Here is a 144179-nt window from a genome sequence, read left to right as displayed (position 1 = left end):
AACTGCCCCTGGTTCCTCCAATTTTAACAGTCTACTACTTAATGTTGCTGTTATCATACAAATGCAGGATAATGTAGGAGAGTCCTGGCTTGGTATTCCTAAAACCTGAATTCCAGTCTTGGTTTGAGCTATATGATTATTTAATCTTTAAAAAAAAGTAAATCTCCCAGTTCTCTGGGGTCTTAAGGTTTGAAAATCACTTCCTTCACAACACCCCCTTGAAGTAGGGCGTATAAATATTATTATACCCATTTACCAATGAGGCACATGAGGCTTGGAGTGATTTGCCCATGATCACAAGTTAGTGTCTAAAGAAGAATTAAGCCCAGAATTCCTTACTCCACTCTATCCATTTCCCTTCATTAACTTGATCCTGGTAGAGAGTATATAGCCCAATTCTTTCATTTGACATATAAAAGAACACTCTCTAATTCTAGATAATAATATAGGAGAGAGAGAGAGAGAGACCAGAGCTGAAGTCGAAGTATTGCCAGTTATCAGCCATGTGACCATGATGAGCAAGTCTCTGAGACTCAGTTTCTCATCTGTATCTAGTGGGAATAATCAAGCGAATCTCTGATTTGCTCAATGGGGTTGCTTCCCATGGAATAGGACTATATCTTGATGAGATGACAAAATACTTCCAACTAGGGTTGAGTCAAATGGAGTTTTATCAAAGATGACTGGCTATTGAATGGAAAGGAATGGCCTCTTTTTCAGAAACCGCTAACCCTGATAGTATAGAAGACTGAAGCTCTATCTCAAAGTACATTCTCTTTGAGATCCTCCTCTGCTAGAACTCTAATAACACCTGCTCTCCCTTGTCTTCCAGTAAGAGTAGGAGGAGAAGAAAATTTCTCTCCCCACCCCTATGTGGCTACAAGCACATAAGAGCAAGAATATGGCTTGCTTGGGAGAGCCTGGACCCTTGGCTACCTTCTTCAGCCTTTCTTTTTTCCCCACTGAGCAAGGGTCATGGACCTTGGCAGCTACCTCTCGAATTCAAGAGTCTCTGAGTGAGGTGTTAGATGACCAGAAGGAGGTGGTTTTCACTGCAGAACTGCTTCTGAAAGGAAAGTATCACCTTCAGGAGGACCCTGCATCAGAAGGACAAAAGAAAGTCCAAGTTGTGATCTGACTGATGAAGAGATCTGGACCTAGTGGGCTGATGCTGACCAGTAGCTCTGGACCCCGTAAGCTCATGCTGACCAGGAGATCTGGACTTAGTGAAGTCATGCTGACCAGGAGATCTGGACTCAGTGAACTCATGCTGACAAGAAGATCTGGACTTGGCCAGCAGGTCAGCAGGTCCACTGAGGTGAATAATCATATCTGTTCCAGGGTGGGGGCAATGAACCAGAAAGAGAAAAACCTGACCCTTTGTTAGAGTCAGCCCCTACTCAGGCTGAGCTTGAGGCAATGTGAATCCAATGCCAAAGCCCCTTGGCGGGAGAGGGGGGAATCTGGACCTAGGATTACGTGTAAAATAGAGATGAACATAATTCATCCTTCCAAGCTCATGGGTTTGCTATAAGCAAAGAATTTTGTAAAGCTGGAAAGACTGTAAAAAATGTGAGATACTATATCTGTTATGTTTATTCTATGAATGGGCTCCTCCCTCTCCCTCCCAGTGAATTCAGAACCTAGCATGCAAGTGCTATAAACTTTCTCGCTTCCTCTTATCTAAGAGGAGATAGCCTCCTCTTGGCTTTGAAAGTGTAAAAATGTTTTGAAAAATAGACCTCAGCACAATTTACTGCAGATGCCCTTCAAGCCTCTTCCAACGGAATCATTTATCAAATGTGCAAAAAAAAAAGTGTCAGGGAGTGAGGGCTCCTGAGCCTGAGCCTAAATTGCATTTTATATATGAATTAATGAACAGCATGATAAATCAGGAAAAGGCTGCCACTCGGCTTCGATTGCTCATCTGGGGCAGGTCCTTTTCCCAGTCATTCCCTCCAAGTGGGGTGGGGAGAACCTGCAAGGGAGGAAGAGGGGTATTCCAGGAGACATTCACCCAGTCTCCAGGTGCACTTGCCCAGTCAGGGCAGTATCCCGCAATGTTGAGACAATACAAAGGTCTTTAAATTCCTCCAGCTCTCCACCTTACTTCCTCCTCTGACAGTTGAGGACCCCAAAACCCAGAAAGAGAAAATGAACCCAATGTAAAGAAAAGAGTGTGAGAGTAGAAGGTTGGAAACCAGATTCTGGCACTGAGTAGAGCTGGTAATGATTGCAAGCATTTGTACAGTACTCTAATTCTTGCAAAGCACTGTGTCTTCTGATTTGAGCCTCACAACAACCATGGTAGGTAGGTATCATTATTACTCCCATTTTATAGGAGAGGAAACTAAGCCTGAAAACAAAGGATATAAAATAAGACTAAAATAAGTCCAAAGTGGGATTAAAACTCCAGTCTCTCCTAACCCCAACCCCAACACTCTTACCCAAGGCATCACCTAGCTGCCATTTAACAGTGTTGGGGTGGGGGGAGGGGGGAGGAATGATGCATTTGGACACAGGAGGCATTTTGGTTTGCAGTGCCCTACCTCTAATAACATCTCAGCTACAGTGACCATGGCTTGTCCCCCACATGTAGAATATATTCACTCTTCTCCTATGTCTCTTAGAACACCCAGCCAAAAAGGGAAAGGACTTACTTGTCAAAAATATTTATAGCAGCTCTTTTTCATTGTGGCAAAGAATTGGACATTGAAGGGATGCTCATCATTTGGGGAATGACTGAACAAGCTGTGGTATATGATTGTGATGGAATATTATTGTGCTATGAGAAATGAGTAGGATGCTTTCGGAAAAACCTGGAAAGACTTATACAAACTGATGCAGAGTAAAGTGGGAAGGACAAGGAGAACATTGTACACAGTAACAGCAATATTATAATGAAGACCAATTGTAAAAGACTTACATGAAGACAATGATCCAAAACAATTCCAAAGGACCCATGATGAAAAATGTTATCCACCTCCAGAGAGAGGATTGATGAATTCTGAGTATAGACTGAAGCATCCTTTTTTTTATTTTTCTTGCTTTTTTTGCAACATGGCTAATACAGAAATATGTTTTGCATGATACCACATGTACTATTGGTATTATATTGCTCACCTTCTCAATGGGTGTGGCAGGGGTGAGAGGGAAGGAGAGAACTTGGACCTCAAAATTTTTAAAGACAAATGTTAAATTTTTTTAATGTACTTGGGAGATATTTAACAAAATAAATGACAATATGATTTTTGGGGGGTTTTGGGGGGTTTTTTTTAGTGAGGCAATTGGGGTTAAGTGACTTGCCCAGGGTCACACAGCTAATAAGTGTTAAGTGTCTGAGGCCAGATTTGAACTCAGGTACTCCTGACTCCAGGGCCAGTGCTCTATCCACTGCGCCACCTAGCTGCCCCATGACAATATGATTTTTAAAAGAACACTTAGCCCCCTTCAAACACATTTCAAGCACCACCTCTTATATAAGGCCTTTCTTGATCTCACAGTTGCTACTGACTACACTCAAAAGTATCATAAATATGTATATATACATATATATGGTATAAAGATGTCCCAAGAATCTTAGTGTAGTCTTAAGCTCTAATAGTTATTAAGTAACTATTATTATATGTTATATTAATAATATTATATTAATAATATGTTATAAAAGCCATTAAAGCTTACGGCTGCACTAAGACTTTTGAAATGCTATATTTACATTTATACATTTAGAGTCCCCTTGATAGAATTTAAGGTCCTTGATTTAAGGTCCATCTTTATCTTTGTATGGCCAAATCCCAGCACATAGCAGTCGCTCAATAAATGTTTATTGATTTATTGCAGTAATGGGGCCTACAGCCAACAAAAAGATCCTTAAAGTACCACAAAAGGAATATTTGTTGTAAGAATACTTGTCCCCACTTTCTGATTGGAGAAAAGATGCCTAGATAAAACCTATAAGGTACTTTCCAGATCTAACATTCTATGATTCCATGACAACAGGCTAATGTGATAAATGAATCCATGTTATCATGTTAACTAGCCTATGTGCTACCTTTAGTTTAGGGCATCATCTCCGGAAGAACTCTGCTCAAGTATAAATGTTTTGCAAGGATGATAATATCTCAACTCAAAGGAGTGACTAACATAAAAATTTCGGGCTTTGGGGCAACCTAATGAGAAAGATATCAAAGCAGAGGGCTTCTAGGGTCCCTGAATCACACACCCAACCTTGTCTGCCTACCTACTGAGGTGGCTATCTTAACAAGGAATACAGTCAAATCAACAGGCAAGGAGAAAGGGGGGGGAAAAAACCTGCAAGCTAGACCTTTTTGTCTACATTTCTTCCCATCTTCCAAACCACCCAAAATCATTAAGCCCTCCCCAAAAACATTAAAATGGGATCTAGCTTAGCTACAAAGCTTCTGTCTGCCCATGTGTCTGTGTGTGTCTGTCTGTCTGTGACTGGGCTCAGGTGCCTTCCCAGCAAGAATGGAGAGAGGGAGGCTCTCACAGGCAAGCCCTCTCCAGCCTCCTCTTAGTTTTGTTTCCCTTCTCTTTTATACCACCGATCCCTTTTCAGTTCAAGTCAACATTTCTTAGGTACCAACTAGATGAAGAGTCAATTAATAGGGAAGAAAGTAAGACACATCCCATGGCTTTATCGAGTTCACATGTCACCTCTGGCACAAAAAGAAAGACCATGAACAACCAAAGAAGTAAAAGGTGCCATGGCAGAGAGATTTGTAGACTCAGAGTACATGGGTTCAAATTCTGGCTCTTCCACTTTCTGCCTGGGTAACCCTGGACAACTTATTGCCTTCCTCCAGACCTTAATTGTGGGCAAAGCACAAAGGAACTACATACTCTCTCTCATAATGTGGCTGTGCCAAGAGAGGAACCATACGAATCAGATCGTGACAGATCCTAAATCCTAGTTAGAGAGTTATTCTATGAGGGGTTGCCTCTCCACCAACCAAAGGGTAAGTATCCCAGAAGCCAGCCTTCTATAAAAGAAAGGGGATCCTTTAGTAGTACCATTCTCATGAGGAGAAAAGGATCAAGTACATGCCCCCCCAACCTAGAAGTGGAGGAGAGAACTAATGTCGTGATTCAGAGGACCTGGCCCGTTCCAGTGGCATGAGTCTGAGTGAATGGAATTGTGAGAAGTGATTTTTGTAATTAATGCCTGTATTCTTTGCATAGGAAGAAAAAATAAGGCTGTCCTTTAGCTAACACATGCCTTTGTTATCCTGAGCACTCAGACAGAATTTGAGGACCCTTGCCCACATCTGCAGAGACACCTAGGCATATATTATGGGATTTTCCTAGGGTAAACCACTGGGTGGGGACATTACAAGCTAAAAATAAAGTGATTTGGGGAAATCCAAACCCAGGCTTGAACCTTATCCACCTAAGCCCAGGGTCTGGGTCACCGGGCCACAGGTTACGTGTGTATTTTGGTAAGCTGACCTCCTAGTCTTTCAGAAATGGTAAGGGAAAGAGAGTCTGGAGAAGCTAAGCTATTTTCTACCTCTTCATAATCAACTCCCAAAAATGGTTGCTAGCCTGAACTCTCTTTCTCCCATCCCTGAAATCACAGTGGTTTCGGTTTTCCTTCTCTGAGGGAAGAGAGGGCATACATTGATGTCTCGGTGGCAGGGCACAGTGCGATGTTGTGATGGGGAAGCCTGCAAGACCGTGACTCTTAATTGGCTATTAGAATCACTGCAGTGGAAGTGTGCTGTTATCTCTAACTCTCGCAGGGTGTCATGCACACACAGACACACACCAGTAGTTTGTTGTTTTGCTTTTCTTTTCTTCTCTTTTTTTAATCAAGTCTGCTGTTTCTGCTGCTCTCTATTTGACCTTTCTTAAGAATTCAGTGTTGTATCTCTCAGGCAAAAATGGGAACCCGATTGGCACAACAGAGGGACCCGAACGAGACAAACAGATGAGGCAGCCTCCTCGTTTCATCTTTATAGCACCTAGGCAGTTATAGGTGCTGGGGGCAAAGGAGGAAGAAGGAATGGTTGCATCATTTAAAGGAAGGAGGAGGTAAACATTGCAGCCATTTAAATGAAGGAGGAAGACAGAGAAGAGATCTGCCTGGAATACAGAACAATGCAGCTCAGCTTCCCCTCTCCTGTTATGAGAAGAAGCAAAAGATAATGACAGAATATCGTGCCAGAAAGGATATGAGACGTGATCTAACCCAACCCCATCCTCCATGCAGCACCTCCATCCTCTATGTGAACACCTCCATTTGGGGGCAGCTTGCCATCCAGTGAGGTAGCCCATTCCATTTTCAGACAGCGATGCATGCTCCAACATAAGGTTGTCCCTGGGAATGTCAGATTTGGGCTCATTTCTCTCCCTGATCCACCCTCCACACCAACACCAATACCAAAGAACTATACTAGGAACATCAGAATTCAGTTCATTTCTACAGAAACCAAGGCAAGCAGCCAGGCTAACAGAACATGAGGTATAAGACCAGTTTTATCTAATCCACCAACAACAAACACAAAAGGCTCATACAAACTCCCAAAATGGCAAGATAAAACTATCTCTAGTGTGCCTGCACCTTCCCCAAGAACCCGTTTAGTCCTCCAGACTAAATAACGACTATATGGATGGGCACCCTAACAAACAGGGAGAAAGAATTTAGGGTTTCTGGGCAGTTAAACTCTTACCTTGGTGAGCCCTATCTTCTGCAGAATAAATAAATGAGTATTAAATGTTTATTGTGGGGGCAGCTAGGTGGCGCAGTGGATAGAGCACCGGCCCTGGAGTCAGGAGTACCTGAGTTCAAATTCGGCCTCAGACCTTAACACTTACTAGCTGTGTGACCCTGGGCAAGTCACTTAACCCCAATTGCCTCACTTAAAAAAAAAATGTTTATTGTGTACCAGGCCCTGGGCTAAGTGCTAAAGACACAAATACAAGAGAGCAAGAAAGTTCCTGCCTTCAGGGAATTTACATGGTGGGGTGGGAACAGAACATACAGGGAAACTAGAGTTGGAAAGAAAAGGGAGTTGTGGTAATGGTGCAGTGATATGGTTTAGAGAGAAGTGATATGGTGGACCGAGGTAAGGTATGGTGACAACTCACCTCTCGGAACAAGGACAAGGGCCAGAGTACAGGTGGTAGGGTTGGGGATGGCCAGGATAGGGTTCTTGTCCTCTGGTCTTATAGTACTACCCCGGGTGAATAAGCACTGAAACAGGTAAAAATAGTTTGAGTGAGCTAGTCTTAGCTCAATTAGGGTAAACCCCAATTCAACAATGTGAAAGCAGGCCCTTGGAAACAATGCTTCCAGTCCTATGGAATATATTTATCTCTGTAGGGGATGGAATGGTAAGAAAAAATAGTAGTAATTAAAGCTTTCCTCAGTGCCCTGTCCAGCTCAGGGAAAGTGAATAAGCACTGAGCGAAGTGCTTTACAGTTGTAACGATTGGAATAATGCCACCTGCTGGATACTTACTGTAGAAGAGTTCTGCCCATGAAGGGAAGGTCTTTGAGGGCAAGACCAGGAGTCTTTTCTTCAGGAGTCAGGAAGTGACACGGACTAGTGGGAGGAGGAAGGAAGAGACTGGCGCTCAGTCTCGCGCTCTTTCCTCTGGACTCTGGCGGAGAAGGGAGCTAGAAATGTGCTCTCCCTTTAATAGATAGAAATCTAGGCCTTTCTCTCTCTCTTTACCAAATTCTTATTCTCCTTAATAAATGCTTAAAAGTCTAACTCTTGCTAAAGCTTATAATTTATTGGCGACCACTCATTAGATATTTTAGACAGACTAGCTAGAATTTTAGCCCTTAACAGATGGCTGACCACGAAGAGGAAAGCTAACCCTCAGTCTTCTTCTGATCTTCTGCTTGGGTAAGAAATTTCCCCTCCCTCTCCCTTTAACTGCTAAGTACTGGCTCACTGGCTGTGTTTTCCTTTAAATTTTTTCAAATGGACCTTTTAAACTCCCTAATTATCCTATTTTTGATTTTAGTCTGTTTAACCAGACAAATGGGAGATAAGATCATGTTAATGCTTTGTTTTTGTGGATTTTCTATTTTTCTTTTTATTTTTGTTAAAAGAGCCAGCAACTTACTCACACAAGGAAATATCTCTCCCTCTCCCAACCATGCTTTTTCAGAGAAACCTGAAGAGATTCCTGCAGTTTTTCCCAGTTCTAACACTAATTGTTGCTCTAATTTTGCATGCCTGGAGGCTTTTAATCCCCTAGAAGCTTTTAATCCCCTAGCACCTGGAGGAAAAGTGGGGGAAGAGGAATCCAGGCCTGAGTTCAAAATTAAGTCTGATTCAAATTACACAGGCCTGTAATATAGCTAAAGATAAGAGTGCCACCATTTTTACTGACTCGAAATATGGCTTTGGCATATGCCACTTTATTGGTATGATTTGGCGTCAACGAGGCTTTCTAACATCCTCGGGCAAGGCTATTGCCAATGGGGACCTTATCAAGGACCTCTTAGATGCCCTAAAACTGCCTTCTTCCCTAGCCGTTGTACATTGCCCTGCCCACACAGGGAATAGTGATCCTGTTTCAAAGGGAAATGCACGAGCCGATTCTGCAGCCAAGCTTGCTGCATTAGAAGCTCCTGAACATGTATTTAACCTTTCACCTTCTGAGGATATTCCTTCCAACCTAACCTATGACGATTCTGAAGTAGAAAAGTGGAAAAAGAAATTTAAGGCGAAACAGATCAATGGCATCTGGGTGTCTCCGGAAGGTAAGCCATTTCTTCCCCGGAAATTCTACCACCAGGTATGCCTCTCTGTTCACAGAAAAGGCCATTTTGGTACACAAGGCATTGTAGACTCTATTAAGAGAACCTGGATAGCACCAGGTGTGACTAATACTGTTCCGTCAAGGAAACATTTTGTTTCTTGAGGAACAACAGGGGGGACTGTAACGATTGGAATAATGCCACCTGCTGGATACTTACTGTAGAAGAGTTCTGCCCATGAAGGGAAGGTCTTTGAGGGCAAGACCAGGAGTCTTTTCTTCAGGAGTCAGGAAGTGACACGGACTAGTGGGAGGAGGAAGGAAGAGACTGGCGCTCAGTCTCGCGCTCTTTCCTCTGGACTCTGGCGGAGAAGGGAGCTAGAAATGTGCTCTCCCTTTAATAGATAGAAATCTAGGCCTTTCTCTCTCTCTTTACCAAATTCTTATTCTCCTTAATAAATGCTTAAAAGTCTAACTCTTGCTAAAGCTTATAATTTATTGGCGACCACTCATTAGATATTTTAGACAGACTAGCTAGAATTTTAGCCCTTAACACAGTTATGATCTCATTCATTCTCTCAACAACCCTGGGAGGTGGGTGTTATTATTATTCCTATTTTATAGATGGGAAAACTGAAGCTGGCAGTGTTTGGTCAACTTGCCAGGGGTCCCACAACTAAAGTATCTGAAAGCAGAATTTGAACGTGGGACTTCCTGACCCCCCACTGCACCCCTCCCCACATCTGCCTCTGAGCAGGAGACTGAAAGTTGGAGACATGACTAAAATTCTAAACCCAGCTCTCTACTTATTTGCCAGGTAACTTCTGACAAGTCCTTTCACCTTCCCTGGGCCTCAGTTTCCCCACCTGTATGATGAGGGGCTTGGAGAGTTCTAGAGGACATGTTCTTCCACCTTCAGATAGAGAGGCAATGGAATCAAGCCCAGATCAAAGTACATTTTTGTGGGCATGGCTAATGCAGGAATTGGTTTTGCTTCAGTGTGCATATTATGGTTTTGTTTTTCTTGATTTCTCAATGAGTTGGGGAAGGAGACATAGGTGGAAGAGAATGTGGAATTTTTTTTTTTTAATGAGAGGGTTGGACTACATAATGTCTAAGATCCTTCCTCTGATATTCTATGATCCTGATTTTTTTTAAAGTGATAGATTTAGATTTTTCACTTTTTACCCTCTCTTCAAAACACTTGAGGCCTCCCATGAATCTCCAGGCTGGCCCTGATCCCACACCCAGGGACAAAGAGTCAAAAATGCTGATTCTCAGGGGGAGCATGAGGTCATGGGAGTAAAGTTAGATTTTAAATTACCCACTTAGAGAGACTCCCTGGAAATCTCCTGTGTCCCCTAGAAGAAATATCGGAAAGGGAAAGAAGAGGGGTCTACTGTCCCCTCTCCCCAGACTGGGAAGGATGGTTGACTTCCCTAAAACAGCACTAGTCCTCAAAGGGCTTAGCTATGTGTAGTTTCCAGAAACCATTGTTATGCAGAATCAGATGCATCCCCAAATTAAATATAAGCTTCCTGAGGGAAGGCTCTAGTTTTCATGTATTTTTATTTTCATCTCCAATGCCTAGTAACAAGCAGTGCCTTGCATATAGTAGGCACTTATTAAACTATCAACCAGCATTTATGAAGTGCCTACAATGTTTCAGTAGAGAACTACTTTTTTGGATTATATGGGATTGGATCAAGTATAGAAAAGGAAAGAAGGTGGAAGGCCTCCAGGGTCAGCTCAAAACAAAATGGCAAAAGGTATTTTGAAATTGGTCTTCCTGGGGCAGCTAGGTGGCACAATGGATAGAGCACCGGCCCTGCAGTCAGGAGGACCTGAGTTCAAATGCGGCCTCAGACACTTAACATTTACTAGCTGTGTGACCCTGGGCAAGTCACTTAACCCCAATTGCCTCACTAAAAAAAAAAAAAAGAAAAGAAATTGGTCTTCCTTCCTCCCCTTTGATCCAGGACTTGCCATCCTATCTCAACCTATTGATCTCTTGCAGGGAAATCTGATGTTTTCCTTAATCAGTAGTCATCAAGCATTTATGAGGACTTGTATTTTAAAAGGAAGACTGGCAGTGGAAGGAATTAATTGATAATGGTTGAATTTCAGACATCTTAGGTTAGTGAGGGAGAGATCTGGAGCAAGGGAACCTGCCTCCTCGCATCCCTCAAATCAGGTAAAAGAACCAGGACCCTGGGAGCAAATAAGTCACACACACATTTCCTTATAAATTCAAACAGAGCTACTCCCAATAGCTTTGATGGCCCAGTGCAGACAGGCATACCAAACCAATACCTCCTGCGATCAAGGTAGTTGTTAACTGAGAAGTCTTTGAGGAAACTAAAGTAATGAATCAACCTGTGTCAAGCCTGGCCTTGGGCCTGACAATGAATCCACACCTCCTCTCACTGTCAACTCCCTCCCCCACCCCCACACTCCAATCACCACCACTCCCTCAAACTGGTTGGGTGTAAGGCTCCTGTCCAGCTGGATTGGAAAAATTACATTACCTCTAACTGTTTAGAGTTTAGCAGTCAAGGCATCCTTGAGACATTTCCCAATTCCAATTGTAATTCTTCCCAAAGACTTCTAACCAAAAAGCTAGAGAGTTGCCCTTCTTGGAAAAGAAGGGTTAGGAAGTAGGTATTAGTCAGTCAGCTGCACTGATGAAATCAAATTAGTAACAGAACCATAAAAGTAGAAAGACCCTTAGACACCATCTAATTCAAAGCACTCATTTTACAGATCACACAAACACACACACACACACACACACACACACACACACACACCTACCTGAAGCCCAGAGTGAAGTGATTTGTCCAAAGTCACACAGCAAAATATTGGGCCAAAATGGACACATGGGCCATTGCTCCTTCTACTACAACAATGCCATCCCACTCAAATAGAAAAGGGACCATTCATCAATACATAAGGATCCCGGGGGCCATGTATTGACTTAATTTTAAAACATAATGTTATATATATTTTGTTGTATTTTTACTGATTTTGTTAAATATTCCCCAATTACATCTTTTTTTTTTTTTTTTGCAGGGCAGTGGGGGTTAAGTGACTTTCCCAGGGTCACACAACTAGTAAGTGTCAAGTGTCTGAGGGTAGATTTGAACTCAGGTACTCCTGAATCCAGGGCCAGCGATTTATCGACTGCTCCACCTAGCCACCCCCTCCCAATTACATCTTAATCTGGTTCAGCCCACAATGGGCAGGAGGTAGGCAGGGGGCCCTTAATTCACCACACTACCATTTCTTCTTGCCTTTAGGGATGCCATCCCTCATGGTGGAGCTCAAGGCCCATCTTGTCCATGAAGCCCTCCTTGACCACTCTAGCTTCACTTCCAAATTCATAAGGCACTTATCAATCAATTAGAAAACAATATAAGACCAAATACAGTCAAGTGCTCTATTGAGTAGTCCAGAAAATGTGTCAGGCTCATCTTCCCCAACTACAATGTGAGATCACTGAAGTCAACAGCAGCATCTTCTCTTTATTTTTTCATGATGCACAATACCTGACACAGAGAGAGGCAAAACAGAAGCCAAAAAAGACTTATTGACTGATTTAGAGTATGTGATTTTTCATCAAAATGTTATAGGCCCGGGGGCAGCTAGGTGGCGCAGTGGATAAAGCACCAGCCCTGGATTCAGGAGGACCTAAATTCAAATCCAGCCTCAGACACTTGACACTTAGCTAGCTGTGTGACCCTGAGCAAGTCACCTAACTCCCATTGCCCCACCCCCCAAAAAATGGGTATATAAAATGTTATGGGCCTGGGTACCCCAAAAGTTTTCTGGGGGTACTTAGGGAACCTTCTCCTTTAAAAGCTAAACCAAAGGACAGACACAGACACACCTAAAGACCAGTCTCCCCCACCCCTCTGGGAGATAATCTCATTAGGTGTGGCTGCTGCCTGAATGGTACCAAGAAGACAGAGGTAACTCTAGAAGTCCTCTCATTCAAGCCTTCAGTCAAGCTTTCCCCACCCCCAAAGGGACCTTTCCACAGTTAGATGAGCACCCCATTGGTCCCTCCACCATCCGTCCTCTATAAAGTTTTTGCCTTTCTCCTGTTCGGGGAGATAGGTATCTCAGAGAACCGCATCTCTGTGCCATGATTCATCTCTAGCTCATATTAAAGGGGGCTTTAATTCTCCGAGTACATACTGGCTAACTAGGGGAGTGGGCTTGGGAGCAGGGACTCCTACCAGCCTGAGGGTAAACATCTGCCACAGAAGATCCACATGCAGGTCATTGAGAGTGAGATATCCTTGAAACTGACCTCACCAACAAAGCCTCTGCTGGAGAAACTCAGTTGGCCCAGAAATAGCCTTGCACATGTAAAAATACATTCAGGAAACAGATGTGTTGGAGTGGAGTAGAAGCAGAGGATTCAAATAGGGGAGGAGCTGGAACAAAGTGGGGGCCAGATTATGTACAGCCTTGAATGCCATCCTAAGGAATTTGGCACAAAGAATTTTGAAATGAGAAGTAATATAATCAAGTCAATACAATTCAACACAATACAAGTCAAGTCAAGTCTTCAAGTCAAAGAGTATTTGCTTAAGCACTTACATGTGCTGGGGGAGTGGTGGAGGAGATACCAAAGAGAATGCAAAATAGTCTCTAACCTTACATTCTACATTTATACATCATGTACAAATATGCATATACATGATAATTGGAGGAAGAGGAAGAGGAGGAGAAGCAAGAGGAAGAGGAGAAGGAGGAAGAGGAAGAGGGGAGCAAGAAAGGCAGTCGAGCAGCACAGTGGTTAGAAGGCTGGCCTTGAAGTCAGGAAGACCTGAATTTGGATCCTGCCACCAACATTTATTAAGCTGTGCGACTTAATCTCTCTCAGCCTCAGTTTCCTGATTTATAAAATGGAGAATAAGGTTGTTGTGAAGACACAATGAAATAACATATGTCAAGCTCTCTAAATGTTAACTATAATTTTTATTCCTGTAGGAGATGGAACCTTGAAGGGAGTGAGGAATTCTGAGAATCCAAAGTAAGGCAAGGACTCCATACCAGGCAGGTGAGAAGAGCTGTGCCCGATCCACAGAGGTAGAAACATGGCTTCCAGGTTAGGGAAATTACCAGTAAACCAGTTTGGACAAAGGGTAGGAGGAAGAAGAGCAATGGGAAATAAGTCTAGAAAGTTAGGCTGGAACCAGACCAGGAAGGACTTTAAATGCCAACCTGAGTTTATATTTCAACCTTCTTCTCATTGTTGTTCATCCTTTGTTCCCAAAGAGGACCAGTGACATCATGGGGACCATCTATTGTCTCAACCTAGCCCTTAGTCATTTTATCCTAGACACAATAGGGAACTACTAAAAATTCTTTAGCAGAAGAATGATATGGTTTAGAAAGCATTTTTTTCAGTTCCAAATTCTCTCCCTCTCTCCATCCATTGAGAAGGGTAGAAATGCCCATTATATAGATAAAGTCATGTAAAACATATTTGGGAAGAGTATCTTTCCAGCTATATGGAAAATTAATCAGAAAAGAGAGAGATCTGAAGCTGGAAGACCAATAAGGAGACTATTGCAGTAGTCTGACATGAATGAAGACCTAAACTAGCGTAGCATCCTTTTAAGTGGGAAGAGAGGGGAGATATGGAAAATTGTAAAGAATTAATTGTTATTTGAGGGTTTTATGCCTCCTTGAGCGCTGGCCTGGGGCTCGCAAACCGCACGGTGCTCCGCCCACTGGTTGTAGCCATTGCCATGGCGCTGGCACCTCACATCATCACCACTTGCTGACGTCTACATGGGCCTGGCAAAATTATAATGATTGGAAGCCTAGTGAGGGCAGTCATGTGACTGTCAGAGCAGCCATCCCATTAGCTGGGGCTGTGTGGGGTTTTTCTAGGATTGGGGGAGGAGAATTGGGCATTCTAGCTGGACTCTGGAACAGGAGTTCTGCTGCTTATTCTCAGCTGATTCCTGGGTGGTGGTATCTTTTGAGGTTGTATAATTTCCCTTTCCCCATTTTATTTCCTTTCCCTTTATCCTACTGATCCTATTTGTGTGTTTTTTTAAGTTCGTTTTTGTTAAAAATAAATCCTATTCTGTTTTGAGGGAGGCTGCCGGTCTCCTTCCTTTCCCCAATATTGCGGCGAGCTGCTTAACTAACTCTCCCCAATTAAAAATTGGTCCCCAAAAAATGTTATATAAAAAAGTCTTGGCAACTAATTTGATATGGGGACAGGGGCAAGAGTAGAGAATGATTGAGGCTTTGAACTTCATTGACTTCACTCGTGTAATGGTACTCTAAACAGAAATAGAGAAGGAAAAGGGATCAAAGTGAAAGCAATGGTTTAATATCATTCTGGCCACAATAAAGGAAATAATGTGTTGGTGAAGGAGGTGCCTTGTTAACCCCAAGGTATATCGGAACTGTAAGGGACTTTAAAGTTTATTTGGTCCAATCACTTCATTTTTTTAGTTGAAAATTTTGAAGGTAAAGTAACTTAGCCACACTCTTACAGATGCTGGGATTCAGACTTGGGTTCTCTGACTACAAATCTAATTCTCTACATTATGACATGTTGCTTCCCATGGTGATATGGTTGTGAACTAGGGCCACATTAAGGAAGAAAGAGATGTGCGAGATTTTATGAAAGAAGAATCAACAGGACTTTGTGATTAACTACTCCCTCGTCCTTGTCCCCACCTACCCCACACATACACACATCCAATCAAAAATACTAAGACTGGGGGCGGCTAGGTGGCACAGTGGATAAAGCAACGGCCCTGGATTCAGGAGTACCTGAGTTAAAATCCAGCCTCAGACACTTGACACTTACTAGCTGTGTGACTCTGGGCAAGTTACTTAACCCCCATTGCCCCGCAAAAAAATAAATAAATAAATACTAAGACTCTGAGCATGGGTGACTTGGAGAAAGATGATGCCTTTGACGAAAATGAAGAAAATGGAAGGTGAACCTGGCCTGGAGCCTGGGAAATCCTATAATGAATTCAGTTGTAGTCTCAGTAAGGAAAATCCAGGTGGAGCTGTCCAAAAGGGATCTGGTATTGCAGGAGAATAGGTAGGGAAGAGGTGAGAGCTGGAGATACAACCGATCTAAGTCAAGTGTATAGAGATAAGAAACGAAACTGGCCACAAATGCAATCTTTCTGGTCTGAGGGATGTACAACAGGGGAGGAAGCAGGGCCTTCCCACTGCCCTCAAAATCACACCCTCCAGGCAGTTGTCTACATTGACCCCCCATAAAGCTGATCTTGGAAGTGGCTTCCATCTCCAGTAGTGCAGGAGAGGAGAAATCTCTGCATTTCCCCTCCCTCCTTCTCAATAAGGTAGAACTGAAGTCAGTCTTAATTACCAAACAAAAAATAATCAGATGATCCTCTCACTGTATGTCTTTATTTATACTGTCATCTGCTCCAGCATTTTAATATCCAACTTTCAGTTAGAAGACAGATGCCTGGTTCTTAACACCCTGTTTTAATGGTTTAATACCCTAGGTACTGGAAGGGGGAGGGGAGCTGCAAGAAAGAAGGGGGAGGGAAGAAAGAGCCACATTGAACACAACTTTTGAGCAAATGGGCTTGAATATTCATTAAACAACATTTAATTTAAACACCAAAACTCTGAAAGCAGCAACATATGGCATGTTTTATTTTACATAAACTGAATAGGAGGTTGGGCCATTAGCTTCTCTAGACATAATGTTCATTACAAATGAAGTATGCTCCCCTTTAGGGACAGCCCACTGCCATCCCTAGTCCCTGATGCCTGGCTGGTCTGTCCCCACAGGCTGGGCCATACTTCAAACCAAAAGTACTTGGGACCACATTCTCAGAAATGTAAACTAAATTTCCATCAATCACTGAGGGACAGGGAGAAGTGAATTGTCTTTATTAAGGGATAGATAAGGACACTGCGGTTCTTCTGTTGATGTTTGATGGGAGTAGTTTGAACGGAATTCTATTTTCCCCTGGGTGTTTTCTCCTTTTTCACATGGGTACTTCCTAAGCACATAGTATATACAGGACTTTACAATCCTCTGTTGGCTCAGTGGGTACCTTGCAAAAACCATGCCGGGCTTAACTATCACTCCTTCAGCCTGCTCTGGGCTTCCTGTGTGTGCGTAGGTTTGCACATCCTTCTGTGTGTGGGTAACTACACACTCGCAGAAGGAGATAGGCATGGACATAAAGCTCTGTATCTAGCTATAACTAGCCACTGGTGAATGGGCTTTTGCCCCAGGGCACAGACATTAATAAATCAAAAAGTATTTATTGAGCACTCACTAGATTTATTAAGTACTTATTGAGCCAGGCACTGTGCTAAAAACCGTAGGAGTGGGGAGGGGGCAGGGACAGGATATGCTTCCTTCCCAGGGCTCACATTCATGCTTCCTCCCTATGGAGACTGGTGACCACACCTCACAAAGACACAGCTCTTTCTACCTATGCAACTATGTTCAGGATGGGATGGTCTTTTAAGTCATGGTGCCGCTCCACTTCCTCCCCCAAAAATGTTTTTACTCATTCCAGCACTGGCTCTGTTTGAGGATGTGGGCATGTGGGTGTGTTTTTGTGTCAATGTAGCTCTGAGTCGGGGGCAGAGAAAGTGTGTATATACCAAATTTCTGGAAAGAGTAGTCTACCCTCACTGCCTCTACTTCCTCACCAACCACTTACTCCCCAATCCTGTGCATTCTTGCTTCTTTTCCTTTCACTACTAACGCTGTTCCCTCCTCATCCATGACCTCTTTATAGTCAAATCCAATGACCCCCTTTTCTCATTCCTCATACATCGTGATTGCTCAGAAGCATTTGACACTCTTGATTGTGCCTTCCTTCAGGATACTCTGGTTTCTGGGACCCCTGCTCTCTCCTGGTTTTTTTCTTACCAGAGTAGGAAAAAAAATCTAACCACTCCTTTTGAGTCACCTTCACAGTTTCATCTTCCTCTTCTTACTCCTAAGGCTTTGTCATTTGGTCCTTTGCTTAATCCACCTAAACTCTCTGCCTTGGCAATCCTTTTCCATGGCTATGCCCATAACTCTTAAATCTACATATCAATCCTTAATTTTTCCTCTGAGCTTAAGTACCTTTGAGGGTAACTCACCCCTTCCATGTCTCTTCAGCACCATAAACTCAACATTTCCAAGAGTGTACTCATTATCCACCTGCCCCCATCCCAACTAAATATGTCCCTCCTCCTAACTTCTCTATTTTTGTTGGGTCACCATGTTTCCAGTCATGAAGGCTCAAAACATCAGAGTGATCTTTTACTCTTCCATCTACCTCACTCTGCACATGCAATCAATTATCATGTCTTATCAATTCTAGCTTCCTAGTATCTCTAGACACCATCCCACCTTCTCCACAAATATTGCCATCATTCTAACTCAGGCTATCATCACATCCTGCCTAGGTTATCACATCTTGTATTAACTGGACTCTCTCTCTCATCCATACTTCACACAGCTGCCCCAAAAAAATCTTTCTAAAAGACTGAACATATCACTGTTTTTGCTTAAAAAAAAAAAAGAAAGAAAAGTAAAAGAAAACTTTGAGTAGTTCCCTATTGCCTATAGAATAAAAGATAAATTCCTTAAACTAAAATTTAAGGGCCTCCACAAATCCAGTCATAATTTCCAACCTTATTTCACACTGCTTCTCACATTATAGGTTCAGCAAAACTGAACTACTTTCCACTTTCCACACTTATCTGGGTTTCTTCCATTTCACTATATTCTTACAGGCTCATAGTCAACACCCTCTTTATCTCTATCAGTTGAGAGCTTTCTCTTTCTTCAAAGTCCAATGCAGATTTCACCTCTACTCTACACCTCCCATGGGAAGAAAAAAAATGATGAAGCAGCTACTGTGCAGAATATTATGAAAAACACTAGGAAAGATACATAGGTTGTTTTGTTTTGTTTTGTTTTTTAGTGAGGCAATTGGGGTTAAGTGACTTGCCCAGGGTCACACAGCTAGTAAGTGTTAAGTGTCTGAGGCCGCATTTGAACTCAGGTACTCCTGACTCCAGGGCCGGTGCTCTATCCACTTTGCCACCTAGCTGACCCAAAGATACATAGTTTTGATAAGTGACAGTCACTCTCCACAGGGAGTTTATACCCTTTCTCTAGGGTACAGAGATGAGACAACACAAATAGTTGTCCTTCTTAATATTAAGTAGCAAAGAATGTAGTTTTGGTTTGCTTCTAACTTTTTGCTCCCAGCTATTGCCCTTTGTCACAGGTCAACTCTATGCATAGAGCTTCCCAAGGTGAGTAATAGATGCAGTAGCACAGAGAATGAAAGGGAAGCCTTTGGGGGATTAGGAGGAGAGCCAGGGGGACCACAATTTCCACAGAGAGAAATTTTATGATAAGAAAAAAGTTAAAGAGCCTGGGCTAGAATGTGGCCAGTGTGTGCGTCTGTTCAAAAGGAAGACAGAAAAATGGCAAGCCATTTGAGGAGCCACACTGGGACTACCCTGGAAGCCAGCTCCACTGAATACTTCATGAGGAGTGAGCAAGAATCAAACAGCAAATAGGGTCTATCCTGTGATTAGCCAGTGAGCTAGCCACTTGAGGAAGCAGCCAGGGGGCAAAATTATATGCCCCTGCTTAGCCATAAAGGAACAGACAAGAAAAAGAAGGGAAATGTCCTGAGTTCCCCTAACTGGACACTGATCCTCCAGAAGCCTTGGAGGAGTGCCTACTAGATTGTGTAGGGACAGAAGAGCCTGAGGTTTGAATCTAAGCATTACAACTGTGTGGTTTTTTAAAAAATAAATTATAATTGATATTTTCTGTTTCTTATATTGCCATAGTATTTCCATGTATCCCTCTACAACTCTTCCCAGAAAGCCAACCCATATGAAAATCATATTTCTTTGGAGAGGGGGAAAAACATCATCATGACTGATGGCTACATTGAAAAAGTCTGAAAACATGCAATATGTGGTAGGTTGGGGTGTCTTTTCCCATCTTTTCACTTGAGTCCCACTTTATCTTTTTAATTTTGTAACAGTTTCTTTTGATTTTTTGGGTGTGTTGTTCTTTCCATTTACATGGTCATAGTTACTTATGTATATATACTATTTTATTGGCTCTGCTTACTGCATTATGTATCAGTTCACATAGATCTTTCCATGCTTCTCTGTTTTCATTACACACATCATTTCATACAGTAGGGTAATATTGCATTACTTTCATATACCACAGTCTGTTTAGCCATTGCCAAATCAATGGGCATCTACTTTGTTTCCTATTCTTAGCTATCACAAAAGTGATTTTGGAGTATATGAGGACTTTTTTTCTTATCAATGGCTTCCTTGGGGTATAAGCTTAGTAATGGAGTCTCTGGATCAAAGGGTATGGACATTTTAGTCACTTTATTTGCATAATTCCAAATTGCTTTCCAAAATTGTTATATCATTTCACAACTCCACTAACAATGCATTAGTGTGCCTATCCTTCCACAATCCCTCCAACTTTGACTGTTGCCATTTTTTGTCATTTTTGCCAATTTTCAGGTTATGAAGTGAAACCTTGGGGCTATTTTAATTTGCATTTTTCTTATTATTAGTGATTTGGAGCATTTTTTTCATGTGGTTGAGAATATTTTGTGGCTCTTTTGAGAACTCTTTGTTAATATTCTTTGACATCTATTGAGTTACAGCTATCACACACAAACACACACACACATTTGTTTATTGTCTATATAGCATGGATACCAAGCCCTTGTCAGAGAATTTGATACTTTTCCCCATTTGACCACTTCTCTTTTTATCTTAGATGCATTAATGTTGTCTGTGCAGAAGGTTTTCAATTTCAAATTACCTCTTCTGCTGTGAACACAGTATGGTGTTCCTTCAGTTGCTTTACTTTAGTCTTTTTTTAAGGTGGCCCCGTTCCCACTAGTTCTTTTCCTGTCACCCATTATCCCCTCTTCTAATTTGATATTCCCCCTTCTCCTCTCCTTCAGCTAGTCCTGTTCCTTAGTTTTTAAATTTCATTTTTGTGCCTCTTTCCAAAAAGGATTTATCTTACTCTCTTCGATATCCATCTTCTTTTTCTGTTTACTCTAGACCCTCATTCTCTGACTCATGATCCCTATAATTATCTGGTCTCTATCTCTTCTTTGTATTCTCCAAGCAACTAAAGCTTCCAAGGCACCCATTCTAGGCTTTCTCCTCTCAGTGCTTTCTGTCACTGTCTTGTAGGGCTTGCCCCATGCACCCCACCTTTTCCATCGTGCCTCACTCTTAGATTAATGCCAGTTATAACAGGTGTCAGAGAGGATAATGTCCCATGATAGGATCCCTTCCCCACCGTGTCCCTGATTTTGCATCAGATCACTGACCTATACCATCTCTTGTTGACCTTTTTTGCTTTTTCTAGGAAATCTCCACCTTGGAGCCATGCTTTCCCACTCCTCTGCATTCCAATTGCCTGCAGGGATTTCAACTCCCCCTCCCCAGGACAATTAGCTTTTTCAAGCATCAAACTCCCCTCGGCCTCATCCAATGTAAGTTTCTCATCTCCCTTCACTGACCATCTTTCTTTACCCATAGGAACATACATCAATGAAACTCCTTCTCACCTCCAAAATAAAGTCTCCTTTCTTTCCTCAGCTTTTCAATCTCCACCTCCTTCCCCCTTACTCACACCTCAGTAGGTTCTTCGCTTTGAGACAATAGAGGTCAATTTACCCTAATTGTCAGTCCTTCATTTGACCCAAGTGCATCACTCACTCTTCTTTATCCCTGCGATGCCTTCCCTTCCTTTCTGTACCCCCACATTGGGGGCAGCTAGGTGGCGCAGTGGATAGAGCACCGGCCCTGGAGTCAGAAAGACCTGAGTTCAAATCCAACCTCAGACACTTGACACTTACTAGCTGTGTGACCCTGGGCAAGTCACTTAACCCTCATTGCCCTGCCCGAAAAAATTTTTTAAATTAAATGTACCCCCACATTGTAACGTAGTCCCACAAAAGTAGCATCCGCCTAAAGGCAGGTTGTCACCAATCTCTGTTCATAATACCCCTCCCTACCTCTTCATTGTTACCTCTGTCAGATTTTCATCTTTGCGTACATTTAGAAAGAAATCTCTTACTGGTCTCTTTATTGTCACTCTGCTGCTGTTGCTGTCCTTGTCTGGTGCATTCATTCACTCCTCTTACATTTCTGTGGTTTGAGGTGTTTGGGGGAAAAGGAAAATAATCTCTTCAGTTCTGGTTTTCTTTCTAAAAATGTTTCAAACTTTTCTTTATCATTGAATGTCCATCTTTTGTGCTGTATGATTAAGCTCACATTTGCAGAATGGGGTCACCCTGGGCTTTACCCTGACCTCTAACACATTATTCCATTCTCACCTCCTTTTTCTAGTGGGTGCAGAATACTGTTCTGTTATTCTCCTGGGGTTTTCCGCCCTTTGTATTTGAATGACATTCTATCTAAACTGAAATGTTAACTATAAACATTATGTGTCCTGGAATTTGCAGGATTGGTTGTAGGGTTTTTCCTGGAGGTGATCTGTGAATTATTTTTATTAGAATTCTTTTTATTAAAATTTTCTATGCTTAGAATTTCTGGACAGTTTTCTATTATTTCCTTCATTATGGTCTTATGGTTTGTTGGGGGTTTTGAGGGGTTTTTTGTCCACCATATTCTTCTAGGAAATCTATGATCCTTAGGTTGTCTCTGTGTGTCCTGTCTTCAAATTTCTTATGTTTTGCTTGCATAGTAAGTATATTTCTTTTCATATTCTCATTTTTTTTCTTCTCTTCTTCTAGATTGTCCTTTACTTCTGTGTATTTACATTCCCATTCTATTTTTCTCTCTTTTGTTTCTTTGGTGAAACTTGCCATTACAGATTCAAGTTTTTCTATTCAGTTCATTCTTTTTCTGGTGCAGGACAAAAATTCTGCTCTCAGAATTTTTATTTCTCTTTTAAACCACTGAGGAACAGCATGTTGTGATTCCATGTTCTCAAATTCCAAGGGTTTTCTGTATCATGAGATGTTAGATCATTTTTTTTCTTATTTTGCAGTATTTATTCTGAATTTGTTTACTAGATGTAGGCCATGTTTACTTCCATTACTATTTTTCCTGTTGATTTATCTATTTATGTTGAAGGTCTTTGAATTTTCTTCTTCTTAGAGACCACTGGGGTTGCTTTATCTTTGGTGCATCATTTCTGTTTTGGAGATGTCTGAGAGATTGTTGGGATAGGAGAAAATGTCTAGTCTGACATCTTGGCCTGGAAGACCAAACTGTATCTTTTAAACTCCAAGATTTCCTTTGGAGTTATCTGCAAGTGGGGGAGGTTGGAATCTCAGCAACAAACTATATTTCTGACCTTCTGAATTGACTTGCCTGAAGACCACAAAGGGTCTGGGCTGTCTGGGATTGGGGATGAGCCATGCCCATCTAGCACATGTAGTGACCATTTTAATGCATTGAATTATGCTTCTATAGTATATTATATATTATAGTATATTATATGTGTTATATAGTATTATATAGACTGCATCGTGTTTCTATAAGTATAATTGAGCTGCTTTGTAATTTTTTTATCTCATTTGTATACGGTTTACAAAGTGTTTGGTCTGCAGGCCAAGCTTGTTGACTGACTCCATTAACTCATGCTTAGAAGATTGAAATCCATTGAAATACAGCAGGGAGGGGTGGCTAGGTGGCGCAGTGGATAAAGCACCGGCCCTAGATTCAGGAGTACCTGGGTTCAAATCCGGCCTCAGACACTTGACACTAGCTGTGTGACCCTGGGCAAGTCACTTAACCCCCCATTGCCTCTCAAAAAAAAAAAAAGAAAGAAAGAAATACAGCAGGGAAGGGAAGAAGGCATGAGATTTATTTGGTTTTGTATTTTTGTTTTTTATAACTACCAGAACCTCTCCCCTCCCCCTTCCAGGGTAGCTAGTGTTGTAGATAAAGTACTGAATTCAGGAAGACTCTTCTTCCTGAATTCAAATCTGGCTTCAGACACCTATTATTTGTGTGACCCTGAACAAGTCATTTAACCTTATTTGCCTCAGTTCCCTCATCTATAAAAATGAGCTGGAGAAGGAAAAAGCAAACCACTCTAGTATCTTTGCCCCCAAAAAAAGAGTCATGAAGAGTTGGGCACAACTGAAAAACAACCCATCACCTACCACCCCCAATAAGTATTAGCATGAACCATAAAAGTCAAAGTGGATAAAATCCACACATACCCACCCATAAACCGATGAGACAAGCATGAATCCCTGCAAAAGGGAAAAGCACTGGGACATACTTCTCTGAAAGTGGCTTAGAGAACTCACTGGTTACTTCCTGTGTTCCCTCTTGTATTAGGTAGAGCAGATAACTGTTGAAATGCATGAACCCTTAGCCCTCATTAACAAATAGGATCCAGAGCTTGACTGATGATGCCTGTTGGTGGTTAGAAGCATATGTGTATATTAGAGAGATGCAAAGCAAAAGCTATTGTGAGAAGATAAAAATCATCATTGACTTGGAGGGGAACAAAGAAGGCATTTTGAAACTGGATAGAAATTCAAGAGATGGAATGGGAGCATGTGGACAATCAAAATGAGCATCCTGAACAAAATCATAAAGCTATGAAAGTACAGAATTAGTCTGGGGAAGGGTATGTTAAACATAAAGAACCAATGTAAATAAAGGCAAAGTGCCAGGAATTGTGAGTGGTCCAGTTTGGCTAGAGGATAGAGTGTACAAAGGAAAGGGATAATGGGAAAATGGTGGGAAGGGAAGGTAAAGCCAGACTGTGGAGGTCCTTGAATATCAGAGAGATTTTTTTCTTATTCTGTACTCAGTGGGAAGTCATTGGAAATTTTTAAGAGTGATGTGACCATATATATTCAATTGAAAGGTACCTCCATCAATGATATAATGGATGGATTGGAAGATGAAGAGAATAGAGTAGGGGAAAACTATTGAGTTTGCTATTGCTCTTCTCTCTAGGCTTTTGGGACAATACTCTCTCCTGATTCTCCATCTTGAGCAGTGGATAAAACACCAGCCCTGGAGTCAGGGGGACCTGAGGTCAATTCCGACCTCAGACACACTTACTAGCTTGTGAGCCTGGGCAAGTCACCTAACCCTCATTGACCTGCAAGAAAAGGAAAGGAAAGGAAAGGAATGCTCTTTCATTTTCAACAGAAGGAAGGAAGGAAAGAAGGAAAGAAGGAAGGAAAGAAGGAAAGAAGGAAGGAAGGAAGGAAGGAAGGAAGGAAGGAAGGAAGGAAGGAAGGAAGGAAGGAAGGAAGGAAGGAAGGAAGGAAGGAAGGAAGGAAGGAAGGAAGGAGGGAGAGAGGGAGGGATGGAGGGAGGGAGAGAGGGAGAGAGGGAGAGAGGGAGAGAGGAAGGAAGGAAGGAAGGAAGAAAGAAAGAAAGAAAGAAAGAAAGAAAGAAAGAAAGAAAGAAAGAAAGAAAGAAAGAAAGAAAGAAAGAAAGAAAGAAAGAAAGAAAGAAAGAAAGAAAGAAAGAAAGAAAGAAAATCCAGCTCCCTTTGTCCAACTTTTAGCTTCCTGGTGGCCTGACCTCTCCTATCATCAGTGTCTCAGTAGTGCAGCTGGATCAGTTTCTACAGGAGAGAATAGAACAAGCAACCAGGTGGGCTGGCCATGCATTAATGGATTTCTATCCTTGATGGAGAGCAGTTAAATTTGCTTCCTATGCAAAGGTCTTCAAATTAGCCATCTGTCTTCCTCCTGAATTTTCTACCTGGCAGTGATGCCATGACCCACCATCAGCAGGGCATGCACTTGAGATGGTTTTTTTCCAACAGTTGAGATGGATTTGTGTTGACCCATCCATGCCCTCCTCCTCTGGCTCCCCTTTCTGACCGATAGCATGCCTTTGCCAGATAGCTGCATGGGGTTAGGGGTGTGAGGGATGACTGGGGAATCCAGACCTGGTTTGTATAAGCAGTAAACCTATCACCTCGTTAGTGTCAAGCTCTCAACAACTAAAATGACACTGGAGAGTTAACCTTCTGTCATTCAGGCTTCATATAAAACATGAAGAGATAGACTGAAACTACAGTATATAAGCATAGGTAAGACATAAAAAAATTGGAATCTTAGGGCTGGGAAAGGCCTTGGCATTTTCCCTTCTCCAATATAAATAAAGAGCCAAGGCTCCTGATTCTGACTGCCAGTGCCAAGCTGAGACAGAAAGTGCTGAGTTGGAAGTCAGAGGATCTGGATTAAAATCCTGCCTCTAACACTCACTAGTCACATGACCTTGAGCAAGTCATTTCTCTGGGCTTTAATTTCTTCATCTGTCATAGATGAGACTAAGACATCTAGATGGTAGAACACTGGACAAACCTGGAATCAGAGAGACCTGAGTTCAAAATCTGTCTCAGTCACTTATTATCTGCATGACCCTGGACAAGTCACTTGATCTTTCTGTTGTAATGATTGGAATGATGTCACCTGCTGGAGACTTACTGTAGGAAAGCTCCACCATGAGGAGAAGGTCTCTGAGGGCAAGACCATGCATCTTTTCTTTGGCGTCAGGAAGTGATGTTTGCTTGTGGGAGGAAGAAGGGGGAGACTGGTTCTCTGACTCTCTCTCTCTCTTTTCCTGAGGACTTTGGTGGAGAAGGGAGTGAGAAATGCGCTCCCCCTTTAATAGATAGATAAATCTAGGCCTTTCTCTCTTTACCAAATTCTTATTCTCCTTAATAAATGCTTAAAAGTCTAACTCTTGCTAAAGCTTATAATTTATTGGTGACCACTCATTAGATATTTTAGACAGTATAGCTAGAATTTTAGCCCCTTACACTGTGCCTCAGTTTTCTCATCTGTAAAACAAGAGGTTCAGACTCGATGGCTTCCAAATTCCCTTCCAGATACAAATCTAGGATTGGCAAAACTTTTACTTACCAGAGAGTCACCTAATCTCTAAATTAAAAGAGACATCAGAGACCAGCTATACCATTTTGTACTCAAGGAGAAACTTCTTCAATGGCATCCCTGACAATCATTCAGGTTTATGATAGGGCACCCCACCTCCTAGCTCCCAAAGCAAGCTATTCTCTTTTGGGTCAGCTTTAACAATTAGGAAGTGCTTCCTTACATCCAGCCTAATCTGTTTTTCCCACAATTTGCCTTCTAGTACCAAGTAAAACAAGCCTAATCCCTCTTCTACAGGCCAGCCCCTCAAATCCTTGAAGACAACTATCATACCACCAAGTCTAAATATCTTTCCTTCTTCAAACCTATCCACTTACCAAAATGAGTTATTTTTCCTCCACGGATCCTGCCTCTCATGCCCTTAGTGGCTTCCTTGGAAAGCTACTACCCAGAGGAGAGGGATTGTTAGTAGAAGTATGGATAGGCTGAAACTGTCCAGACCATAGAGGAAGCCAGAGAAAGCCCAGGCTTGTGGGTTGGTGGTGTTAGGCTGGCCCAGCCCACTACCGTTAAGCTGTGTTATTTTGGAAGAAAGGAAAGCAAGAAAATCAGGCTGAGACTGCTTTGTGACAGAGAAGTGAAGCTACTAGTAACCTAGCTCACTCTCTAATTCTCCTGTATTGAATAAATCCCCAGGGAAAGTCCTGTGCCCTGGGTTGTGATGTTGCTCTGAGCTTGTGGTCTTAGAAAGAAAACAAACCAAAGAGCCAGTGATGAGAATCCTCGATCACATCAGCGACACCCGCCTGCGTAACACCTTCCAAGTCCTTTACTGTTCTCTCAGATATGCTGTTATCAGAGATCTGGGGAACCTGATATGCTCATTCTTACTAACTTTATTAAATATTAGTTTTCTCAAGAAGAATCCTATTTTCCACAATGGGCTTCTGCCCATGTGATTTTTAGGCCAGTTTCAAGTGGAGGCTGATGGTCATTCAAATCGCAGGGAAGTTGCACATCCCAGCTTTCTCTCCTCGTCTTACAAATGATTAGGCCAACAAGACACAGTATAAACCCTCTAAGGACTGACCTTGAAGTAAGGCGGGGGGGGGGGGGGGGGGGGGGGGGGGGGCCGCGCGCGCGGCGCAGCTAGGTGGATAGAGCACCAGCCCTGGAGTCAGGAGGACCTGAGTTCAAATCTGGCCTCAGATGCTTGACACTTATTAGTTGTGTGACCCTGGGCAAGTCACTTAACCCCAATTGCCTCACAAAAAAACCCAAACAAACAAAACAAAGCAAAAAATGAGGCTCAGGGAGAATGGGAGGGAAAACTCAAAGGGAGGGAGCCAAGCACCACTCAGATAAAAGATTAAACAAGAGTGAGTATTAGTGGGATGAGGAAGCAGCTGGGAGCCAGTCTAAGCTTTACCATCAACCTGCTATGTAGAAAGAAGGATTTCTCTAAGAAGCAGGTCAACTATCTATCTGTCCAGTGATTTGGTACAAAATGTAATTTTAAAGGGGAAAAAAACAGCCCCAGCCTGCTGTCCTGGGAACTCTGCCTAGGGGCCTGACCCTCCGGGTTTACCCAGAAACATACTTTCACCTTCAGGATGGAGAAACAGTTCCAGAGAGGTTACTCCCTCCCTCCCCAGCCACACAGAGACCATTGTGAGAATTAATGGGATAACAGATGAAGTGCCTCAGAGGAAATGGGTTACATAAATCCAAAGTGTTGTTATTAAATTCCAAATTTAGCCCTTGGGATCAGTGAGACATGACAGATCTGGGCTTATAGGGCTAGTTTCTATCATCACTGCTTTAAGCAGGGACCCTTCTATTAAACAGAGGCTTCATAACAGGATTCCATAACAACCATTTCAGAATCCAAGACAGAGTCCCCACTCCAGGCTTACTTTGTATGTATGATGACTCTATCAGGAACATCTCTGAGTAAAACCTCAGGGAGGAAGGGTTCAGTGAATCCAGCTTTGCCCCCTCCCCATTCTGAGCTTTCACCTCTCGAGGATTACAGAATTTATCTCTAGAATAGACCTTAAAGCTTATCTTTTCTAACCCCCTTATTTTACAAATATAATAGAAAGAGCACTGGACTTGGAGTCATAAAACCTGGGTTTGACTGACACCAGCTGTTTGATTATAGGCAAGTTGCAACCTCTCTGAGCTTCCATTTCCTCATACATCAATTGTAAATAGCAATGTCTGTTGTATCTACCCCACAAGTTTTCTGTGAAACTCAAATGAGATACTGAATGTGAGAGCCTTGCAAACCTTAAATGCCAAATAAATGGAGGTATAACTGGAGCCAGCTCCAGCAAAGAACTGATTATTAAATTTTTAGTATAAGCATTTATACTTTGAAAACCAGCAGGGGCGGCTAGGTGGCACAGTGGATAAAGCACTGGCCCTGGATTCAGGAGTACCTGAGTTCAAATCCAGTCTCAGACACTTGACACTTACTAGCTGTGTGACCCTGGGCAAGTCACTTAACCCCCATTGCCCCGCAAAAAAGAAAAGAAAAGAAAAGAAAACCAGCAAATGCTACCAATCAGGTTTATTGTTTTATTGATTGTCTAAACTTAAGAAAGTTATGAAGAAAGTATTAATAGTGAAGATTAAACTTTAAAGTGTCTTGGGTTTATGGGGTTTTTTTCCCTAGAAAGTCGGATGTTAAACATTTACCAACATAACCTTATATATGTGTCGGCAATGATGGTGGTGATGATGTAAAAAAAGCTACAAGAGCAATCATCCCATAACCAAAAGGTGGAAAGGAGGGGAGTAAAGAGACAACAGGGTGGAGGTGGGAAATGTCATCATTAACATTTCACTAACCAAACCAGTCTAGATTTCCTCATTTTTTGATTGGCTTTTTAAAATGTTTTTTATTTTTATATCACAGTCATTTCTGGATATCTTTTCACACACAGTGGCAGAACTGAACCCTCCCTTGTAACAAAGAAATACAAAAAGCAGAAATATTACAGAATACAGAAACTATATTATAAAACTATAATATAGCAGCTCTCTTTGTGGTGGCAAAGAATTGGAAATAGAGGAATGCCTGTCAATTGGGTAATGGCTGAACAAATTGTGATATATGAATGTATTGGAATACTATTGTGCTGTAAGAAACGATGAGCAGGGGGCAGCTAGATGGCACAGTGGTTAAAGCACCGGCCCTGAATTCAGGAGTACCTGAGTTCAAATCCGGCTTCAGACACTTGACACTTACTAGCTGTGTGACCCTGAGAAAGTCACTTAACCCCCATTGCCTACAAAAAAAAAAACAAAAAAACCCCAAACAAACAAGAAACGATGAGCAGGCAGATTTCAGAGCAACCTGGAAAGACTTAAGTGGATGGATGCTGAGCAAAGTGAGCAGAACCAGGAGAACATCTTTAACAACAACATTGTGTGATGATCAACTGTGATAGACCTAGCTCTACTCAGCAATACAATGATCCAAGACAGTTCCAAAGAACTCATGATGGAAAATGTTCTCCACAACCAGAAAAAAGAATTGTAGATTCTGAATGCAGATTGAACCATAATGTTTCTACATTTGTTTTTGTTTGTGGTTTTTTTTTCTTTTTTGAGGTTTTTCCCTTTTGTTCTGATTCTTATTTTACAATATGACTAATGCGGGGCAGCTAGGTGGTGCAGTGGATAGAGCACTGGCCCTGGAGTCAGGAGTACCTGAGTTCAAATCTGGCCTCAGACACTTAACACTTACTAGCTGTGTGACCCTGGACAAGCCACTTAACCCCAATTGCCCACAAAAAAAAAAATTTTAATTACAATATGACTAATGCAAAAATATGTTGAATGTGATTGTACATATATAACCTATTTCAGATTGCTTTCTGTCTTGGGGAGGGGGGAGGGAAGAAAGGGAGGGAGAAAAATTTGGAACTAAAAATCTTATGAAAACAAACATTGAAAACAATCTTTACGTGTAACTGGGAAAAATAAAATACTTTTATGATTTAAAAAATGTTAAAAGGACAAACAAAAAACCCTATACTATAATACTATAAAACTATACTATAGGGGGCAGCTAGGTGGTACAGTGGATAAAGCACTGGCCCTGGATTCAGGAGGACCTGAGTTCAAATCTGACCTCAGACACTTGACATTTACTAGCTGTGTGACCCTGGGCAAGTCACTAAACACCCTTTCCCTGCCCCCCCCCAAAACTATACTATACTATAAATAATACCGTAATAAAGAAAGCAGAAACAACTAGAAACAGATAGAGTGGCCCCTCCTGACAATGCATACAACATTTTGCATCCTTCCATCACCACTTCTGTGCCAAAAGAAGATCCATATGATTCATTATGTCTTTTGAGAACTATTCTTGGTCTTGGAAGTTTGGCTTCCTTTGGATTTTCTTTTCATTTACATTATTATAATCATAATTTATACTATTCTTCCTCCTGTGTACTACAGTCTGAAACAATTCATACAAGTACATCCCATAACTCTCTGAATTCATCACTTTCATCATTTCTTGCTGCTCAATAACATTCTATCACATTCTTGTACCACAGTCTGTTGACCCATAATAACCTAGCTCAGCCAGCCCAATCAAGGGGCACCCACTCCTTTTCCAGCTCTTTGCTACTAGATTCACTTACAAACAATAATAAAAGTTTTTATATAGTGCTTAAAGATTTGCTAAGCACTTCACTTTTTTTTAACTGATCTGACCCTCACAATAACCTTGGGAGGAATATGATGTTATTTTCCCCATATTTTAGATGAGGAAACTGAAGAGAGGAGAAATTCAGTGACTTGCCCAGGGTCAAGTGTCTGAGGCAGGATTCAAATTCAGGTCTTCTTGAATGTAAGTCTTGTAGTCATTGAACCATAGGGCTGCCTCTATGAAAATATAGATGATATACATGAGTTTTTAGGGCACAAATAGCTTATCTCATTTCTATTTTATTTTCTTTCCCTTTAGATGAGGTTTCACAAAAAAAAAGCTATTTTCTCAAATACATAAATAAATAATAGGCAGACAACAGGGATACGTAGGTAGATAGACAAGAAGGTGAGGGAGAGACAAATAGGTAGATAGATTGCCTTTGACAGGTAGATGGATAGATAAATGATAGATAGATAGATAGATAGATAGATAGATAGATAGATAGATAGATAGATAGATAGATAGATAGTTGTTCAGTCATTTCTGTTATATCTGACTCTTCCTGACCCCATTTCTTGGAAAGATATTGTAGTAGTTTGCCATTTCCTTCTCCAGCTCATTTTACAGATGAGGAAACTGAGGCAAACAGAATTAACTGGCTTGTCCAGGGTCACATATCTAGTGTCTGAGTCAGGATTTGAACTCAGATCTTCTTGAGTACAGGTCCTGTACACTATCGACTGTGTTACCTAATTAGAGAGAGAGAAAGAGAGAGAGAGAGAGAGAGAGAAGTAGATAGATGGATAGAGTGAATAAATGAATGAACGAACTTCTCAACACCTAAACCAGGAGAGAGAGACACAGACACAGAGAGACAGAGAGAGTCCTGAAAGGACAGATGCGGTGGTAGCAAATGTCCTAGTTCAGGATACAAGGAAGGCCTAAGAAGAATGGGAGAGGGAATGAAGCTTGTGAGGAGTCAAGGATAGTGCACTATTTCCTCCCCACCCGGGGCTTTTCCTTTTAGAAGCCCAGGAAGCATTGGGCCAAAACTAGATGACAGTCTGGGAACTGTGAGCTGGTTTCATCAAAACCTTCATGAGAAAATTAAGACTTAACCATTTCTGATGTCAACTCTTGGCTCATTTTTTAGGACCGGTTTCAGCCAATGTAAGTTTCTGGTTCAGCCATGAAGGGAGGTGGAGAAGCATTCTCCCTGATTTGCCTTGAGAGCACAAACAAATGACAACCTAATTCAATGCAGCAAAGGCTTATTGAGTGCCAGTCATGAGCAAGTCACTGGAAGAGATACAGAAATGAAAAGTGACTCAGTCTCTGCCCCCAAGGAATCTACCAGAGAATGTACACACATATACACAAAGCAGTGTGAAGTAGAATACAATGAGAGCAAAGAGAAGGATCCAGACAATGCTCTCTGAAGAGATTTGAGGAAGAAGAGATGTCTTTGGGGTGGAGACTTCAAGACAAAGATGAGCAGAAAAGCTTAATGAGACCCCAGAACCTTCAGGCTCACATTATCCTCTTATTAATGATTTGGTGAGGTGATACAGGGCTTCAAGCCCTGGATTTTGAGTCAGAAAGACCCACATTCAACCCTCAACTCAGATTCTTACAAGCTCCATGACTGTGGGCAAGTCATCTAACTGGGCATGGTACCTGACACATAGTAGGTGCTTAATAAATGTTTATTAAGACTCATGTTGAAAAATGTTAACCACATTCAGAGAGATGAATTCTGAGTGCAAATTAAAGCCTATTTTTTCACTTTATTTTTCTTGCTTTTTTGTGGTTGGCAACATGCCTGATATGGAAATATGTTTTGTGTGGCTTCACATGTATAATGGGTATCATATTGCTTGCCTTCTCAGTGGATGAAGGAGGGGCTAAAAGAAGGGAAAAAATTTTAATGCTCATTGACAACCTCTCTGTTCCTGTTTCCTCATCTATAAAATGGTGATAACAGCATCTACCTCACAGAGTTGTTTTGAAGATCAAATGAGTTAACATATGTGAAATGTTTTGCAAACCTTAAAGCATTATATAAATGATAGCTAATGTCATTATTATTTTTAATAAACCTTAAAGCAGTATATACATATGAGTTGTTTAATGGACTGCTGGCTAAAGAATTAACTGAAGGACAACCTAAATGTGAAGTAGTAGTAGTATGTCTACTAGTATTAGTAGCACTGGTAGCACTAATAGTACTAGTAGCACTAGTGCTAGTAGTAGTTGTCGTGGTGGTGCTAGCAGTAGCAGCATCAGCAGTAGGCTAGTGGTGGTGGTAGTGGTACTGTTGCTGGTGGTGGTGGTAGTAGTAGTAGTAGCAACAGCAGCAGTAACAGCAGCCGTAGTAGCAGTAGCTGTAGTACTAGTAGTGCTACTAGTAATAGCAGCAGCAGCAGGAGTAGGAGTAGGAGTAACATTAACAATAAAATGATACCTGGGGCCATTATTTTTGTTTCATGTAAAAACTAATGGACAGGGGCAGCTAGGTGGAGCAGTGGATAAAGCACTGGCCCTGAATTCAGGAGGACCTGAGTTCAAATTCAGCCTCAGACACTTGACACTTACTAGCTGTGTGACCCTAGGCAAGTCACTTAACTCTCATTGCCCTGCAAAAAAACAAACAAACAAAAAAAACCTAATGGACAAGTGGCAGGAAGCCAGGGGTCTCATTCCTTCTTCACCACTAACTACTTATGTGATCTTGGATAAGTCCTTCAACTTCTCAAGCTCTTCATCCCCAATGATCTTTTTCTCAACAGGATTCCAGCTGCACATTATCCTGGTGATATTTTAAACCTCTGTGACAGTAGATAAGGCACTCATCTCCTCTGGGCCTCAGTTTTCATATCTATAAAAGAAAGGGTTTAACTAGATGATTTGGAGGTTCCCCCCAGCTATAGATCTATAACACTATGATTTCAAAGAACCGTATCTCCAGATTCCTAAATTTCAAAATCCTTTCTCTGATCACAGTCTTCTCTCCCTCTTCCTCATTCAAACTCAACCTTCCCTTTCCCCCGAGTAGAACCTCCTCCTATTCTTCCAATTTATGTTCCCTTATTCTGGCATCACTTGTCTGAATACCCATCCCTGACCCCAAATACAGCCACTTTAACAAATTGACTTAATAAGCCAATACTCTAGTATCTCTATCAATACCCCAGTACCTTCAACTTTAATAATTGAGTTCATAAGCCAATAACCTAGTAGTTATTCCCCAAGCTGCTATTGAAGTTTAAAACTGAATTAAGATTTTGGGGACTTCTTATATAACAAGTAACCCTAATATCCTGCTCCTAGGCTGCTGAACATTGAATCACTGGGGGAAAAGTCACAAATTAAACTGGTTTCCAATACCTTCCAATGACTCTATGATCTCAGTCTTGTGCTCCTTTCAATGATTCAAATCAAAACCCATCCAAGCTTGCCCATCCTGCAACTCCTCCTGCCTCTGTTCCCATGGATCTGCCACAGGGAGTTTACACAATATGCAAGAGATAGTATTCTGGTTCTCTTGACATTATACGGATTCCAATGGAATATACAACCTGTCCATCAGTTACCACTCACCCTCACTACATGACTGGCCCATATTTTTTCCCCAGTCATACATTTCCCTGATGACATGGTTTATATTTGTAACAGCAATAATTTAACAAAGGGCAGACTGTGGCAATTCTCTAAGCAAGATATCCTTTATTAGTGGGGGCATGCTGCCTAGTAACAAAGGGGTCTTTTGGCTCACCTCCATTTGTGCCAAAGACCCAGAGCAAGGCCTGACAGCATCTTTTATACGTAGGTATGTCTTCCTTCTGATGGGCCCAAAAGTACATCATTTGGACCTCCACTGAAAAATGTAAGGCAACTCTAATTGGTGGACATTTTAATGAGGAGGTGGGTTAAAACTTCTGAGCGCCTCCCTATTACTTCATCATAAGGGGACAGGATTAATCCTCATTATCATTCTCCAGCTAGGAAAAGGGTCTGGATTTCAGATGTTGCTGATTATGCCCCCATCTGACATCCAAGGAATGCTAGTTGCTCCATGAGAAACAGCTGCCTCCAGCAACCTTGGTTAGAAAAACATAAGCTCTCTCAACCAGGCTTGTTCTCCCTTTTTTTTAGACCAGGTCACTCCAAAATTTGATGAAGGTAAAAACAAGGACAAAACAACATGTCCCTGCAGGAGAACCTACCTCAGACTGGCTTCTGTTTGTTGCTATTTGTCCTTCATTTTCTCTTTTTTCCCTTTCTTCCTTTCTTTCTTTTTTTTTTTTTTTTGGTGAGGCAATTGGGGTTAAGTGACTTGTCCAGGGTCACACAGCTAGTAAGTGTTAAGTGTCTGAGTCAGGATTTGAACTCAGGTCCTCCTGAATCCAGGGCCAGTGCTCTATCCACTGTACCACCTAGCTGCCCACATGTTACGGTTTCTTGAAGCCACAGGTGATAGTTGAGTGCCAGGTTGACACCAAAAGCAAATGAGGAGGGGCAGCTAGGTGGCGCAGTAGATAGAGCACTGGCCCTGGAGTCAGGAGTACCTGTGTTCAAATCCGGCCTCAGACACTTAACACACACTTACTAGCTGTATGACCCTGGGCAAGTCACTTAACCCCAATTGCCTCACTTTAAAAAAAAAAAGTGAATGGGGAACCTTGAAAAGGGCTGGACAAGTCCTCACCCGGAAGGGTGCTAGTCCTCCTTGAACACCCACACACCCATTTTCTGTTTACAGGGTAAACAAAAGCCCAGCCCAGGTAGATGATGCCTTAGGAGCTGGGAATAATTACTCATTTGCAGACTTCAGAAACTGACTGCTAGAGGTTAGGGGTCTGAGGAAATGGATGGATGCACATATTGATAATAAATAATACAGCCCAACGTTAATTTTCTTCACATTGCTCCTTCTGCTTGATTCTTTGTAATTCAACCAGATACTTAAAAACAGAATGAACTGGATTCTGAACTCAATAATAGGTGGAGAGTGGGCTGGACTGCCTACGGGAGATTGCAGAGTGCTTTAATGACCTCCAAGTTTTTACCCGAAGCAAAAGTCTGGCTTTTTTAACACCATTATTCTCCTTGTGAAATTTTATGGCTTCAAGCTTAAGAACTCTAAAGAGTGGAAGTTGAGCATAGCCCAAAGGATAATGGGGAGTTACATGGTAGATGTGAGCAGGCTGCAGCCCATTACAAATGGGCTGACTTGACTCATAAATTGATGGCACAGGACCGAATCTGAGCACCCCATGCTCTCAACAATCCTACTTGACTCTTTTCGGTTCCCTGTCTCATTCACCACAGTAACTTAATTCTATCCCATATAAATATACATACAGTAAAATGATTTTGCCTTTGCTTTCTCGATGAAGCAGACAGCTATGTGACAGAAATCCCCTCAACTCACACTCCTCAAAGTTTCTCAGCATCATGAAACAAATTCTCCTCTGAATGGGATATAGTGGACTTGAGTCAATTCAGCCTCTGAGGCTGAGGTCTTGAAAGTACCTAGCACCTGTAGGATTTAAAAATTGGTTACTAGAGCATTAATTTCCCCTCTTTAACCTTTCCCTTAATTTATCTCCCAGACTAGTAAATGGAAGAAATCTCTGGTCTATAGTTAGAGCTTTTATTGTGCAGTATTTACCAGGTGATGTTGATTAGAGGAATAGGAAAGTAGAAATACAAACAAATAGTCTTAAGTCTAAACTTAGTCTATATTCCGTATAAAACTCACCAAAAGCCCAAGGCCACCTTTGGGGGGAGAGAGAGAGCCGAATCAAGCACGTGCTGCTAACAGTGAGCCAGGCCGCGTCCAACTCCAGTCCGCGTCTGTCTGTGTGTCACAGTCATCGACCAGGAGAGCAGGAAAGAGAGATCCCACTTCCATTCTCTCCTTGCCTTTTAAGCTCACACCCCGGAAGTGGAGTGCTTAGCAGCTGGGCTGACGTGCATAGCCCGTGCATGGCCGCCGTCGGTTTCCTACCCGAAAGGGTGGTCCTTTAAAAACTGGCATCTTTCTGTATTCACTAACTGACTGTTAAAAAACTTTTTACCACACACCCCCGTCCCTTATTACTGCTAGATCATTCTGTCCATATTCTATCTCCTTGCTAAAACATGCCCCGCCCCCCTTGTTCTTTGGCCAAACAGGGGATTGGATTAACCTCCCTGAGAAACACATATTTTGTCTTACTGAACATGGTGTATCCCACTCCCCTCCTCCTTGCTGTCTCCTGTTAGTGCAACCCCACACTCGTACCACCCCTCCCTTCTTGCATTCCAAAGTCCCCTAGCTCCTGGTACCACTCCTCCCTCTTCTGTGGTTTCACAATCACCTGCCCCCTCCTCATACAGGTGGGGTGGTTTCATGACCATCAGTGGTTTCATAACCACCTGCCCTTTCCCCTTCCCCTTCCCCCAGCTTTTGGACCTAGCTGAATATGCCTCCATACCCTGATGACAAGCTCAACACGAGCACCAGGTGGGACAGGATCAGATGTTAGATTGTGAGCCCACCTAGTGCATGAGGGGACTGCCCCCTCAAACTTCTATAAAAACCCAACTCCTGAGTTATCAGGGAGCTCCTCATTCCTCGAAGGGGGTCACCTGTTCTCATGAAAATGAAATTAATCTGTCTCTGCTTGACTCGGTGGTCTCCTAGAATTATTTAGGTAAACTGAAGAAATTGTCCCATACATCCTCTTTCCCTCCTGCTTCGAGGACCAGGCATATCTATTCCTCACAAAGGCTAACAATCCTGCTTCCTCCCCCTATGATTACATTTCCTTTGTCTTCTTCCAAAGACCTTGCTCCAGCAATCTTTCCCTCTCTGTCATGCATCTTCAATCTCTCCCTCTCTTTTGGCATCTTCCCAACCACCCACCCACAGGGCACCTTCCCTTCCCACCTATTCGCCAAAGCACCCTTCCCTTTCCTCCCTCCTGACTGGACACAACTCCCAACCTCACCGTCTTGGGATGAAATCCAAAACCTACATTTCGCTCTGACCCTCAAACCCAATCCTCCCCTGCCAAAGGTCATGGAGCAGGCCCCTGTAACCCCTAGTCTCTACTAGAGTTGCTTCAGTGTAGAGCAGCTCACATGAGCAATGTCAACAACTACAATCCTCCTGATAAGATAAAGGACCTTCCACTCTACCACTCTACCCTTCAGACCCCTAGGCATTATAATGCTGATGTACCCTAAGGACAACCAAGCCTTCCCATCTGCCCTACACAAAAATCTCAGATGGCAGATTTAGAGTTGGAAGGGACTTCAGAGGCCATTTAATTCAACTAATCATTTTACAGATAAGGAACTGAGGCCCAAGTAAGCTGAAATCACAGAGGTAATAAGTGTCAAACTTGGGATTTGAACCAAGTTCCACTGACTCCAAAAACAGAACTCTTTCTACCATATGTGTTGTCTTCTATAATTAGGGTGAGCTTCATGAGAGCAGGAACTATCTCACTTTTCTCTTTAGTAATATAGCTAGCATTTTTATAATGCTTTAAGGTTCACAAAGCTCTTTACAAATATTGTCATTTTATCATCACAACAACCCTATGATGTAGGTGTTAGGATTATGCCCATTTTTAAAGGTAAACCAACCATTTTATTTTCCTCTGATTAGTTCAGGAATTTTAATAGGCAGATAGCTCTTTACATGAGCTTTGGAGGGCGTCTGGGGGCAGCACCTGCAGGTTTGAAGCAGGGGTGGGGTATCCAATCCTTTCATACCTCGAGAGATTGAATCCTCCCTGCCTTGCTATGGATCACCCAGTAATGTGGTTTCACATACAGTTTGGGCAGCACATTAGTTGAAAACACTGGCCCCAGAGATGTCCCTGCCGGCCACAGCTTCCACGATGTTGCAGATGACAAACTTCTTTTTTTTTTTCTGATTAAAGTATTTTATTTTTTTCCAGTTACATGTAAAAATAGTTCTCAACATTTGTTTATACAAGCTTTCCAATTTCAGATTTTTCTCCCTCCCTTCCCCCTCCCCTAGACAGCAGGTAATCTGATATAGGTTATATATATACATAGTAACATTAAACATATTTCTGCGTTAGTCATGTTATAAGAATCAGAGCAATGAGGAAAAGCCTAAAAATAGAAAAACAACAGCACCAAAAGCCAAAGAAATTGTATGGTTCAATCAGCATCTCTACTCCACAGTTCGTTTTTTTTTTTTTTTCCTGAATTTGGAGATCCCCTTCCATCATGGGTCCCCTGGAACTCTCCTGTACCATTGCATTGGTGAGAAGAATCTAGTCCATCACAGTAGATCAACACACAATGTTGATGATACTGTGTATAATGTTCTTCTGGTATTGCTCATCTCATTCATCATCAGTTCGTGCAAGTCCTTCCAGGTTTCTCTGAACTCCTCCTGCTCATTGTTTCTTACAGCACAATAAAATTCCATTACATTCATAAACCACAATTTGTTCAGACATTCCCCAATTGATGGGCAACCCCTCAATTTCCAATTCCTTGCCACCACAAAAAGAGCAGCTATAAATATTTTTGTACATGTGGGTCCTTTTCCCTTTTTTATGATCTCTTTGGGGGAAAGACCCAAAAGTGGTATTGCTGGGTCAAAGGGTATGCACAGCTTTATAGCCCTTTGGGCATAATTTCAGATTGTTCTCCAGAATGGCTGGATCAGTTCACAGCTCCACCAACAATGCATTAGTGTTCCAATTTTCCCACAGCTTCTCCAACATTCATTATTTTCCTTTTTTGTCATATTAGCCAATCTGATAGGTGTCAGGTGGTATCTCAGAGTTGTTTTAATTTGTATTTCTCTAATCAGTAGTGATTTAGAGCACTTTTTCATATGGGAATAGATAGCTTTGATTTCTTCATCAGAAAACTGCCTGTTCATATCCTTTGACCATTTCTCATTGTAATTTTTTTGTGTGTGAGGCAATTGGGGTTAAGTGACTTGCCCAGGGTCACACAGCTAGTAAGTGTTAAGTGTCTGAGGCCGGATTTGAACTCAGGTACTCCTGATTCCAGGGCCGTTGCTCTATCCACTGTACCACCTAGCTGCCCCATTGACCATTTCTTAATTGGGGAATGACTTGGATTCTTATAAATTTGATTTAGTTCCCTATATATATTTTAGAAATGAGGCCTTTATCAGAAGTACTGGCCATAAGAATTGTTTCCCAGTTTTCTGCATCCCTTCTAATTTTGGATGCATTGCTTCTATTTGTACAAAAACTCTTTAATTAAATGTAATCAAAATCATCCATTTTGCATTTCATAATATTCTCTGTCTCTTATTTGGTCATAAACTGTTCTCCTTTCCAAAGATCTGAAAGGTAGACTATTCCTTCCTCTCCTAATTTGCCTGTGGTATCACCTCTTATATCTAAATCATGTATCCATTTTGACCTTATTTTAGTGTAAGGTGTAAGATGTTGGTCTATGCCTAATTTCTGCCATACTATATTCCAGTTTTCCCAGCAGTTTTTGTCAAATACTGAATTCCTGAGATGACAAACTTCTTTATGGCCTTGTCCTTGGGCAGGCGGCAGGCACAGTCGGTGCAGTGGATGGGCTGCACATGGCCACAGCCCTTCATGGCTCACCCGTTGTTCTTCCTCTTGTTGGTCATCTTATGAGTCAGAAGCTGAAAAACGCTATGCCTATTTTATAGTTGAAAAAAACTGAGGCAAGCAGAGCTTGAGTGATTTCCCCAGGGTCTAACAGCTACTAAATATCTGAGGCCAGATTTAAATTCAGTTTTCCCTAACTCCAGGCCCAACACCCTATCCCACCTTGCCACCTTAATGTCTCATATGTGTATCCCTTACACATAGCACAGTGCTTGGCACATAGTACATGCTCAACAAGTGCTCCTTCATTCATCTATTCACGTGTTCATCTCCCCAAACCTAAAAAAAAAAACCAAAATCCTTCCCTTGGCCCTTCTTCCCTATGCAGTTTTCATCCCCTCTCCTTTCTCCCCTTCCCAGTCAAATTTCTTTTTTTCTTTTTTTTTTTTTAGTGAGGCAATTGGGGTTAAGTGACTTGCCCAGGGTCACACATCTAGTAAGTGTTAAGTGTCTGAGGCTGGATTTGAACTCAGGTCCTCCTGACTCCAGGGCCGGTGCTCTATCCACTGCGCCACCTAGCTGCCCCCCAGTCAAATTTCTTAAAGTGTTGTCCACCTCAATTGCCTCCCAACTTTCCCCACCATCTGCTTTTCCCTGGATCCCTAGTATTATCCAGCTTCCATTCCTGACAAATCTACCATATTTGTTATATCAGATGTCACCAGTGACCTCTTAATCTCTGAATCCAGTGACTCTTTTTTTGAGTTTTTTTGAGGCTTCATTCTCCCCAACCTCTCTGCAGAATCTCTCCTCTCCTAGGTTCAGAAACACCACCCTCCCCTGTCTCTCCTACCTCTTTAAAGGCTCCTTTTCTTCTTCCTTCTTCCTGGATCCTCATCTTTGTCTTCAGGTGTTTGTCCAGGTTGGGTCCTTGGGCTTCTTCTCTCCTCACATTAACTCCCTCGAGAACCTCCTTCTCCATCAATTTCCATTCTAGTACAGAGGACTCCATGGCAAGGATGTCTCTAGCTCGATATCCTACCACCATCTCAAATTCAATCCATACTTTTGTTCTCCACCCAATCTCCCATATCCAAAACCCAGAATCGGAGAGTCACAGAGCTAGAGTTTGAGGAGAACTCAGCAACCAAAGAATCCATCCCCTACTCAAAATGAATCCCCAGTAGAACATCCCTGACACGTGTTCATCCTGTCTCTCCTCGAAGCAGTCCAAGAAAGGGGACCCTACCACCCACCAAGGCAGCCCATTCCACTCTTCCACAGCTCTAATTAATTATTGGAAGTTCTTCCTAAATGTGTCTCTTCACACCTTCCACCATTGTTCCCAGTTGTGCCTTCTGGGCCTGAACACAAGAAGTCTGATCTCTTTTCTACAGGGTAAGAGTTCTAATATATGAACACTTACCCAGCCACCATGTTCCTCCTGAGTCTTCTTTTCTCCAGGGTAGCCATGCCCAGCTCCTTCACCTAATCCTCATGTCATGAACTCAAGGCCCTTCCTCATTCTGGCTTTTTTTCTCTGGACACTTGCTAGTTTATCAACGCCCTTCTTAAAACCACAGTGCCTAGAACTGAACACAGCACTCCAGCTGAGCTTCTGACAAGGATAGAAGACAGTGGGATCCTCATCTCCCTATTCCTGGAAGCCGGGCCTCTACTAATATGGCCCAAGATCATATTAGTCTTCTTGGCTGCCCTATTACAGTGCTGACTTTTATTGAGTTTGCAGTTCACTAAAACCATCAGATCCTTTTAATAACAAGCAATGTCTATCCAAATATCTTCCTTTTGATATTGGTGGAGTTGATTTTCTTCTATCCAAATGGAAGACATTAGATTCAGACTAATTCTTCAGCATGGGACGTGGAATCTGGGGGGAGACAACAAATATCTATTAAAGTGCCTACTGTGTGCCAGGTACTGTTCTAATCATTTGACAAGTATTGTTTTGCTTGATCCCTACAACAACTCTTTAAGGTAGGTGCTAGTATTGTCCTCATTTTAGAGTTGAAGAAACTGAGGCAAACAGGTGAAATGACTTGCCCGGGGTCACACAGCCAGTATGTTTCTGAGACCAGATTTTAATTCAGGTGTTCCTGACTCCAGAGTCAATTTTCTGTCCCCTGTGCTGCCAGCTACCTGTCACAACCTTTTTGGGTCCCCATTCTATTATCTTTAGTCTCTTCTTCCTTCCTCACAGTCATACCCAAGCAATGACCATGTTCTGTCAATTTTACAATACCACATATGTCTTTTTCTCCTCCCTAATCCCATAGCCACCACCCAGGAATGGGTCCTCATTACCATCTACTTGAAGCTAAAATAATCAAGATTGACTTGGCATCATTTTCTTATTGATCCTATTTACAGTTAATCGCTTTTGTCCTGTAATTGCTTAAGTCATGGTTCTCTGTCTCTGAACTTAGTGCAGAATTCAGTTGGTCTGCAATAAGTTTAGTTCAGAAATCCTGTTCTCTTGCTAATCAATGTTCTATTCTTGCCTCAAGGAATTTTGCTCACCTTGGAGGATGTGTGGACACCAGGGAGTCTCGTCTAATATCTTTATACCACTAAGCTGTCCTTCAAGGATATCTAATTTGCTGTCCAAAAAGTCAGGACCACAATCTTACAGGTGGACTCAAACAATGGACACTTCTTAGTCCCAGGGGGAAAGGAGGGCATCATCGCTAGCTCCTCATCACCAAACTTCCAACCAATCTTATTGCTCCCCATGCCTCAGCTGTGTAACCAATCATATTTCCTTCAACTTCATGATGTCACCTGCACTATTCTATTCTTGTTCTGTATTCCCCAAAACCTATAATGGAAAACTGTTCCCCTCATTTAGAGTCTTCTATTACTGGGGAAGCTGGAATCCTAGTTAATGGTAGATTTGTGCTTTACCAAAAAGTTCATTGTGCTTGGAATTTTGTGCCTCAGTTCACCTTATTTTTAACTGTTAAAAAACTCTGCAACAACATCAATAAATTAATATTTATTAATCATCTACCATCTATGAAGCACTATGCTGGGTCTTGGGTGTACAATGGCAAAGAGTGAAACCATCCTATCTCTCAAGGAACTTGTATACTATCAGGAGACCACATGTAGGTAGATGGATGGATGGATGGATGGATGGATGGATGGATGGATGGATGGATGGATGGATGGATGGATGAGTGGGCAGGTAGGTGAGAGAGAGAGAGAGAGGTATGTGTGTATATACACATACATACAAAATAATGACAAAGTAAATGGAGATGGTAAATGGGAGTTAAGAGGCTTCAGGAAGAACTATGTACAAGGTGGTGGTAAAGCTATATCCTAAAGGAAGACAGGAAAAATATGAGGCATCTATGAGGAGGGAGTGCATTGCAGCCATTTGGGATGGCCAGTGAAAAAGCATGAAAACAAGAAGTGGATGCCATGTGTGAGGAACAAGGGAAAGTTGAGTTGAGCCGGATTATGGGAAGGGAAATAATATAGTATGATGCTGTGGAGAGAGGTTGGGGCCAGATTGTGAAGGGCTTTAAAAACTAGAGGGATTTCTATTTTATCCTAGAAATAATAGGAAGCTACTGGGTAGGGGAGTGATATGGCCAGATCTGCACGGAAATCACTATAGCTGCTGGGTGAAGGCTGGATTGCAGTGTGGAGTGATTTAGGAGAAGGAGAACAATTAGGAGGTTATTGCAGTAGCCTGAGGGAGGTAATGAGAGACACAAACCCTAATTAGTGTTTCTCTCCTTCTTTCCTTTCTCCAAATGTCATTGTGGAACTGCCAGGCTTAGCTTTCTTTATTTGTTTTTGTTTTTGTTTTTTGCTTAGCTTTCTTAATTCATAAATCTGGTCATGTCCCTTCTCTGCTCAAAAATCCAGGGGCTCAGGACAGCTAGATGGCGCAGTGGATAGAACACTGGCCCTGGAGTCAGGAGGACCTGAGTTCAAATCCGGCCTCAGACACTTGACACTTACTAGCTGTGTGACCCTGGGCAAGTCACTTAACCCCTATTGCCTCACCAAAAAAAAAAAATCTACCTTTTAGGGGGCAGATAGGTGGTGCAGTGGATAAAGCACTGGCCCTGGATTCAGGAGTACCTGAGTTCAAATCCGGCCTCAGACACTTAACACTTACTAGCTGTGTGACCCTGGGCAAGTCACTTAACCCCAATTGCCTCACTAAACAAAAAATAAAATAAAAAATAAATTTTAAAAAATCCAGGGGCTCCCTACTGTCAATCCAAGGGCTCCCTACTTTCCATCATATGAGGTTCTGACTCTTTGGCCAGGTATTTAAGGCCTTCCGGAATCTAACATCGCCCTCCCTTTCTAACCATATCTCATACTACTCTACTTCATGAATTCTATCTTCTATTCTTTTTCTTTTTTCTTTTTCTTTTTTCTTTGGTGAGGCAATTGGGGTTAAGTGACTTGCCCAGGGTCACACAGCTAGTAAGTGTCAAGCATCTGAGGCCAGATTTGAACTCAGGTACTCCTGGCTCCAGGGCTGGTACTCTATCCACTGCGCCACCTAGCTGCCCTCTATTCTTTTTCTTTTTTTTTAGTGAGGCAATTGGGGTTCAGTGACTTGCCCAGGGTCACACAGCTAGTAAGTGTTAAGTGTCTGAGGCTGGATTTGAACTCAGGTACTCCTGACTCCAGGGCCAGTGCTCTATCCACTGCACCACCTAGCTGCCCCTATTCTTTTTCTTAACTGGATTATTTGCCATTCCCCATACAGAGCCTGCATTTTCCTCTGTGTCATGATTCCCTGTGTCTTAACATCCTTTCTCTCAACCTCCAACTGTATAATTCTTACCCATCTTTTAAGGCCCAACTCAAATTCTACCTGCCTCAGCACAAACAGGCAGCTAAAAAAGCTCAAATCCCACAAATCTCTGCTACTTCCTACCTGAGTTACCTTAGGCAAGTCACTTAACCTCCTGGGGCCTGTTTTCTCATCTGTAAGACTCAATGGCCTCTGAGATCACTCTTCACTCCAGATCTATGACCCTATCTCATCAATGGTCATTTCTAATCCTTCCCCTTTCTTTCATACTCTGTTACCCATATTCCTCTCTCCACCTATGGCAATGACCTTTCCCTGTAGACACCTCATTTAGCATGATTTATGCATTTATTTAGAATGTATCATTGGCTTGTATTTATTTATATATGTGTCATATTCCCCCTGCCAAACTGTAAAGCACTATGAGGTCTGATACCCTGCCTTGTCTAAACTCTGTACTTCATCCAGTGCCTACCACCGTGTTCTGAACAGATTGAGTATTTAATGTTGATTGATTTGAACTGAATTAAATCTTTGAGAACTTGATTTCCACAGGGCAGTAGAATTAAAGAAATATTACTGATGCAGTGTGGTCCCAGGAGCTGGAGAGCAGTGGCAGAGAGGCTGGGGGCACCAATCCTTGGATGAATGAGTACACAGCACCTTTCTCTAAGGCAGTTGGGGGGGGGGGCAGGGGAGTGGGAATCCAGCAGCAAAGAGAAGAGGAGAATGTAAATCTTTCTCCCTTCTTGGCAACGCAGAGTACAAATCCATAGATGTAAATCCTGGGCAGCTAAATAGCTAGATGTCGCATTTAATGCCATTGGATAGGTTCCACCTTCCCTCCTGCCATTGCACCCAGTCCCTTGGAAACGCCTCCTTAAAAGGATCCACGAGATTGATGTAATGCAGTATAGCTCAGGCTCCTCCCGCATCCTGAATACTTTTCAAAAGAAACACAAGACTCTTCTGCCGTCCCCTGGTTAGCTCATGTCAAAGGCTTTGCAAGTGAAGACACCCAGGTGGGATGCTTTTTTTGTGCTTCCTTCCAAGGTAGATAAGCCAAAAAGAACAAGGCAGAGTGACAGAGTGAAATTAACACTGGAGAAAAGGCAAGGGATGGAGGTTCTAGTCTTGGCTTCACCCCTGACTGGGTACTAGATGGTTTTTCCAATCTTTTATAGCACTTTCTCGTCCCACCATGGTGGCCTTCTCACTAATCCTCATATACACCACACACCATCTCCCCACTCTCTAACCTTCCCATTGGCTGTCCTTCATGCCTTTAACACTCACCCTCCTTATCTTTGCCTTTTAGAACCTTTGTCTCCTTCAAAATTCTACTCACCATCATCTGCATGAAGCCTTTTCTAAGCCCCCAACTGGAGTGCCCTCTCTCACCAAATACCTTGTACTTAACAACTTGGTACATATATGTATTTATTCATTGTATATTTATGCTATGTATATTGGAAAGAAATATACACATAATATATTTCTTGTCTATATATGTTGATAAATACATTGTATATGTGTGTATATATATTTACACTCCTACAACGTATTTCTTGTCATATGTACATACACATAATGTATTTTTGTCTACATGTATACATATAGACAAGAAATGTCTATAAAAATGCACTATATATATATATACATACACACATAATGTATTTCTTGTCATACACACACACACACACAACGTATTTCTTGTCTCCTACATTAGAATGTGAATTCTTTAAGAGTAGGTATTGGGGCAGCTAGGTGGCGTAGTGGATAAAGCACCAGCCCTGGATTCAGGAGTACCCGAGTTCAAATCGGGCCTCAGACACTTGACTAGCTGTGTGACCCTGGGCAAGTCACTTTACCCTCATTACCCTGCAAAAAAAAAAAAAATTTAAGAGTAGGTATCATTTCATCATTTGTATATATAATCTCAGTGCCTGGCAAATAGTTGACTATTAATAAATCCTTGATAATCAATTGATTAAATATACATACGCATAAGTATAACACAAGGAAAACTGAGACAGGAGATAGATAACAGTAGAGGAAGGGGTTAGGAAGGAAGGAAATCAGGAAAGCTTCATGGAGGAGGTGGAACCTCATTCAAAGCCTGGAGATAACCTAAAGATTATGAGGGGCAGAGATGAATCATGAAGTACATTCCAGGCATGGGGATGGTCTATAAGAATGCAGGTCAGGGAGCATCAATTTTGGGGAATAGCTAATAGCCCATTTTTGCTGGAACATAGAGCTTGTCAAATGGAATAGGATGAAGCAGGGCTGGAAAGGTAGGTAGCAGACAAAATCCCAGGTTAGAAATAGGAAAGTCACTGAAGGTGTTTGAACAAAGGAATTAAAGGAAGTTGGAGGATAGAGAATGGGTGGGAAAGCAATAATTTGAGGGAGGTGGTTCCAAGGTCATCAATAAAAGCAAAGGTAAAGAAAGGGTAGGGGCTATGGGACAAGTCTGAGGGATAGAAAAGGAAAATAAAATAATCTAATGAGGTTGGAATTTAAAGTATATGACGGGGAGTAGTAGGGAACTGAGCTGGGAAGATACAGAAGGGCAAACTCAGGTCCTGGCCATTCTATTAGACTGAGGTACAAAATGAAAAACCAGTTTGTGTATGGCATGATCCATAGTGATTTCAAAAGACAGGGTTAGGCACGTCTACTCCTGCCCAAAATATTACTGGGAGTGATCCTTACAGCCATGTGCACAGAGGTTCTTAGTGAGATGAGCCCTTGTAAACAAACCACCAGCCCTGGTTCAATCTTTGAGAAGAAAGGCCAGCCTTCTCAGATCATCCCACAACAGCCTTTCTCTCATAGCCATAATAGCAGAGGTTAAACAAGCCTGCAGCTTTCCTTCATTTCTTTGTTCACACTACCCCCTAGTGATAGCTCTAATTTTTAAGAAAAATTCTTTGCATGTCCTTTTCCTGGTGAATCACAAGATCCTGCTTACAATCCAAGATGCTCAGGGGATACAATATTTTGCCTTTACCTAGGGCCATATCAGCCTATTCATTATCCCTCGGAGCAGTCATACTTTCCTCCTTCCACATTCAGTCAATAAACATTTATTAAGTACCTATTATGTGCAAGGAACTGATACTAAACCCTGAGTATAGTATATAGTATACTGTACTATAGTATACTATACTGTAAAAAAAATTTTAACTATATCTAATCTAATCCCAAAAAATTATATAACTGTTGACTATATGAAAAATTATAACTTTAGAAAAATTATAATTGGGCCATAAGTCCCTTCAGGGTCGCCATTCAAATGTGGAAATATTTTAATTTACCGGGGCCTAATCTGGCTGGGGGACTAATCTGTGGATGACCAATCTGGGGATTTCTGACTGGTTGGCTATCTGACTGCTATTAATTTAGTATGGGCCTTTTAAAAATTTCTCCACACTGCTCCCAAACTGATAAGCAAAAGATTAAGAAGCCTCTTAATTAAATAATCAAAGCAGAGTTACTTTATAAAAATCAATGTAAAAGATAAGAGTAAAGAAATGCAAACTATACAACCTGTCTGCTTTTAATACAATAAGGGCCTTTGCGGCCTCTTGCCTTAGGGTATGCTCCAGCTTTCTCCAACTTTCACTCCTTCACTCCAGCTTCCCTGTGCTTTCACCGCTCAGCTGCTTTCATCTAACTCCAAGCCCCTTTCACTTTGTCGACCCCCCTGAAAAGCCCCTTAGTGTCCTTACCTCTGTTGCCAACCCCCTGGCATCTCTGGCACGGGGTCTCTAGCCTTCTGGCATTCTTCTTCCTTGCTCTTAGCCTTTTCTCCGTCTCCGTCAGCCCCTCTCTTTACACAGCCTCAGTCTCCTTAGCATCCTTGTAGCAGTCCCCCTTCTGTCCATCCTCAATCTTCTGGCCCCCTCGCATCCTCCTAGTCCTCCAGCGTCCCCCTTCACTGTCTAGCTCCCCTGTATATATGTTCCTTCTCTCCCCTCAAACCTCATGCTCTCTGTGCCCCTGCTAATCTGCTGGCCGCACTAGGGCTGTGCCCAGCGGGGCTCGAGGGGCCCGTGCCCCCTGCTGTGGGCCTGGGACCTCTGCATGGGCTTTGCTAGGGCCTGGCAGGACAAGCCTGGGATCTCCAGGGCAGCTCCCCTCTGGGCGTAGGGAGCTGGGGCTTCTTTTTTTTTCCCCAGCCCTCTGACCTGGTGTCCTGAAAAGCCCAGGGGGCTTTTTTGGCTCAGCTGAAGTGGAGGGGGAGGGGCACCAGTCCCTCACACAGAAAAAACCCTGAGGGCCTAAGGCTTTTTAATCTCACCCCAAAGGCAGGGTCCCCAAATCAAAATAAATTCCCACAATACTGAACTTATGCTAAGTCCTGACTATACTATACAATATTATACTATATTGTACTGTATTATATTAGACTATACAATATTATACTGAACTTATACTAAGCCCTGAGTATACTATACTATACTATACTATACTATACTATACTATACTATACTATACTATACTATATTATACTATACTATACTGAACTTGTACTAAGTATACTTACACTATACTGTACTGTACTATATTATACTATACTATACCATACTATTCTATACTAAACTTAAACTAAGCCCTGAGTATACTATATTATAACCTTAAGTATACTATACTGTACTAAACTTAAACTAAGCCCAGAGTATACTATAACCTTAAGTATGCTATACTCTACTATATTATACTATACTGAACTTATACTAAGCCCTGAGTATACTATATAATACTATACTATACTATTCCTTTTTTTTTTTAAGTGAGGCAATTGGGGTTAAGTGACTTGCTCAGGGTCACACAGCTAATAAGTGTTAAGTGTCTGAGGCCAGATTTGAACTCAGGTACTTCTAACTCCAGGGCCAGTGCTCCATCCACTGCAACACCTAGCTACCCCTATAGTATACTATTCTATACTATACTATACTGATCTTATACTAAGCCCTGAGTATATTATACTACACTGTACTGTACTCTACTATACTAAACTTAAACTAAGCCTTGAGTATACTCTATTATATATTTAACTTATACTAAGGCCTGAGTATACTATACTATGCTATCCTATATTATACTGAACTTATACTAAGCCCTGAGTATACTATACTATTCTATACTGTACTAACTATACTAGACTATACTTATACTAAGCCCTGAATATACCATTCCATACTATACTATATTATACCATACTACACCATTGTGGCAATTAAAAATTTATGGGGTGACCTATGTCCCAAGTGTTAGGGAACTTAGCTGGGATTTCTGATATATTGTTACTTAGAAATTAGAGACTATAGCACCAGTTTGGAGCCTTAAGCATTTATTAAAGCATATTAAATATTATTAAAGATAGAGCACATGGCTCTGAAAGATCAGAAGGCTTACCTAGCATAAAGAGCTAGTAAAAAGCACCTCTGCTCTCTCTCCAGCATTCCAGGGCCAAGAGAGAAGTGAGCCAGAATAAACTCACTGAGGTCAGGAGGAGAGGTGGCCTTCACACATAGTTTAAAGCTAACTAGCTAGCATTATTCAAATCTATTGGTTTACTGGACTTGAGGATGGTCCCGAGCTGTGTGTGCTGATGTCAGAGCCTAGAGGTCAGACCCTCTGGGGGCCAAGGCTTTTCAGGTAGGTGTAGTTTTAACTTCTATTGTCTGTATTCACAGTTCAAGGTCCAAATACATTTTCTTTGAAATTCTCTGACTCTGGGCTGACCTAAAGAAAGGTTAGGCCAGGCTCTCTGGGTCCCCTAGAACCTCATTATTTTCTCATACTATACTAAACTTATACTAAGTCTTGTGTATACTATACTATACTATACCATACCATACTATACTGTACTGTTTCTATACTGAACTTCTACTGAGCCCTGAGTATACTATACTATACTGAACTTAGACTAAGCCCTGAGTTTGCTATACTATACCATGCTGTACTATACTTTATTATACTGTACTATACTATACTGAATTTACACTAAGCCCAGAGTATACTATACCACACTATAGTATATATACACAGCAGCCATTTTTATTTGCAGACCATCAATTTATACCACCCCCACCTCAACATAGAGACTTTTTTTCCTTTATAGAAACTAAGTATACTACTTACTCCGTGAACATTTATAGAAATGGCCGAGGATCTGCCCCAAATTATACCACATTGCAAACAAGGCTGGGAAAAGGCCACCCCATCCTGTACTGTTTTCTGCCTCCACTCCCTCCTCTCCAGCCACCTTGCCTTTTCCTTAGCCCTTGGACTCTACAACCAAGATGGCACCTGGATAGGGCATGTCCATCTATTCCCCATGGCACCCATCATCCTCCTTGTTATGGAGCAAACTTGACTCCCCTGGCCACCCATCTTGTGGGTTTTTTTGCCTTTAACTGTTAACTCTTTGTTAGTAGAGATCATTTCAACCTTTCTAGTTGAATGCGTGGGTGCTTGCTTTATATTTGTGTCCCTGGTGCTTGGAACACAGTAAGCACTTGATCAATAAAATACAATTAAATGTTGGCATTGCAGTATCACCTTGTGAGAAGACTGGAGAAAAACTCCACTGGTTTTAGCGTTATAATGATTCATATCAATTGGATATCTCTAAAAATACACCAAATACAATGCCTGCCTTTACAGACATGTCACTTGCTGAACGGGGAGAGCACAGTGGAATCCCTTTCTAAATCAATTCAAAAGTCACTATGGGGGGCAGGGGGTTGCACACATATATAAAAATGTAAATGTATTAGCCTATCAAAATTCTACCTCGTTGAGTAGTTTCAGTTGTGTTTAACTCTTCATGACTTTTTTTGCAGGGGGGGGGCGGGGCGTCGGCGTCTTGGCAAAGGTACTAGAGTAGTTTGCCATTTCCTTCTCCAACTCAATTTTATAGATGAGGAAGGTTGGGGCCAGGTGACTTACCCAGGGTCACACAGCTTAGTTTATTAAGTGTCTTGACGCTGGATTTGAACTCAGGAAAATGAGCCTTGTTAATTCCAAGCCCAGTGCTCTTATCTATGGCATCATCTACCTAATTTCAAGTTATCATACAAAATTCATTGAAGACTTTAGAAGTTTTTACATAGTTTATTTATGCTCTGATGAAAAAACATCTTCATGGATAAACATCCTCCATAGTGCCTTTTATTCCTTCTGTAAATAAAAAATAAAATATACTAAAGTCAGTTACTAAGATTTCAAGTTGACAATTAACAAATCAAATATCCATGCAAAAACATGTATTAGTATATGAAGAACCTGGTTATTTTGGTCAATGTTCAATATAACAATATAACAAGTTAAATGAATGTTAATTTTAGTAAGTTCCAGCCTATGGTTTATATAATAAGAAATAAACTACAAAAAGTTTAGTTTCGGGTGTTAAGATGCTATCAAGGCTCTTTATAGAACATTTCTACATTCACTTCCTAATGCACATGCTTCTCTAAACTGGCATACAACTAAAAAGACTGCTCATCTAAACAAAAAGCTTGAATTATACCTGTTATGAAATCTCCAGCTCACTGAATCAGTGGCAGCAGGAGGGGGAAAGATAAAGAAAAGTGTCATTAATAGTTACTTTCAAACTTGAAAGGTAAAATGATCTGCATGTAAGTGCATGCAATCAAATACCTTATAGCTTTCTCCAGCTTTTCACAGTACTCAAGTCACAGTTAAGTAATCATTTCTAGACAATGATTTTAATCTTACCACTTGTGGGAAGATAGTCCCAATCACGACTGGATTCCAAGAAAACAGGGTGACTAGTGATTGATAAATTCATTCATTATACCTAGGAACTGTATAACATCTGGACTACTAAATCCACTCCTGGTTTAGACAAACCAAGTCCCAAGTACTCAAAGGAACCTTCTATAGTCAACAATATAAACTGACTTGAGAACCAGCATGATAAATTATAGAACATTGAACTTGGAGTTCAAGGTTAAATTCTCATGCAATCAATTTCCTTTCAAAGAATTTTAATTGACATACCTAGAGGAAAAAAATAGCAAAAACAGAATTTAGCTGCTCAAGTTAAAATTTACAACTACTTTTGACAATTGGCTGGAAACAACAATTTGTATAGGTACTTCCAACAGTCTTTTATACTAAGTTCCCATAAATTGTTAATGTTACTAGTTGTGGCTGATCTTAGAAATGATCATTCTGACTTTTCCTATCAATGAATACAGCTGGATAATTAGACACAGATAGCATACATACAGGCTATCAACTAACATGTACAAAATAAAATGTTAGCAATTGAGACTTTCAAGCTAGAAATCTGAATAGGGAAAAAGAAAGTGTATTAAATGTCCTTCAATCTCATGTCAAAGGGCAAATTTTAACAAATCTTTTTTTCATTCCTGGACCCTGTTGGGACAGCTTTTAACAGTCTTGAAGCAAATGAAGCACTGGGAACCCATAATTCAACATGCTTATTCTTAGCGATATCACTAAGAAAATAAGCACAAAGGCATTTTTTAATGTTAAAGGGATGAATTCATGGGATTTTTAATTTTATCAATGACTAAAGTTGGAAAACTCCAGTTTGTACTGAAGTCAAAACAACTTAAAAAACACCTGTATCGGAGCGGCTAGGTGGCACAGTAAATAAAGCACCAGCCCTGGATTCAGGAGTTCCTGAGTTCAAATCTGGCCTCAGACACAACACTTACTAGCTGTGTGACCCTGGGCAAGTCACTTAACTCCCACTGCCCCACCAAAAAAAAAACAAAACAAAACAAAACAAAAAAAACCAAACCTGTATCTCTTCACAACAGATACTAGAAATTAAAAAGGTTGGTATGGAATACAAAAAAGGTCTTTAAGTCTGACAGAATTTGTTTTTCCATTTGGAAAATGACCACTCAAAGTGGTCACTGTACATTTTCTTCATGGTGGGCTACTTAAAACTTTTCCTCAAGTGCAAGGTAAATAGATGCCTTATTTTGAGGCACCACCCCTGGGTCAACCACAACATAACATGCATTTCAGGAACAAAGATGATCAGTTTCTACTTCTTTGGTCATTAACTGTCCTTGTTCTAAAAAAGCATGATATTCTGTACCACAGAATACCATACAACTTCAAAGTCCAAAGCAGACATGCAAAGCAAGAAATAAAACGTGAGTGTGATGCAGTCTCTACAATCATCACGCTGTGTTCAAACTCAGTACCTGCTAGACACTTCATTTCTGATGAACAAGAAATCCAAGAAAGTATGGAAGAAAGGCAAAAGAAAAGGTTACGACTATATGTGGAAGAAGCACTTGTTTAACCAATTAACAACCCACCATCTTAATGTCATTCAAACTCTAAGCTGCTTTGCATAATGCTATTATAATGCTACCAGCAATAAACATGATTTGTTGGGGACTGGAAAGTAACACAGCAAACTTAATAGAACTACTTCTCCAGCCCTCTAAGGAGGTATGCATCACACGCTGATTCAAATATATTGTTCCTTGGGCAGACAGCAGCAGTTTTAAAAACCTGAAGAACATATGCTCCTTACCCTTGATGATGAATGAAAAAACAGAACCCTAAATGAGGGGGGTTTTTGATTCCAATTTCTGCAAAACTAGGATCAGTATAAGTGAATCAATGTGAAATCCAAACCAATTTATAATGTGGCAAAGCTAAACTACCATATGGCATTCTACTGTAAGCTACTTAAAATATTACCTTCTGTTATCCAGAAAAAGTAGAGAGAAAATATTAAGAAAGGTTATTCAACAGAAAAACCCTTCTCTTCTATCAATTCAATTTTATGTTGCATTTATTTACATTGAGGTTCTTCCCTCAATATACTATACCTTTTTGCCAGCACCAACATTTGCCTTTGCGGTACCCCTGACTTTCTTCATTCTGTTCTTGCGTTCCTTTCGCTGCTTTCTTGACGTCTTTTTCTTCTCATACAGGCCATGCTAAAAGGGGGAGCGATTCAATATTCAAATGAATATGCCATCCCATAATACCAAGCCAGCTACTACTAACAGAAAGCTCCTTAAAGAAGCTCTGATCCCATAACTGGGGTCCCAGGCCCATAGGACCTGGAACTCTTATCATACGCTTTATTTTTGTGGAATGAATGCATGAATGTCCTGCTTTTAAAATCAGAAAGAATCTGACAATCCTCGAAGGAAAACATAATCCCAGTAGTCTGCAAAAGCAGAAAATTTTGTTTCAAAAATCTCATTATTTTCCTTGGGAGACAAAACCTATTTTAAGGGTCAAATTATCGAACTACTCTTGTTTCACCATTTGCCATTTTATTTATCTCACAAGTATTTTCTTGTCTCCAAAGAGGCCAATAAGCATTACTTCAGGTACTGTGAAAAGCCTTGCCCTAAAGGGACCCAATTGAGGGGGATAAACAACATGCATATGAGCATACAAAACACACAGAGTGTAAAGGAGAGGCAACCTCAGAAAGAAGACACTGGCATTAAGGAACTTGTTGCAGAAGGATTTTAGCTTAAACTTGAAGGAAGCCCAGGAGACACAAATGAGGAATTCCAGGCACAGGATAGACAGTCAAAATGCAGTTGGGAAAAAGTAACTTTATCGAAAAGTTTTAGTTGAATGAAAAGGTGGGAAGTCAGTCTATAGAGCTAAATGAGAAGGAAGGAGGTACTGAACTGCATATCGCCTTCTTTAGCCACAAATGGAGAAGGGAGAATTTAATATAGTGAGGATAGATGGGTGAAAGAATTTCTTCGAGGGTAAAGGAGACAGGCATATTTGTGGGCAGAAAGGAAGCAACCAATAAACAGGGAAAGACTGAAGATGAGTGAGTTGGAATGAAAGAAGGAATAATCTGCTAGAGAACACAGGATGGGATGGGATCACCTGTGCATAGAGAGGAGTTTGCCTTTACCAAAAAGGCCACTTCTTTGTATGGTTCAAATCTGTGCTGCTTCACTGCCTTAATAATCACAAGATACCTACCCTTGCAAGTCTGTGCTTTGGTTCATTTTTCTTTGCATAATCAAGGGAATCATAAATCATGCCAAAGCCTGTTGTTTTGCCACCACCAAAATGGGTTCTGAATCCAAAGACAAAAATGACATCTGGAGTTGTCTTGTACATCTTGGCCAGTTTTTCTCGAATTTCAGTCTTGGGCACTGTGGCCTTTCCAGGATGAAGGACATCTATAACCTAAAAAAAAATTATAATTTTGCATTCATATAATAAAGTATAACATAATCAATTAAGATAAAAAAAATAAATCTGACCAATATTCTTACCATCTGTTTACGCTGAAGAAGTCTGTTTGTCATGAACTTCCTGGTTCTGATGGTTACAGTGTCATTCTGCAAATGTAATTTGGACAATAAGAAAGATTAAGGAAGGCAGCCTGGCATAATCAAGATTTCAAAGTCAAGAAGACCTAAGCTCAAGTCCAGCCTGACACATAGGCGGACATGCTGGCTGTGTGCTGTAGGTTAAGTCAATTAGCCTCTCAAGGGCCCAGACAACTCTCTAGCACTACAAAGGTAAGAGCTACATGGACAGAGGAAGTTTCCCCACATCCAAATCACACAGCAAAATAAAAATAATCTGCATCATGTCTTGGTTGTTGTGCAGCCCAGCCTCTAGCATTTTCCTTTCAGACTACAGTTATTCTAAGTGGAAATTGTCCTAAAGTATCATTTCAATGGAAGCTACAACTTCGGTGTGGTCAGTCTCAGACTTGGGAGCATCAAGCCAATTTGGGGGGGGGGGGGGGGGGCAATTCAAGCTGCCATGTTATCTTGGGTGCTGTCAGGGCTTTTGCAACACATTTCTTCATAATCTTAAAATTGTGGGGCTCTCTACCTTGACCCCAATAAGCCTCTAACATTCAAGACTTTGGGGAAATGTATCAAATTCAACATAATCTAAATCATTAGATCCTATCAGTAGATGGTTGGTTTTTTGGGGTTATTTTCTAAAGGCTAGCTATCTAGGAGGGAGGGAAAGAAGGATACAGGACAGAATATAGGTGACATAAAAACAAAACAGTAAAAATTTACAAAGAAAAAAAAAACACCTAGATTTGCACCTAAGTACAGTAGCAAAAACTGAATAAATCAAAGTAGGCTAATTTCTTCAGGTTTCAAGACACTGGCTTCCAAACACTATTCTCACAGCAGCACGCAGTTTAAAATAAGTGCAAAACGTCTAGCCAACAGATTTCATGGCTTAGGGCGACTTACCTCCAAAGCTCTATGCTAGGCACTAAGGATACAAAAGGGAGAAACGTTTACAGTCTAGGAAGAGTAATAATAGACAGTATAACGAAATAAGAACTGATTTCATTTTGGGGTCGAGTTCAAGTTCCGTTTGGGTCCTGGGGTCGCTTCCAACTTAAAATTCCGATTCTGGTAAAAACCTCCCTTGTCCTCAATTTCCTGGGGCGGGGGGGGGGGGGGCGGGCCACTAAGGGAGCCTGCTGGGGTGTGTGTGTGTGTGTGTGAGAGAGAGAGAGAGAGAGAGAGAGAGAGAGAGAGAGAGAGAGAGAGAGAGAGAGAGAGAGAGAGAGCTCAGCAGCCTCGAGCTGAGGACTTCCGCCTCCCCGTGGGTCCCCCTCTGCTGGGAAGCTGAACGTTTCCCCCACAACTTAATCCCTTATGACAAGCGCAGGCACCAAGGGGGAAGGGGGTGCTTCATGTGTCGAGCAACTAAGGAATAAGGGGAGTCTAATGACGCGACTAGGAATTCAAAGAAGACCCGGACACGAGTGAATTCCCGTCAGGCTCCCCATTAGCCTGCGAGGTGGCGCTCCGTCTCTACATGAGGGTCAGGATGTGGCATGGGTGTTTTGTCCCCGGGACACCCCCGGGGCCCGACAGCTCGGCTGGGGGGCTTCCCCCCACGAAGCGCCTAATTAAAACTGCCATTTTGGCAGGTGATCCCTATCTCTGCCGCGCCGCCACGCTCCCACCGCCCCACGAAGGCCGGGGCTGTCCCCATTTCGCGGACGTGACCACCGAGGCGAAGGAAGGTGGCAGCACACGGCTGGCGCCGTCCGCAGACTAGGCCCGAGCCCCAGCCTCCCTTGCCCATCCCTCCCCTCCCGCTCCCGCAGGCCCCAAACCAGCCCGGCCCGGCCCCGTGCCCCTTCTGCCCACAACTCGCCGCTCTTGGAGCGCGGTTCCCGGCTAGTTTCAACATCGGAGCGGATAAGAGGCCTCCAGGAGACGGGCTGAGAGGAGAGTCGAGAGCCGAGCCGAAGGATGGCGCAGATGCGAGACGGATGGCGTCTAGACCCCAAGAGGACTCACCATGGTGGCGGCCGGCTCCTCAAGCAGCAGGAGAGGGAAAGGGCCGCGAGAGGCACCAGCCAATCATATCAGACCTCCCTCGAGGACCCTACCGGAAGGGGAGGGTCTTGGACTTTGGGAGCTACCCACAAGACTGCCTGATTGAAAAAGGCAAAAGGCAGCCCTCCATCTCCTTCTTTGAACCCCAACGAGGGCAGTATCCTTTTCATTCCTGTGGCCAAACTAAGAGAACACTTCCTGGCTTTATGGAGCCGGGGGAAGGCGAGGGTCCCAGGTGCTGAAGCTGCCCGGGACATAGCCTGACTGAAAAAGCCAAAGGCTCCGCCTCCTTCATCCCGGTGAGCTCGGGTTCCTTTGTACCTAACCACGTGGAAGCTCTGCAGTTCATGCATATTCCTATATCCTTGTGTGTCATTTACCTGCTGGATAGATTCTGAATTTGGGATTGATGTGCGTAGTCTATGCCAGTCATTCAGCAATCAAAAAGCATTTATTATGAATGTATCATTAAAAGGGTTATTATGTCCCAGAATTCAAAGAAAAGGAAAATGTTGAATCTGCCTGAGGGAGCTTGTATTGTAATAGGGAAGGCAAGCATGTAAATAACTAACTGCAGCCCAGATTTATGCAGAGATGGTAGGTAATCTTAGAAAGCACTTGGTGGGGAGGGATGGAGCTAGATGGCGCAGTGGATAGAGCACCGGCCCTGGAGTCAGGAGGTCCTGAGTTCAAATCCAGCCTCAGACAACACTTACTAGCTGTGTGACCCTGGGCAAGTCACTTAACCCCAATTGCCTCACCAAAAAAAAAAAAAGAAAGAAAGAAAAGAAAGCACTTGGGGGGAACCAGGAAAAACCTTCAGGAAATGGAAAATCCCAATTGAGTCTTGACTCAGGGAGACTAAGGCAGAGTGGAAAGGAGAGAGCATTCTGAGCATGGGGGTACCCGCCAATGCAAAAGCATAGAGGTGGGAGATGAAGTGTTGGAGTAAGCTACTATACCCGGATTTTTAAGGGTGTAGAGGTGAGCAAAGCAAGAAATTCTCATTTGACCCTAGAAGTAATAGGGAGTCACTCTTTTTTATTGAGCAGAAATAGGACATGTTCAGAACTGGGCTTTAGGACTAGCACTTTGTCAGCTTTTTGCGGAGGGTGGATTGTAAAGAAGAGAAACTTGAGACAGACTAATAAGGAAGCTACTGCAATAGGTCAGGTAAGAAGTGAAGAGGTCCTGAACTGGGGTGGCAACCATCAGAGTGGATAGAGGGGAAAGGACGATAGAGGGAACATGGAAGGTAGAAGGAACAAGTCTTGGAAGAGTGGATAGGTAAGATACAGGAGAGAGAAGAGTCATGGATGACTGGGGTTGAAGACTTACCTGACTAGAAGGATGGCAGTGCATTTCAGTAGAAATAGGGACATCGGGGTGGCTAGGTGGCGCAGTGGATAAAGCACCGGCCCTGGATTCAGGAGTACCTGAGTTCAAATCCGGCCTCAGACACTTGACACTTACTAGCTATGTGACCCTGGGCAAGTCACTTAACCCCCATTGCCCTGAAAAAAACAAACAAACAAAAAAAAAAAAACAGAAATAGGGACGTTCAGGGCAGCCAGGTGCCAGTGGATAAAGCACCAGCCCTGGATTCAGAAGGACCTGATTTAAAATCCAACCTCAGACACTTGACCCTTACTAGCTGTGTGACCCTGGGCAAGTCACTTAACCCTCATTGCCCCTGAAGGAAAAAAAAAAAGAAATAGGGACATTCAGAAGGTTTGGTTCAGTTTTTTGGGGGTTTTTTGGTGAGGCAATTGGGGTTAAGTGATTTGCCCAGGGCCACACAGCTAGTAAGTGTTTTAAGTGTCTGAGGCCAAATTTGAACTCATGTCCTTCTAAATCCAGGGCCGGTGCTCTATCCACTGCACCACCTAGCTGCCCTTGGTTCAGTTTTTAGAAAGAGATAATGAGTTCTGCTTTGCATGTGTAAATCAGATTTAAAAGTTAGCATGAGCTCTATGTTTTTGGATGTGGACATTATGAAAATTTGTTTTGCTTCACTGTACATGCTATAAGATTTTTGCTTTTCTTTTTTTCCTTTTCAATTAAAAGGAGAAAATAAATTCTTGTTCATCTAAAATTAAAGTAAAATGAAACATAAAAGGCAAAGTGAAAGGGTGGGGTTGGAATTGATGAAATTGGTGCCTAAAGGGAAAAAAAAAGGTTTGAAACAAACACTGGAAAAAGGAAAAAGACCATATGTACAAAAATTTTCTAGAACTCTTTTTGTGGTGGCAAAGAATTGGAAATTGTTGGGATGCCTATCAACTGGGAACTGGCTGAACAAGTTGTGGTATATAATCGTGATGGAATGCTACTGTGCTTCAAGAAAAGATGAAGGGATTGGTTTTAGAAAAACCAGGGAAGACTTACATGAACTGATACAAAGTAAAATGAGCAAAACATTTAACACAGTAACAGCAATATTGTAACAATAAGCAACTGTGAAAGACTTAGCTACTCTGATCAATACAATGATCCAAGACAATTCCAAAGAAGCCATGATGAAAAATGCTATCCACCTCCAGAGAAAGATTGAAGTATACTTTTTTTTCACCTTATTTTTCTTTGTTTTTTAACTTGACATTTTGAGGCTTACAAAGCACTTTCCTCAAAACAATCCTAAGAAGTAGGAGGTGCTGCAGCTAGGTGGTGCAACGAATAGAGCACTGGCCCTGGAGACAGAAGGACCTGAGTTCAAATATCACCTCAGACACTTACTAGCTGTGTGACTCTGGGCAAGTCACTTAATCTCTCTCTCTCTCTCTCTCTCTCTCTCTCTCTCTCTCTCTCTCTCTCTCTCTCTCTCTCGATTTTCTTATTTGTAAAATGGGAATAATAATAGCACCTGCATCATAGGGTTCAAATGAGATAACTTTTTTTTTGTGGGGCAATTGGGGTTAAGTGACTTGCCCAGGGTCACACAGCTAGTAAGTGCTAAGTGTCTGAGGCCGGATTTGAACTCAGGTCCTCCTGACTCCAGGGCAGGTGCTCTATCCACTGCACCACCTAGCTGCCCCCCCAAATGAGCTAACTTTTAATGTACTTTGCAAACCTTATACACTTCTATAAATGCTAGTTGTTGTTATTGTTATTATTATTATCCAGTTCCCCCTGATTTTACTGATGAGGAAACTGAGGCCTAGGAGGAGTAAAATAACAAGTATAATTAGAACATTTATTAAACATATTTATTAAGATAGTCAATGCCTCCAAGGAGCCAGAATTCTAATGGGGAAAACAAGACACACAAAGGGGAAAGCAGTACTTCTTTGGCCTTTAGTTTCCTCATCTGTAAAATGGGACTCCTATTTCCTCTGAGTTGGTGTGAGGCTCAAATGAAATGTGTGTATAGGGGGCTTTTTAAATTCAAAAATGCTTTGTAAATGTTATTATTATTGATTCTCCATCACACTCCACATTTCATACTTCTTTTATTTAAAAAAAAATGAGGATTATTCCCTCCATTTTGCAGATGAAGAAATTAAGGCTTAGAGAGATTGAAGAACTGCTATATGGGAGCATTCTCTTAAAATTACTTTGTATTTACTTATTTATGTTCTCCTTAGATCCATCTCAGTGGAGTTAGAAATGAATTATACTCCTTGAGGGCAAGGACTGTCTTTTGCTTCTTTTTGTATCCCCAGCATTTAACACCATGCTTGGCACATAGTAGGGGCTTAATTAATTATTGAATTGAGTTGGATTGGATTGTGTTAACTCCTTGATGGCAGAAGCTGTTCCATTTTTTTGACCTTATATCTTTGGACCTATCTTTATTGAATTAAACTGAACTGAATTGAATTGAATTACACATACCAAATGAGTGTGACTATAAGAGCAAGTCAGACTCCCAGTTCAGACATCCCTCCTCTTTTTTACCCTGCTCCCTCTATTCAGCACAGGTGGGTGGTCTGCCCTCAAAGCTCACACAGAACTGGGGGTTGGGGGGGAACCGTGAAATTTAGGAAACAACAAGCCAACCAAAAAGAGCTCTTTTTAAAAATCCATCTTTTAAAATTCACTTTATAGATCTTACCTTGTTGGGTGTACTTAGCCCATCACATGCCCCTTGGCTTCTCTGTCTGGGACTCAAAGACACACAAGACCTTAGTTGAAAAGCTATTCCAAGAGGACTCACCCAGTAGACCAGAAACCCCTCATTTTCATGATGAAGATACCAATGAAGACTTTTCATTCTAATTCACATTCTAGCCTCCCAGAATCCTGATTTCCTACTGGAGTCTGGTGGAGCCTTCTTCATGTTTTTTTGTCTTTTTTCCCCTTTTATTCTAGATAATAATATGCCACAAGAAGATTGATATGGTGGAAAGAGGGTTGGACTTGGCATGTGGAAGATCTAGGTCCCACCTCAGCCCTTTCTTGGCGTGTCTCTAACCTGTTTTATCAACATAATCAGTCAATAAGTTGATTGGTCCATGTGTATCAAAGAGATAACAAATGTTTAATGATGAGCCTGCTATATTATCTGGAAAATGGCATAATAATACCTATTGTTACCACAGCAAAGAAAATAAAGTGCTTTGCAAAATTAATATACATATTAGATTAGATTAGAGCATTTATTTAGCCTTGCTGGGGGTCAGGCATTATCAATAGCCATCAAATACACAAGAATATTTGAGAGGGCAAACTTCTGTTATTTACAGTTTGTAAAAAAAGAAAAACCAGGGTATTTTGACTTTGAAAAGATAATAATAGCTAATATTTACATGGCAGGTTTAGATTTACAAAGCATTTTACATATATTATCTTATATCATTGACCCATACAAAAACAAATTTTGTTTGCTTTTGTGTTTCCTTCTGAGTTGTTTTCCTTTTTCATATTTTTCTGGATTGGGGGTTACATTTATTATTTCCTTAGCGGTAGGTAGTCAGGGTGCCCATTATTCTACTGTTTCTGTTCATCACTTCATGAGTCTTCCCCATGGGCCTTTTGATTTGTCACATTTTCCCTTTATTAGGATGCATAGGAGGAGAGGGTTGGTGTCTATGAGACCTCCGTTCAGATCCTCCCTGGGAATGCAGTTGTATGAGCATGGGTAAATCAGGAACCTCTGAAGAGATAACTGACCAACTGCTACTCACAGGGGCAGCCCGATCAAGATCACTGGGGCTGCTTCCAGACCAGTCATCATTCAGGAAGAAAACTATCGGAAAAGGGGCATCCATCCCCTCTCCCCCAACTACGAAACAACTAGACAGGACAGGAACAAGGAAGCAGCAAGGCACCCAGATCTGCTGGACAAATCAAACGGCCACCCCCTTGATCTCCTCAGACCCCAATGGAGACAGTCCTGGACCCTGAACCCAAAAGCCTCAGCAATGACCATTCCAGCCTTGAGGCATCACCCTGGGAAGGAATCCCGGCTGCATCTCCGCTACTGTTCCTCCAAGTGTTGCAGCCACAGCTCACGAAGCCCCAGCAAAGAAAGCTCTGACCACCAAAGTCCTTGGCCCTGTCCTAGTCCCTGGTTCAAAACCAGAAGCCGACTAATTTTCTCAGTGGAGATGGCATTAAAGAAAAGGCATTCCCATCTGATCGACTGCCGCACCCTCATCTGACTTCCAGCTACAACAGGGAAGGGAGCCCCTTGAGAGCAGGGACTGTCCCCCGTTTCTATTCTAGCCGCAGTGCTTTGCACACAGTCAGTGCTTAATAAGTGCTTCGTTCATTTATTCATTCATTGATGTTACATACATAGTGTACCCAAATGTACACTAATAGCCCATTATCTCCATCTCCGTCCTCATCGCTGGATCTGTGGGTTTGCATCTGCTGTTCTGCCTGGTTTCAACTCCATGGAACACGATGCTCCCTCTGATGTCCCCCCGCCCCCCTTTCCTGCCTCCTTTTGTGCGTCTCCCCATTAGACTGTAAGCTCCTTGAGGGCAGGGGTTGTCTTTCATTGAATTAATGTGGCTGTGCCTGGCACACAGCAGGCATTTAACACACCTTGATTGGATTACGTAGGTTGGGTTGGATGGTTTCCACTTTGAGGGAGAATAGCCTGGAGAACCGGGGCGCGGCGTGGCTGCACTGCCCCGGAGGCGCCACGAGATGGCGCTGTAGGAGGCGGGTGTGCGCTCTTGCCTCTCCTCTCGCTCGGTTGCCGGAAGAGGAACCAGCCGTCAGGCCGTCGCTACGGAAGCCGAGCTGGGTCGGCGGCGACGGCGCCAGCGAGGTTCCCGAGCCGGGTCCCCTCGTGCGGCCCGACCCGCCCTCTCCCCTCATCCCCGGCCCCGCGGCCTTAGCCTCAGTCCCAGGAGTCTCCGGGTGCAGCCGCCCCGCAGCCGCCACCATGGTGAAGGAGCAGTTCCGCGAAACGGATGTGGCCAAGAAAATGTGAGCAGGGGGTAGAGGGGTTAGTGGGGGGGGGGGGGTGAGAGGTCATGGGATGGAGGGCGGGGGCTCCCTGAGTTTCGTCATTAACAAGCACTCCTTTTCCTGCGGCGCTGTTGGGGCGGCCCCCGGAGCACTTTCCGCACCGCTACCCGAAGCGCTTAGACGCCGAGTGGGTGGGCTGCAGACTAAGGACGCTGAGGCCCAGAGGAAGTGTACCCCTCCCCTCCCAGCATGGGCATGTTGTCATCCCCCCGTCCCCTTTACTCTGGGAGCTGTCGTCCCGTCCGCTTGGCGGCTCAGGGGGGGGATAGAAAACCTGAGTTCGAATCCTGCTTCAGACACTCGCTGGCTACTGGGACTCTGGGCGAGCCCCTTTCTCTGCCCTTTCTCTGGAGCTGATAGTAACAATTGCACCCAACGCATTGGGGCTGTTGTCAATCAACCAGCGCCGTTTATTAGGCACTTCCTGTGACAAGGATTTGTCCTCCCTAGGGACCCCCCTCCCCTCGGGACCCCACCTGCAGACACATAAAATGCTAGAAAACTGGGAGAGTCGGTGACCACGACTGGTCTTGCTTGGCTCGGACACAAGACGTGAGAGAGGGAATGGCTGGGATGGCTTATAGGCTAAGGCCTGACAGGGGCGCAGGCACTCAGGCGAAAAAGCTGCTTATCACAGGCCTGGTACTTTGGCCCTCCGCGCTAAATACTTTTGGGAATCTGCTTTCACTATTAAGATGATTGAAGCTATTGTTAAAAGTTTTTTGTTTGTTTGTTTTTAAAGATAAGATAGTTGCCCACACCATTAACTATTGTAGATTGCAATATTGAACTAAGGATTTCATAAAGCCCCATCAAATTACTGTTTATAGACAGAAGCATCTGTTTCTGTGGATTCCTTGGGGCTTGTTTTAACCATGTAAGTCAGTTGCCTTGATCAAGTGGCATTTTTGAGTGACATTTGTTTCTTGTGAGAGAATTATGTAGGAATGTCTTTTTACTAGTATCTGTCACATTGAAAATATAATTGTCATTTCACTTTTTTTAAGTCTCCTGAACCAAAAGGAATTTGAGTGTTCAATCCCAAGAAAGCATGTGGTGGGGTTTTTTTTGGCAGGGGAGTGGATTGGCAACTGATTCTAATATAATTTCTCATCTCCACTCTATTTTAGAAGCCACATTTGTTTTGGGATGAAGTCACCTGAAGAAATGCGCCAGCAGGCTCACATCCAGGTTGTTAGTAAGAACCTGTACAGTCAGGACAATCACCACTCTCCCCTGCTTTATGGAGTTCTTGATCATAGGATGGTAAGACAACTCCCCAACCCCTGTATATATACCCCCTTGCCTGTCCTCTGAGACTCAATTTGCTTGTGAAAAATGGTCAGTGTTTGGTGTCCCTGCTGGGAATGACAGTTGTGGTGCAGACTTCTGTCCATTCTGTGTGGTTGAGAATTCCGCTGTTAGACCATCCTCCAGGAATTTCCCAGCTCATGAGACCTGTGCCATATTTGTTTTTTACTTGTCACCATTGGTTCATGTGTATTTATGTTTTCATTCAAAGGGTACAAGTGAGAAGGATCGTCCTTGTGAAACGTGTGGGAAGAATTTAGCAGAATGTTTGGGACATTATGGATACATTGACTTGGAATTGCCGTGTTTTCATGTGGGATACTTCAAAGCTGTTATAGGTGTTCTGCAGGTAAATCAGTGTATGTTACTTTTGGTGGCAAAGGTCTCTAGGATGGAATTTTTTACATAAGAATAGTTTTATCTTTTGGGGAAATAACATTCCTTTCTTTATTAAATAAATTTACTTTTGTTTTAATTTTTTAAAGATGATCTGTAAAACTTGCTGCCACATTATGCTGTCCCAGGAAGAAAGAAAACAATTTTTAGATTACCTAAAAAGGCCTGGGCTCACTTACCTACAGAAAAGAGGGCTCAAAAAGAAAATCTCAGATAAATGCAAGAAAAAGAACACTTGTCATCATTGTGGAGCTTTTAATGGTAAGTGTTCTGTGTTGATTATAGTGTTCGCCTCCTGTTGCTTAGAATCATAAGGTTTTATGTTTAAGGATGGCTTGTTTTGGATGAAGACCAAAGAACCTAAGCCTTAATTTCAAGAACCCAAACCGCAATTGGGAGCTTCATTGGAGCAAAGAGAAAATGCAGAATTCCCCACCATTTTCCCATTTTCCTGAGCAAGACCCATTTGGGGCTTCCTCAAAGTCTGATGATTGTGTGCCCCCCCACTCCCCTGGGGTGGGGTGCTGAAAGCACAGGTTGCTGGCTGGGTTGGGGGATACTGGAGAAAGGAGGCTGTTACCATCAAATCATCCCTTCTATTAGGCATTCCTAAGGTCTGTGGAGAGGGAAACATGGTCCCAGCCACTGAGTTACAGATGGACTAGCGAAAGTTTCCATATCAGCTGATAAAATAGTGCAAGAGAATATCACACTGTCCCAAGATCTCAGAGTTTGAAGGAGCTTCCCTCACACATTTGAATGCATTTGATTCATCATTATTCTGCTTGGCCTCCTGGCCAGCCTCAATTATTGTCTGTCTTCAGCTGGGACCCCGAACTGATCCTCAGACTCCTAGGTCCTTTGACCAGGGCAGCACGGGGAGGGGATATCACCTTCTTACATGGGAAACCAAAACCATGCTTCTCTTTACACACCCCAAAATCAAGGCAGGTTTTCTGATTGCCACAGCACACTGCTGATTGACAAGGAGCTTGCAGTTCACAAAAAACCCCAGATCTTTCCCAGAAAAACTGCCTGCTAAGATGCCTCCCTCAGATTTCTCCCTTAATTTGAGAAGTCAAGCTTTTGAACCCAAGTTTGAGAATTGGCATTTATCCTTATTCCCTTTCATGTTGTTACCTTCAACCCTATGCTCTAGCTTATGAGAGCTTGGTGAATCCTGACTTTTTCATGTTGTGTCTTAGCTTTCTTTATCAGCTTGCTGTCCTTGGCAAAATGGATCATTTTATTACCTGCGATGTTAGTCAAGTCTTTCATAAAGAATGTTCAATAGTACTGGACACTTCTTCCAAATTCGCACTGACTCACTCTTTGGGCCTAGCCATCAACTAGTTCTGAATCAGTGGAAGGGCATTGTTATCTAGCCCAAATTTCCATCATTTCTTCTTCTTCTTCTTCTTTTTTTTTTTGTGAGGCAGTTGGGGTTAAGTGACTTGCCCAGGGTCACACAGCTAGTAAGTGTCAAGGGTCTGAGGCCGGATTTGAACTCAGGTCCTCCTGAATCCAGGGCCAGTGCTCTATCCACTGGGCCACCTAGCTGCCCCCATAATTTCTTCTTAAAAGGTAGTTACCCCCTCCCCCCCCCAAAAAAAAACCCCCTTTGTTAAAAAAAAACAGTTAATCATACTTAACCAAAAAAAAAAAACCTGTTAAAAAAAATAAAAGTAGGGGCAGCTAGATGGCGCAGTGGATAGAGTACCAGCCCTGGAGTCAGGAGTACCTGAGTTCAAATCCGGCCTCAGACACTTAACACTTACTAGCTGTGTGACCCTGGGCAAGTCACTTAACCCCAAGTGGCTCACTAAAAAAATAAATTAATTAAAAAAATAAAAGTTAATCATACTTAACAAGGAAAAAAAAGGTAGTTACCCTCTGGTTTCTAGGCTAGTAGATATATGTGGGCAGTTTTCTTCCTTTTCCTTATTTTTTTTCAGTCAACAAAAACTGTTTTCTCTTACTCCTGCCCCTCCACCCCCAATTGGAAAAAGAAAAAGGCAAAATTTTCAAATATGCCGAATTTAGCAAAACAGATTTTCACATTGTCCATGCCTGCATCTGTGCCCTAAGTCTGTCACCTTTGTGTAAGGAAGAGGGTAGCACCTTTCTTCTACAGTTGTGATTATGTGTTTTAGAGCTGTATCTTTACGCTATTATTGTTACTGTATACATTGCTCTGTTCACTCCACATCAGTTCATCTGAGTCTTCCCAGTTTTCTCTGAAACTGTGGCCTCTTCATCATTTCTTATTGGATGGTCATGTTTCATGACCAGATGCCATATAGTCCTATTCCACAACTCCTTCTGTCATCCCCCATTTGATGGACACCTATTCTTTGCCACCACAAAATAAGCTATAAATGTTTTTGCACTTAGGGGTCCTTTTATTTGATCTCTTTGGGAGATGGACCTAGTAGCAGTATTCCTGGCCCAGGTTACAGCTCTTCCAGCAATGTGTAAAAGTTCCTGTTTTCTCATGGGGCAGCTAGATGGCGCAGTGGATAGAGCACTGGCCCTGGATTCAGGAGAACCTGAGTTCAAATCCAGCCTCAGACACTTGACACTTATTAGCTGTGTGACCCTGGGCAAGTCACTTAACCCTCATTGCTCTGTCCAAAAAAAAAAATTTAAAAAAAGAAAGAAAAGTACCTGTTTTCTCACAGGCCCCACCAGTGTCTGTCATTTTCCTTGTTTGTCATATTTGCTAATCTGGTAGGTGCCAGGTAGACCCCTTGGTTGCCTTGATTTCTCCAAGTATTAGAAGTTTTGACACCGCCCCCCCGCCCCCCCCCCCCCCCCCATTTAGCTATAGATAGCTTGGACTACTTTAGAAAACTGCCTCTTCATATCCTTTGGCTGTTTATCAATTGGGGAATGGTTTCTTATAAATTTGTATCATTTATATAGCTTAGAATGAGACCTTTATTGGAGAAACTTGCTTCCAGTTTTCCCCCCAGTTAACATATCTAATTTTAGCTACTTTGGTTGTGTTTCTGCAAAGATTTTAAAATTTTATGTAGGGGGCAGCTAGGTGGTGCAGTGGATAGAGCACCGGCCCTGGATTCAGGAGTACCTGAGTTCAAATCTGGCCTCAGACACTTAACACTTACTAGCTGTGTGACCCTGGGCAGGTCACTTGGCCCCAATTGCCTCACTAAAAAAAAAAAAAATTTATGTAATTAAAATTGTTTATTTATCTTTTATGATCCTCTCTATCCTTTATTTGGTCATGAACTTTTCCTCTCTCCCCAAATCTAAAAGGCCATCCTTTCCTTGCTCTACTTAACATGTTTAAAATTCACTATCATCACTCCCCACACCTCTCTCTCTCTCTCTCTCTCTCACACACACACACACACACACACACACACACACACACACACACACACACACACACCCTCTCCCAGCCCAAGTCATTTATCCACTTAGATCCATTTTATTTTGATAGAAAGTATGACATGTTGGTGTATACCTTGTTTCTGCCAAACTGCTTTCCCCTTTTCCCAGCAGTTTTTTGTCAAATAGTGCCCTCTTGCACAGGTAGTTGGAATCTTTTTATCAAATAATAAGGTTCTGTGCCATTGATTTCTGTGTTGTTCCCCTGGTCAACCATATTTCTTCATCAGTACCATTTTTTTTTCTTTCTTGCTGCTTTGTAGTATGGTTTGAGATCTGGTACTGCTAGGCCCCCATCCTTCCCACTCCCCCCCCCCCCAGCATTATTTCCCTTGAGATTCTTGACCTTTTGTTCCTCCAGATGAACTTTAGATTTTTTTCTCTTTTGGTAGTTTGATTTGGCTCTGAATAAGTAACATTAGATTGTATTGTCATTTTTATTATGTTGACTCAGCCCACCTGTGAGCAGTTGATATTTCTTTCATTGACTTTGGTCTGTGTATTTCAGTGAAGAGTGTTCTGCTGTTGTGTTCATTCAGTCTCTGTGTCCTGGTAGGTAGAACCTCAAGTGTTTTATACATCCGGTAGTTACTTTAAGTGGAATTTCTCTTTTCTGTCTCTTCCTGCTGGGTTTTATTGGCAACATGCGGGGAAGTGATAAACTTTCTATCTCCAACTTTCCTAAAGGTAGTCATTGTTTCACTCAGTTCCCCCTTTCTTCATGACCCGAGCAGATACATCTTCACCAGCCTTTGTTTGTTTTTTTTTGTTTTTGTTTTTGTTTTTTTTAGTGAGGCAATTGGGGTTAAGTGACTTGCCCAGGGTCACACAGCTAGTAAGTGTTAAGTGTCTGAGGCCAGATTTGAACTCAGGTACTCCTGAATCCAGGGCCGGTGCTCTATCCACTGCGCCACCTAGCTGCCCTACCAGCCTTTGTTAACGAGGCACGCTATGCCTTGGCTCTGGAGTCTGTTGTGTCTCTTCCAATCTGTTACCCAGAAATCAGGCTCCTGATCTCAAGGGGTCATTGTCTTTGCCAAATGTTCACTTCCAGACTGCTCAGCAGTGATGCCCATGGATAACTTCCCCCTCAAGTCACAGTATCTTCTTGTCTCACCTTGGTCTGCAGACAATGATTTTATTCTGGCTTTCTCCCCTTCCTTTGAGCTTAGCCCTCCTGATCCCTTCTCCTTAGCTCTAGTCATTTCCTTCACTTTTATCAAGAGTTTTCCAAAAAATTCTTCCCCATTTTTAATCTCTTGACTCCTTTTCCAAATCCCGGTCCCTCTGGCTTGCCTGCAGAATTTCTTCACTGTCATTCAGCCTAAGTCCTGCTTTCCTGCCCCTTTGGACATGCAACCTTCTTCAGATACAGAACATTGATGATGATGATCGCTAATTAGCATTTATATAGCACTTTAAAGTTTGCCAAGTTGTTTACATACATTAATTCATTTGATCCTCACAATAGCCTTGGGAAGTACATCCTGTTATTCCCTCTTACAAATGAGGAAACTGAGGAACAAAGCAGTTAAGTGACTTGCCCAAGGTCATAGAGCAAGGAAGTGTCTAAGGTGGGATTTGAACCCAGGTCTTCCTGGCTCCAGGACTAGTCTTCGGTCCACTGCACCCCCTGATACTTCCTGTGTGTAGTGGACTGGGCTGCTTGCTGAGAAGGTAGAACTTTTAGATTAGATATAGTCCATGCCCTAAAAAAGTATATAGCTAAGGAGGGGGATATCACTAATTGGCAGCAATAGTACTCGGTTACATGGTGAGCACATTCTTTTTTTTTTTTTTTTAGTGAGGCAATTGGGGTTAAGTGACTTGCCCAGGGTCACACAGCTAGTAAGTGTTAAGTGTCTGAGGCCGGATTTGAACTCAGGTCCTCCTGACTCCAGGGCCGGTGCTCTATCCACTGCACCATCTAGCTGCCCCAGAGCACATTCATTTTGAAAAAGATACTGGTAAAGTCTGGAGAAGCAGCACCTTTCCCCACCTGGGGAGGACACATTCCCAAATCAGATTTTTTAAAGGATGGGTAATAATATAGCTGGTCAGAAGAGGGAGGAAAAGCATTCTAGGCTTGGGGGTCAGACAGAAAACAAAGGCATGAGTCGCCTGTTTGGGTGGGCAGAGAAGTGTCCAGTGTGGTTGGAAGAGTTCGCCATAGATCACAATGAACCTGTTGGGAACCCCCTCTAGATACCCCCCCACCCCCCACCCCCGCCCCGTGACAGTCAGCCAGGATCTCAGTGTACACTCTGGCATCTGGCAGTAAGTTTTCTGTTGATGAAGACTGGATTTCAAACCACTGTGAAAGACTTAAAAACTGACCGGTGTCAATGGAGAAGAGACGGACTAACGGTGTAAAAAGACAGGAAAGTAGATTTTGGCTGAGTAAAAGGAAGAACATTTCCTTGGAATATACAGCCTTGATAGTGAACACTTCAATGTAGGTGTTCCCAAGCAGAGACTGCATAACCACTAAGAGGGGCGGTGCCAGAGGAGACAGTCAGTACTTAGGGGTGGCTGTCCCTTTGAAGTCCAAGATTCCATTATTTCTGTTCTAAGCCTCACTGGCTTCATCTTTGCAGCTGGGTTTGGAGTTTGGAGCTTTTTTTTTTTTTTTTTTACTGAAAGTTTTCAGTTTTTATTATATTTTGTGTAAGGTAAATACACTGTTGCAGCAGAAAGCCACACAGCTCATTCCTGTATCATATGAAATCATTTGCCATTTTATATACAAGTTTTGAATTACAATCTTCAATTTTTCATCAAAAACAAAAAATAAATCTAAAAAAGCATTTTGGGAAGGGGTTAGAGTCATATAGAATACAGGAGTATATTGGCATTACACAATCTCTTACATAAAAATTCTGAATATATAAGTTGAATTTATTACCTTTTTAAGGCATAATAAAACAGGGAGGTGAAAATCCGAATTTAAAAAGGAGTAAGGAAGAGAAAAAATAGATGCTTCACCTGGAGTTTGGAGCTTTTCTGCTTACCTGCTTTATACTGATTTGGATAAAGAATGTGAGAAAAGAAAGCAAATCTGCACATGAATGCAGGTGCTAAATGTGTTTCCCTGAAGGTTCCCTTTTAATCAGTTTCCTATTTGCCACCTAAGGTGAAATTGTTTGTCTGAATTAGTACACTGTTCATTCGTTTCAATCCTGTCCAGCTCTACATGACCTCATTGGGGTTTTCTCATCAGAGATACTGGAGCGGTTTACCATTTCCTTCTCCAGCTCATTTTACACATGAGAAACTGAGGCAAACAGGATGAAGTGACTTGCCCAGGGTCCCACTTCTGGTGTCTGAGGATGGGTTTGAACTCAGGAGGATGAGTCTTCCCGACTCCATGCCTGGTGCTCTATCCATTGTGCCACCCAGCTGCCCCTGATTGGTATCATAGCCACTCAGATTCTTAACTTATCCTTGAAGGTTTCTCTATTTTAAAGTGTAGCCTTTAGTCTGATTTGACTTCTAGTAATCAAAACACTGATGTTTTTATATTTTACCTTTATTGTTCATGTTCAGTCAGCCAGAAAAGTGGTGTTTAATAGCATTTTAAAAACCAAAATTCATCTTTTAGGTACCGTGAAGAAATGTGGCTTGTTGAAGATCATTCATGAGAAGTACAAGACCAATAAAAAAGTAGTGGATCCTGTTGTGTCCAGTTTCCTTCAGTCATTTGAAACTGCCATTGAACATAACAAAGAAGTAGAGCCCCTCCTAGGGAGAGCGCAGGTGAGCCTAAGAACACACATGGCACCGTCCTGGTGGTCGTGACCACAGAGAACTTCTGTTGATGGCCCAGCGTCATCCAGGCAGCAAGTGAAAACTACCGAATGAATTTGTTCCGTGAGCAGTATATTCAGTATAATTCATCAGGGAACAGGCTGAAAACAAAGGGGCTAGAACAGAGAGATTAGACTTCAAACTGATGAAATCCCAGGCTGGACCCTCTTGGGAATTGTCCTGCCTGCCTTGGGCTTCTGCTTTCACTTCCTTTGTGTTCTGTTCCTCTTCTGGTGAGAATGCCACATAAGATGACTGTAACTACCCTGCCTTGGGGCATATAATTTGCTAGTTTTGACAGTAAAAAATAAAGTTCCCTCACAGATAAAGAGCTTTACTCTAGAGCGGGAAAGTGCTTTGTCATTGCCTTATACCTGCCCTGAGAGAGGGCATAAGAGTATTACCTTCATCCCCATGTAAAGACTTGGACTCTGGGCTGAATGGACTTTTTGTTACAAGCCTTTAGAACTGGATGGAAGAGTCAGTGCAGAACATCTGGACCATGCCCCTCGGTTTTTGCATGAAGAAGTTGTGGCCCAGAGGAGCAAAAGGACTATCCTAAATTACCTCGTATCTGCCAGGTTGCAGAACGGGGAAGCAGCAGGCCTGGGATCCACAGCCATGGTCTATCTTCCCTTCCAAAATCATTTCAGGGGCTCACTCCTTTTGTTATCCCATGAAGCTTCTCAAAGTAGCCCATTAATTTTGTGACTCCTGTGGTCTCTGTTGCCTAATTTACCTTTCAAGGTCCTCCATAATCTCCCCTTCCCCTCATACCTTTATATCCTCTCATTCTGGACACAGACCCTTCTTTCCAGACAATCCAGCCTCCTCACAGTCTCACTTGCCGTGCTGATTCTCCCTTCTCTGTCTTGCTTAAGCAAAGATGCATGCCCTCTCTGCCAGCAGCTTCCCGCCCATCCTTCAGTCATGCCTTTTTGACCAGATTGAAAACTCCTAGAAGGCAGAGACTGTGTCTTCTGTTCTTCCCACATGCCCTCCAGCACCTGGCACAGTCCCAAGTGTATGCCAGGGACTGCATAAACCCATGTAATTGATGGGTTTGAGCACTTCTAGATTCATCTCGCCCTACTTAATGGACCAGAGGTCTGTGATTATTAGGATTGTACTTAATATTGAGCAACAGCACTTCCCAAGTTCATTAACTTCTCTGTAAAAGGGCAAATAACTGTCTTCATACTGAGAGACCGAGAAGAGTAAACCTGATAGACAGTTTGGAACCACTTGAAGAAACGTCCCGTGCAGAGGCATCACTGTTGCCCTCATGCCAGTTAAATTAACCCAATAAACACTTAGATGGCTCTTGAACCTACAATCCTTCCCTAATTCTTTATTTTTCTAAATATTATATTCAGACCTTAAATGTGCAAGTATATGGTCTGTTTCACTGGATTGTTGTGTTTTTTGTTTTGTTTTGTTTTGCTTGGGGGCGGCAATGAGGGTTAAGTGACTTGCCCAGGGTCACACAGCTAGTAAGTGTCAAGTGTCTGAGGCTGGATTTGAACTCAGGTCCTTCTGAATCCAAGGCCAGTGCTTTATCCACTGTGCCACCTAGCTGCCCGGATTGTGTTCTTCATAGGACAAAACCCATTTCTACGTTTTTTGATTTTTTCGCCCTGTACCATGTCTATCGCTCTTTCTAGTAGACACTCAGTGAATATTTCTCCATCATTAGGCCAAGACCCTGAAGTCCACTAACAGCAAATACCCTCTCCCTCATAGTAACATATTTATAGAAAACCAAATAAAAGTAGAATACTTTTCATAGTCTGAGATACATTTGTTTTGTTTTTTAGTGAGGCAGTTGGGGTTAAGTGACTTGTCTGGGGTCACACAGCTAGTAAGTGTTAAGTGTTTGAGGCTGGATTTGAACTCAGGTACTCCTGACTCCAGGACTGGTGTTCTATCCACTGCACCACCTAGCTGCCCCTGAGATACATTTCTTAAAAGCTAACCAAGCCTGAGCTTCTAAGATTTTGGCCACATGATGATTTGTGTAGCTGTTAGACTCTTAAAGTAAGTTCTTGTGCTTTACTGGAAAATTGATTATAATTTCAACTTAGCACTTTCTGAGTCGGGAAGCTCACAGCTGGTTTCTTGCTTTTTTTTCTAATTAAGTGCTAGGAGAGACAGATGGAGAAGAAACAAAATAGAGTTGAGAAGAGGCTTTGGCATGTGGATGCAGGTGCTTCTGATCTACACATGATCTTTTTTTCTTTTGCAGGAAAATTTGAATCCATTGGTGGTCCTGAACTTATTTAAAAGAATCCCAGCTGAAGATATCCCTCTCCTTCTAATGAACCCAGAAGCAGGGAAGCCCTCCGACTTGATCCTTACACGCCTTTTGGTGCCTCCTTTGTGCATCAGGCCCTCCGTTGTGAGCGATCTGAAGTCTGGCACAAATGAAGATGACTTGACCATGAAATTGACAGAAATCATCTTCCTTAATGATGTTATCAAGAAGGTTGGTGTTGCCAAATGATCTGGGAGTATTAGAGCACGTTTATGCAAAACTAGAAACCAAGGTACTTTTGCTTACACTCCCCTGTTTTTCAGCACCGGATATCAGGTGCCAAAACACAGATGATCATGGAAGACTGGGACTTTCTGCAGCTCCAGTGCGCCCTCTACATCAATAGTGAACTCTCAGGCATACCCCTCAATATGGCGCCCAAGAAATGGACCAGAGGCTTTGTGCAGCGACTGAAAGGAAAACAAGGTAGGTCTGGTGTTTTTTTCTCCTCTTTGTCTTTTCAATAATACATGCATTTATTATGAGCTTACTGTGTGCTGGGCAACAGGTTGAGGGCAGGGCATTTGAACCCAAACAAAAAAAGACAGTCCCTACCCTCAAGGAGCTTGTATTCAGACGGGGGGAGGCATCACCTCAGAGGGAACTGGAAAGTGGAGAGTGGTGGTAGGGTAGCTACCCAGTAGCTGGGGAGCTGGTGGGATAGCTCAGAGAGGGAGGAGTAGACCTGGAAGGAAAGCGGCCCTGCTTGAGCAAGGTCCAGGCCGGGGTCTGCAGCGAGAAAAAGCCAAGGGAGAAGTGATGGGAAAGTCCCATGATCGAGGATGGAGCCTTCATTAAATTACATAAGAGCCAGGTTGGACATGTAAACAAACACAAAACAGTAATCACGATGGAAAAAAGAGCCCACCACACAGACTGAAGCCATTCCTTTATCTTTGTTTCTAAAGGTCGCTTCAGAGGAAATCTCTCTGGAAAAAGGGTAGACTTTTCTGGCAGAACAGTCATCTCACCTGACCCCAATCTCCGAATAGATGAAGTAGCTGTGCCAGTTCATGTGGCCAAAATATTAACCTTTCCAGAGAAGGTGAGCACTGTCAAACTACTTGCTTCACTTGTTTTCCTTTTAAAAGTTATCCCTTGTGTTTGACTCAAGGAAAATATATTTTATTTTTGTTGAGTTGTTTCAGTCATGACTGACTACTTCTGACCCCATTTGGGATTTTTTTGGCAAAGGTGCTGGAATGGTCTGCCATTTCCTTCTCCAGCTCATTTTACAGATGGGGAGGAAACTGAGGCAAACAGGGTGAAGTGACTTGTTACACAGTTAGTGAGTGCTGAGGCTGTATTTGATCTTAGGAAGATGGGTCTTCCTGATTTTAGGTCCTCTGCTCTATCCTCTGCAGCACCACCTAGCTGTCCTATGGAAATATATATTCTCTCTTTTATGTTTTGTTTTTGTTTTTGCTTTTTCTTTCAGGGCATTGGGGGTTAAGTGACTTGTCCAGAGTCACACAGCTAGTAAGTGTCAAGTGTCTGAGGCCACATTTGAACTCCAGTATTCCTGAATCCAGGGCCAGGGCTTTATCCACTGTGCCACCTAGCTGCCCCCTATTTTATGTTCTTAAGGAACATTTTAAAGAATGATCTAGATATCTCTCTGGAATAGTACTGGGAATATGTAATCCAGCTCCTCCCTGGTGATTCATAATTAATGCTAGGTTAGAACAAGTTTGAAAGAGCCTACTAGAGTCTATATCACTTAATTTCTCTATTCAAACTGCTGGGATTTTTTTTGATACCAGTCTACATGTCAAGCAAAAAAAAAAAAAAAAAGCACTTGTAATGCTAGAGTCATGCATTTAGCACGTTTCCATAACAAATATACATAATGAACTTTTCACTAAACACCTTGGCCCACTTTTCAAGAAGTTTGTGTAGTACATTTGTGTTTGTGTAGGGCATTCTCTTCTTTAATTATTGTTTGGCATAAAGAACATAAAAATTAGGAGCTGAATCAACAGAAACATGAAAATCAGACCATTCATAAAAAACTTATAATTTCTCTCTTTTTTAAAAATTTTGGTCCTTCAGGTAAATAAAGCAAATATCAATTTTATGAGGAAACTCGTTCGAAATGGGCCCGAAGTTCACCCAGGAGCCAACTTTATTCAGCAACGACACATGCAAATGAAAAGGTACTATCTTTTGACTAGATTTATTTTCCTCATGATGGCTAAACTTTTGTAACTGAAGTGCTGTAGATCCAGCCACAGAACTTCAGAATTTGAATTGTCCATTTCCTTATTTGCCCTCATGAAATTTGTGTAGCATTTGAGCTTAAGAATTTTTAAGTATTAGGATATGGTGTTGTTGGTATTATATTTGCCCTAAAATGAAAGATGTATCATTTACCATCTTTATTTGACCTTTAAGTAAATCATTTATTCAGTAGTAAACTTTTTCTTTTAATCCAAATTGAAAGTAGAATAGCCTATTAACTAGTACAGAAAAGTTTACCCTCCTGAACTCTATTACAGTTGGGGCATGTTTCAGTTGCTTAGATTTTCCAAAGAAGATGAACTCTAGGCTGATTATACTTTCCCTCTTGAGAGACTTCTGCCCAAAAAAAAAAAAGTTATGGAAGGGATAGGCCACTATTAATAGCTCTTGAGCTTTGATTTTGGGAGGAAAAGTTCTTTGTACTTCTTTCTTAGAAATGACTTTTGTCATAAGGTTTCTGAAGTATGGAAATCGGGAGAAGATGGCCCAAGAGCTCAAGTACGGTGACATAGTAGAGAGACATCTCATAGATGGTGATGTGGTGCTATTCAATCGACAGCCTTCACTACACAAATTGAGCATCATGGCTCACTTAGTGAGTATAGAATTTCTCTATTTCCTGTTAAATGGAAACCCTCTTGTAAAAATACCACAGCACAGAACCGCAAATTCTTGACTCCAACACAATAATCTCAACACATTTTCAATACTTTCCCCTTACTTTTGGTTTTCTGGAACGTCAATATCTCTTCAGTGCTGTGAGTCTTGACAACACAGTATTATCTTGAAGCAATAAATATGGAGAGACTGCTTGAGAAAAGTCATTGGAATAATTTCATGGACCAAAGGGCATGAAATTTTCTATGTAATAAAATAGCAGAAAATTCATTTTACTTCTTGAAATGTTTTATTTTAATAAGCTAAGAAGTCAGGGTTCCTGAAATGATTTATCTTTTCAGTACTCCTTTAACTAAGACATCGGCTTCTTTGCTTATTTTATACTTGGTTTCACAATGTCACTGGTAATTTTTAAGATTTCAAGTGGAAGAACACTGCAACTTTAATTCATAAAATATACAAAAATTCTTCTCTCTTTGAAGAAGTTAAATTTATGAGCTCATTATAAGGTGCACATGTTTTGTAAAGGGTAGTGCAAACAGTCCTTTAAAGGTCTCTTTTTTGGAATCAGTATCTTTGATGGTAGATACACAGCTTGGTCCTAAACAACCAGAAGAACAGTTTTAAGATGTATGTAGGATTAGGGTTTGATTTGGGTTTTGGTTTGGTTTTTGCATTTTTAAAAAATGAGTATTTCAGTTCTCATACCAAATAGTGACAAATTCACATTATAGTTGAATCTAATAGACTTCCTTGAAAATTGCTCAATGGACTTGTGGTTTGGTGCAAGAACACTGCATTTGGAACCGGAGAACCTTGCTCCCCTGTGACTTGAGGCAGTTCACTTCAAACCCATTGAGTGACCCTCTCCCTCCTCATCTGTGGAGTAATGAAATGGGGCTGTGTGGTCTTCAGGGATTCTTCCAGTGCTGAGTTCTTTTAAGCCTGTGAATGAAAATGTGATGATTTAATAGAACGACCAGAAATCCAGTTCTAAGCTAAAGCACCCCATTGTCTTGAGAACCACTGTAAAATTATTTGGCTTAGTCCAGAAGAAGAGCCCCACCATCCATCCACACAAAACCTGCTTTGCGTTTTGTAGGCAAGAGTCAAACCTCACCGGACCTTCAGATTTAACGAATGTGTGTGCACGCCCTACAACGCTGATTTTGATGGTGATGAGATGAACCTTCATCTTCCTCAGACTGAAGAAGCCAAAGCAGAGGCTCTTGTTCTGATGGGGGTGAGTGGGTGTCAGCATTTGTCCAGGAGCAATTCAGCTTACCTGGAAACCCATGACTTCTTTGTACAGACTCCTCTCAAGGTTTCCTTAGGAATAGACACGAATCCAGGGACCCACGGGGTTTCTCCTCCTATTTTAGCTATTACTCAGCCTCATCCCTTAGCCTCCCATGTCATTTATTCTCCCCATGTAAATTTGGTTGGTAATTTTAACTGTAAAACATGTTCCACACTTAGGTGTTAATAGGATTTGGAAGGTGATCAGAAATAATTCTTGCCTCCCCCCACCCCACATCATTGCAGATGGTTTCTTAGAGAAAATTCTTTGTCATTGTTTAGATCTATATGATTTCATTGAGATCAGTAATTCCCAGTGAGAAAACTCCTCTCCTAGAGGAGATGATCTATCTGGTTACAGTCTTAAGAGAGTTGCCTGGGACTCTGTGTGTGTGTGTGTGTGTGTGTGTGTGTGTGTGTGTGTGTGTAAGGGGGGGGGTGGCAAATGGGGTTAAGTGACCTGCCCAGGATCACACAGCTAGTAAGTGTCAAGTGTCTGGGGTTGGATTTGAACTCAGGTCCTCCTGACTCCAGGGCCAGTGCTCTATCCACTGCGCCACCTAGCTGACCCTGCCTGTCACTCTTTTTTTTTTTTTTAAAGTGATGCAATTGCCCAGAGTCACACAGCTAGTAAGTGTCAAGTGTCTGAGGCTGGATTTGAACTCAGGTACTCCCGACTCCAGGGCTGGTACTCTATCCACTGCGCCATCTAGTTGCCCCTGCCTGTCACTCTTAACAGGTTAAGTCACTTGCCCAAGGTCATAGATAGGCTATTTGTTAGGTGGAATTTGAACTTAAGTGCTCCCGTCTGATGCTGTCTCTCTGTCTGCCAGACCAGGCCATGCTTGCTGCCTCTCCTCATGATATGTCCTCATTTTTTTTAGTGTCATCAGGGAGCAAGATGTACCACATAAATGAACTTTCTATATAACTTTAATATGTCCTTCTAAGTTCCAGTATTGTTTTATTGGAATGGCTAGACCTTGTTCTAAAATACTTTCTACCCTTCTCTACTTTCTTTTTTTTTTTTTTTTTTTGTGAGGCAATTGGGGTTAAGTGACTTGCCCAGGGTCACACAGCTAGTAAGTGTTAAGTGTCTGAGGCCAGATTTGAACTCAGGTCCTCCTGAATCCAGGGCCGGTGCTTTATCCACTGCATCATCTAGCTGCCCCCCTTCTCTACTTTTTTTTTTTTTTTTTTTGCAGGGCAATGAGGGTTAAGTGACTTGCCCAGGGTCACACAGCTAGTTAAGTGTCAAGTGTCTGAGGCTGGATTTGAACTCAGGTTGTCCTGACTCCAAGGCCAGTACTTTATCCACTGCACCATCTAGCTGCCCCCCTTCTCTACTTTCTAAAAGAAAATCTACTGACTATGAGAAAACCTTTTCTTGATATTTCAATCTTGTCATCACTGAGCATCATTTATTATCCAGTGATGCCCTCAGAAGCTATTAATGTAGGTAGCCTTTTTCAGCCCTTCACAAAATGGCTCCACAATTTTGGGTTATTTAGTTCTTCTGCCTGTATTTTATAATGTTACCTGTTTCCTCCTCTCTGTGTATCTGCCTTTAACCAAACCCCGCTTCTTATTCTCTGTCATGTTCTGAGGCTTCAACTGCCCTTCCCACCCACAGACAAAACAGCTTCTAATTGGCAGCTTCTCCTTCACTGTAGTTTGGAAAACCAGATAATCAAGCTCGTTAGACTTGTGTCTAAAAGTAAGTTAAATGGACTCTGAGTGAAGGCCTTATGGGCTTTTCTGTGATTAAAAGTACATCATAGGGGCAGCTAGGTGGCGCAGTGGATAGAGCACCGGCCCTGGAATCAGGAGGACCTATGTTCAAATTCGGCCTCAGACACTTAACACTTACTAGCTGTGTGACCCTGGGCAAGTCACTTAACCCCAATTGCCTCACCAAAAAAAAAAAAAAAGTACATCATATCCTTGTATTCCCTTTTGGAGCTTTTGACCACGGCCTTAACCAAACCCTAATTAAAGGTTCTAAGCAGGGAGCAGCTAGGTGACACAGTGGTTAGAGCACTGGCCCTGGAGTCAGGACAACCTGAGTTCAAATGTGGCCTCAGACACTTAACACTGTAACGATTGGAATGATGCCACCTGCTGGAGACTTACTGTAGGAAAGCTCCACCTTGAGGAGAAGGCATCTGAGGGCAAGGCCATGCAGCTTTTCTCTGGCATCAGGAAGTAACATTTGCTGGTGGGAGGAAGAGGGGGCAAGGCTGGCTCTCTCTCTTGCTCTCTTTCCTCAGGACTCGGGTGGAAAAGGGAGCTAGAAATGTGCTCTCCCTTTAATAGATAGATGAATCTAGGCCTTTCTCTTTCTTTTCACCAAATTCTTATTCTCCTTAATAAATGCTTAAAAGTCTAACTCTTGCTAAAGCTAATAATTTATTGGCGACCACTCATTAGATATTTTAGACAGACTAGCTAGAGTTTTAGCCCCTTACAACACTTACTAGCTGTGTGACCCTGGGCAAGCCACTTAACCCCAATTGCCTCACCAAAAAAACAAATAAATAAATAAAATAAAGGTTCTGAGCAAAGGGAATTCAAGATCAGTGAGCTAGATATGGATTACATATTTGGAAAACTGGCCATTGACTATACTTTTCCGATAGAGAATGTAACTTGAATTCTGAGCAATTCCAGTAACTTCCTGCCTTTGCAACAGAAATATTCCTTGCTAAAAGTGCTATAGATGGGAGTATATTTTTTATTGATGAAGTGCCTCTTTTCTTTCCTGAAGCCATGTGATAAATGACCTAGGTACTGATAAGCCATTTGTGTTGGGGAAGGAGGCCCAGGGACATTATCTTCCTTCCACCACACTGAACTGACAATGAACCTGGGTGCTTTGTGCAAATAACTTTAAAATACCCCTGATCCCTAGGGAACCAGCCTCTTTCTTTCCCTGTGATAGCCGTTGGCCAAGATCAGCCCAGTAGAGTATAGAGCCTGGGCAGGCAGAGTATGGTGGTCCATTCCTGTAATCCCTGCTCTTGGGGAGGCTGGTGCACCAGTGAAGCTTGACAGCCCCAAGCCACAACAGGACTACAAGCCAATCAGGTGTCCAAACTAAGTCTAGCACAAATATGGACAGCCCCCAAGGGTGGGGTTGGGGAGACAGGAGGAGGGGGGAACTAGGCTTCTTATGGAGAGCTGTATGAGAAAAATACTAGTAGGTCAAAGCTTCTGTAGGGATCAGTAGTGGGATCACTGCCCATGAGTGGCTGGTGTGCTGCCACACTGGGCAGGATGAGGAGTTCCAATCTCCAAAAAATAGAGGCCAGGGAGAAAAAGCAGTTATTGTATGTTCTTTTGCTTCAACAGTAAAGACCAAGAATCTCCATCTGAAACGACTAAATGTTTTATCAGTTGGAAGAGGAGTGGGCAGTTAGCCAAAGAAATTCAATAGATATGTCTGAGTGATACTTAAAAATTTTTAAATGGCAATGTTTGGACTTAAAAAGCCGAGCACTTATTCAAAGAATTGATTGGGGTGGGGGGGATGGTTACTGAGGAATAGATAACAAAAATAATTATGCATCATGGAAAAAAGGAAAGCATTACTTTTGTAAACCTTTTGAGTAATTGTTGCAAATGATTCTGACTTTGGGTGAAATATGATGTGTTTGATATTTTTCTCTTTTAGACAAAAGCAAATCTGGTAACACCAAGAAATGGGGAACCACTAATTGCTGCTATTCAGGATTTCTTGACAGGTGTGTCACATTGTGTGTGGGGGGTGGGGATGGGGGGGCAGAACCAAGTAAGCTACTCAAAGTGATTTGTTTTTGTAAAAAATATTTTCAAAATAATCACCAAAGAGTATTTTGAACACAGGTTCATAGAATGATCAAATGTTGGAGCTAAAATAAATCATCCAGAGCATCTATTCCCATCCCTTATTTTATAGACAGGGGAACTGGCCCATAGAGGAAGAGTGTTTGACCCAATATCACAAGATTTCGGAATGGGTAATCTGGTGCTGGAACCCAAGTCAGTGACTCCTGGTTGGCTGCGTGTCTTTGTGGTGCTGATGGTTAAGTCCAGCCATAAACAGTCTTTGCTAAAGGTTTTCCTTCACTTATTAGGAAAGTGCTTTGTAAAATGTAAAGCACTATGTAAATGTCAGCTGTTTTAAGGACTTGGTTATCGGTACAAATGCCTGCAATTTTGGGGAGCGACTTCCAAGATTTATCTTAACATGTGATGAGTGTGGGGGCAGCTAGGTGGCGCAGTGGATAGAGCACCGGCCCTGGATTCAGGAGTACCTGAGTCCAAATCCGGCCTCAAACACTTAACACTTACTAGCTGTGTGACCCTGGGTAAGTCACTTAACCCCAATTGCCTCACTTAAAAAAAAAACAAATATGTGATGAGTGTGTATTTTCAGTAACTACTGTTTTTTTGTATTTTGAATATTTCTAGGTGCCTATCTTCTTACTCTTAAAGATACATTCTTTGATCGCGCTAAAGCTTGTCAGATCATTGCTTCTATTCTGGTTGGCAAGGATGAGAAAATTAAAGTTCGCCTTCCACCCCCTACAATCCTAAAGGTTGGTTTTTAGAACTGTTGACTTTTGTGTATGTTTCTTGTTGGATAGTCTATAGCCTACCTAAGCCTGTAAATTAGATCTATAGTCTCCTGACATGGGTATTTGAACTCAAAGCCAACTTGACTCTTGTAATAGATTCATGATTTTTTTTAACTTGACAAAATGTAATGAAGGTACTCTTAGCCAGCTGATTCTTTATCCCCATGTTCTCCACTTTCAGCCTGTTACCCTGTGGACTGGAAAACAAGTCTTCAGCCTCATACTTCAGCCCAGTGATGAGAATCCCGTGAGAGCTAACCTTCGAACAAAGGGCAAGCAGTACTGTGGCAGAGGGGAGGACCTCTGTGTTAATGACTCCTGTGAGTTAGACCAAAGCTTGCTCTTTAGTGTGTACAGACTAGGGAGGGGGAAAGGTTGATGTTCAAAAGGAGACACTTGACAGTTTTTCTGAGGCTTTAGATGAGGTGTGTATTTTTCTTTCATTCTTGCCATTAGACTACAATTCTGTATGTCTTTTATCTGGGAGAAGACTACAGAATTACATTTTACAGTTAATGTATTTTTCACTAAATATACAAGTGTCATAAAATCAAAAACTTCTTAATGCCCATCCACCAAAAATCTAATTGACTGAGAGACCATAGACACCATACTATTTGTGTTCAGGAATTTCCTGAAAACATGAGTTGACAGAGAAGACTCTAAGACAGAGGTGGGGGGGGGGGTCGTCATTCCCATGGCTTTCCTGGGCTTCAGTTAAAATAACAGTAAGTTTCAAGCTTCAAAAGTTCCAAACATTTTACTAGCACACAGTACTAACTGAACAAGAGGACTAGAAGGAGCCCTGATATTAGAGTCAGAGAATCTAGGTCTGAAATATCCTTTTTACTTCTCTGGCCTATGACCCTGGGAGTCGTTTTCTTCATCTGTTAGATGAAGGTTAGATGAGATCTCTCCCTCCAAACCCCGCCATTCTGTGCAGCCTTACCCAGTAAAGCACTCACATTCCAGCTTGACTTCTGTGGCCAAGGGTTTGAATTTCAAGTCCTTGGTTGTCTCAGTCAGATGCCTCCTCTCCCCCAGCTCTAAAGTAACAGTTAATATTGTGAAGGCTCCTGGCTTTTCTCACTTTTGTTGTCCTTCCTGGAGCATTGTGCCGTGTGGTTTGGGGAATGTTTGGCTCTTTCCTTAGCTGGCTGTTGGTTCTTCTTTCTGGGTATGTACGGGTGGTGAAACTGCTTTTAGTTTTTAAATTTAAATAATTCGGTTAAACCACTGAAGTCCTTTTATTCTCTACCCCCCACTCCCCCCAAAAAGACCACCTTTGAGGAGAACCCTCTGGTCTTTACTTGAACCTTACTATTTTAGTCTTAGACACATGGGTGTGCTCCCTGTGTCACCATAAGAGCTCCTGACTGTGCGTAGGAAGTTTTCATTGCTAACCTTTGTGTTTGTAGATGTGACCATCCAGAACAGCGAATTAATGAGTGGCAGTATGGACAAAGGAACTTTAGGGTCTGGATCCAAGAACAACATCTTCTACATTTTGCTGAGAGATTGGGGGCAGATTGAAGCTGCTGATGCAATGTCACGGCTCGCCAGGCTGGCTCCTGTTTATCTGTGTGAGTAGTTCAGAGTCCCCCGTAGGAATCCATGTGAATAACAAAAAATTCACCCGTTATACCTTCATGCTAGAAAGCTAAATAAAGTGGCAAATGGAAAACTGCTGTTCTCACTATTTTAGCAGTGTTGCTTTCTTCAAAAGTGGATAAATTATTCATGTCTATTGCTAGAATCAGCTCAACATTCCCATCTCTTTGTAAATTTGTATTTTTTTTTTTTAATGACAAGACATTCTGTACATTGACATCTGCATAGTATTTTACTGAATAAGGTCCATGGCATCTTTACCTTCTTTTCTGCACTGCAGCTAACCGAGGCTTCTCAATTGGGATCGGTGATGTCACACCAGGCCAGGGACTGCTAAAGGCCAAGTATGAATTACTGAATGCCGGCTACAAGAAATGTGATGAATACATCGAAGCCTTGAACACAGGCAAGCTGCAGCAGCAGCCCGGGTGCACTGCGGAGGAGACGTTAGAGGTGAGGGCTTCTGTTTGGTGCGGTTTAGACCTCCAGTTGGTGAATCTAATTGCCAAAAAGGAGTTGTGTTGGATTTATGATGAGGAGGAGACATCGTGGTACAGCTAAAGAAGCCCTGCACTCTGGTAGCCACTAGGCCTGGGTTCTAGTCCTGACTGTCAGTTCCTTTTGTAACCTAGGGCCAATTACCTTAACTGTTAGAAATCTCTGTTTTCTGGTGTGGACAACAAGGCCTAAATTCTTTTTTAAGTTATGATTGTTTCCCTTCCAGCTTTAACATTTAAAGTCAAGAAACCTTAGACATTTGGCCACTTGGGGTTGCTCTTGTTTCATCTGAGTAATTTAGGCCCATTCTACAGTTCTTTGTGAGCATTTATGTTCCATCTTCCATCTTCAGCATGGACACGTCAGCACTGTTAGAAGAGAAGCTGACACTACTGCTTTTAAATGGGCAGTTTTTGAAAGAGACTACAAAAAAAATTTTTTTTTTCATAATCACATTACCTGTTACTCCCTAGATTTGGTGCAGACCTTCATTGGCATGATCAGAATAACTGCCAGGTGTTAACATTCTGGTAAGATTGTCTCCAAGTAGCCAAGATCAGCAGCCTGACTCAGAGAATAGCATTTGCTCTCTTGCAGCACAGACTCTCTCCTTCCTCCCTGCCCCCACCAGTTCTTTTGACAGTGTCCTAAACAAGAAAAGCACTTGATGGCCTACACTGTGGAGAGATTTCCCGGAGTCACGAGCCCTGACTAAGTCCCCTGAGTTGCCCATTTCTGAGGCCGATTGATGTACCCAGTACCATCAGGACTTTTTTAAGGCTGGCTGGGGCTGCTTTGAAAATCTAGGCTTTTTTAAAAAATTGAGAATTCAGCATTCCAACGTAGTTGCTGTAAAGATCAGTTCTAGAATTTGTCATGCTCCTAAGTGATGTGTGTGTCATACTCAGACCCCTGTTTTTCTATGGGAATCCTAGGCTTTAATCCTTAAGGAGCTCTCTGTGATCCGAGACCATGCCGGCAGCGCTTGCCTCCGAGAGCTGGATAAGAGCAATAGCCCCCTTATCATGGCCCTTTGTGGCTCGAAAGGTAAGTTGGCCAGGAAAGGAGCTTCTTCAAGCGATTCCCAGCTTTCCTAAGAGGAGATTTGGCCCAGTGCTAACAGCAAGTCATTAGGTTTTTAAGAATGGGGTAGGGGAAGATTGGCTACTTTCCTTTTAAGGAATTTTTTTTTTTTTTAGTGAGGCAATTGGGGTTAAGCAACTTGCCCAGGGTCACACAGCTAGTAAGTGTTAAGTGTCTGAGGCTGGATTTGAACTCAGGTACTCCTGAATCCAGGGCTGGTGCTCTATCCACTGTGCCACCTAGTGCCCCACCTTTTAAGGAATTTATAAGAATATTTTAATATTACTGTAGTTCTAAGGATTAGAGAAGTCTCTTTGAACAAAATTTTGCTTAGTAACGTACAGGAGTATCTTTTTTTATTTCAGTTTTATTTTCCATTCTGAATTCTCCCCCTCCTCCTTCCCTTCCTCCTTTCCCTCCTCTACCCATTGAGAAAGGCAGGAACAACAAAGCCCATTATAAATAGGTACGGTCATGCAAAACAAATTCCTTCATTAGCCTCCTACAAATAAAAGGAAGAGAAGAAAATGTGCTTCTGTCTGCCTTCTGAGTCTGTCAGCTCGAGGTGGCAGACAGGTTTCATAATGAATCCTTTGGAATGCTGCTGGATCATTGTGCTGATCAGAGGTGCTACATCCTTCAGCATTGATTATCTTTTCATTGTTGCTGTTATCGTATAAGTTGTTCTAGTTTTGCTCCCTTCCCTTTGCATCAGCTCATAAAAGCCTTCCCAGGTTTCTCTGAAACCATCCTCTTCATCATTTGTAACACAAGAGGATTCTATCACAATCATATACCTTAACTTTTGTTTGTCCATTCCCCAAACACCCTGTGTTTCCAATTTTTTGTCACCACAAAAAGATCTGCTATAAATATTTTCCTACTGAGTCCTTTCCCCTTTTCCTTGATTTTTGGTTTTTTTAGTATAAGATCAAGTAAGAGTATCATTGAGTTAAAGGGTATGCACAGTTTGCTGGCTTTGGGGGCATAGTTCCAAATCTGCGGGGGGGGGGGGGGTCTTTTAAATAGAATTTTATTTTTGCCAATTACATGGTAAAGACAATTTTCAGCATCCATTTTTGTAAGCTTTTGAGTTCCACATTTTTCTCTCTCCCCTCCCCCTCCTCAAGAGGGCAAGCAATCTGATGTAGGTTATACAATGTGCAATCATGTAAAGCATGTTTCCATATTTTCATGTTGTAAAAGAAGAAACAGAACAAAAGGGAAAAAAGTGAAAATAGTGTGTTTTGATCCTCATTCAGACTCCATCAGTTGTGTTACTGAGAATAGCTAAGCCAGTCATAGCTGATCAGCACATATTGCTGCTGATACTGTGTAGAATGTTCTCCTGGTTTTGCTGCATGCATATCTTAACACCAACTTAGATGTTTTTAAAAATACAGAATTAAAATACCTTTTGTTAGCAGAGACTATCTAGTTTTCATAACAGATCCCTGATGTGTTTCTCTAGGTTCTTTCATTAACATATCACAGATGATTGCTTGTGTGGGACAGCAAGCTATCAGTGGCTCGCGAGTGCCAGATGGTTTTGAGAATAGATCCTTACCTCACTTTGAGAAGCACTCAAAGGTAAGCGTGACTGGGGCAGGCAAGATTCAAGAAAACCTCTTCGTAACCTAGATGAGGTCTGTGAAACTTACGGTGATGTGGTTTCACCATGATAATAGTCGTTTTTGAAGGTGTGACCCATAACCAGACATGTGCATGTGAGGACTTGGTAGAGTCGGTCACACAAAACTCAGCAGCATTCCTCTGGGTGTTGGACTTTCTGCAGAAAGAGAATTACTGGGCCCACATTGAAGCTGTTTTAAGTCTAGTGTACATATTATGAACAATATGTGCTTGTGCTTGGATTGTTTTTCCAGCACTCAGAAGTGTTAGGACTGAAAGTATGACCCAAAGGACTTGGAAATGCTGAGTTTGCCAGTGTTTCTTAACTCAAGATAGAGCAGATCCTTTAATGCTTTGAAGACACTTAGGTGACCATTACAGCTGTGTTCTCATCCCTGTGAGACGGGCAGCTTAGCAGGCCCAGGAACAATAATTTCATCTTTAAGGAAGAAATATAAATGAAACCTGTGGCTTAGGGACCAATAGGCAACATAAATGTTGACTTTTTTTTTTTTTAGTGAGGCAATTGGGGTTAAGTGACTTGCCCAGGGCCACACAGCTAGTAAGTGTCAAGTGTCTGAGGCCGGATTTGAACTCAGGTACTCCTGACTCCAGGGCTGGTGCTCTATCCACTGCACCATCTAGCTGCCCCCATAAATGTTGTCTTGAAGAATCCTTGTTATATCCAGAGGATGGGAGTATATATTTTGAATATTTTTTACAATTATGAGCCTTGGAAGGGGAGGTTGGAATATTGGTAATTGAATATGGCTGAGAATCAGATGCCTGAGTTCTAGTCTTGGGTCTGTCACTAACTGTGGGACACTGGGTATGTCAGTGTACCCATGAGCCTCAGTTTCCTTATCTATATAATGAGGGGGCTCATAGGCATTTGAGTTGGAATGAACCTTGCAGAACTTTTTTTTTTTTTTTGGTGAGGCAGTGAGGTTAAGTGACTTGCCCAGGGTCACACAGCTAGTAAGTGTCAAGTGTCTGAGGCTGGATTTGAACTCAGGTCCTCCTGAATCCAGGGCCGGTGCTCTATCTACTGCGCCACCTATCTGTCCCACAGACCTTCTATTCCATCACCTTTAACCATGGAGGGAAGGAATAGCAGAGGCATTTGGAATCCAGGACTCGGTCTACAAACCAGGCCCTCTTCCAGTCATTTGGATGAGAAGAGATTTATTGAATGTCCTTTCCAACTCTGAAATTCTGTATTTGTATTTTTCTTTCTTTTTATAGCTTCCAGCTGCCAAAGGTTTTGTTGCTAATAGCTTTTATTCTGGTTTGACACCGACGGAATTTTTCTTCCACACAATGGCTGGCCGAGAAGGGCTGGTTGACACTGCTGTCAAGACAGCTGAGACAGGATATATGCAGGTAACTGGAGGAAGTGCAAGCCCCTTGTGCATTTACATTTCATACATATGCTATAATTTATCTAGGCTTAGCTTTTTTTATTTGTTTGTTTGATTGCGGGGCAATTGGGGTTAAGTGACTTGCCCAGGGTCACACAGCTAGTAAGTGTTAAGTGTCTGAGGCCGGATTTGAACTCAGGTCCTCCTGAATCCAGGGCCGGTGCTCTATCCACTGCACCACCTGGCTGCCCTAGGCTTAGCTTTAAAGGAAAAAAAATCTATTAGCAATGTAGGTACTTTAATTCTAAATCTGGTCAGGCATGGTGCAGACACACAGGGCAGAGCAGGTACCTGACAGTAGATACAGCACATGGCCAGCCTCAGGCTACCCTCCACACAGTGATTAAATGAGTAGGTTGGGCTACAATTCCAGAGTGATAGACTTCTCGTGGGAAGACTAGACAGTTGTGCAGGCCAAGTCATGTGTCCCAACAAACCGGACAGCAAGTAGGGGCCCTGGAACATCAGGACAGAACCTGAGCTTACACATTTACTGAGAGACCCCCTAACCTTAAATCCTGGTCCGTTGAATTTGTCCATTTATTTGGAAATCTTGTTTTAACAGCGCTGACATTCCAGACCTCCCTGACCTCCTCCTCCAAGACAACCATCCTTTATAACAAAGAATTTAAGAGGAGAAGGTGGGGAGCAATTCAGTAAAACCGACCTATCTAGAAATAGTCTGATATGGTATGCAGCATTCCACCCCCACAGTCCTCCACCTCTGCAAAGAAGCCCAGAAGCAAGCCCTGCGGGGACGGAGCTCAGTCATTGTCACTACCTGTCACTCTTCGTTTTGTATTTTCTGTTTATATTGTTATATCAGCTCATAGAAGTCTTCCCATGTGTTGGTCACATTTCTTAGAGCACAGTCATATTCCATTGCATGGCCATGCCACTAAAAATCACCTTCTAACAAGAAATTGTTCCTTGTTTTGATGCAAGTCAGATTTGACAGAACTCTGAAGGATTGTGAAGTGTGTTTGCCTTAATGCATTTTTGGTTTTTATCTTTACCTTTTTGATGTGGAAAAGATAATATTTCCCAGAGCATTGTATCAGTGTCCAGCAAATGAGTTCTGGTGATATAAGTTATTTTTTAATTCTGAAGTTTCCTGGAAAGAGTTGCTGCTGCATATTGGTCCAAATACAAGGCCGTCCCTGTCCTCCTTTTTTCTCTCTGTCCCCAACAAGGGTCATGGACCTCTCAGTAATGCATATAGGAGCATACAGGAGATCTGGCTCCCATTTCTATTTTTTTCAGTGCAAAGCCATTGCATTAATGTAAACCCTCGAGCTGGCTCAGGACGCTGGATTTGAATTGTGTGCCTTCTGCCATGTGTCCAACACATTTGCAGATACAAAGAGGACTGTAGGGTGGGGCCATACTGGAAATCCCAACATGTCTAGCATGAGGACTCTTTCTTTTCCTCTTAATTTGAACAGGTTGGGGATTGTTTTTGATAGATTTGATTAGGACAGGCTACTTATCCTTTGAGTGGTTATATGATTGGAGTAATGTTGAAGTTTGAATAAATTCACTTTGCGAACACGTTCCTTTCATCTCTGTCTTCTTCACCCTTTTCTCAGAGAAGGCTTGTGAAATCTCTCGAAGATCTCTGCTCACAATATGACCTTACTGTCCGAAGCTCGACTGGTGATATTATCCAATTTATTTATGGTGGTGATGGCTTGGATCCTGCAGCCATGGAGGGAAAAGATGAGCCCTTGGAGTTCAAAAGAGTGCTCGATAACATCAAAGTAAGATTCAACACGTTTTCTGGATGAGGAGCTGGGCTCCAAAGCAAGAGTTCAGCTTTAACATACAGGTGCCAACTGAGAGCAAACAGCAGCTGGGTGAAGACCCTAACCTTGGACTTCATCCTTTGATGGTTTTCTATCACCCTCTTCTGGGGCATAAGTTTGGATTTTGTGAAAACCAGAGATTTTATCCGTGTTCAGCACTAGTATTCATTCAGCTCTTGCCTGCAACCACAGGCAGTTCACAGAAAGTCAGTAGCTGAAAAATGGTCCTCTTTATGTGTGTTTCAGATTGGGGAGCTAGCTGCCTTAAACAGAATGATGGGCTGCCATGCCTTGAGATCTGTTCATGCTGCCTTCTTGATGACGACATTTTCTTTCATTTAATGCTGTTCCTCTTTTCTTCCTTGTTAATATTGAGGCAGTCTTCCCATGCCGGAGTGAACCAGCCCTCAGTAAAAACGACCTGGTGCTAACGACTGAGTCCATCATGAAGAGAAGTGAGTTCCTCTGCTGCCAGGACAGCTTTCTTCAGGTAAGCACAACTGGGGTGCGGTGCTGTGGCTTCCCCAGATGGGACTGTTGTCCAGAAGTTTTCTGGTTGAGAACTAATCAATCAGTCAACTTTGGGATGAGTCTTTTGTTTTGGTTTTGGTTTTTTTTTAATATAACATTCCTTTGTCAAATAGTCATGAATGTGTTTTTTACCTGGGCAGAGCTTTTATATCCAACATGAACTATTTATCTCTTGCCTTTTATTGAGTATGCCTTTCACTGGAGCTGTAGATGCTCTTGCATTATTTCATTTACCAAATGGAGAAAAATGCTGCAAGTCAAAGAAATGATTTTTTAATCCCCTTGAATCTTCCCTTCCTGACTTTCTTATTCTTCCTTTTAGTAATTCTGCATCCAAAGGAATTTGTAGGCCCCTCCTTATGGGATAACTGTCTTTATGACAGTGTCATGGATTCATTTTTCCAGATCCCGCCTATACACAGGGAGATGTTACCTTGAGGTACCCTCTGAGTTGTCCAAGATGAGGAAAGGCTGGATTCCATTGGCCTGCCCTTGTCACCTCCTTCTGTTCTTATTATGGTCGGTAATATGCCCCAGGGCATAAGGTAACAAGGATCTTCTTATAAAGAGCTTTTCTTTTTACCTTATGTGCAGCTGAAACAACAGGCAAATTGGTGTCCAAAATACAGAGATGCACAGCTAAAAAAATCACAACTCTCTATGAATTAACACAGTTTTGGTTAAGACCACACTCTCCTTTTGATTTCATTGACAAGCTTTAGGGTAGAGGGAGCAAGGGAGGTTTGTCTGAACTTTTAAGGCATGTAAAACCAGGAGCATTTCCTACCCTTTTTCCAGTGGATCTAGTTCAGACTTGCAGATTGTAGTTACACTATCACATGTTAGTTTCTCTCATCTTTCTGTTTACTTTTTTTCTGTTTGTTCTTAAAGATATTAACCGAGACAGGTTATAAAGCACATGAGATAACACAATTAGCATGCTTTGTGGCTTGTGCAAATAACTGTATTAACTTGGGAAGTACGATTATTTACAAGAATTTGAGGTTTACTTGATTTCTTTACTGTTTTTTATTCTTTGGGTTCTGGGAAATTTGTCTCATTAATTGTCTCATTGTTTGGTCTTTCATTTTTGGAAAGGGTGGGTGAGATCTGTTAAATAAAAGATAATGTTGAGTTGCCAAGACTTCCTGGTCTGGCCAACTCTTCCCCTTTGACAGGAAGTCGTCCTGTCCAGTGTTAGCGGTGCTCCTGCAGTGGTATGGTCAGCAGCCTTGAGCATGGCAGAGCTGTGGGCTGCAGGGGTGGACCCAGTGACCATTTCACCTGTGTAGGTGGCTCATCTGGCCAGACTGGTCTCCTCTTGGTCATGCCATTGATTTAGCTACCCCAGCTAGCACCTTTCTGGTTTCATTGCACAGATCCCAAACTCTTTCTCTCTAAAGGAATTTGCTCCTGGTAACTTGCCCACTCAGGGAACCACTGAAAGACTGTTTCTATTGTCAGAGCTCTGCATGTTGGAAATGCAACAGCTGTGCTCTGGTTCCTGAGGGGCAAAATAAAACATGTTCTGTTTTACCTTGCCTCTCATTTCCACCCCCACCCCCAAACAGGTAGAATAACCATGGGCACACAGCTGTCATGTGGAACCTAGAGCCTTTCAGGAGTGGAAAAGGCTCCTCCAAATCCCTTAAGTAGCCTTGGTACAAAGACTACCTGGGGGGAAGGCACAGGTGAAAGGTCATGAGTACCAGAGTTTCCTGATAACATCAGCAGAGGGAAGGGCCTATTGAAAGCAAGGAGAAGCCAGGTGTTTACCTCGTCCTGGTTTTTAGTCCAGTGAGAACAGTTAAGCCTGACCCAAAACATAAAACCTTTTTTTTTTTGTCTTTCTGAAATTTTATTCTGATTAGCAAAGGCACTAACTTTAAAAATGTTGGCTTTAATGTTGATTAATAGGAGGCTTTTGACGGTTGAGTTGCTTGTGGAGTTGAGTAATGTGTGGGGTTCAGAGAAGACAGTGCCTTTCTGAAAGGCAGGGCCCCACCTGAAGCATTGTTGTAACTGTGCTAGGGAAGTAATTAGGTAAAGGCCAGCTTTGGATTTGTGGTGTTTGAATGGCTTTTAATAAAGCCAGGCCCTGATGACGAATGCAAGAGGCAATAACCACTTGACATGTCCATGTGAAATTACTTTTTTTGTTTTTTCATCTTAAAAGAATGATAAACAAAGTTACCAGGACATGTAGTTTAATTTGTTCTCTACGTGGCTAAATTTTCACTTAGAAGATTGGCCCTAATGAGCTTAGCCTACGCATACTTCTAGAAAAGCAGAAAGGCTGGTGACTGTTGTGGGACTGGAACCTTCTTTCTCCTTGGGTAAATTTCCAAACTATCTGAAAAACAACATTTCTTGTGTTTTGTGTGACTTCACTTGTATAATCAATATCTTATTTCCCAAAGGGGGCGTGCAGAAGGGGCAGAAGGCAGAGAGAGAAACTTCAGAATTCAACATTTTAAAAAATAAATGCTAATAAAAAATTTATGTAATTGGGAAATATTTAACAAAATAAAAATATGTATGTATAATTTTTTTTTAATTAGCAAAAAAAAAAGAAAGAAAGAAAGAAAATTAGCATTCCTAGCAGCACTTCCAGAGTGGTTTCAACTATCATGACATGGAAGTTGTTGATGATAGTTCTTCAAAGATACACGTTTAAAGCAACATGGCAGTCATTTCAGCAAGCATTTATGAAGCTCCTACTCTGTGCAAGACATTGTGCTTATCAAACAGGCTATGGCTGTATGGTTTGCAGTTGATAGATTTTCTTAGAAAGGGAGGGAAGGAGGGAAAGCCTTTTGGATTAACATGATCTATCTAATATCTAAGTCAATACTTTATGGATCTGTGGATTTAAGATAGTGGTGATTGCTCCAGCTCCCAGTGCAGATCTCAGCTTCTCAGTCACCTTGGAGTGCACTCACTGAGGAGAAGCATTCAGTTCTCAGTCACTGAACCTGTCTACGTAGCTTTTCTGCCTCCATGCCACCTGCCAGAGCTGTTGTTCCTCTACTGTGACCTCTGAGACCCCAGGATCCCCTATGTGTGACCAAAAGCCATTGGAGAAGGACTGAAGTAGGGGTGCCCCCCTTCCCCATAGTTAGGTGTCACACTTCAAAAGCAGTTTTGGAAACCACTTTCGAGTAAAAACATCGTTTCAAATCTTGTCTTTTATTAAATTTGTAACTACATAGTCTACATCAGAGTGAAATTGAAATAAAAGTTTCTCATATTAGATGTTATTGATACATGTTATTAGCACCATTTTATTCTGATTTTTCAGGAAATAAAAAAATTTATCAAAGTTGTTTCTGAGAAGATCAAGAAGACCAGAGATAAATATGGCATCAACGACAATGGAACAACAGAGGTAATGTCCTGTCAGGATAGTTTAGTAAATCATTTTTTAAAATGTGTTGCTCCTATTTCAAATTCTTCTTTGGATTTGTACTTTTTCAGCCACGCGTGTTGTACCAGTTGGATCGGATCACTCCAACCCAGATAGAAAAGTTTCTTGAGACCTGTAGGGACAAATACATGAGGTAGGATGATGGGTGCTGTCATGAGGTTGGAAAGAATTCATTTAGAAGCATCTTAATGTCCATTGATAGGTTTTTCTTGCTGATGTGAAATTCTTTGTCACTGCTGATCCACACGGTCTCAGAGTGAGAAGAAGGAGACCATTTGGCCCAGCCTCGTACTTGACGGAGAGTATTCTGCAGTATCCAGCAGGATTTTAATGTTTTGGTGAATTCATACAGAACAGAAATATATAGACATGCATGGTTTTCTAAGTCCCTCTACAGCCCACGGGGTTCCTAGGTACAGGGCAGCAGTGCATTAAAAAGATTGAGCCTCGAATGGTCGGATCTGGATCTGATGTCTCCCTGTTGATACAAGTGTTGTCTCAACAATAGAAATGGTCTTTGCTCTTTCTTTATGTCCCCAGCACTCGGCATAGTGCCTGGCCCCTAGTGAGCATGTGTGTAATAATCATCACGTGGCTGATGGATCAGTCATCTTCCTTTGGATGCCCTTCAGCTTAGCAAAGGTGGCACAAGAAGGGAATGTGATGCCCTAGGTGGGGTCTGGCTTCCACCTCGTCATTCCCCTGAGGCTGCCTTCTGCCTTACCAGTCGTGTCTTATTTGCCAAAGGTGGTGGTCTTTTCTCAGTCCTCATCCTTCTCACTCTGTTGCACTGGACACCATTGCCCACCCTCTCATCCTCCATGCTCTCTCCTCTCTGGGTTTTCAGGACACTCCTCACTTCTGCTTCCCCTCCCACCTTTGCTGGATCATCATCTAGGCTAGGGATGTCAAGCTCAGCTAGAAACGGGGGCTGCCACCCTGTACCTACAGACCCCAATGGGCTGCCAAGGGACTTGGAAAACCATACATGTTTATATGCTTATTTTTTTAAAAAACAGATCAATACATCAAAATCAGAGGAAACTATTTTAATCTGCTTCAGGCTGCATATTTGACACACCTGATCTATAGATACCTCCTAACTGCCGCTGTTCCTCCCCCTCCCCCCGTTTTTCTATTTAGCTTTTAAATCCCTACACATCACGGCCCCTACCTGTATTCCCAGCCTCGTTAAATATTTACGCCCTCTCCTGCATTCTTCATTCCTGCCAAGCTGGCCACCTCTCTTTTCCTCCTACATGAGGCTACATGTACTGACTCCACGCCCTTGCCCTGGCCATCCCCTCTGTGTAGGCTTCATTCCCTCCTTATCTATGCTTCTATTCCTATAAGATGCAGCTCAGTCACCCTCCCAAACTATTTGGAATTTAGCCACTTTTTATGTATTTGTATTTTATATTTAGACAGTGTTTTTATATGTACTTGTCACCCCTCTTAAGATGTAAAACTAGGGATTTTTTTCCTTCTTTACGTTCATATCACCAGGCTCTACTACAGCCCCTGGCATAGAAACTGTTAACTACGTGCATACTGATTGATTGATTCGTTGCACTCTGCCCTTCTCAGTCAATCAGGCAGTCACTTCGCTCATTCTGGACACTTATACCCTGAATATTAGCTCAAGTCACATTAGCTTTAAAATACGGTCAATTTACATCTAGTTCTAAAGCCACAAAACTCAGCAGATCTTTTTTATTTCCAGTTGAGCTATCTAATCATTGCCCATCCCATTTTGTACCTAAGAAATTAATTGTTTGAACCAAAGCATAGTACTTACAATTGTCCCTATCAAATTTCATGTTATTAGATTGGGACCATCATCCTGACTTGCCAGGGTCGCTTCAGATTCTGACACTTTTGTCCAATATTCTAATCATACCAGCTTTGTGCCCTCTACAGACTGGATAAGTAAGGGTGCCATCTGTGTCCTTATCCACATCATTGAAAATAACATTGGTTAAACAGTGTAAGATCTCTTGGACACTATTAGTTATTTCCCACCCAGTTGACATCATCTTACTACATAATTAAACTTTAGGCCTGGTTGTTATTTATTAAGAAGAGCATAGCATAGGGGCAGCTAGGTGGCACAGTGGATAGAGCACCGGCCCTGGAGTCAGGAGTACCTGAGTTCAAATCCGGCCTCAGACACTTAACACTTACTAGCTGTGTGACCCTGGGCAAGTCACTTAACCCCAATTGCCTCACTAAAAAAAAAAAAAAAAGAGCATAGAAAAACTGTTGTGTTTCACAGACTAGTTTTCTCCCCTTATTATCTTGGGGTTTCATTAGGTTTCTCCATAGGTTGGATATTTAGAGATGAAAGAAATGGAATTCATAGATGTGCTGAAACAAAATGTCAATATAAATTATTTAAAAGTCAAAGATATTTAAATCACAACTTTTTGTGATCTTTTTTGAAACTAAAGGGTTGCCCGTCAACTGGGAAATAGCTGAACACATTATGAGGTATGAATGGAATGGAATACTATTTTGCTATAAAAAATTAAGAGGTGGTTTTGGAGAAACCTTGGAAACGTTGTATGAACTGATGCAGAGTAAAGTGAGAACCAGAGGAATAATTTATACAATAACAATAATATTGTGACAGTAAACCACTTTGTAAGACTTAAGGACTAAGCACAATTTCAGGCAAGGCATGATACTTGCCTGCTAACCAAAAGGAGATGAATTCAAAGCGTAGAAAAAGATAAACGTTTTTGGACCTGAGCAAGGTGAGAATTTGTCTTACTTGCCTATGCATATTTATTGAGGGTTTTTTTTTTCTCAATGGTGAAAGGGAAAGAAAATAACAAATTGAAATTTTAAGAAAGAAATATCAGGTTATTATAAAGATTAGTGTCATTTGATTTGGCCTCTTTAAAATGTTTTGTTGATGCCTGTTTTAAACATTGCAATTATTTCCTAATATGCCACCCCCTTCTCATATCAAACTACCTTTGCACCCCCTCCCAAAAAAAGAGTGAAGCAAAGATGACAAAGAAAGTGATCACGTCTAATGGCATATGTATCATTCTGCACCTGTAACCCTCCCTTTATGTACCGAGAGAATGGAAATCCACTTCATCGCCTCTTCTCTGCAACCAAGATTATTCTCTGAATCTCCTTCAAGTTCAGCTGTGTTTCATGGTTGTTTTCATTTGTATCATTATAGTCATGGTGTATATAATTTTCCTGGTTCTGAATTCTTCACCCTTTATCAGTTCATACCAGTTTTCCCCATTTTTTCCAGAATTCCTCATGTTTGCCAATTTTTATGGCATAGGAGTATTTCATGATTTCCTTTAATTCCTTTACCACAGTGTGTGCAGCCATTCCCCAGATAATAGGTAAGTAGGTAGATGTCTACCTACCTAGCTTTTTTTTTGTAGTTTTATGGTTTTTTTTTCCACACTGAGAAGACAAAATGTGTCTGACTTATGCTCCATTTACCAGAAACTTTCCCAAAGTGCTTTGTCAGCAATAAAACTAGAAGCTATTCCCATGGAGCTTCATGACGCAGTCTAGTATGTAAGACTACCTTTCAGTTGCTACAAGGTATTGTGTGTCTCTGATTTAGTTTCAGGACCCAGAGTAAGAAAGATGCCATCCCAGTGTGCTGTTACCTTAGCCCAGTGCCTCTTCACAGGATAAATTTGTGTCTAGCCTTGTCCTCTGTTCCAGGTGCACCTTCCTGACCCTTACATATAAATCTGAACATCCTTTGAATATAGCAGAGCCTCCCTCCTGGGTCTGAGGCCAGAGGCTCTCTCCAGGAAGGTGTTTGGGCTGCTTCTTTTTTCCTTAAGTAGCATTTCCTTTTTTGAATCACCTCTTTTCCCCAGGGCACAGATGGAGCCTGGTTCTGCAGTGGGCGCACTCTGTGCTCAGAGCATTGGCGAGCCTGGCACACAGATGACCCTGAAGACCTTCCACTTTGCAGGTGTTGCCTCCATGAACATCACTCTGGGTGTGCCCCGCATCAAAGAAATCATCAATGCCTCCAAAGCCATCAGGTGCCACACTTGATTTTATTCTTCATACACACACACACAATTTTATTCAGCTGGAGATTATGATTTTATGTGGTCTTCATCCCCAGTTTTCATAAAGCCACACACATAAGAAACCAAGAGAATGTGAATAAATGACACCTCTGGAGGGAACATGACCCCCTTTCCTGGTCTGTCAGGGAACTGCTGGAGCCTTGTGAATGCCTGTGGCACGAGGGCATGACCACACCTAACATGAGCCTCCCATTGTGTGTCTTCTGACTTGGACACAGCAGGTTCCAGGCTGTCACCCTCACTCCAAGCTCTCATACTTACTTGATCTGGGAGCAGGTCTGACTGCTAATACCTCCTCAGACGCTTGCCAGCTATGTGACCCCGGGCAAGTCACTGAACTACCTGGGCCTCAGTTATTTCATCTATACAATGAACAGGTTGTATTCCACAATCCCTAAGGGCCCTTTAAGTCTGTGATCCTGTGATCATATACCAGTCATTGGTGGTGTCAAAACACGGTAGAAAAAAGCGTGGTAGGCAGCCCAAGGAGGGCTCCTCAAGGGAGCCTCTGTTGGCAGAGGGAGGCTTTCAGTTTTGCTTCGCCTGACACCCACCTGGTGAAAATGGAGCCAGCCTCACAGCAGGAAGCAGTGGGTGCCAGCCCTCGTACATTGGAGCAGGGATTCTCCAGGGCCACGTAAGAGGGGCGAAGGATCACAGAGACAGATGCCTCTGTCCTCACCTCCAGCCCAAAGCAGCTCTTGCTGGAGTCCTGCCTAGGCTGGGAAGGAGGGCTAACTTCTTTTCCATTGTCCTTATCTAGTTTGGCCTCCAGAGGCAGAGGCACATCCCCACCCGATCTTTCTTTTTTTTTTTTTTTTTTTTTTTGGTTAGTAAATTGGGGTTAAGTGACTTGCCCAGGGTCACACAACTAGTAACTGTCAAGGGTCTGAGGCCAAATTTGAACTCAGGTCCTCCTGAATCCAGGGCCGGTGCTTTATCCACTGTGCCACCTAGTTGCCCCCCACCCGCTCTTTCTTAATAATCAAAGGATATTTCTCTGCACTTCTATAGCACTCCAATTATCACAGCCCACCTAGACAAGGATGATGACGCCGACTATGCCCGTCTTGTGAAAGGACGAATAGAGAAAACCCTCTTGGGAGAGGTAAGAAGTTGTCTGTCCTGCCAGTCCATCTCTGCTGTTAGAAAGGAGCCTGGGAGCCCCTGCAGTTAGGCTCTCTTTCCCTCACTTTCACCCTCATGTGCTGCCTAAAAAAGCGGCAAGGACAAAGTGTAAATTACCTTTTGTAGATAGAGAAATGAGAGGCTGTGTTAATGTTGCTCTTTTAACGCGGCAGATTTCTGAGTACATCGAAGAAGTCTTTCTCCCCGATGACTGTTTTATTCTCGTCAAGCTCTCCCTGGAGCGCATTAGACTTCTGAGGTTGGAGGTAAGTCCTTCCTCGCAAAGCTCAAGATGGCTTAGGAGGCCCCTGTCCTGGAAAGACCTGCTGGCTTCTAGGGCAAAGACAGGGACCAGTCCTTCAGGAGGTTCTGTTCACAGGAGAGGGCCAGCCCTGGGGAACCCGGACCTGGGGAAGGAGGTGGCCTTCATCTGAGCCCTGACGGAAGCAGAGTTCTGTGAGGCAGGCCTGAGGAGGGGGTGTGCTCTAGGCCTGGGGGGGTCCTTCCAGCCCTGAGATAGAGCACACAGCCATTCACCACGGAATCCTGCCCAAGAGACAACTAGGTGGTACAGTAGTGGGTAGAGCGATGGGTCTGGACTGCTGAGGAAGATCTGAGTTCAGATTTAACCCTGAGGCAGTTTGCCTCAGTTTCCTAAACTACGAAAGGGCAAGGTAGCAATATATAACCTCCCAGGGTCATTGTGCGGATTAATTGCGATCATCTCTGTAAAGCACTGAGAATAGGCCCTGGCACACAGGCACCTGATGGATTCTTGTTTTTTTGGGTTTTTTTAATTTTTGCAGGGCAGTGAGGGTTAAGTGACTTGCCCAGGGTCACACAGCTAGTTAAGTGTCAAGTGTCTGAGGCTGGATTTGAACTCGGGTACTTCTGAATTCAAGGCCAGTGCTTTATCCACTGCGCCACCTGGCTTCCCCCTCACCTGATCGATTCTTGTTTCCTCCCTCATCTGTCTCCTTTGCTCTCTTCCTTCCCTCAGACTTCCTAGTCATGTGTCCCCGGACAGGTCAGAGCCTCATCTTCCTCATCTGTAACATAGAGATAGTAATCCTTAGACTGCCTGCCTCACACTCTACAGCTATGAGCTTTGTATTTTTTCAGGATAACATCTTATTTTAATTTCAAATCTGCTTGTGATAAATCAGAATAAAAACTCATTTGGTCTGGATAAATCAGAAGGCAGGCACATACTCTACCGCTTAGAGACATTTTGTCTTTGCTTCTGATGAAATGGATTTTATGCCTTCCCATTCTCTTATTCTAAAAATATGGAGCAGTCTTCAAAGTGGTCTGTTGCTGTTGCTGATGGTGGTGATGGAGAGGTTATCAGAGACTGGCCTGCTGACCTCTCTCTGCCAATAGGATTCAGACCTGGGGCTCCTGGGAGGTGCCTCCCATTTCTCACCATCACCAGCTCTACCTACGTCCATCTCCTTTGGATCCCTTGGCTTCTGGGTCATTCTGCCTCCTTTTCTCAAGGAGTTCATTTCATAGTTCATGGTCTCTTTGCCCAGCTCAGCCCCTCTCTCAATACCTACACTATGAATTTACATGCTGGTAACCCTCCCAATACCTTTTGGCCCCTCCTCACCAACCCTTCACTCTTTTTTTTTTTTTAGTAAGGCAATGGGGGTTAAGTGACTTGCCCAGGGTCACACAGCTAGTAAGTGTTAAGTGTCTGAGGCCGGATTTGAACTCAGGTTCTCCTGAATCCAAGGCCGGTGCTCTATCCACTGCGCCATCTAGCTGCCCCAACCCTTCACTCTTAACTCATTCCCCCTCCCCCAGGAGTGGGTATAGCTTTTATCTCACCATCAGCACTAACCATTGCGCTGCCATAATTTTGAGCTCTGAAATTCCTCTCCAGTTTATCTCTTAGAATCAGAGCTAGAAGAGAGAGACCTTAAAGCTAATCTATTCCAACACAGAATGGGGATTTTACAGTCGAGAACACTGAGGCAGTGCTCCAAGGTCACAGCCATCGTGTCAGGTGTGACGTGAAGCCCCCCACACTTCCTGGCTCAGGGGCCATCCCTCAGTCTGCTCTGCACCATTAGGGAGCAGATATTGAACAACTGATTGTTTTATCTCTGAATTATCCAGGCCCTTCGCTTCTCTTCTTTATTTCTTTTTCTGCTTTCCTTGTAGTTCTTTTACCAGACAAGGTAGAGAGAGTAAGTCATTGTGACAGTGTGATTCTTAGCAACTCTCAGATATGCCACATGAAAGGGAAGAGGTTGACCCTTGGGTCAAATGGGGTCTGGGAATTTCTCAGTCTTATATGTCAAGAAGCCTACAATTAGCTCTAATAATTCTGTTGGCTATAACGGGATGGATGAGCTGAAAGAAGAGAGCCCATTTGCCAGAGCTACAGCTGCCTCTCTTGGTGTGAAGGAAGCTCTTTGGTTCTCACGTGCTGTGTCACAGGTGAATGCTGAAACTGTGCGCTACTCCATCTGCACATCGAAGCTCCGAGTGAAGCCTGGAGATGTGGCCGTTCATGGGGAGGCCGTGCTCTGCGTTACCCCCAGAGAGAATAGCAAGAGCTCCATGTACTATGTGCTGCAGTTTCTGAAAGAAGACCTTCCAAAGGTGAGGCCCCAGCACTGAGCCCTTCCTTTTCTCTGCTGCGCCTGGGTGGTTATCTAGAAGGAGCACCGGGACTCCCTGGGGAAGAGCCCTCATTGTTCTCTCTGCCAGGCACGTTCTTAGAGCTGGCAGCCTGAAAAGCATCTTGCCGCCACCCCCCCCCCCCCGCCCCCACCCCTCTTCTTCTTCTTTTTAGAATATTTATTTTAATTTTTCTCAGTTACATGAAAGACTTTTTGAGTTCCAAATTTTTCTCCCACCTTCCGAAGACAGGAAGCAATTTGATATAGGTTATACATTACAATCATGTTAAACATATTTCCACATTAATCAGAACAAAGGGAAAGAAAAAAACGCAAGAAAAATTAAACAAGGACAATAAAAAAAAGCAACAACAAAAGTGAAAATAGTGTGCTTCAGTCTGCATCCAGACTCCATAGTTCTTTTTCTGAGTGGGGAGAGCATTTTCTCTATAAGTCTTTTGGCATTTTCTTGGATCATTGCATTTCTGGGAAGAGCCAAGTTCATCACAAAATGTTGTTGATGCTGTGTACATTGTTCTCAGTTCTGCTCATTTCACTCAGCTTCAGTCCACTTGAGTCTTTCTAGCTTTTTCTGAAATCCATCTGCTCATCATTTCTTACAGCATAATAGTATTCCATTACAATCCTATACCATGACTTGTTCAGCCATTCCCCAGTTGATGGGTATCCCCTCAACTTCCAATTCTTTGCTACCACAAAAAGAGCAGCTATACATATTTTTGTACATCTGGATCCTTTTTGCTTTTCCATGATCTCTTTGGGATTCAGACCCAGTAGTGGTATTGCTGGGTCAAAGGGTATCCACAGTTTTAAAACAGCCCCTCTCTTCTGTCTGTGTGCAGGTCGTGGTACAAGGTATCCCAGAGGTGGCAAGAGCCGTGATCCATATTGATGAGCAGAGTGGAAAGGAGAAGTACAAGCTGCTGGTGGAGGGTGACAACCTCCGGGCCGTCATGGCCACACACGGTGTCCAGGGCACCAAGACGACTTCCAATAACACCTACGAGGTATGTGCAGCTTCTGCCTCCTAAGCATGAAGCAGCTTCTCTTCTGCTGCCCCCCTGGCCTCCCTCAGAGGGGGCCCCACCCGTGCCGTTCACAGGAGCTCCCAGGTCTTCATTGGCCTTGTCGGCTTTGCCGTCTATGCACCTTCAGCACTTGGAAGCACCTATGAGTTCACTGATATAGGGGCGTCTGCCACTGCATTGTGTCTCATCTTCATTGTCGCTCTTGTCTGCATCATCCCTTCATCTTCCACCTGCTGGTGATGGTTACTCACTGGAATGAGGTCACCAACCAAAGGACAGATTGGTTGGCTTTAAATTGGGCCACCACCACTGGTGATCTGGTTGCCCCAGAGAATCTTAGGGATTAGAGCTGGAGTTTAGGAAGGGGCATTGACAAGCTAGAATTTGGCCATGCAGGGCAAACGGTGGTGTGGGGAACTAAAAGCTCAGTCAAATGAAGATCCTTTTAATAGATTGAGATTAGTCACTTGTAGGGTTTAGGTAAGACTCAGTTGGAGGCATTAGAAGGCAGCTTCAAGTGTTTGATGAGGTGTTAGAATTCTGCAAGGGCCCAGGAGGCTGAGCCCAGCCCAGGATGAGCAGAAATGACAGGCAGGCAGGCCTCCGCTCATTGTTTCCTAAAAGTCCAGGCCGAGAAGAAATGGAACGTGCAGGACTGTGTGTGGGCGTGAGTTCCCATCACGCAGACTGTCGAGGTCGAGCTTCTTCCCTGAATTTGCCGTCCTCATTGTAGGGGCAAAGCATGTTTTGGTAGAGTTGGACCAGGTGACCCCCAAGCTCCCTCCCAACTCCAGGATTCTATTTCAGAAGTATAATCATTGTATGGAAATAGGCTCATGGCTTTTCATTTTTGACCTTCCTTAGGTAGAGAAAACCTTGGGCATTGAAGCTGCTCGATCAACCATCATTAATGAGATCCAATACACTATGGTCAACCATGGCATGAGCATTGACAGGAGACACGTCATGCTGCTTTCAGATCTCATGACATACAAGGTTTGTAAGAAAGGCCTTTTGGCCTGCTGCTTTCTCCAGTTCACAGAGGCCTCGTAGGGCTTTCACACAGCACCTGTGGACCACAGGTGAGAATGTGGTATCACATCAACCTGGAAACCAAAGACCACCTTCTTTAGCACCTGGAGTCTTGTTTCTTCAATATGTTGATACAGTTTTACTGCTCCAGAGGAAGAATGAGTTGTGCAAATGGGAGGAAACATCGTGCTTTTTCTGATAGTCTATTATAATCTCCGTGAGGACAAGAACGGGGTTGTTTTTCCTTTGTATCCTGAGCCCCTAGCCAAGGCCTTGTGTATAGCAGGTGTTTGTGTGGGGTCTAATTGATTAGATGATACTGGAACACTGGATCCTCCTGCCTTGTATGAATGGTGTAGAAGTTCCAGGGTTTACTGAGAGTCACACTTTTCCCCTTAGCCTTTAAAACAAGATGCCCTGTGGCTGCTCCACAAGGAGGTGCAGGGCTGGTATTTAATGTGGTCTTTGCAGAAAATTCTACTTTGAAAACTTGTCATGACTCTACAAACGGACTTTCCCAGCCATTGGTCTCTATCACTAAGGAACTGACATCCAGTAAGGAAAGACGTCTTAGGTTGAGACTAAATTTGTTTCCAAGTTGCTTCTGCCTGACCATCTGCTGTTTGGTTTGGTTTTATTGGAGCCAGTCATTAAGTGTTTGTGTATGGATTGAAAATCCTGGAGCTCTAATTCCCATCTCCTGTCCGATAGGGTGAAGTTCTGGGCATTACTAGGTTTGGCCTGGCCAAAATGAAGGAGAGTGTGCTGATGCTGGCTTCCTTTGAAAAGACTGCTGACCATCTCTTTGATGCTGCCTATTTTGGGCAGAAGGATTCTGTGTGTGGTAGGTATTTAAGGAGTGCCATCAGGGGCTTGCTTTTCTAATGTTCTCCATATCAACCAACACTTTTCAGTCGCCTCATAAACCCAGGAAAGAAATTGTTAGAAAATCAGAGCTACAGCCCATAAAATTGAGAGGTGGTCACTCTTGGGGCCCCCAAACCTGTTTGGCTCCCCACCTCTACCCTTTTGTCTTTGAAGGAAAGTAGAGCTGTAAAGGAGACAGCCAGGTGGCACAGTGGATGGGGGCTCTGCCTGAAGTAAGGAAGACCTGAATTTAAATTTGGCCTCAGGCATTTACTAGCTATGTGACCCTGGGCAAGTCTCTTAACCTCTGTTTACTTTAATCCACTGGAGAAGGAAATGGCAAACCACTCCATTTGCCAAGAAAACATCATGGACAGTACCAGCACGCTATGGTCCATGGACTCATGAAGAGTGAACAACAAGAAGACCTATAAAAAAATTATTTATTGGGGCAGCTAGATGTCGCAGTGGATAGAGCACCGGCCCTGGAGTCAGGAGTACCTGAGTTCAAATCTGGCCTCAGACACTTAACACTTAACTAGCTGTGTGACCCTGGGCAGGTCACTTAACCCCAATTGCCTCACTTAAAAAAAAAAATTATTTATTGAAAAGTTCTTGGGAGTCTGTGCTTCAGTAGAACTGAAGCCAGACTGAGAGATCAGGCAGCAGATTTATAGAAACTTTTGTAACTCAAAATTATGATCCAGAGCGGCCATACCGGACTAACAATGTGACTCTCCAGAGACATCGATTTGGGGGGAAATTGTGAGGGAAAGGAAAGTGAGACCAAGAGAGGACCTTCAGCGCATCTGTCTAGTAAGGTTTTTGTGGATTGGATTTTTGTCTGTTCTTTAAGTAAACCGAAGAGCAGTAAGTCAGAGGAATAACGTGTTCCCTCCTTTGTAACAGCTGCTTATCTAAAGGTTAGTGCTGTCAGTAAGATAGCCAAGTAACAAGTAGGGTGACCATTTAAAAATGACAGAACTGAGGCAGGGTGGTCAGACATTTTCCGGGGGAGAGGATTTGTTTTTTTGGTTTTGTGTGGGCCACTTCTTTGTTGTATGAAGAATCCCTCTATCCATGCTTATCTGCAGCTGCTTTGTGATTTACAGTCTTAGAGAGATGAACTGATTTGCCACAGGTCACATGGCCAGCAGGTACCAGAGCCTGTTTCTGTGCACACCTTTAATTAAGAACATGCCCATTGGGCTTGTCCTAAGGTCTTGTGCTCTTCGTAACTAAGGAGCAGAGCTCAATGGGGTCAAGAGCCCCTAGTGTCCATTTCCATCAAAGGGCCCTGGTTAAAACTGCCATGGACTTGTACAAGCACATCATCTCCTGACAGCGTGTAGGAGATACTGCTGCTGATTGGATTGAATGAGCTCAAAGGCAAAAACTTGCTCGTTGCTATTGGTCTGATGCCTGTGCCATCTAAATTGGACACAGGTAGAAGAGCAGAACTTTCTGGTCTTTCTCAGTTACCCACAAAGAGCCAAGTTTGTGGGGCAAAACCAAATTGACCCTAAAGGCTCTCACAGTCATTTGTGCCCACGCACATCTTTAAGTGAGAATATAATATTTGTAGGCTTCCTCTACCAGAGCAGGAACAGAGTGTGTGGACACCCTCCAAGGGGCATTACAAGTGACTGATTCTGGTTGGAGAGGAAAGAAGTACTTCTTGACTGTCTTGCTTGGTTTTCATCCCCATTAAAGCATCCCAGCTACTGCTTACTGAGTCACCGGTTAAACTGGTCCTTGCTTCCATTTCATTTTTGAGAGCCCTAAACAGGGAACAAAAGATGTCCCAGCTCTGTCAGTGGTGCACTGGGTGACTTTGGGCAAGTCACTGACACTCTGGGCTTCTGCTTTCTGAAGAGGCTGGAAGTGGTGATTTCTGAGGCCCCTTCCAGAACTAACATCCTCTGGTGACTAGAACCCTGATTTTAGGTAAAAGATGTTTTCATAGAGTTTGGTTTACCATCTGTAAATGTGATGACTTTTAGGAAGGCTTTTTAACCTCTACCCTTGCTCATTTCAGGTGTTTCTGAGTGTATTATAATGGGAATCCCAATGAACATTGGAACTGGGCTCTTCAAGCTGCTACATAAAGCTGACAGGGACCCAAACCCTCCCAAAAGACCCCTCCTCTTCGATACAAACGAATTCCACATTCCTCTTGTCACATAGCACATGTTAGAGGACGGAGCAGAGACAGTCCTGATCTTGAGCTCCCTTTCAGTGCCATCCTGTCTAGAAAGGAGGGGACTCGGGGGCTGCTGCTGTGGAAAGACCGTGTCGTCCTCCCTGGAGCCGAGCAGAGAGCGCCTGACGCCGGCATTCCCAGGAGCAGCACCTGACACACGCTGGATTTCGGGAGACTGTTTGGGGTACTTGAAACATGCCAACATTTTTCAGGGCTAATGACCTGGAAATTTGCTGCTCTGAAGAATGTCCTGTTTGAGGCCTCTTTATGTGGACATCTGAACACCTAGTTCCTTCCCGTCCTCCCAGAGTGTGTAAGCTCTTGTTTGAGGACTCCTGTTAGACACGCCGCTTGGGTTTCTTCGTGGCAACCCCCTGCTCTAGGGGTGGCTGTTGTTCTTAGCCACTTCGTTGGCTTGAAGTGTCTTCCTCCTGGTGCCACAGTATCAAGTAGCCAGGAAAGACTCGTGTCTAGCCCCTCGTTTGCCTTTGGATGCAGGGATTTCCTGATGTGATATACTCAGGTAAAAATCATTACAGTTATTTATTTATTTGGCTTAGAGGATCAAGTGTTTTTTGTTTCATTTTGAGCACAAAGAACTACGAAAGCAGCGCTGGAAAAACTGGCTAAAGAGAAGCTGCAGTGCAGGCTTTGTAACAGAGCTTGGATTCTGTGGAAGCCTCTGGTCCCTCTTGGGACAGGACCTAATCCACTCTCCCCCTTCTCTCACTTTGCGCAGCGTTCACGTTCTGCTTGAAGACAAAGGGCCCTTCCGAGTTTAAGCAGGGTCTTTGTAGAATTCAGAGTCTGGAAAGGTAGAGACTAGACCCTTTATTGGGACCTTTGGTGAACCAAGGACACAGGAAGACAGGGCACAGTTGGCAGGCAGTCCTGCTGCTGCCTTTCCTGTTCCCTGAGCTATCTTGGTTCTAGCTGCCCTATCACAAGCCAGAGGACAGGAGGGAAAACAAATCCAACCAAGATGAACCACTGGAAGAGAAAGGCCTGCCGATGACAGGTGGGAAATTCAGAGAGTAAACCCTGGGGTTTTTTTTATTTTTTAAAAATTTCATTATTTTTTATGAAAATGGTTAGTTTTACCAAGCTTACAAATTAAATATTCTAGGTTAAATTAAATGTTTAAATACTAAAGTATATGCATGTATGCATCTTTCACCATGGGTAGGCCTATGTATGTATAAACAATGTTGCTTGGTGGGGACAGGGCAGTTTGGGTTTCAGAAGGGACCTAGGTCTAAGTCCTACCTCTGACACACAAATATGACAAAGGACGAATCATCTGACTCCCCAATGTCCCCAGGCAGCTGGCTGTGATTGTAGATTGTGGAAGAATTGCCAAATCTGGCCAGGAGAAGGAGCTACCATGTCGGTAGTTCCTCACACTGATAAAAACCACCAGTGCGAGTGACCAAAAAGCAGGGGCTGGATGGACATAGGCTCTTACAGACAGGCCTCCTGGCTGGAAAGCACTGGCTTCACCTGTGAAACCTTGAGTGAATCAACTCATTGCTCTGAGACCCCATTTCCCCACCTACAAAAGGAGCTAAACTAGGCCTCCTAGATCTAAATCCTGCTGTCCTTTGTGAGTCTTTGAAGGGTCAGAGGGGGCCACACCCGGCAGTGCCGAGCTTCTCATGGAGGGTGGGGGCATGTGGAGATGTGCTGTTACGAGGAGTCCACGTCAGGTCTTTGTACAAATGAAGCAGCAGGGGGCCCGAGGAGAACCCACTCTTAATCATCCGCTTAGATTGCTGCACAATAACTGCATAATTGCTAGTGCAGTTTTCGGGGCTTTGCAGGGGGTTGTGCGACGTATGAGAGGAGGGTAAGTAGCCTGCCATCAAGAGAGGAGGCTGGACTTTGCTCCAGGAGACAACGTGTTCTTTGTGCAGAATCTGCTCATTAAGATTGGCAAAGAGCCAGAGAGAAGAAATGAAAAATGGAGACAGCAGCGGCACAGCCCCTCCCTAGAACCTTCCATGCAGGGCCCCTCCTTTGTCCGTCCCTGAAGGGCTATGTCCCATACCCCAGAAATATGCCCCCAAGCTCAACGCCTTCCCAGGGACCTGGCCTCAGGGCAATGCAAGGGCAAAAGGCTGAGACCTTCTTTCTGGAATGATTTCATTTGAACTGTCCCTTCATTTAGATGTTAAGTGAGCCGTTATGGACTTAAAGGTCATGTGCATGTGGACAGATACAAAAAAAATGAAGGCCTGAGAGAGGTCGAGGGAGAATCTGGGGAAGGACCACAGAACTGTAAGATCCAGTGCCTAAGCGTTAGTGTTTGGTGTGGGGATGTTGGAGGAAGCATTGAGGAGTGCTTAGGAGGAATTAGAGGATTTAAGAGATGGAAGGAAAGGATGCTTAAGTGATCACACCAGGCTATGAAGTCAGTCTCCTTAATTCCAAATTTAGTGTCCTTTCTGTTGTACCATGCCTGTTCTTGGGACTCCTGTAATTATTTTAAAACCAAATGTACCCAGTTAGCTCTCAGCCGAAGGAAAAAAAATTTGAATTAGAATTCCTGGCATCAGTTGAAATGATTTTTCTTGTTAATGTAATGGTCAGTTTAAAATTTATATTACTGGGGGGCAGCTAGGTGGCGCAGTGGATAGAGCACCGGCCCTGGAGTCAGGAGTGCCTGAGTTCAAATCCGGCCTCAGACACTTAACACTTACTAGCTGTGTGACCTTGGGCAAGTCACTTAACCCCAATTGCCTCACTAAAAAAAAAAATTTATATTACGAAATACAGTTTTCCCACATCTGCCATTTGATCCTTTGAACTTTCTTAAGTAGTCCGACATGAATTCTTTTTACATTCAGTTCAACTGCCCTCATAAATGAAAATGAAGACATTTGACTCAAAGATCAGCCAGTGGAGGTTGGGAGTGACCCATACCTATTGAGTAACCCTATTCTCAGGGAAGTAAAGGATGACCATTAGTTGTCTCTCAATGGCTTATAACTTACATTGGAGGTGCATTATTTTGTTGTCTTGGATGATAAAAACAAGCTATAAGGATCCAAATCATCCAGTCTCCTGGCTGTGCCCTAGGTCAACCAGCTAGGGCAGAAAATGCTTCTAGTTTGTAGGTTCAATGCAGAGCTCCAGAGGTTTCACCAAGAACGTGACACCCTCAGCATGAACTATCCATGTTTTATCCCCCTTTGGTGGGAGACTTTTAAGGCCAGGGCACTGCAGTTACCCATAGAAGTGGCAGGATGTAAATACAGGGACTGAAAATTCAACCCCTACTTTTCCCTTTTATGCTATGGAACGAGATATTTCCAGTGATATGTTGGCTGTGAGTAATAAAGTGACTTTACAGTATAAATCAAGGCAAGTATTTTGGATTCTCTACCTAGGGTTGAGAGCTGTAAGACTACTGTAATTGTGATCAATGACTATAGTCTAGAGAGTTCTAGAAACCAGTATACCATATCGAGCTCTCTTAATTCAGAAAATTATTCTTGTTTCTGTGATTGAACGTAAAGCAAGAACTAGAAAGTTGGGATAGGATAGCATGTAGCCTCTCCTCAGCTCCATTCAGAAGACTGGGAATTAGGAATATGATGGGACCTGACTGTACTGGTGGCTATCACACTACTGCTAGCCCTGATCTCCTCCCCCTTTCTTGCCCTAAAGCCCCACCCTGAATTTAACAAGAAGCCCTGGTTTGAAAAGGGATGAAAGTCATTGCCCACAAGGACACTAGTTGCGTGGCCTTGGGAAGGTCATTTAATGTCTCCAATCCTTTTTTCCTCATCTGCCAAGTGAGGCTCAAAAATTCTTAAACTAATAGAAACAGGCTTAGTAATTACAGGCAGATACTTGAATTCCTCTATCTTAAATTGTCCTGAACTATTGGCCAAAAACAACACAAAAAACCAAAACCTCACAATATTGTGAAATCAAAATTAGGTGGATCTAATGACAACTTGCCATGGGGAAGCTTCCTGTTGTGTTTTGTGAACATAGTTTTTTTTTTGTTGTTTTCTCCCAGATGTTACTATGGTAGAAATTGATTGGAATATTTGCTTTTGTGCAGCCTTAGGTCAAAATTAATTATGTGTATTATATTTCATATATTCCAAACTGGAAGCCAAATGGTGAGTTTAAAATTTCTGGAATTATTTGAAGGAAAAAAAATCTAAATTCCATCTCATCCATTAAAATATATTTATCCTCGAGAAGTGACTTTTTTTATTCAGTCCTTTGCCCTTTCAGTTCCCTTTTGTACGAATGAATTAAAAGTAGTTATTTGTTTTCAATTATGCTCTCCCGCTTTATAAAGCTCTTGGGGGTTGGAAGTGGGGAGGGATTGTGTAGAATCTTTGAATATAAATTGTCAGAGTTAAAATTATGGTGCTGTGCTGCTATTTCAGGGTTTGTCTCATTTTCCATCGATTCATTTCTGATTGAACTCGGCATTTTGTGAAGATCATTTTTATTTATGAGTGTCTCCCATTTTGGTTAGCTTTTTAGTGGTACTAAAATCGAAGCATCTCCACAGCTCTTTTTGTTTAAATTTTTTTTTCAATTAACAGAAATAGAATTTCTCCTCCAACCTCCACATTGGGGGGGGGGGGGAAATCCTTGTAACAAACATGCATAGCTAAGCAAAAATAAAGTCCTGCATTGACCATGTCTCATTCCTTGACAGGAACCAGATTGCCTTGGGTTTTAGAACAGGAGAAAGACAGTGTAAAGTACAGTAATCCAGAGATTCTGGAAGAAGGAATTCTGTGAAGTATAGTAAGCATTTAGTGGTGGTGCCTGACTGAAAGTAGATCCCATAAAACGTGGAGGGCTCTTATCAAATGCCCTTTTCTAGTGCCCAGGCGGGGAGAGCAGTCAGGGAGGATGCAAGGAGGTGGCAGATTGGAGTTCCCTCACTTGAACTCTCTTCAGTCAAGCACTGAGGGCAAGACAGACATCTATTTCCTAGACCATCTAACCTTTCATTTGTGCATATTATTTATATATGAGTGTTATGAGGTACAGAATTCCAAGATCACTGATGATTGGTCAGAGTTGGAAAGGGCCTTAAAAGGGAGAAGGTACCTTATACCAGGTTTCACGGAGATGAATTGGGTGGATGGGATTTGACTAGGTAGAGAGAGAAGAGGGGCCGAGGCATTGGAGAACAAGAAAGGTGAAGGGAAGGAGGATGGGTAGGAAAATGAAAGATGGTGGGAAGGAGCACAGAGTGAGTGAAGGACGCAAAGGTTGAATGAATGGTAATTGGGGCCTGATTGTGGAGAGCCTTGAACAGCAAGCTAAAAGGTTGGTTACCTTTGGGGAGAAATCTTTAGGGAGGCCTAGCTGTGCTTTTGTGTCTGTCATCTGGATTCGTGTTTGTGTTTGTGTCGTGAGGAGGGATAAAACAAGTGACTCTAAAGATCATCGACAGTATTGAGATGATGACATACTCGTGATGCTACTAGTCTCCCTTCTCTCCTCTGAGAATTTCCTGAATTATCCGCATCGATGAAAAAGTTCAGTGGCCTAGATAGTCCACAGATTTTTATTTTTTGTTTTATTTTATTCTTTTCGAATTGTAATGGTTAAGAGTGTTATTTGCTGGGTTTGGAGTTTTTGCACTTAACCTTCAGGATTTGTTTTGCAGCTGGTGTTGCAGTGGATAGAGTGCTGGGCCTAGAGTCAAGAAGACCAGTTTAGGGGCAGCTAGATGGCGCAGTGGTTAAAGCACCGGCCCTGAATTCAGGAGGACCTGAGTTCAAATCCGGCCTCAGACACTTGACACTTACTAGCTGTGTGACCCTGGGCAAGTCACTTAACCCCCATTGCCTGCAAAACAAAACAAAACAAAACAAACAAGAAGACCAGTTTAAATCCTGCCTTAGACAATTACTAGCTTTGTGGCCTTGGACAAGTTACTTAACCTCTGCCTCAGTTTCCTTAGCTTTAAAATGGCGGTGATAATAAGCACTTACATCCCAGGATTGTTGTGATGCTCAAATGAGATATTTTTAACATACCTAACAGTACCTTGCACATGGTAGGTGTTATATAAATGGTAGTTATTATTATATTTATTATTACTTAAACTGATACTCAAGTTCATTTGCCTTCCTTGAAATAGGACCCTGCATAAAAGAAAATCACCTAGAGCAACTATTGAATGTAAAGCTAGTTTTAAAAGTCCATCTGCAGAAAATGAATCCCCTGCCTAGGCATCCTCGGGGACCCAATAGAAGAGCATCTCTAGGGTCCCAGGTGAACAGTTCTTAACAGCTCTCATTTCACTGGTGCACCAATCAGTACAGTCATCCTAGAGACAAAAAATTGGATAAAATCATTGACTCTGGGATGTTAATGGCTGGTGACATGTTGACCCCGGGAGGATGCATTTCAAAAGAGGACATTCAAAGGACATTCTGTATTCTGTAGTGGACTTTCTTTTTCTCTTTCTTTCTTTCTTTTTTTTGTTTGTTTTTGGTTTTTTTGCAGGACAATGAGGGTTAAGTGACTTGCCCAGGGTCACACAGCTAGTAAATGTCAAGTGTCTGAGGTCGGATTTGAACTCAGGTTCTCCTAAATCCAGGGCCAGTGCTTTATCCACTGCACCACCTAGCTGCCCCCAGAAGGGTATTTTTCTTTTACTTTTTTTTTTTCAGAAGGGTATTTTTCAATGGGAGTTTCCTATACCAAAGTAATCTCAAGTGGGGACATAAAAAAACCCAATTCTGACTTTACCCAAAACAAGGCCTCTTGGTACGGCTACAATGAGGGGTCTGAAGCAAGGCAGAAATGACCACTCTGTCTACCTCTCCCTCCCAAAGGGGGAGCAGGGCCCTGGGCTCTGGTCCAGCCTCCTGAATACGAGACCAGGGAAGCCAAGTGTCTGTAGGATGCACTATCACAGGGTGATTTATTTATTTAAGGGTCTCTGGAAAAAAAAAATCACTTGGGTCTCCGTGGAGACCTTAAGTGTTGCCATGGAGACCACAGTATAAAGCATCACCATGGAGACCCCTTAGAAACCCTGTCTAGGAAATCATTTCCAGGTGGTCTGGGGTTTTGGAAGGGAGCAGGATAAATAGAAAGAGAGGCCCCTGAAGCCTCCGTGGCTGAAGTTCCTGCGTGTGGGAGGGAAAAGAAGTAAGGAAACAAGGAAGGTGGAGGAGACAGAGGAAAATGAAAATTCCCTCCACGAGCTGGAGGCTTCAGAAGTTTGGAGGTCAGAGGTGGATGGGGCCTTGAGCAAGGCATTTTATTTTTATGGGCCTCAATTTACCTGTAAAGTGATGTGTTTGGTCCAGGTGATCTCATGTTCCATTCCAAGTCTGACCTTTATATCACAGGCTTTTTTTTTTTAATGATTTATCACACACACATACAATCACCCCCATATGTACATATGTATTTATGTATGTGTGTGTTTATACACACACACACACACACACACACACACACACGCAGAGCCTCTGAGGTTTTGTAAGTCTTATAGAACATCCCTCTGAGGATACTATCCTAAAGGAGCCTGGAAGACTTTCTACGTGCTAATCTCAGAGGAGAAACTCAACAGTTATCGAGGGGAATTAGCCTCAGTCAGTCACCTTTCAGACCCTCTTCCCAGCCCGCTCTCTCCTCTGAGCCAAGTCGTGCTCCATGGACCGCAGGAGGAGGGAGGCACTCAGTGCTCTGTCTTGCATCACTGTCGGCTCTGAGCTCTGCTCAGCTGTGACCTCATGGCTCCCGGCTTACTTCTACAAATCCAGCATTGGGAGCAGCCTCTTTTCTTGGATGCCTGCAGTGTCTGGGTCCCTGGGCTCCTGAAGATAAGGAAGTGAGGCCACTGGAACCCAGAGCTGTCCTTGCTGATCTTGTCCAGGCTCTCTTGCCTGGGATTGGGCCAAGGGGAGTTGTGGGTGATGACCTCAGGCTTTTGGGGAGGTCTTAGCTGTAGGTCCATCAGTTGAAGGAGCAGCAATATAGTGTCTTGATTGTACTTTTCATTTTTGTGGCACAATAGATAGGGTGCTGGGCAGGAAAACCTGATTTCAAATTCAGCCTCAGATGCTTACTAGCTGTGTGATCATGGGCAAATCACTTAACCTCTGGCTGCTTCAGTTTTCTCATCTATAAAATGGGGTAATAATATCCCAGGGTTTATTATGAGGATAAATAATATTTATAAAATCCTTCATAAACCTTAAAGTGCTATAAACATTAGTTATTGTTTTATTATTATTCGGAGAGCTCAAAGCACTTTTGCAGTGACGTGTCTGGTATTTGCCATCATTTCTTTCTCTTTAAAAATTTCTTTAAAATTCTTTTTCAAAAATTTTAAATCTCTCTCTCTCTCTCCCACCCCTCCCCCACCCATTGAGAAGGCAAGAAATGTGATATCAATTATACATGTGAAGTCATGTCATTTTTGCACCCACCACTGGGTTTCATTTTCCCAACAGTGTTCTCTGATCTACTCCATTCACCCCATCCTTCCATCTCCCTTTATGCTAATCCCCAGCTTTCAAAACCCTTCCCTCCTCTTGGACCTGATTCTCTTGCTGCCTTCAGCTCAGATGTACTCTAAGAGGGCAGAGCACAGGGAAGGAAATTGCCTCTGTATAGATTTGTTTTTCCTTTTGTAATAGAAGGCATCATGGAAACCCCTGGTTTTCCAGACTGAGACACTTTCCACAAAATGGGCTGTGCACCGACTCCTTATTGAACACAAGAATCCATCTCCTCAGCCTCCAATCATCTTTGCTGTAGCCCCCCTCCCCCCACTCCAGCCACTGGGGACCAATCAGGAGTTTCAGTGGCATCCCAGAAATGTTGCTCAGTAAAAAACCAAAGTACATATCCAGGTCCACAGGAAGTGTCCCAATCTGGCAAATCAGAGGTTGCTCTGCTTACCACCACTACACTAGAAAAAGCTAATGGAATGTCTAAGAACCCTGGGATCCTGTAACAGAGGCCACCACACCTGCCCTTGTAAATACCTTTGATCATCTATAAAAGTGATACTGGGGGGGCAGCTAGGTGGTGCAGTGGATAAAGCACTGGCCCTGGATTCAGGAGTACCTGAGTTCAGATCTGGCCTCAGACACTTGACACTAGCTGCATGACCCTGGGCAAGTCACTTAACCCCCATTGCCCCGCCAAAAAAAAAAAAAAGTGATACTGGGGACCACGGACAGTGAGACGTGCTTTAATGGAAACACTATCGAACTGAACCATTCTTATTTGCAATTGATTCTTTTGTTGACCCTCCTAAGCCTTTCTGCCTAGGATTACTGGTCATTTTGTGGTTTAGGTTTGAGGTTTAGGGGGCCTAACATTAGTACATTTCCTGGCCAGAGACTGACCTCTTAGTTCTACATGCAGCAAAAACTGCCTCTTACAGTTAGTTATACTTGTAGCAAAGATGATGAGCAGCTGAGAACAAGATAGACTCATCACTTTATCTCGGTTGGCATGGCCACCACATGAAGGAAGTCAATCAATGTCACTCATGCAGTTGAACTATAAGAGGGATATTGGCCCTGACCTCCCAAAGTCATAAAAGCATGTATAGCCAGGAGGTGACATCTGCCTTCGACCTTTCTGTCTGCCTAACTTGGTAACCCCTCATTACTCTCCCATTCCATGAGTGAGTCCCTGTGGGTCACATGAGGACAGGGGAACAGCTATGCCTTCAGTTAGCCTCTGTATCAAACTGCCATTTATAACCAGTCAATGAGCATTTCTTTTTGTCTGTGTTTTCTTTTGCAAGATGGCTAATATGGAAATATATTTTGCTTGACTTCACATGTATGACTGATATTAAATTGCTTGCCTTCTAAAAGAGGGGGGAGGGAAAAGAGGTAGAGAATTCAAAACTCAAAAACTGTTTAATGATTTTTTTTAAAATGCACATGTAATTGGAAAATTTAATGAAATAAATTTAATAAATTAATAAATTTAATAAATAAGTTATTTAATGAAATGTGTGCATACATACATATACATGTACATATTCACATACATACACACAGAGAGAAATTCAGGATCAGGTGATTGCTTCCAGAAGCTAAATTTTTAAGGAGTTCCTTATTGACCAAGGAGCACTTTTTAGGGAAACAATAAATAAATGAATAAAAAAAGCATTAATAAAGCACTTACTATATGCAAAGTATTGTGATAAATCACAGAGAAATTAAAAGCTGATATAGTATAGTCCCTACTCTCAAGGATTTTACATTATAATGGGGGAGACAACTCATATGGAAGATTGTAACTATAGTGAATAAAATTGAAGCAAATAGGATAAAAAGGGAAGTAGTTGCGAAAAAAATCTTTGTATCAAATATCACTGATAAGGATCTGATATACATACACGCACATATATATAAATGTATATACATATGAATATACATATATACACATACACATATATATAGTGGTATGTTGAAGCCAGTTCTAAGCATGAGCTGAGAGAAATTATTAATAACCAATGATTTGGTGGGGCAGCTAGATGGCGCAGTGGATAGAGCACTGGCCCTGGATTCAGGAGTACCTGAGTTCAAATCTGACCTCAGACACTTAACACTTACTAGCTGTGTGACCCTGGGCAAGTCACTTAACCCCAGTTGCCCCTCAAAAAAACAAAAAACAAACAAACAAAAAAAATAACCAATGATTTGGGGGCAGCTAGATGGCACAGTGGATAGAGCACCGGCCCTGGAGTCAGGAGCACCTGATTTTAAATTTGGCCTCAGACACTTAACACTTACTAGCTGTGTGACCCTGGGCAAGTCACTTAACCCCAATTGCCTCACCAAAAAGAAAAAATAACCAATGATTTGGGGAGATCCAGATATCCCCCCTTTTTTCTAAAGTCCTGATTTTAAAAGTTCAGTTTCTAAAAGGACATTGCTGATAATGAGATTAGACTAACTTTCTTGTTCAGCCCCCAGCTGCCTTGTTCTGCTCAGGCTTGGATGGGGCATGAATAGATTTTTTTTAATAGACTTTTTCTTTGAATAGATTGCCCAAGGCTGGGGTTAACTTAAGAAGTAAATGACTTAATCAAAGTTCAGATCCAGCCCCTTCATTGTATATTCATCCTATCATTAATTGTTAATCAATCAGGGTTGATTTCCACCCTGGGGAACACCTGCTCTTTCAAGGCTATATAAGTTGTGCACCCTGCAGCAACTGTCTTTGGTCTCAGACATCAAATGACCATCCTTTTATTAAAAAATGGTGGCTCTCTCCCCCTCTCCATTACTCTACCCCACCCTTCATGTAGGTGTAGGGCATTGATCTTAATCACCAAGGAGAGTCTCATACCTGTAATCTTTAGGGCTAGGGTTACATGCATGGCATCTTTACATCTGTATGTATCATTCTAGAGCCTTTCCACCAGACTTCCTGCAGACTTGCAATCTGATGTTTGATAGTAAGGCTCAGTGCTCAGTAAGTCTATGACATAGAAAGATATGGAGGGTCGGCTAGCTGGCACAATGGACAGAGCACTGGCCCTGGAGTCCAAGGGACCTAAGTTTAAATGTGACCTCAGATGGTTATGAGCAAGTCACTTAAACCCAATTGCCTCCCCCTTCCCCCCCCCCCACAACAAAAAGGATATAAAGATTTTTGGAGGGGAAGGGGAATAATAATAATAACTAACATTTATATAATAGCTTTAAGATTAGCAAAGTTTTACGTGCATCATCTTAATTGTACTTAACAACAATCCTGTGAGAGAGGTACTATTATTATCCTCATCTTGTAGATGAGTAAATGAAGGTTTAAAGTAATCAAATAACTTCCCCAGGGTCACACAGTCTAAATCTGGGGCAGGATTCAAACCCAGATTTTCCTCACTTCAAATCCAGCTAATTAGTCCATGTTTCCTCCAACAAGCTGTGATTAATTGGTGAATGACCAATCAATCAGTAATTGATCCACTGATATGATGGCTACTACATGTGCTCCAAATCATTAATTATAAGAGAAATGAAAATAGAAACAATCTTGAGGTTTCACCTCATCCCCAGCAAATTCGTAATGTTGACAGAAGATGGGAGATAGTCAAATGGAAAGGGTTGTGAGAAGACAGGCACACTAATGCATTGTTGATTGAGCGGGTGAATTCATATTGGCATTTGGGAAAGCAATTTGGAATTATGCAAATGAAGTGACCAAAATGTCCCTTTGACCCAGAGATTCTATGAATGGATGCAGAGTGAAGAAAGCAGAACCAAGAAAATCATATACCCAATGAGTACAGCATGTTAATATATAGAATCACACACAAAACAATCGAAAGTGAAAGTTGCCAGATTGCAAAGAACAAGCCTGATCCCAGAAAAGATATATGAGATGACACCTCCTCCCCCTCCTTTGAAGATGTGGGAAGTCCAGGGGTGTGGAACATTACATATATTTTCAGATTTTTTTTCTATGTGTAATGGGGGAAATGAAGTAGGGGTTGGGGTTCTTAGGAATTCCTCTTTAAAGAATTACACCCTCTTGCACACAAAAGTAGTTAAAATAAGATGGTAGTTTATTTAGGGGCAAGTGAAGGGAAGGGAGGGGGGGAAACCATGAAAGAAATCCTTAGACTTCTCATGGGGAGAGAGGCACAAAGCACGTGGCTCAGAGGTACCAATCTCCTCGAGCAGGAGACTGGCAGGTACTTTTATAGAGGACTGATGGGGGGAGGGGTGACCATTTGACTGGAAAGTTCCTTTAGTGAGGGAGGACCATCCCCCACTGGTGGTAGCTGGGGGAATTGGGTGAGGAGTGGAGGACCATCCCCCACTGGTAGTGACTAGAGGAATTGGGTAAGGGGTGGCTATGGATCCCTCTTCAGGACACAAAGGCCGCAGCCACACCCAAATTTATCTCCCCATCGGTAAGGGAGACCAGAATGAAGGGTGGAGGTCCCAAAGCTAGCTCAGTCCAAACTGGTTCTGCTTATCTCTCTAGGGTATCTGTCCTCTGGTTTAGTTTCTCAAGGAGAAGATTCCTTGATGTGCCCCCAGAGAACTTCTGGGGTGCTCTGTACCCCATAACATATGTATTGATTGGTCTTGTTGATTTTTTCTCTTTTCTAATTTTTTTTTAATATTCTTTGTTATATAGGATAGCTCTCTGGGTTGGGGAAGGGGAAAGGGAAAAGGGGGAAATTTGGGTAATATAAAGCCGAACATATTAAAATACACAATCAGCAATTTTAACAAGAAGATAAAATCAGATTTTGTTATAGAATCAAGCAGGAATGAAAACTAGAATGTAGAATTTTAAGTAAAAGGGCCTTTATGGAAATTTACAAAGATGTTTCACAACTTTCCTGTCCCTTGGAGAATGTCATTGAAGTTACCCAGCTACCAGTAGAGAGATAAAAGCTGTTCAAGAGAATTATCATCTCCCTGGTCATTCTATCAGCCACCAAGGACACCTAACCTAGGTATAGACAGTTGCTGAGCACTGTGCTGATAAGTAATGACAATGGATTAGGGAGAGGCCAGATGAAGGGCTCAAGGAGTAAGAAACATGAAAGAGACTGGAATGTGCCAGTGACTGGATGACTGGGTGGGGAGGCACAGGAGTGTCCTTGTGCATGTCTAGGGGGAGGGGTGGTTGATCAGAATCCAGAACAAGGGTCATCCATGGACAAATTAGACCAAAGTGGGACAATTCAGTCGGGGAGGAGGGGGGACCCTGGACACCCAGTGGGCAGCATGAGGACACTGGGTGATAGGACAGATTGGAAATGAGCCAGTCCTCAAACTGAAGCGTCCAAGTTTGAGAGCACCTCCTCCATGAAGCCTTCCTCAATGACTACAGCCCATGTGGCTTCTCTGAAGCTCCATTTTACTGGCTCTTATCTGGCCACTATTAAAGTGCCCTCAGATGAGCTTCCTGTCACTGAGCAATGAAAAAGTTCATAGATGTCAGAGGCCATCTAGTCCAACTTCCTTATTTAACAGATAAGGAAAGTGACTTGTCCAAGATCACACAGATAGTGTCAGAGATAAGATTTGAACCCAGGTCCTCTGACTCCAGAAGCAGTGCCCTTTCCACCACCATTGCCTACTTGGGAGGGGCTGGAGGTAGAGGGAGCTTTCTTCCAGCTCAGATCCTATGATGCCTTGATCATCAAGACTGGAAAGAGGTCTTCCTTCTTTCCTTTTCTCCATTCCTTCCTTCCTTCCTTCCTTCCTTCCTTCCTTCCTTCCTTCCTTCCTTCCTTCCTTCCTTCCTTCCTTCCTTCCTTCCTTCCTTCCTTCCTTCCTTCCTTCCTTCTTTCTTTCCTTCCCTCCCTCCCTCCTCCCCTTCAAATTAGTCAATTGATGAGATTTGGGGGTTTTTATATCATTGTCATTATTTTATATATCACCCCCACTCCTATCTAATATCTTTTCCATAAGTTAAAAAAAATCAGCACAAAGACCAAAGCTGACACCTGCCATTAAATGTCCTTTTCTTTACCTAGCATTTCCTGCTTTTCCGAGGAAAGAAGGGAGGGGCATTGGGGAGGAGGTTTTCTTTGGCCTGGGGAGCCTTCCCAGCCTCACTAACACCCCCACCCCAATTAGGTGGCTGCCCATGCCCATAAGGTCAAGTATTAGTGTGCTGGACTGTCTTGTGCCTGGTCTGAAGTTTTAAGAGAGATTCGAGTGATTGTTTTCCCTCCTATCCTTAAACTTCTCCCACAAATGAAATGTTGTCCTCCAGAGGTCATTGAATAAAATGCTGGAATAATAAATACAATGAGGCCAGGGAGATGAAGGCATAAATCAGAGTAGGCTAGCAAAGCCCACAGGAGCTTAATGCTTTTGCTCTGCATTTAAGCATTTCTCTCCCTCCCTCTCCTCCCCCACCTTGTCTTTTGAATACATGGTCAGTCAGCTCAGGCAATTGACCTGCACAGACCACATGCTTTATGCTGAGATGCCAGGGAGAAAGCTGGGGAGAAAGGGAGGCATTAAGGAGAGATTTAAAGAGAGGAAATGACTCACAACCATTGTATGTCTGCTGCACATATCGCTGAATTACCAAGAAATTGACTGAGGATTTCTCTATTCCCAAATCTCTGTTTAAAAGAAAATGCCGGGGCAGCTAGATGGAGCAGTGGATAAAGCACTGGCCCTGGATTCAGGAGGACCTGAGTTCAAATTCACCCTCAGACACTTGACACTAGCTGTGTGACCTTGGGCAAGTCACTTAATCCTGATTGCCCCGCAAAAAAAAAAGAAAATGCCAGCAATGAAGTAAAAGGAGATATAGCACAGTGCCTGGCACATAGTAACAAATGCTTGTGTTTCTCTCCTCTCTGTCTCTCTCTCTCTCTCTCTCTCTCTGCCTCTGTGTGTGTCTGTCTCTGTTTCTGTCTGTGCATCTCTCTTTCTGCCTCTGTCACTCTGTCTCTGTCTCTGTCCCATCCATCCATCCATCCATCCATCCATCCATCCATCCATCCATCCATCCATCCATCCATCCATCCATCCATCTATCCATCATCTCCTACCACCTTCAGGCATGAGGACCAAACAGCCTCCCTTTCCCCCAGCACAATTGCATCTCCTATTGGACTATCTTTTATGCCGCTATTGTTGCTGCTGCTATGACAAACTGAAGAAGTTCCAAGTTATAACACTGAATAGATTTCTTCCCCTCACTTCCCAGATCTCTTGAGTCCAAAGCTAGTGTTCTTTGTACTTTATTGCCTAAAGACCATTTCCCCAATAGAACATCATTGGTACCCTGGCCCCATGGAGAGCCCCAGGTGGTTGACAGTTACTGTGTACTCTGGGGAAACCATGGCCCAATTCAGGAAAAGGGAATGCCATAAATCATCCAGGGCTGGCTAGAGACAGTGGGAATGTGCTGAGGAGGGAATGGGAGGGGGTAAGGCAGAGGATGGGTGGGAGAAAAACAGAAAAAAGGTACTTCCCTCTTCCATGTCAAAATAATAACCTATAAAGATTAAGAGTTCTGCTACTAACTATAGAACCTTAGAGAAGTCCCTTAAATTCCTCATGCCTCAGTTTCCTGATCTGTAAAATAAGGTTTGTAGTTGATAAGCTCTAAGATTCCTTCCAGCCCTAATAATCCGTGAATCTATCAGCTTTCACATGGGTGATCCAGCCTTGTCGGAAGTCTCTGCTCTTCTGGGACAAGTTTCATTGAGACTCCATGGTAGACTCCTTAAACGGGAAGGTCCCAGAATCATAGGAACCAGGAACTTCGGACCCGCGGCCTTGGATGCTCTCTCACTGCCACTTGAGTCTATAAGTCAAAATAACTCCTGCCAAACTTATCCATTGAGCCTGGATCTGGGAAATAATGTCTTTTTCCTGCATTTTTCAGGGAAGTGGGAGTCCCAGCTAAGAATGTGACTGTCTCTACCTTGGAACAGCAGGAGGGACCTGTCAGGACTCTGGCCTTAGTTGCTCAAATTTGGAGTAGTTACTCTTGACAAGAATGCATCTAAATAGGTTGAGTTTTTATCAGATCATGTAGCTCATGAGCACCCCCTTTCTCTAGTTTAATGGTAACAACACCCAGGGAAAAAGTAATTGTGCAGGTTATCCTTCTTTTGCTGCATGGTTTGTGCTATTTGATCATTTTTTTCTCCTGTCCCTTGTGGCTGTGGTTACCTGTTACACCTGATGGCATCAAGGGGACTGAATGGAAGTGCGAATATTTTGGTGAATCTTTTGCTCTGGAGACAAGAGAAAAAACAAAGTGCAGCCTCAAGATGGTGGCTAGCTAACTATGGGTACATTCGTTAGAGTGGGGAAACTACACTAGCAGAGGACCAGAAGAGAGAACAAGATGATCAGGCATGAGTCAGTGGTGGAGTACTGAAGTTTAGAAAAGACTGTGGTAACTAGAAATTGAGAGGATGCTAAACAAGCTTTGGTATATGGTCATGATGGACTGTCATTGGGCCATAAGAAATGATAAGCAGGATGATTTCAGAAAGGCCTAGAAAGATTTATATGAATTGATGCAAAATGAAGTGATCAGAACCTGGAGAATGTACACAGTAACAGCTATATTATATAATGAAGAATTGTAAATGACTTAGTTATTCTCAGCAATACAATGATCCAAGACAATCCCAAGGGCTAATGATGAAGCATACTATCCGCCTCCAGAGAAAGATCTGATACTATCTGAATGCAGACTGAAGCATGCTATTTTTCACTTTCATTCATTCTTTTTTTTTACTTGAGTCTTTTTATCCAAAATGACTAATATGGAAATGTTTTACACGATTGCACATGTACAAACTATATACATACATATATATACATACACACACACACACACACACACACATATATATATATATATATATATATATATATATGATTGGTTACTGTTGCAGAGAGGGGTGAGGAGAAGGAGGGAAATGAATACAAGGTTCCACATGAGGTCTGATCAGGGCAAAGGACAGAGGGGCTTTCATCTCCCCAAGTTTTGTACTCTTTGGTTCTATGAAGAGCTGGAATGGTAGATTTGACTTTTGCTCAGTGTCTGTGTTTCTCTTTATTAACTGTCAGATCATCTCCCCCCTATTCAATGATTCAATCAATTCAATAAACACAGGGGCTTTGTGCAGATCCCTGATATTTAAAAGGTTAAAAAAGAGAACACCTGCATTCATTCAGCTGCTAACATACACCTGATTAAAAGCACCTTATTAGCAACAGGAAGCTGTCAGCTCATCCTCATTGTTAATAACCCTTCTCTGTAAACTGCCATAGTAACTAATTCCTTTTTCCACTTAACTGAATTTGTCTTAATTGGGTTTGGGGGTTTTTTTGTATTATTTTCATATCATGAAATTCAAGGTTTATTGGAGGGCCCTTTTTGTGACTTCCTTGAGCACCAAAACAGCTAGTTATAAATCTGGCACCTACTATAAGCCAGGCATTGTGCTAGATACTGGATATTCAACAGCAGAAATAGAAATGGTTGGGCAGCTAGGTGGTACAGTGGATAGAGAACCGGCCCTGGATTCAGGAGTACCTGAGTTCAAATCCGGCCTCAGACACTTGATACTTACTAGCTGTGTGACCCTGAGCAAGTCACTTAACCCCCATTGCCCCGGAAAAAAAAAAAAAAAGAAATAGAAATGGTTTCTAATCTTAAGGAAGGGCAGCTAAATGTCTCAGTGGATAGAGCTCGGTCCCTGAAATCAGGAGGAGCTGAATTCAAACGTGACCTCAGACACTTGCTAGCTGTGTGACCCTGGGCAAGTCACTTAACCCTGTCTGCCTCAGTTTCCCCATCTGTAAAATGAGCTGAAAAAGGAAATGGCAAACCACTACAGTGTTTTTGCCAAGAAAACCCTAATTGGGGTCACAAAGAATTGGACATGACTGTTTCTAACTTGTTCATATATCTGACATGTCTCATTTAATCCTCACAACAACCATATGAGAAAAGTAATGTGAATCTTGTTAGTGGTGTGACTTTGGACATGCCACATTAGCTCACAGGTCCTCTTACTTTATCTGTAATATGGGAATAATAAATGGTAGAGACTAGACTTGGAAGCAGCTTTTGCTCCGGGCCTTTGTGTATTCTAAGAATCATCGATGTTAGCACCTTTTTGTACCTTCTTCTTACTTTACATAGTTTCGTGCCAGGAAAAAGGGGGAGGGGATCCTGGGATGGAGATTCCAGTAGGGGAGGGAGAGGAAGCCAAGGATGAGCCTGCATGTATGGATGAGATCCTTTCCTGGGCTCTCCCTTAGGAGAGAGCAGGCAGCGGCTTGTTTATAGTCTAATTGACATTGAACACATATCTTTTCCGACATTTTGTTATGTTGACCATCTGTCTGTTTCCCTGAAGATACTGGTAGTTAAAATCCCTTAGAAAATCTAGTAATATCTGTGTGCTTACTCCAAGTAAAGATGATACGGTAGAAAGAGTGGGAAAACTTTCCTTCTAATCCTGGTCCTGAATTAACTTGCCTTCTCTGAACTCCATTTATGTCTTCTCTGAAATGATGATGGCTTCAGTTAGATAATCTAAGGTTTCTTCCCATTCTCTGACACATTTTTAGTAAATACCTATGGAAGGAAGGCAGGGAGGGAGGGAGGGAGGGCGGGAGGGAGGGCTAATGTTCTATCATTGGGAGCTAGGAGATTTCAACTCTGTCTTCAGGGACAGAGGGGAGAAACCCAGGTGAGAGAATGGGAGGAGCTGTCCACGGTCATCTAGTCCACGGTGTGCTCAGAAGAAAGGACAAGTCGCTCAGGAATCCAGAAGTGGCCCTGGGAGTTCCCCAGGAATGCTTACCCCTTACCTTTCATTACAACCTAGTTTTCAAACCACTCATTTATGTATTTTATGCAATTTTCATTAATAACCCTGTGAGGTGGGTGGTGAGGTAGATAGTCCCACTTGATACAAAAAAAACCTAAAAACTAAAAACAAACAAAATAAATTTGGCTGCCAGGGGTGGGGTGAGGAGATATCAGGGCCACTGGGAAATCCTTCTTTCCCCATTCTAAAAATATCACACTGTGGCAGGGTCTACCTATTCCACCCATGAGTCAAGCCAACCCCAGGGGTTCATGGTTTGACATTGAAATTGCTGGTGTTTGTGGTACTCTAGTCTTGTAACTGAAATGTTTTTAAACTGTGGGAATGGCCTTCTGTAACCTCACTACTTCTTTTTTTCCCCTTAATTACACAGTAAGCAGAACTGAATTGTTCTCCTCTGAGAAAATAAGGCTTTGCTTTGGTCCATTTTTGTCAGCTTCTTTCTTCTCTTGCCTGCATGCTTCGTGTGCAATGGAGAAGTCTTGTTCAGTGAGTATAAAAGGTTTCTTCCACGATGGTTTCTAACAGTTACCCTTAATGACCCTTAAGCCAGTAAATGTGATCTCCATCACCTCAAAATGATTCTGGGATCATAATGTCCATACTCTTTGCCCAGCCCTCTATTTCTTAACTAGGCTTTCTCTAATCAGGTCCAAGACCAATTATTAAGTCTGCAGTTGGGGCTAAGTAAACGAGATAACAACCCCCCCCCTTCCTTTCCCACATGTGTCCTTGCTCATTTCTCCTAATTCAGTCCTAAATGCCTTAATCACATAATCTTATAGTCACTCAAAACTTGGTCATTCACCGTTCTAAAGATGAGGAAAGACCTGGATAATCCAAAATGATATATAATAAAAACACATTAATATTTAACCTGGATGCTTTAGAAGAGATTTGATTTTATTTATGGAGTGAATGTAGAAAAATTTTGGTTGCTAGGGTGGGGAGGAGAAAGTAGAGAAAAGATAAGAATTTAAACTGAAAGAAAACTAATTTAAAAGATAAACTTAAATGCCTAAAAGTTTCTCTATTCAGCTGGCTAAGTGTGCCTGGCTGGGGCCTGCATCATGAAAGAGCTAACATCCAACAGATGGCAGTAGAGAGCAGTAGCATCTTAGCAGAGATGCACAAAAGACCATAGAAGAGGGCGGTTAGGTGGCGCAGTGGATAAAGCACCGGCCCCGGATTCAGGAGTACCTGAGTTCAAATCCAACCTCAGACACTTGACACTTACTATACCAGGTGTGTGACCCTGGGCAAGTCACTTAACCCCCATTGCCCCACAAAAAAACAAAAAACAAAAAACAAACAAAAAAAAGACCATAGAAGAAAGCTACTCAATGTGAAGAAAAGCAAAGGGAAGCATCAAGATACCAAAAGAGGAAAATGGACCGCAAAATTAAAAAGATTAACTGTACTAGTCATGCATGTGTTCTTCCATATATAGTCCTTGACCAAGTATATAACTTACCTATATTCCCTGACCACATATGTTGCCTATGTATGTACTCCTTTATCTATGTTTTCTAATCATATGTACTCCCAGTGTGTATCTGATTAAATTGTCTTTTACTTTGAACTACTGTGTCTATGGTTGGTCTAAAAAAGAAAACACATTAATGGAGTTTTCTCCAGATTTTTAGTACTGACCCATAAAATGGCCTGAATGGGTAGCTTTGTTGGGACTAGAAGCCCTGGGTGCTGCATTTATGTTTAAATATCATAATAGTTAACATTTACATATTCCAGTTTTCAGAGGAGGGAAATGAAATTCAGTGAGATTCAATGACTTACCCATAACCACACATCTAGTAAATACTAAAAATATCATTTGAACCCTAGTTTCTCCTGAAACTAAATCCCATGCTTTTCTAGGATATCACACTGCCAAAATAAATAGGAAACACAAAACCAAAAAAATCTTGGCTCTAGAGAAGAGACAAGGAAAGGAACTTCTTTTCTTCCCTTGTAGAGGCAGGGGCTATTGGTGTGGAACCTTGCACATAATGCCAGGCAGTAGTGCCCTGTTGCTTGGCTTTTCCTGTTTTTCTCTGTTACATGGAAGAACATATTTGGTGGAGAGGTGGGTTGGATTAGATGTTATGTAAAAACAAAAGACATCAATATTTAAAAAAAAACAGAAAAGAAAGACAAATAAGTAAGAAAAAAAGAAAATTAATAAATAGCCAAACTAAATGATGAAACAAAATTTAAATGGCTCAAGCCTTTCCCTGTAAATTACTACTCCCTTATACCTACCTATTTACTTCCTCCCTGCTAGCCACTCTATGCTAAAGATTGAACCCACTTCTCTCTCAGCCTTTTGCAAAGCGCTCAGTTAAGCATAACTGTTCTCTCTTAAAACCTGGAACAAAGGATGTGCTTCAGTGTCCAAATTTCAAAAGACTTCCCTGGCAGGTTGCATGTGAAGTTTATAGAGGACATTGGAGATGTCAACAAAGCAAGTAAGCAAAGAAAGTGTTAACCAGGGGGCAGCTAGGTGGCGCAGCGGTTAAAGCGCTGGCCGTGGATTCAGGAGGACCTGAGTTCAAATCTGATCTCAGATGCTTGACACTTACTAGCTATGTGACCCTGGGAAAGTCACTTAACCCTCATTGCCACACCAAAAACAAAAATAAACAAACAAACAAACAAAAACAAAAAAGAAAGTGCTAACCAAAAAATGTACCAGCAAGATTTGCTGCAGATAGTTAGTTATATTAACTCCTCCTGCCTGCCCCTGTCTCCAAACCTTTGTCTGACTGGACTTTCTCTGAGTATAGGTCATAACTCTGAAATAATTTTTTTCTTTGAAAGGAAAAAAAGCAGGTATACTTTGAATAGTAACAAAATTATGAGTTTTGTGGAAATCTGACCTGGAAGTAGGATAGCAAATATGCCCTAAAATCAATACATTACATCTGAGAATTGACTTTTAATTTGCTCTTTTTGATATAGGTCACTTTATTTTCTGTGTTTTGTGTGTATATGGATTGTGTGTATATGTGTGTTTATGTATGTGTGTGTGTGTGCCTCTTCTGTTTCTGAAACTAGACTGTAAGCTTCCCAAGGGCAAAAACTGCATTTCTTCCTTTCTGTGTCCCTGGTAAAAATTCAGTCCATGTGTTGACTGGCCAGTGTAGCCTGACAAAAACCTGGAGGAGTAGCAACTGACATCAATTGTTGCATTTGAGGAGGGGAAAAACCATAAACTTGGAAATCAGGTCTGAGTTCTTTTTTTTTTGTTTCGTTTGTTTTTTTGTTTTTTTTTTAAGTGAGGCAATTGGGGTTAAGTGACTTGCCCAGGGTCACACAGCTAGTAAGTGTTAAGTGTCTGAGGCCAGATTTGAACTCAGGTGCTCCTGACTCCAGGGCCGGTGCTCTATCCACTGTGCCACCTAGCTGCCCCTCAGGTCTGAGTTCTAATGTTTGGAGGAAGAATGTGCTTTTGGACTCTTGTAAGCTCTCCCTCTAACTTGGTTGAATGAGTTTGTTCCCTGAGTATGCCTCTGCGACATTAGCCTATTCCCTGTCCTAGACTAAACAAGAAAAAAGAGTCTTGCTAATTTCTGTATGAGAAGATAGATCAAATTCCTGTGAGTTAGAGGGTCCTGGGTCTGAGAAGAAATGCCCTGAATGGACCTTAGAACTTGGAAATGCAAAATCCAGAATTCTAGCAGATCTCAATTGTCCTACCCAATTCTATCATGGCAGCTGCCTTTAAGACTGTCTCAGCCCACTTCTAAGTGCAAGAAATGCTTTGGAGGGTGGTAGACATTATTTGCGTATGATTTACATATGGCTATATTGACTCTGCTATAACTATCCTTTCCTAGGGACCTTCCAAGTTATTGTTCCTCTGTAGAAGGTTGGGTTCTTCTTTATTTTAAAAAATATTGTATTTTTTAAAGTATATGTTAAAAATTTAAACATTAATATTTTAAAAATTTGAGTTCCAAATTCTTTCCCTCCCTCCCTTTCCTGCCCCCTCATTGAGAAGGCAAGCAATTTTATATAGATTATACATGTCCAGTCATGTAAAACATATTTCCATATTAGTCATGTTGTGAAAGACCAGACTCCCCCTCCCCACCCCCAAAAAAAACAAGAAAAATAAAGTTGGGGGCGGCTAGGTGGTGCAGTGGATAAAGTACCGGCCCTGGATTCAGGAGTACCTGAGTTCAAATCCGGCCCCAGACACTTGACACTTACCAGCTGTGTGACCCTGGGCAAGTCACTTAACCCACATTGCCCTGCAAAAAAAAAAAAGAAAAAAGAAAAAGAAAGTTGTTGTTGTTGTTGTTTTTAAGTATGTTTTGATCTGCATTCAGACCCCATCAGTTCTTTCTCTGGATGTGGATAGCATGTTTCATCATGAGTCCTTCAGAATTGTCTTCAACCATTTTATTGCCAAAAGTGACCATCTATAATTGATCATCTGACACTGTTGCTGTTACTATGTACAATGTTCTCCTGGTTCTTCTCACTTCACTTTGCATGAGTTCATATAAGTCTTCCCAGATTAGGTTTTTGGCAGGGGTGGGGGGGGGTGCAATGAGGGTTAAGTGCCTAGAGCCACACAGCTAGTAAGTGTCAAGTGTCCGAGGCCAGATTTGAATTCAGGTCCTCCTGAATCCAGGGCCAGTGCTCTATCCACTGCACCACCTAGCTGCCCCCCCCCTTTTTTAACCATTCTGCTTGTCATTTCTTATAGCACAATAATATTCCATCACAATCATATTCTACAACTTATTCAGCCATTCCCCAATTGGTGAGCATCCCCTCAATTTCCAATTCTTTGCCACCAGAAAAAAGAGTTGCTATAAATATTTTTGTACATAAAGGTTCTTTTCTTCCTTTTTTTCTTTTTTCATCTCTTTCAGGGTACAGACCTAGTAGTGGCATTGCTCACTCAAAGATATGCACAATTTGGGACATAGTTCCAAATTGCTCTCCAGAATGGTTCACAACTCTACCAACAGTACATTAGTATCTCAATTTTTCCATATCCCCTCCAACATTTGTCATTTTCCTTTTCTGTCATATTAGCCAATTTGATAAGTATGAGGTGTTATCTCAGAGTTGTTCCAATTTGCATTTCTCTAATTAATAATAATTTAAAGCTTTTTTCATATAACTATAGATTTGGTTCTTACATCTTTTAAAACAAAATAAAACAAAGTTCTCTATTTACTCCTGTCTACCCACTCTCATTGGGCCAGAGACCTGCCTTCTCCTTGGATAAGGCCTGGGGAGACACAGATGGAGTACTAGGCCAAGAAGTTATGAGGGCTGGTAAGCACCACCAAGGATGTCTTTCTTAGGGTTTTGTTGATTTAAGATTTGAAAAGCACTTTACACCTATCTCTTTTGTTCCTCACAACAACCCTGTAAAGTTGTTATTGTTGTTGTTGTTATTCCCATTTTGCAGACGGGGAAACCAAGGCCAAAAGCAGTTAAATGACTTATTCAGGGTCACAAAGGGTTTGAACTCAAGTCTTCCTGACTCGAGGTCCAGAATTCTATCTCTTGCATACCTCAGCTGACTTTCCTGTGGTACTGGGGCTATAGACATGTTGCGGGTAATGTTTTTTAGTTTGTTTTTTTTTCCAGTAGTTTTTCTTCAGGCTAACATGTTCTTATGGAAGAATCTGTGGAGTTTAATAAATATTATCAATAGGTCACATTAATATAGCACTTTCAGCCTTGCTATGTATTTTATCTGTTTTGATAATACATTTGCAATGACTGCTGAGGCACTTGGAGGAAGCATCTCTTCCCTATTCCTTCTTTCTCTTCTTTCCTTTACATCATCATCTTTTTTTTTTTTTTAAGTGAGGCAATTGGGGTTAAGTGACTTGCCCAGGGTCCTGACTCCAGGGCTGGTGCTCTATCCACTGTACCACCTAGCTGCCCCTGCATCATCATCTTTGACCCTCCCTTTACTCACTCAACACATTGAACAAATATTGATTGAATACTTATTAGTCTCTCCCATCTCTAATCTATCATTGACCTTGTAAAAATATTTTAACTAACTGGTTGGCCTCATCTGTGGACTTTTAACTGGCTGGCTATCTGACTGCTATTAATTTCCTAAGGCAGTCTGTTAGGGCCATTTAAAAATTCCCCTGCAACTGCTTCTCCCAAATTGATAAGCAAATGCCTCTTAATTAAATAATCAAAGCAGGGTTTATTTATAAAAATAAATGTAAGAGATAAGGGTAAAGAAATGCAAAGTTATACGATCTGACTGCTTTTAATATAATAAGGGTCATATAAGGGGGTATGTTGGCTGCTACTTCTGAGGCCTGGAGCCATGCTTTGCTTGGACCAGTTTGCCTTCAGTCCTCTTCTGTACCAACCAACCTTCTTCTACCCCTGAAAAGCCCCTTAGTATCCTCATTCCTCCGGCATCTCTCTATCTTCTTGCTAGCTCTTTCTCCATCCCCTTTCTGTACTATAGTGACGACCCCCAGCTTCTCTGCCTCTCAGGCTACATATCCCTTCTCTCCCCTCAAACCTCAGGCTCCCTGTGCCCCTGAACATGCCAAGCTAATTTGCTGGCTGCCCTAGCACCATGGTCAGGGAGCTCAGGTGAGCCATGCTTACCACACCCAGGGTTCGAGGAACCCGTGCCCCCTGCTGGGCACATGGGACCTCCTCATGGGCCTCACCATGCCATGCCCAGGGCTTTTCATCCCTCCCCCCCCAAGCTGAAACGGAGGGGGAGGGGCAGCTCTGCTCGGGGAGCCTGAGGCTAATTTTAACACCTATAACCCAGCATCCAAAGGGTTATTCCTAAAGCATTGCCCTGATCATGTTTATTCTCTAAAGCAGAGGTGTCAAATACACTTGTGAGCTCACAACACTCCTAAGTGGGGTCCAAACCAGATTTTAAAAAATTGCTATTTGATTTAATGTGCTGATGTATTAATAAAAAAGAAAAGAAAAGAAAGAGAAGAAAAATCAATCAATGAATGAATAAATAAAACTATGTAAACATGTGTGGTTTGCTAAGTCAACATGTGGCCCACTGGGATTCTTATGTATGGTTTGGTGGCCCTGTTTCCCTTGGAGTTTGATGCCACTGCTCTAAAGGCATGATAAACTTTACTGACTCCCCATTACCTCTAGAATCATGTTATATTATGGTTTTAAAAAGGTAGGGAGGGGGCAGCTAGGTGGCGCAGTGGATGGAACACCAGCCCTGGAGTCAGGAGCACCTGATTTTAAATTTGGCCTCAGACACTTAACACTTACTAGCTGTGTGACCCTGGGCAAGTCACTTAACCCCAATTGCCTCACCAAAAAAAAAAAAAAAAAAGAAAAGGTAGGGAAATCTCTAGAAAAATGGGGTGTTCAAGGAAGTCTATGACAGCTATCAGCATTACTCAGGAGCCCAAAAAATGGTAAAGGGATTGGAATGAATGAATGAAGTAGAAGTGAAAATGATTTATGAATGCATATAATAATCACATTTTATTTGCCAAACACCATGTATCTAGAGATAAAGGATACAAAAGTGAGACAGTTGCTGCTCCTCATTTACATCATAACAGGGGAAAACAACATAATATGGGGGGTGGGGAGGATAAACATTTATACAACATCTACTATGTACCAGGCACCATGCTAAGTGCTTTTTAAATGTTATCTCATTTAATAGAGGAACTAGAAAACTTTTCTATATTTCAGGTTATCAGGGAGAAAATGTTCCTTGAAATAATGAAAGAAGTGCTTAAAAGACAAAACATTGCTTTTAAAAAAGGACTTCAAAAAGAAAAACGATTAGACGAGGCAAAGACCTAACCTGTGTTATGAAGTTAGAAGAGGAAGAGAAAGAGAGAGAAGGAAAGAAGAGCCACTGAACCTTCAGAATTATATAATAGAGGGGCAGCTAGGTGGTGCGGTGGATAGAGCACAGCCATGGAGTCAGGTGGACCTGAGTTCAAATCCGGTCTCAGACACTTAACACTTACTAGCTGTGTGACCCTGGGCAACTCACTTAACCCAATTGCCTCAAAAAAAAAAAAAGAAGAAGAACCATATAATAGAGATGAAGACCCTGAAGCCACATCTCCAGTTAAAAGGAATTATGATGAGGGTTTACAGAAGCCATGAGTAAAGAGGTCATCCCATATTGGTCAAAGGAAGGAGAGATGAGATATGGTGTTTGGTGACTGTCTACTAAAGAGTAGTGAGGCGCCATTTGGTTTTGTTTTTTTGTTTTTTTTAGTGAGGCAATTGGGGTTAAGTGACTTGCCCAGGGTCACACAGCTAGTAAGTGTCAAGTGTCTGAGGCTGGATTTGAACTTAGGTACTCCTGACTCCAGGGCTGGTGCTCTATCCACTGTGCCACCCAGCTGCCCCAAGGCACCATTTGTTGATCTGCCACAAACAATAGTGAGATATAATGTCTTCCCTAAGGTGACATTCTGGGATAAAACAGAGACTCTCTAGATTTGTCAGTTCTCTTGATATCTTAGTAATAAAACTTTATCAGAGATATTAGATGCAAATATTGTTTCCTTATCTTTACCTTCCCTTATTTTTCTGGTTCCATTGATTTTGTTCATGCAAAATATTTTTTAATTTTAAATTTTGTGCAAGTGAATTGCATGATTGTCATTTTTTGGTTTTGTTTTTTGGGTTTTTTTAGTGAGGCAATTGGGGTTAAGTGACTTGCCCAAGGTCACACAGCTAGTAAGTGTTAAGTGTCTGAGGCCGAATTTGAACTCAGGTACTCCTGATTCCAGGGCTGGTGCTCTATCTACTGCGCCACCTAGCTGCCCCCCATGATTGTCATTTAAAAAAAAAAATCTCACTTCTCTCTTGTTTGGTTAAAAATCCTCTCTCTTGTCATAGCTTTGAAAGGTACCTGATCCTAGTTCTCTTGTATTTTTTTTTAATGGTACAACCTTCAATATTCAGTCCTGTGTCCCTTTTCATCTTTTCATGTTATTTGGTGTAAGTTTATGCTCTAAAAACAATTTATGGCATATCTCCAGAACTGTTAAAGCTGAAAACCACTACCTACTTTTTGAGGATTCCCAAGGATAGAACTGATATTTTCTAGAAGAAACCTATAAAGCATTGCTAATGAGGACAGAGTTCTAGGCAAGAATTTGAAGGCATTAAGGGTACAAGTGGTATTTTTAAAATCAATATTTCTCAACTGAAGGTGTATTTCAGAAATAATCTGGTTAGGAAGATGGTGTCTGAGAATGATTTGAATTTTTAGACTATAGCATAAGATATAGCAATGATGAGCTCTTGGAAGGAGATGAAGGACAGATGAGAGCTAGAAAAAAATTTTTTTTTGCCTAAATTTTTATGATTCTGATCAAGGGCTTTAAAGTGAAAATAGGAGAAAATACCCACATTTATCCACCAAGATTGATAATGCAGAGAGTTACATTATGACTTGGGAAGAATAGTAGAAAAAGATCAATAATTTTCACAAAACAAAGTCAAACAATGAAAATTCATTAAATATTCCCTATGTGCCAGGCACCATTCTAAGCACTGCCCAAGAAGATACAATGTCCAAGAAGGACAGAAATAAAACATCCAGCCTCAGATGTCTGTACAGCAAATTGGTAGTAGGCCATTTCTGTTGGGAATATTCTTTTTTTTTAAATTTAATTTATTTTTAAAGTACTCAGGAATCTTTTTTTTTTTTGACGGGGCAATGAGGGTTAAGTGACTTGCCCAGGGTCACACAGCTAAGGTCAAGTGTCTGAGGCTGGATTTGAACTCAGGTCCTCCTGAATCCAGGGCCCAAGCTTTATCCACTGAGTCACCTAGCTGCCCCAGAATATTCTTCTGGAGGTTAGATTAGATAAAATGACTAATGTATATTGAGAAGATAAATTTATGTGATGAAATCCAAGGACCAGAGGGGAAAACATGGAAGAGTGCATTTCAGTAAGGATCTATGGAGGTAGAAACAATGTTTTCATGGGAGTATGCAACAGACTAATTGAGAGAGAGACAGACAGACAGACAGAGACACAGAAAGAGACAGAGACAGAGACAGAGATGACTAGTTTGAGAAAGATATCCTAGACCTATCATGGAGAAATAATAAAATACTGAAGGACTTCAGCTATCCTTTTCAGCTAAAAGCAAGTCAATGGCTTGTTTTTGGCTTACCTTAATGACCAATCATACAAACCTCCAAAAAGTAGAGGGAGTGATGAAAAATGCAATTTGGGACCTGTTTCTGATCAATAAGGCAAAACTAACTGTCAGAGAAGAAATGATGAGAAACTGGATAAGCTCCAAATCTATGATCTTATGATCTGGGAAAGTGATTGTTTCATCTTAGGGCTGGTGATAGAGGAGGAAAAAATAGAATATAGTCTTAAGTGTCCCTTAAATATATAGAAAGAAGATTTCGAAGAGTTCAGAAAAAGGATTGGTAGGATTCCATGGCCTAAAATACTGTGGGTGTTGTTTGTCCAAGAGGGATGGGAAACTCTCAGAGATGAATCTTTGATGACATAAGCAATTCCAATAGGAAAAAAAAAAAAGGTGGATCAATTAAAAAAAAACTTAGGGGGGCAGCTAGGTGGTGCAGGGGATAGAGCACCGGCCCTGGAGTCAGGAGGACCTGAGTTCAAATCCAGACTCAGACATTTAACACTTACTAGCTGTGTGACCCTAGGCAAGTCACTTTACCTCAATCGCCTCACCAAAAAAAACAAACAAAAACACACAAAAAAAAACTTAGGGAAAAAAAAGGAGTAATGGTATAAAGAGCCAGATGTATATGCACAGAATGCATTTCATTGAAGTAGAATCTAAATGAACCAAATATAGGGTTAGAAATCTTGAGAAACAGGGCTACTCTTGAGCAGCATCTCAAACTTCAACTTTTCAGGATTCTTTACTACAGTGAAAATGAATAGAACAATGTTGGCTGTGAAACTCCTGAACTGGGATATTTTGTTGCATCCCATTAAAATGTAAGCTTCCTGGGGCAGCTAGGTAGCACAGTGAATAGAGCACAGGCCCTGGAGTCAGGAGGACCTGAGTTCAAATTCGACCTCAGACAGTTAACACTTACTAGCTGTGTGACCTTGGGCAAGTCACTTAACCCCAATTGCCTCAAAAAAAAATGTAAGCTTCCTCAGGGCGGGATCATTTTAGCACAGTAACTGATATATTGTAGGCACTTAATAAATGCTTGTTGACTTGACTATGCTAATCTCAATTTCTTGTATCCTGTGTTCTATATTCTGTTCCCTTCTTTCACTACAGGAACAGACACACCCAAAATCTATTTGTAGAGAAGTGTTATCAGCCCTGTCTCACAGCTTTTTGGCTGGTAAGTCTGGTGAAAGCTGTCTACTTCTGACTGCTTTCAATACCTAATGACTGCCTGGGGAAACTGGTCTGCCACAGGGAAACTTCAAGTAGCTGGGAAGAGGGTTAAGTATCATAGTATCTGGCATATTTCTCATATGTCCTCCTCTGGTGTCTTCCATTGTCTTCCTGGAAAGCACACCTCGGCTCTTTTTCAAATATGCCCCCCCCCCCACCCCAGTGCAACATTTGAACAACCAGAGGCCACAGTGCTTATGTTAAATGCCTAGGGCGATTCACTTTGTCCTTCCTGCTTTTATCTGGTGCCAAGAGAAGTCAGGAAAAGGCAGAGGGATTAAAAAAAAAAAAAAGATATCGATTACATCCAATGGGAGGTTAAAGATTTCAAAAAGACATGTAAAGGAAACGATAAAGGATAGATCAAAGAATAAGTGCAAGAGTGTCATTGTCATGTAACAGTGTCACTGTGGCCAGTAGTGAATAGTAAAGGTAACATAAAGTGGGGGAGGGTTGATGTTGTTTTAACTGTGTTAGAGTATGAGAAAGATCAAAGAATTCTGTGGGAATCAGGAACCTTAGAAGGCTTAGGTCTGTCCAACCAAATCAACATACTTTTTTTTTTTTTTTTGCGGGGCAATGAGGGTTAAGCGACTTGCCCAGGATCACACAGCTAGTGTCAAGTGTCTGAGGTCGGATTTGAACTCAGGACCTCCTGAATCCAGGGCCGGTGCTCTATCCACTGCACCACCTAGCTGCCCCTCAACATGCATTTATTAAGTGTCTCCTCGGGGTGAGCAGCAGGAAGGGTACTGTGCTAGATACTGTGGCTACAAAGGCAGAAAATGAACAAAATTAGTTCCTGCCCTCAAGGAGTTGGTATTCTACTGAAATCCCAATCCCTGAGACAGGCCGGTGCTGGGGTTGAGGCTTCCGGTCCAAGGTAACATGTGGCTATAGCTCTCTTCTGGCTCTAGCTGCATCCCAGTGAGAACAAAGGAGGTGACAGAGTAGGTAACTGAGAGCAGATATTTCATTTACATATGCTTCCCTTTTTTACATTTAATTCAATTTCATTTTTTCTCAATTACATGTAAACAACAAATTTTAGCTTTTAAAAAAATTCTGAGTTCCAAATTCCCTCCCTCCCACCTCTCCCTATTCATTGAGTAGGCAAGCTTATTGACATAGGCAGTCATGTAACACATTTGCATATTAGCCATGTTTCAAAAGAAAACAGACAAAAACCCCCCCAAATCCAAGAATAATAAAGAAAGTTTAAAAAGTATGCTTTCACCTGCATTCAGACTCCATCAATTCTTTCTCTAGACATAGCTAGCATTTTTTTTTCATAAGTCTTTCGGAATTGTTTTCAGTTATTGTATTGCTGAGAATAGCTAAGTCATTCACAGTTGATCATCCTATGATGTTCGTGTTATTGTGTACAATGCTCTCCCAGTTCTTCTCACTTCACTTTGCAGCAGTTCATGGAAGTCTTCCCAGGTTTTTCTGAAAGCATCCTGCTTGTCATTTCTTATAACACAATAGTATTCCATTACAATAATATATGACAATTTGTTTAGCCATTCCCCAATTGGTGAGCATCCCCTCAGTTTCCTATTCTTTGCCACCAAAAAAGGGCTGCTTTAAATATTTTTTCAATGATATCTTTGGGATATAGACCTAGCAGTGGTATTGCTGGATCAAAGGGTATGCATAGTTTTATAGCCTTTTGGGCATAATTCCAAATTGCTCTCCAGAATGGTTGGAGCAGTTCACAACTCCACCAACAGTGAATTAGTGTTCCAATTTTTTAAATCTCTTACACGTGCTTCTAATGACTTTAATTTGTTGTATATGAAACCAGGGGCTCAAGCACATTGTAAAGGTCTTTAGAAAATAAAGGGCTACTGCAGAACCTCAGAAAGATAGCACCAAAAAACCAAAACAGAACAAAAAAGCCCAAGTCTTAAAAACTCCAACAATTAATTTTTTTTGCCATCATCGACAACAAGATCTTCTGCGTGCATGGGGGCCTCTCTCCTTCTATCTGGACCCTGGACCAGATCCGGACGATTGACCAGAAGCAGGAGGTACCTCACGACGGGCCCATGTGTGATTTGCTTTGGTCTGACCCTGAAGACACAACCGGCTGGGGTGTGAGTCCCCAGGGAGCTGGCTACCTCTTTGGCAGTGATGTGGTGGCCCAGTTCAATGCAGCCAATGATATTGACATGATATGCCGGGCTCACCAGCTGATGATGGAAGGCTACAAGTGGCACTTTAATGAAACTGTGCTCACCGTGTGGTCAGCACCCAACTACTGCTACCACTGCAGAAATGTAGCAATCATCTTGGAGCTGGATGAGCACCTCCAGAAAGACTTCATCTTTGAAGCTATACCCCAGGAAACCTAGGGCATCCCTTCCAAGAAGCCAGTGGCTGACTACTTCCTGTGACCCCCACCCAAGTCCCTTCCAGCCCCATCCTTTACTCCTCTCCCCAGCCTCAACATCCTTTGGACCACTGTGACTCTGTCCCTTGCTATTCCCATTACCACCATCTGCAGGACAGGGTCTCCAAATGTAGGGGAGATTTCCCCCGTCTCCTCCCTAGGATCTTGGCGGACACTGGGAGAGCAGAGAAGCCTTTCCTATCTTGTGTTCTGTCCTAGGCAGAGGTGAGGGTGGGCAGTAAGGAGGACAACCTTTGATCCAATTTCCTCCTCCCCCAGATTCTTGGTTTCTAAGATTCTGGTGATTTTTTTTCTGGTTTTCTTTTTTTGTTTGTTTGTTTGCTTTTAGATAAAAACTTTGGGAGAAAATGAAAAAAAATCTAATAAAAGAAAGAAAATGGGAAAAAAAGCAACCATGAATTATTGCTGTGTTTCTGCTGACAGGCTTCCATAGACAGGATGTTTGGATGTCGCCTATGCAGGTTATTTTTGTCCACATAGG

The 144179-nt window shown here is 42.3% G+C and overlaps 2 protein-coding genes and 1 pseudogene across 6 annotated transcripts; 2 read left to right on the top strand and 1 right to left on the bottom strand.

Moving 5' to 3' along the window:
• Window positions 1-52854: 52854 nt before the first annotated feature.
• RPS24 (ribosomal protein S24) lies at window positions 52855-59144 on the bottom strand. 3 transcript variants are annotated; one of them, XM_043983423.1, is made up of 5 exons: window positions 59058-59144; window positions 57039-57104; window positions 56740-56949; window positions 55605-55715; window positions 52855-52935 (listed from the first exon to the last, which is right to left on the bottom strand). In XM_043983423.1, the coding sequence occupies exons 1-5, from the start codon at window positions 59058-59060 to the stop codon at window positions 52927-52929; spliced, it is 399 nt and encodes a 132-aa protein (XP_043839358.1). In that variant the 5' UTR covers window positions 59061-59144; the 3' UTR covers window positions 52855-52926. The 3 variants fall into 3 exon arrangements, with proteins under 3 accessions (XP_043839358.1, XP_043839357.1, XP_043839359.1); XM_043983422.1 differs by having other exon boundaries at window positions 58912-59101; XM_043983424.1 differs by lacking the exon at window positions 59058-59144 and adding an exon at window positions 57990-58017.
• A 6139-nt stretch (window positions 59145-65283) lies between these two features.
• POLR3A (RNA polymerase III subunit A) lies at window positions 65284-141226 on the top strand. 3 transcript variants are annotated; one of them, XR_006354771.1, is made up of 32 exons: window positions 65284-65480; window positions 66653-66788; window positions 67045-67182; window positions 67319-67490; window positions 74245-74399; window positions 76696-76935; window positions 77028-77190; window positions 77673-77809; window positions 78817-78920; window positions 79459-79600; window positions 80726-80866; window positions 84596-84665; window positions 85375-85502; window positions 85723-85861; window positions 86960-87124; window positions 87433-87605; window positions 88586-88697; window positions 90205-90323; window positions 91611-91748; window positions 93376-93546; window positions 93968-94081; window positions 97424-97510; window positions 97600-97682; window positions 101416-101586; window positions 102652-102745; window positions 102939-103031; window positions 105214-105378; window positions 106262-106426; window positions 107312-107443; window positions 108191-108323; window positions 110385-111072; window positions 141160-141226. XR_006354771.1 is itself a non-coding variant. In XM_043983419.1 (31 exons), the coding sequence occupies exons 1-31, from the start codon at window positions 65437-65439 to the stop codon at window positions 110531-110533; spliced, it is 4173 nt and encodes a 1390-aa protein (XP_043839354.1). In that variant the 5' UTR covers window positions 65284-65436; the 3' UTR covers window positions 110534-116178. The 3 variants fall into 3 exon arrangements, 2 of the variants coding, with proteins under 2 accessions (XP_043839354.1, XP_043839355.1); XM_043983419.1 differs by lacking the exon at window positions 141160-141226 and having other exon boundaries at window positions 110385-116178; XM_043983420.1 differs by lacking the exons at window positions 102939-103031; window positions 141160-141226 and having other exon boundaries at window positions 110385-116179.
• Window positions 136472-143681, top strand: LOC122738266 (annotated as a pseudogene).
• Window positions 143682-144179: the final 498 nt, after the last annotated feature.

Source organism: Dromiciops gliroides, chromosome 2 (assembly GCF_019393635.1).
Source record: "Dromiciops gliroides isolate mDroGli1 chromosome 2, mDroGli1.pri, whole genome shotgun sequence".
Lineage (NCBI taxonomy): Eukaryota > Metazoa > Chordata > Mammalia > Microbiotheria > Microbiotheriidae > Dromiciops > Dromiciops gliroides.
Note: the sequence above shows the minus strand (reverse complement) of the source record. Positions and strands in the feature narration are given on the sequence as shown.

Bases quoted from the DNA above. Each gene is read 5' to 3' on its own strand.
- RPS24 (XM_043983422.1), bottom strand. From the start codon at position 58,947: ATGTTGAAACTAGCCGGGAACCGCGCTCCAAGAGCG. The intron at 57,105-58,911 runs GCGAGTTGTGGG...TTACATTTGCAG, and splicing joins GGAACCGCGCTCCAAGAGCG to AATGACACTGTAACCATCAG. The intron at 55,716-56,739 runs GTAGGTATCTTG...TCCCCCTTTTAG, and splicing joins CAAAGCACAGACTTGCAAGG to CATGGCCTGTATGAGAAGAA.
- POLR3A (XM_043983419.1), top strand. From the start codon at position 65,437: ATGGTGAAGGAGCAGTTCCGCGAAACGGATGTGGCCAAGAAAAT. The intron at 79,601-80,725 runs GTGAGTATAGAA...TGCGTTTTGTAG, and splicing joins TGAGCATCATGGCTCACTTA to GCAAGAGTCAAACCTCACCG. The intron at 93,547-93,967 runs GTAAGATTCAAC...GTTAATATTGAG, and splicing joins GAGTGCTCGATAACATCAAA to GCAGTCTTCCCATGCCGGAG.